The sequence below is a fragment of the Ochotona curzoniae genome, unplaced genomic scaffold, assembly GCF_017591425.1.
Source record: "Ochotona curzoniae isolate NIBS_2020 unplaced genomic scaffold, NIBS_Ocur_1.0 contig_4612, whole genome shotgun sequence".
Taxonomy (NCBI): Eukaryota; Metazoa; Chordata; class Mammalia; order Lagomorpha; family Ochotonidae; genus Ochotona; species Ochotona curzoniae.
Genome location: NW_024466343.1, coordinates 9,371,152 through 9,515,330, shown reverse-complemented (window position 1 = coordinate 9,515,330; position 144,179 = coordinate 9,371,152).

The window sequence follows — 144,179 nt, the reverse complement described above, 5'->3', positions numbered from 1 at the left end:
AACACATCCACACCAAGGCCAGACTACATATATTGTAATTTTTCCTGTGCCCAGAGGTTGAGTCCATCCATCTAGTTGGGAAGTACTCCCACAAATCCCACTGGGGTGATCTCAGGCTCAGTTCTTGTGTACACAAGTCAGTGCAGGGTCAGGTTCAATCCATCACCTATACTAACTAATTCACACCCCTGTGATTTTGGCTACCTAGTCTGTTTTGCTCCAGCACAATTTCACAAACAGGGAGGTGTGGCCTCCTAGCCACACAAGCCTCGTCTTCAAGCACAATAGCCTGTAGTGTGGCTGAGTTGGAGTTACTCCCAAAGCCACCAACAGGCCTGCCACCAGTCCCAGCTCTCATGCCCACAATTGAAACAAGAGCCTAACAGGGCAGTCCCCAAATTTTCCCTTCCAGGTCCACTCCCAATCCTGGGTCTTGTGTGCCAGCAGGTACTGCAGCTCAGCATGAGTTTCCTGCATCTAGTCACTCACCAGCAGGTGCTATAGTTTAACCCAGCCTGGTCTGCCTCTAGTCCTCATGTGAACTGTCAGATGTCAAGCTTCGCCTGGCCTACACCCTGCTCTGGCTCTCAGTCATGCCAGTGAATGCTGCAGACTGACTCAGAACAGTCCACTCACAGATCCCAGCCCACACTTATGCTAATGGATGCTACAGCCCTGCCTGGCCTGGCCTGACCTGTCCCTAATCCCAGCTCTCAAATTCACCAATAAGAACGGCAATTTATCAGGCGAGTTCCCCAAGTCCCGCTTCTGGACTCTTCCCAGTCCTGGATCTAGTGTTTGCTGAATGATGTTGCAGCACAGCCTGACATGGCCTGCCCAGAGTTCACACACAGCCTTGGTTCTCACATTCCCCAGTGAGAGTTGCAGCCTGATAGCGAAGCCCCAAATTTCTAGCAGGCCTGGCCCATGCCCTGGATCTAGAGTATGCTGGTGGATGCTTCAACCAAGCCTGGCATGTCCCTCTTCCCCTTCACAATCTCAGCTCCGGCTGGTGATGTCACAACTTAATCCAGCTGTATGGTCCATATGCTGTCCTGGATCTCATGTATGCCAACAGGTGCTAGCTATGGCCTGGTCAACCCTGGCCTGCCACAGACCCAAACCCCAAAAATACTGACAAAGACTACACCCTTGCCAGGCCTGGCCTGTCCCCAGCCCCAGCTATTGTGCTCCACAGTGGGAACTGAGGACTAGCTGTTTGCTAAGTTCCCCTATCAGGACCAGGATCTGGTGGATGCCAGCAGGTACTGGATCCTGCTTGACATGGTCTGTCCTCAGTCCCAGCCTTTGCATGTGCCAGTGGATACTACAGCCTCCTACCACCACCTCCATCCCTCACCCTCGCCCCCTGCCTGGCCTTCTCATAGCCTCAGCCCTTGAGAGTAGCAAGTCAGGTCTTGTCAGGTGAGTTTGTGGTCCAGCCTGGCTCAGCTGTTTACCACCCCAGTTCTCCATGTAATCCAGCGAATGCTGCAGTCGCACACAGAGAGCCCAGAAGTTCTCCTACAGAATCCCCTTCTGCCCAGATATCCGTGGCAAAGCTTGACTTGGCCTAATTACTACTTTGACACTCACAAGTGAGTACTGCAGCCTAAGCCCAGCCAGGCATACCTGCTGCCCACCCACTACCCATCCCCAGCCAGCCCCAGATTTTTCATGTGTCAGCAGCGGGCACCGGGGAATGCTGTTTATCCTAGCCTAGGTCATGGGCAAGTCCCTTGGCCTGACATAACAAGTTCTCCAGTTTCCCCTTTCTAGATCATTCCATCTCAGCACCCTCGTTCACCTGCAAGTAAGCGAGGTCTGTGGAAGCCCCTGAAGCTATTCCTGCTCTGTCAAAAATGCTCTTATTGGCTCCCACCCCAATATATGCCCAGATCTCTTTCCCCAGCCAATCTGCAGCCCACTCACCTGGGGTCAGGATGGCATGGTAGGCCTAATGTTCCTTGCTTTTCACGTATCTCAAAAAAGAAAAAAAAAAATAGGATAGAACAGGCAACTCAGCTGGCACACTGGTATGGTTAACACAAATTTGACATTAGCCATACCCAGAATATCTGCCAGCCTTGGCAGCTTTTCTGCCTGCAGTGTAACACTTGCCTTGGTACAAGACACACTAGGCAATTGCCAAAAACTGATGACATTCTTCATCTTTCAGATATGAGATAATCCTCAGCTCAGAATTCTTATTGCATTTGCAGAGAATTATTCAATAGCATAAAAGTAGGAGAGTATTTTCTGCTGGTTTCAGGGTGCAATTTTATCCCTCATTTAGTGGCATTGTACACTGTGTATTTCAAAGCCTGGTTTTAGCAACAGACAACTTGGTGAAGAATATTCCTTGAAAGGTGAAATTTGCAAATATCCTTGAAAGACAGTAAGAATTTTAACTTTTATTTTTACTTTTTAGTTTTAATACTGAATGTCGTTATAAGATACAAGGATGTTTCTTCCATGATATTTATTACGTTATTAAGGTAAACAATCTTTCCTGTCGGTGGACAATGTTTTATAGAAAAAAATACGAAATCCCATAAACCTCACAGTTGGAGATCAGTCACTTTTTAGCTGACTACACTGTAGCCATTACCTTTATTCTCATTTTTAAAGACAGTAGAAATAGTACTTCAATTAACCAATTAATCAAAATAATATTCAAGTTTCTGCACATTTAGTCTGTAAAAGTTCTCCCAATAGCACATTATTTCAGATGAATGCCACCTCCTGCTATGGTGGGTGTTCAGATGACCCAGAAAAGCACAGTAGTTAGCTCTTTGCCTTGCAATGAAAAAAGTTAACAACACTGACATTTAACTGACCATAATTAGTCCAATGAGATTAACTTGAGAACTTTGTACCTCTCCTAGTGCCATTGTCATAAACTTCCAGCACTCTCTAAATTGCAGTAGTTAGTTCATTGTCCAAATGGTGCTTTTACTTAGACTGCCTAGAAGCTCAACTTAAAATATAAAAAAAATGAAATAAAGTAAAATAAATCTTAAGTACTGTAGAAAACAGACTCAGAGAAAGCCTAAAGGAACAGCTTATGTCCTCAAATTGTGGTGTATTTTTTTCAAGTTGTGCATGATAGAAACATATCAAGGATCAGCACATCAAAAACAAATCAAATTGGTTTTGATAATGGTACCTATTTAACAAAGCAAATAGTAAAATCTCAGATATTCGTTTTCTGTGAATACAAGTTAAATACATGAGAAGATAATTAGAAAGTTCTGCTTAATTCAAATAATTACATTTTTGGTCTGTCCTGCTTTATGAAAGGGGGTTTTAGAACAACAAAACACCAGTTGAGATAGAATACAATAATTCACATGCCAGATTTTCTTTCAATGATTTTATGTATAAATTGAAAAATTTTATGGTTGACAAGTTTTATTTTTAATTTGTTTATTTTGTTTTTGTTGTTTTGTAAGAAGTGTTAGTTCTAATGGTTCATTTTTTAATGTTAACTATAGAGCTTGGATACTCAAGGCATAATCAAATTTATTTTCTCTCTTGAATATTTATTTGTTTTCATGTAAACAGTATGTAAATATTCAACTTTCTGGGGCTAACCACATTTGTTTTTAAGGATTTATTTATTTATTGGAAAGGCAGATATACAGAGAGGAGAGACAGAGAGGAAGATCTTCCATCCGATGATTCACTCCCTAAGTGAGCACAACGGCCGATGCTATGCCAATCCGAAGCCAGGATCCAGGAACTTCTTTCTGGTATCCCACATTGGTGCAGGGTCCCAAGGCTTTGGGCTGTCCTCGACTGCTTTCCCAGGCCACAAGCAGAGAGCTGGATGGGAAGTGGAGGTGCTGGGATTAGAACCAGCGCCCATATGAGATCCTGGGGCGTTCAAGGTGAGGACTTTAGCTGCTAGGCCATGCTACCGGGCCCTAACTACATATTTTTTTAAGGCAAGCTGAGACAGCATCATACATATTTCGTATCAGGTAGCTGTACTGAACTTTGTGATTTTCGTCCGATGCCTTATTGTGAATACGCAAGGCAGAAGATGAGTGATCAATGGAATAAGATTAATTGAAGAAGGATTAAAGGGAAATTAATATACCTAGAGAAATACTTTGAAGAATTTCCTCTACAAAACAGGGGTTTCAAAATGTCTTATTAGCATATGTGCCTACATTTCATAGGTAAATTCTGTGTATTTATATAAGAGTGGAAACATGAGGGAGACAAGCAAAATGTTAGCATATGAGGAAGGCTGAAACTACCAACCAGTAGACAGTGTTTGACTTTCCCTTTTGCACCAGCACAGCAAATCGAAAGCAGAAGCCATGAAAATTAAGACTTGCCTATGAAGTGAGCAGACAGGCTAACACTCCCGTTTTCACAAACAGGAATGAATTACTTGCAAAGATTATTGCCTTTACTGCACTCATCAGAGCAATTCTAGATTTAAAAAACACAATACTAGTTTAAGTTTAAACTTTTGGAATGTTCTTTCGTTCACACCATTGAGAGTCCTAAGCATTAAGTCATTTAAGAGATTATAATCATAATGTCATCAAAATGCTTCTGCGCCTCTCAGCTCTGCTTTCCTCTAGATCTACTTCTCTGGCTACCAGCAATATCTAAATAAAGAAAAAAGAAAAGAGTCACTCATGACCCCTTTCTCCTTCCTGATTTCTAAAAAGAAATATGTGCATTCAAAAAGCAATAGATCTCTAGAGAAAGAACCCCTGGGGGCTGGTGCCACAGTATAACAAGCTAAGTTTTTGCTTGGAGCTCCAGTTCAAATCCCAGTTGCTTCACGCATGAGCCAGCTCCCTGCTTATGGACTGGGAAAGCAGGGGAGGAGGTCCTTGGGCCTCCATAATCATGTGGGAAACTCAAAAAAGTTCCTGGCTGTCGGCTTTAGACAATTTTGTCTTTCGTGGCCATTTGGGGGGTAGACCAAAGAATGGACATTCTCTCTCTTTCTGTTTCTCCCTTTGTCTGTAATTCGGCATTTAAAATTTTAAAAAAATCTTTGAAAAGAAAATAAAAAGGATGAAAATAAAAGAGAAACGAAAAAGAAATAAGAAGAAAAGGAAGAAAATAAGTTGAAGATCAAATTCCACAGATAACACTACATTGTTTTCTGGAATTGTTACACAAATTTTCAATTTCTACTGTTAGAGGTCTCATGTTTCAGTTTTTCCAATTATTTGAATCATTTGATATTGTTTGAGTTTGCATATTGAACTGGGAGGTTTATACATATACATGGAGTTATTTGATCATATGATCTCAAAGTACACTAATAGCAGACAGCATTGTGGCACAATAGAATAAATCACCCCTTCTGATGCTGGCAGCCTTATCACAGGAAGGCCTGATTCTCAGGTGTGCCACCCTGCTACCTCTCCAGTCCCCTGCCAACGGCTGTGGAAGTAGCCTCTTTCACCAAGGGTAGACCCGAAGGGAGCTCCAGGCACTGGGCTTCTAGGTGGTTCTGCACCAGACGCCGGGACTCTTTGGGGAGTCAACCAACAGACAAAAGCTCATTTTCTCTATTTATTCTTTTGCTTTTGCCTTTTGACTTTTTCAGTAAATAAATAATTCATTTAAAATGCCTTTATAACTATATAATAACTGACATATTAGTGGATTTCACATTCTGATGCTTTTAAATTCTTTTAAAGATTTTGTCTCTTTATCTGTTGAGTTGTAGATGATTATTTTTGGCTTGTATTCCAGGATGTTATTAGTACTTGCCAATTTAATTCCTTTATTGGTTCTGGGTTTCCATTTATTTTCAGTAAGTACGGTCATTTATAGTTGACTAAACAGGTATGCATTTAATCTTTATTAAACGTATTACCAAATATGGCATTTCCTTGTGCTTGCCTCCATCTGCTTAGTCATGTCCCTTTCTCTGTCTCATAATCTTTGCTTCATTTGCTCTTTACTAATGGTACATTTTACTTTTCCTTTGTTTGTTTCAAAGTACTTTAACTTTTGCTCCAAAGAGCAAAGCAGTGTAATTCAAGTTCAACCACAGCAAATATTTCCTGTGTGCTCTAACTCCAAAGAAAAGGCCTCCTCTGTTTGGGGGGGCGGGGGGGGGGCTCTACACATACCTTGCACAAAATTACACTTTCAGATTGGTGAGAGCAGGGCTTATGTTAGTCTCAATATATATCTTTAATTTTCAGATTACTGTCTATTATTACACCTAGACAGTGTTCCATCAGACGTTAAGAAGCTTATTGATGAAAGATGATAGTCTCTAAATGTATACCTCTTTGTATGGAAAGTACTTACGATAAAAAAGTGCGAAATTTCTATACAATATAATGTTGGAAAGGACTTCTTATGTGTGTTTAGCATAGTAATATAAAATAAGGTTTTACCTACCTAATAAGCACTGTGGGAAGCCATGCACTTGGGTCAGATGACATGGACCTGAGATGAGCACCATTCCATGGTTGCAAGGCTATGAGGAGTTTCTGGCTGTGTGGTATGACCCAACAGAATGTCTCTGGTCACCTCATTGCTGCCTCACCCCATTGTATGGCTATTCAATCACCACTCTATTTCATAGAATTCTCCTGAGGGTGTTGTTTTTCTGCAAATGTGAAATGATTCCTGTAACTGATACAGCATCTCAAACTGATCTATCATGTGATGATAAAAAATTTTTAGCGACTAAGGCAATGACACACAGCTAAAAGTATGCAGCAGTACAATTGAGCCCACAATGTCTCCAAACATCCTGTTATGTGCTCACATTTGTCCTGAAGCTTGCCCTCATGTAAGCAATGTTTTCCTTAAGAAACTGCTTGATAATATCTTGGAACAGATGGCAATCATGGAGGTACAAAGAGTTTGTTTACCATGCGCCTCGAACTGTTACAACACATGAAATGACACATTTTGGTCCCTCACCACAGAAAGCAGAAATTATATGGGGTGTCTTCTAAAAGGAGACAGATGTGAACCCCCAAAATGGCTTAAAACTTCTACCTTATATTGGCATTTCTATTTAGGGAAAAAAAAAACAGTTTATAAAAACTTCTACCTTATATTGGCACTCATTTTTAGGGAAAGAAAACAGTTTATAAAGATAAAAGGAAGTTTCTTGTAAAAGCCCTCTGTTTGTAGAATGGCTGAGTTGCCTTGATCACTTTCACTGCCCTTTAAAAAAGAACAAAAAACAATTAAATGAACATTAAGAACAAAAAACAATTGAATCAGCACTAGGTGAAGGTGATGGTAATTAATGCATGTTTGATTATATGATTTAATAAAGAATCTGTTATCTGCTTTTATAAATTCTTTTAATTTATGATCTTCTCTTTTAATTCTGTGCTCTTGATATTTTAATCAATATTAGTTAGTTTATGTTTAGTGAAAACTGATTTTGGATATAAGAAAACCACTTGTCACTATGCAACTGCATGTGCTGTCAACCATGGAGTTCCTGGCTTCAGCCAGGTCACTGCAGGTTTGACTGACTAATACTTGTTGAAAATATTTTCTCTGAAGTAAAAAAATAATAATGCTTTTTACGATTGATTTTGTAATCATTCTTTTATAATGAAGTAAACTTGAAACAATTGGATGTTGTGCAAAAGCTTGTGATGATGTGTGTATAAATAAAGAAGGCAACTTTTCTGAGTTGCGCATTATGAGCATTGTGGCATAGTGGTCCACATCTCATCTCTTCTTATCGTCTCATCAATCCATGCATCGTTTGCAAGTTCTTGAGTGAGCCGCAGCTGGTCTCCAGCAAAGCACAATGTCCATTCATTCAGAAGATCTACTGTCATTAATTCTAAAGGTAATATCACTATCACCAGCTAATATGAATTTCCCAATTTCCTAGCCTGTTCTCTGAAACCATTGTATTACCAACAGTCTGTAAAGCATAGTTGACAGAGAAGCTTTTAAAATCCCACACGCAGAAGAGGCTCCTGTCTCCTAACTTCAGATTGGCTCAGCTCCAGCCATTGCCGCCGCTTGGGGAGTGAACCATCGGACAGAAGATCTTCCTCTCTGTCTCTCCTCCTCTCTGTACATCTGCCTTTCCAATAAAAATAAATAATTCTTAAAAATAAGAATAGCTTATCTGGAAAAGAAGCTGTAGGCTGACAAAGCTGACGTCTGTAATGCCAGTCTCCCGTGTGAGTGTCTGTTCATGTCACAGTTGCTCGACTTCTGATCCAGCTCCCTGATAATGTATCAGGAAAGGCAGCATAATTAGACCCCTCCATTCATGTGGGAGACACAGAGGAGACTCCGTGCTGCTGGTTTCAGCTGAGCCCATACATGGCCCATTTATGGAGGGAACCAGTGAATGAAATATCACACTTTCAAAAAAAGTGTATTTTCTTACTTGAAGCACTTTGCTTACATTAGTGAATGAAAACCAAACTTGTCAGTTATTTATTACAGAAAACAGTTCAGTCAACATATATTTTTAATAAAAGCCTTGCTAACATGTTACAAACAGTAGGATATGTTATCATTTTAAGACAGAAAAATTGAGAGTACATTTTTTTTATATTTTTTTGTCTAAAGAAACTTAGAAAAAAGTACATATTTCACATTTTCTTTTCTTACTAAAAGCAGAAAATTGAACTCCTGCATGGGAGATAGTCTTCCTACACCGAAGGAAACTAACTCAATCTCAGAGATAGTGAATTAATGTTGAAGAAAATCTGCAGAAAACTTAGAGAATCAGCCTTCTTTCTGTATCTATACTTCCAGCATCATTTGCTATAACCCTGAGCCATCTTGTCACATTTTCATAATTTCACTACATTTTTGTTCAATTCAGCGTGTAGCATTAAATCCTAAATATTCATTGTGTCCTGCTTTTTTTCTGTGGATTCCTAAGTTCATGTCAAATTAATTAATATATCTGTTGGTCATATCAGTCTTTCCTGTATTTGTGAGATAGTGAGGACCAACTGCAGCTCATACTAAGGTAATGGGAAAATGTCTCCTAGAGTACACTTGAATCTAGCGCTAGGATTGATGTAACAGAATTGCATCATCGTGTAGCAGATGATGGGGCAGGAGGAATGCAGACTTTATGGGGGAAAAAAAAAAAGTCCATGGCTGGTATTACCATGAAGGAACATACTATTGTTAAAGAAAATTAGAAATTTTAATTTACTTTCCTCTCCTAATTTAGCTTCCATTTACTTAGTCTGTTTTCTTATCTAACAATGATTATACTGGTGGAATTGGGAGATTTCACTCAGTATTATGAGGTATTTCCCATTTAGGTTAAATGGGAAGGGATAGAGCAAGTAGTCATGAGTCAAGATAGATGAAGGAGATTCACCTCTTATAGGCTACACTGAAGAGACAATGAAATTGATCATCTTATCACCACTGAAGAAGATTTAATTGGACCAGGCACGATAGCCTGGCAGCGAAATCCTTGTATTACACACACCCAGATCCCATATGGGTGCTGGTTCATACCCTGGCTGCTCCATTTCCCATCTGTCTTCCTGCTTGTGGCCTGCAGAAGCGATAGTGGAGGATAGCCCAAAGTCTTTGGGAGCCTGCACTTGCATAGGGAATGGAGGAGGCTCCTGACTTCAAGCCGTGGATCAGCTCAGCTCAGGCTGTTGAAGCCACTTGGAGAGTGAAACAATGGATGGAAAATCTTTCTCTCTGTAATCTAACTTTCCAATGAAAACATATAATTCCTATTTAAAAAAAAGGACTTAATTGGCAGAATAATTCAGAGAGAAAACTAGACTCAGAATATAAATGTGAAAGATTCCTATTGTAGTAACATTATTCTTTGATAATAAATAACTCCTATGTGCTTTTTAAGTGGGTGATAGATTTCCTTATTAATACTTGTTGTGTTATTACCACATGCAAAAGTGTGAACTGATAGAACGCTACCAATTATTGAATTTCCTCACTTCTAGGAATAAAATTAAAATATTTAAATGGCGAACATAAATTGTCTAGTAAACCCCTGGGTAAAATCGGTTAGTTTGAGAAATTAGTAAAATATAAACACTAATGTACGGTAACACAAAATTTGAAGAAGAGAAATTTGCAAATGAAAAATTCTGAAATACAGAATTATAGAATAAGAGGTAGGGAGTGACAGGCATCAGTTTCAAGGTCCACTTTTTCTACCACAGCTAGTTATTGGATAAGGGGATATAGGACATAGGTTTATTTAATCCAGAAATATGAGGGTATTGATTTTTTAAACATAAGTTATTTAAATCATCTAGCTACTTACTATGACCTTACATAAACTACTATAAATCGATACTATAATCTTACCTGAAGTTGTAGAAAAAGAAAAACAGCTGAATTTCAGAGATTTTATTCCCCAAGAATTCATCAAAACAAGATACCTTTTAATAAGATTTAGTTGTGTACATTTTAGTGTTGAAAAAATCCTTATGTTAAAACCTATGCTAACAGGAAAAGCTGGAAATGGAATAGGAGGGAGGTCAAATAAGCTCCACAGAGAGTTACAATTTGGTCACAATGTCTTCTGGTATAAACAAATTGACCTTACATGACTAAAATTAGTCCACATTTTAACAGAAAAAAAAATGCACTCTATTAGGTTAAACTCTCATGAAGGCCTGGGTTAATTCACTGTTTGGGAAAGGGACACCTAAACACACCTACTTAGGCTATAATTTAAAAAAAGAGAGAGAGAGAAAAGAAAGATACAAGCAAAAGAGTTTCATTCAGTATTGCCAAGAAAAAAGCATCCAGCCCATGATGCAGATTGAATACCTCTAGACGATTAGCTTCAGTAATTACTCCAATGAGTAGATTGAGTACAAAATGGTAGGAAGCAGTCAACTCCGGCTTTATTGGAAATAGTTGTGTATCCTGATAAACTCTTAATTTAGGAAGCAAAATAATATGGTCGATAAAGAGCTAAAGTTACCCCACGCATCATGTTCCAAACCAGTGTCAATAGGAAATGAATGTAAAAGAATGGCTATTACTAGAACAGTTTCCGAATCTTTTCAACCGTGATGTTATAAGAACGTATCAAACTGAAGGCTCCCTAAACTGCAGAATCAGAAAGTCATTGTTGTTATGTAGTAGACTGCTGTGCAACAGAGAGTTCTCACTGCAGCAACATAACTCCAGCAACATTGTCCTTGATGAACAGGTGGTTACTGAATACTCTTTGTCCATCTGTACTCTCTAAATGATTTTTTGTTGTTTAGGATTTTCTATGTATTCACAACCGCAGTTGTACTATGATGGAGGATGGTAAATACTTGACTATATCACGCTGGGAAGATTTCTTAGACTAAAGCTGAATCTAGTAAATGTATGACATATTAATCATCTTATATTAGGGATAATTTTAAATGTGCCTAAAGCGGTTTTATTTTATACAACAGAGGCTTGGGGACTGGCACTGTGTGCTGGAAGGTAAAATTGCAGCCTGTTACACTGACATCACAAACAGGCATGTGTACAAGTCCTGGCTGTTCCACTTCCATCTAGCTCTCTGATAATGTGTAGGGGAAAACAATGGAAGATGGCCAAAAAAAGTCCTGGAGCCCCTGCCCTCATGGGGGATAGACAGAAGCATTTTTCAGTCTCTAACTTCAAATAGACCATTTTTTTAGTATAATTTAATTAATAAATGTATCTATTTATTTATTACTTCTCCTGCCCTGTCTCTAAATCCCCTCCTCACCACCGAATTCCCCTATATCATTACTCTAGCATAGCTCCTCATAAAGAGTCACATGTTCATCATTGTGGGCAAGGACAATGGCAGAGAGTCCAGCATCCTATTGTCAAAATACAGCTGATAGTTTCACTAGTAGTTCATCTTTGATCTGGAAGTAGAGATGCACACTGCACTGCATCCTCACATCTGGACATGACAATCTCCATTACACAGTAACCATACATCCCTCTTAAATGAAAAGCCACAACACAAAATCAACAACAGGAAGAAAAATAGAAATTTATGAAACTCATGGATTTCTCTAGAGGTTTTGATAGTTCAACAGTCCTGAATTGCTGGAGATCCCGCCACTCAAATCACAATGAAATCTCTCCCAAATCGACTGGCTGCTATAATCCACTTTAGTGTCTGGGTCTGCCCGGTTCTTCACTGCCAAAGATTGGATGGGCTAGTTGGTCAATTTGCTCTATCCTCCATCCTCTGCCATGGTACCAGGTGTCCTCTGGAGGCTCCGATGTACTGCCCTGTATTCTTCCATGTACATTTGGATATGCTGACCTCTGCTCCTTCTGAGCCACTGAGGAGGCCCAGCTCTGACACATCTCCTCCCCTAGTCAGCCCATGCTTAGGGTCCTGATTCCAGCAGTTTAGTTGGTGAGGAATTGCCCAAGAAAGCACATCTGAGGCCTTCCCAGACCTAATTCTTGTATGTGTTGGCCAATACAGAGTCCAGCACAGTCTATCACCCAAATCAGCCTACACACACACTTGTAGCTGCAATTGCTGGGTCAGTTCTGTCTCCAGCTCGTGTTTGATGAAACCCGATGGGTGTTAGAGCCCAGCCTGATCCAGCCTACCACATACTCGGCCTTCACCTAAACCAGTGGGAGCTACGGTCTGGTTGGAGCGACCCACAAAACCCCCCACCAGCCCCAACCCTACCCTGGTTCCCGTGCTTGCCAGTATGTACAGCAGACTGGTCCCATCTGTCCCACATCCCATTCGGCTCTCATACATGTTGATGGGCATTGAAGCCCAGCTCCCTCAACCTGCCTCACTATCCAGTCCACACTGGTGCCAGTGTGTGCTACCATCTCTCTAAACCATGCCTGCGCCTGACAGAATTTGGAAGAATCTACCTCCGGACTTGGTTCTTTCGCATTCTGGTTAGTGTCATGCCCCTGCCTAATGTGATCTGTCCCCTGTTCCAACAATTAATCAGGTATTTGGATCTAGGTCTGCTAGCCACACCCGCAGCCATAGCTTTCGTGCGGTATGGCGTGAGGTGGTCAATGATGCTCTGTACTAACAAGCCCATTTCAGGTCTCCCATATAGGTTGATGACTCAATATGATCCATAGAGATCTTCCAATCTCTCCCCTCCATACCACTAGGTCTCAGTGCTCTCACTTACCAGGCAATACAGTTGCTCTGTTGATGGGTGTCCCTCAGAATTCATTCCTCACTTACACATTGATGTCAGTATCCATCGATGTTCCTAGACAATATTTTGTTACCCCCAAGTCCCTAGAACTCATCGGTGGGTGGCCAGTGGGCAAAGACCGGTGATCGTGGAATAAACTTGGTGCTGACTGTTCAAATAGCAACTGGGGTGGTTAGCTTCTTCCTCCTTTCATTAGCCAAGATTGGCTGATGAAGCGGAGCTCTGTTTCCCATACTGAACCCACAGGATAAAGGTTGTGCCGGCCCAAATGGACCCGGCTTGAACCGTTGCTGTTCTTTGAGGAGTGAACTAGAGGATACAAGCTGCCCCCACCCCCCGTATCTCTCCATCTCTGTATCTTTGCCTTTCAAATAAATAAATAATACTTGAAGAAGAAGGAGGAGAAGAAAGAGGAGGAAAGACTTCACAATAGTGAATGTGAGGCGTAAGAAATCAATTAATGCCTATTTTTTTTCTATCTGAACTGTATTCCACAGGCACACTTCTCTCTCTCTCTCTCTCTCGCTCTCTCTCTCTCTATATATAGATATAGATATATGTATACATATATACATATATACATAATTTAAGATGGCTTTATCTCTGAATTTTGGAGGTATGTCAGCTGATAAACTTCATTGGTGCTTCATTTGATTCTTCTCCTTTGTCACCAAGTTGTAAGGTAAAATAAAAATCAAAAACCCTAAAGCTTTGAGGACCACAATTATCTAATAAATAAAAGCGGAGAGAAACTGGGGCTGTAATATCATTAAGTTTGGAAGGGGATATGTGGAGGAAAAATAAGAGTATGTGATTGCTCACAGTGGACACCAATGCTGTAAGGAAGAAAACTTGTATAAAATCTCATAAAGTTGAATTTCTGTCAATACATATTAACTTATGAGTTGCATACATTTGAATACAATTATTTGAAATGTGCTATCAATAACTTAAATATATATATACTCACAGTTTCAAGAATAGGTTTATTAAAAAAAAGTGTGCACCTCAAATTATCCATCCTCAATTATCTAGCTAATGTTTCTGAATCTCTGACAGGAGAGAGAAATAAGAGAGAGAGAGAGAAAGAAACACAATCTTATGCTCTATAAATATTCCTGTAGCACACACTGCCTATCTTTTAATAAGAGAAGGCAAGCCTAGATTGACTAGGCAAGTAATATGATAGAGCCAGCAGAAGATGCTGGTTACTATGGTGAACCGCGGAGTTCATCCTTGCCCCCAAACATTCTATCTCATTAGAAATAAGGAACAAAGCAAACTTTATGTAAAGTTTTATTACTGAACAAGTAATTTGAGACAATTGTTACATATTACCAAGATATCATTGTAATAATAATTCTCTATTCCACCTGAAAAGCATTTTAGATTTTATAAGCTTATTTTGGTATCCAATGGTTTCAGTTCTCAACAAGATAAGATTTTCTGTGTATGTAATTACAGCTGTCTGGTTATTTGACAGGTTATTCTTGAACTCTACCAAACAAAGAATCAGTAAATCAGTGCTGAAATTTTGACACAAAAAGAATGATTAATTAATTGGATATTTTGGTAATTATTTACAGATTATTATAAAATAAATATGTATTGTATCACATAGAAGAAAGAAAATAATTTTTGATTAATTGAAATGTATCATAACAAGGTCAGAATTACAACTTCAGAAATTTTAAAGTAAAAGCATAGGTAAATATAAAACACACATGACACATTTCAAGGGGTCAAAAGCTCTTGAACTCCAGCAGTAGAGGTATACATATATGCAATCATCTCTATCTATCTATCTATCTATCTATCTATCTATCTATCTATCTATCTATCTATCCGATGCATCCAAGAACCACAAGGGAAATAACCCGGACTGAAATAGCCATATGCCATAATATTAATTATTATTTTTCTTTATGAAAATCTTTCTGCTTTGATTTTATTGTATTTCATCTATATAGAAGTGAATATAACAATAAAGAAAATCCGTTAAAATGTACCATACACATTGGAACAAAAGCAGCACATCTCACTTGGATTTAAATATAAGTATAGACTGAAGCTCAGTTTGTTCCATTTTAATCTTTTAATCTTACGAGAAACAATAAAGGAATAATACATCAATGTAATCAGCAACAGATTGTTTTCTTTCTGATCTAAACATTTTAGTCTAAAAATTAAAAAAAAAAAATAACCTTTTGGAGTAGTATTAGGCTCACAGCAAAACTAAGCAGAGATTTCCCAGACACTCTCTTGCCACCAAACTGTGCAACCCCACTGTCAGTTTCCAGCATTAAAGTGTACACTTAATGACCAATGATAACTCCATCTTGACACACTGCCACCCAGAGCCCCCAGTCTACATTAGGTTCATTCTTGGTATGGATTTGAACAAACATAAAATGACATGCTTCCATCATCACAGCATTTTGGAAAATAGCTTTACTGTCCTTAAAACCGTGTTTCCTACCACCTCAGGCTTAGAAACCACTCATATTTTTTATAAACTCATGAGTGGCACAAAGTTGAGACCAAACAGTACAACCACCTCGGATGGCTTTCTTGCAAATTTAGTAATACACACTTGAGTTGTCTCCCAGGTCTTCTTGTTGAAGAAGGTTGGCTCCATTGTATTCAGTGCACAGTATCATTCCTTTGCTTCATAACACCACAGTTTTTCTATTTACCTCCTAAAGGTTTCCTCGGTTGCTTCCAAATAATCTTAAATTATAATGTGACTATATTTAGGAATAAAGTTTCTCAATAGATGATTAGGGATAAAAGAGATTATTCAGTTGGGACTGGTACATTGACTCTTTGGGGTGTATGCTCCCAGAGGGAAATCTGTAGGAGGCACAGCAGCAAGGCAGTCATCTGTGTGGACAAGGAGACATAACTACCATCAGTTCACTTTTGAGTACATGTCTATTTGCCTGTTTCTGTTGAGTCAAGTTTAAACATTTCGGTCTCAATGGCTTTAGAATGCTCTTTCAACTTTGAGAAAAATGAACACATCCAAAGGTATTTTGGCTTAAACAAAGAGAAAAAGAAAAGGTATGCAATTTTAATGTATTCGTATAACTTATTTTTGTTATCATCTTCTTCCTTTCTCCTTGCAATGCCTTTCTTACATATCAGGCACATTTTTACTTTCTGGGTTTGTAGAACCTATATATTTCTCCAAATATTAGCCAGAGCTAAACTCACATAAAATAGATTTTTAAAAAGTATGTCTCTTGCACAAAGGAGTGGATAGAACAAATAATTAAAGTTGGCCTTCTGCAATCCCCATTCTTTTTGTTAAGACATGACCTGTTTTTTGTTTATACCGGTTTTGTTGATTAGGTTTTTATTGTTTCAAACACACAATCCCAAAATATCTTAAGCCATTTTTTGTTGCTCTTACTGAATTGTATTACTAGGTGATCTGTAAAGGATGGAACTTGCTCTAACTCACAGTTCTGGAGCCAGACAGTTCAAGAACAACGTTGCAACTTGTGGTTAGTGCCTCTACACTACATCTCACATGGTGAAAAGAATCACAGACAGAGACAGAGCAAGCACATCTCCTCTCAAGAGATCATAACACACGGCAAAAACAACAAGTGAGTCTATCATTATATAATGTCTGTACCTTGGAGTGAAAGGATGAACATCTGTAGTAGCAGGGTGGAGACTGGGTAGCACTTTAGTGCTTTACTAAAGAATTTGGAATTTAGTTCCAGGCTTTTAATGGGATATTGAAATAAGTTTTTAGAAAAGGATTGTACTCTGATTTTTTCTGTAAACATTACTTTTTGTCTAGCTCCAAATTGCATATGTTGCTGTAGTATTTCTTACTGTTTGGAGTGCTTTGCTTGTTTTGCAGAATAATAATAATAATAATAAAAACAGCAACCCAGGGACCAAATATATAGTTAAAACAAAGCAATGACCTTGATCCCCAATTATTGTTATCATCATGTGAAAAACAACAGCCGATTCTTCCAATGAACAGCCTTTTTGGAAATGAGACATATCTCCATCTGATTTTGTGGAAATGAAGGAAGAATTTGCAGAGGAGCCCGATTCTGATGTCCTGGCAAGCACAACCATGACACATGGTTCCTTTGTACCCTGCAATGTATTTTAGACTCTTCCCGCTTCTTATAATTTTTGTGTTGTGAATTTTAAGGAAGAAAGTGGAATACAAGTCTGAAAATCTGTTTCTCATCTCTCACATTTCCATCCTGGTGGCAACATTGAGTGTTCTCCTAACATTGCAAATTTGCAAATAGCTAACTGAACATAACCTAAGCACCAAATACAGCATCTGAGATAGGTTGTTACTGCCAGAGTTACACTGCTTCTTCCATACGTGCTCATTGTGCTCCAGTCTTTCCTGCCAGTTTGGAATTTTCCTGTCTTTGCTCCAGCATCTCCCATCTTCCTTCCACATTACTTCCTAACTCAGACCTCCTGCTGCATGCTCCCCCTGCATTGTGGAGTGCACTATTTCATTTGTGTTCATCTATGTAAAATCAGTTAAAGAAACATGAATGCATCTATGAGCTCTAAATGTCTAATTTCTTTTTATGCTGTTTGGTTGTCAGTATCAGTGTGTTATGTATCTCTATAGTAGGATTCAATTTTCTGTCTCGCCCCTCCCCACCTCAAGATAACTGATGACAAATGAAAAAGATGGCTTAAATGGAGGCAATCACACAGCTGAGTGTGCAAGCATGAGCTTGTTACAAAGATTGCAAACCAACACTCAACGTCTGTCTTTTATCTGATTTTTCCTTGATTGAATTTCAAATGCATATTAAGTAATGAAAATTAACTATTTTGGGAGTAAACGCTGATAATAATTATGTTAGATATAGTAGCAATTTATGCATGACAGGAATGCTAAATGCCACCACTCTGTTGATTTTAAAATCCACTTTGCAAGGCAGTCTCCTAACATCTTTACATGCTTCTGATACTTGTACATTTGCATTCACTTTGTGTTTGATGAACTGATAATATACTATTAATCAGAATTTACTGTTGAATTACTGTATTTACATTTCAAAAACATATGCTTAGAAAAATTTATGGCCACTCTCTTTGTAATTTGCATCATTTCAACATTACAAGGGTTGGTGGAATGTGAATAAAAGGACAAAACACTGTATGAGATATAGAATTGACAGCTTTCAGTAAACAAACTTCTTGCTTCTTGTTATATTAAATTAGTCTTATTTGGACATAGATTTCTTTTGTATTTATCTATGAAAAGAAGCAAATTTGTGTCTTCCCTGAAATTTTTTATCTTGAAATTCAATTATTCCCAAATATACATAAAAGCTATTGATGCAAAGCCTCCAATTTCGTTATACACAAATTTTTCAAATGTTTCAGAAATTATAAATTACATTAGAGTAGTTTATACTGCAAAAACTTCTTAAATGCATTTATTCACTTTAAATTTTGTGTTTGCATGTTCACTAATGACACATTAGCTCTTACTTGTTGGATCTGAAATGATGTTTATTTGCTTTCCATGTTGGAGGATATTTTCAGCAGGAGTAGAATTCACTCTAAATGCAATATGTTTCCATCATTTGGTATCCACAGTTCTCTTAATAAGCAAGGGATAAAACTCCCTCTTCCTTTGAACAATTTTTTTGTGAAGATTATCTTTGTGTTGCTGACTTGGCTATGATATACCAAATACAAATTACTTTCCTCATGCTTTATGCACTATAAACTCTGTATTTACAGCAATGTTAATCTTGTTCATCTTGAAATAATTTTAGCTACTATTTTCATATTCTCTATTCCTTCTTCTTTGTTTCTATACTTTTACTTTTGGGATACCAGTTAGATATATACTATCACTTTCCTTCTCTATAGATATGTCTTTCATGGCTCCGCTATATTCTTACTTTCTTCTTCCTAAATTTCACTTGAATGATTTTGTGACTGTACTGCTAAATTAGATTACGTAACTTTTTGTCATGCTGAATTTCTTCTGAAAATTATTTAATGAGTTCTCAATTTCAACTGTGACATTTTTGAGTTATGGATTTTTCTACTTGATTTTTTTTACATAGATTCTGATTTTCTTTGAATTTCTCTATTTTGATCTATATTTTTCCACAAATTTTTCCAGTTTTTACAACACAATGATAACAGTCATTGAAACTGAGTTTTAAATATCTCAAATCTGGTTAATTTACTAGTTACTCATTTATACAGTTCATTTTTATTCCGTTTTTAAAATTTAAGTATTCCTTTGCCTTCATTATAATCAAGACTGAGTCCTAGCCACTCTAATAACCTTTTTTAAGAATCTAATGATTTTTTTTCAGATATGTATTATGCTCATAACAGTGGTGAACCAACTTGGGGTATGTTTACAATTATGATAATATTCAGTTTTATTTGATATAATTTTCCTTTGAGTAAATCACTTTGGAGCTTTCAAATGAAAACTGGACTATTCACTAGTGTGAGGAATTCTAGTCATGCTTATCATGGAAATTACTGAAACAAAGTGTATTCAAACTGGAAAGGAGAAGGTTCTCTTCATTTCTGACTGACATAATATATTTTGCGTAAGATTTCTAGTTAAAAGCTGGCATTGTGGCACAGCAGCTGCTGCTGGAGCTGTCAACATCCTGACTCTCAGGCTTGTCCTAGTTCTCGTTCCTTCACTTACAAGGAGGTGTTAGCACTGTGCCTGGGGAGCAGACAGGTGACAGCTAAAGAACTGTGTACCGGTACCATCTGTGTGCCAGACTTGGATCAAGGTTTCGTCTAGTTTGTCATCTAGTTTCATTTAATATTTTAAAAATGCTATTCAGATATGTTTTACGACTTCCTTTGTCCTAAAAATCAGCTTTTATTTAAAGACTTAAATCTTTTTTTATTGGAAAGTCATATTTACAGAAAGAGGGAAAGACAAACAGAAGGATCTTCCATTCTCTGACTCACTCCTCAAGAAGCTGCAACTGCCATGCCTGCCTGGAGCCTGGAGTCTCTTCCAGGTCTCATACATGGGTTCAAAGTCTCAAGGCTTTGTTTTGGGGCTTCCTCTACTGCTTTCCCAGGTCACAAGCAGCGCCCATTTGGGATCCTGGTGAATGCAAAGCAAAGATTTAGCCACTTGGCTATTGTACACTGGGCCCCAGCTTTTTCTGTTTTTCAAATAACTTCTTTAAGGAGGTGTTTCCTTACTCCTATGAGTATAGTTATGATTTGCTCAAATGTTTGCCAATTTTACTTTAACACATCTAGATGTGACTTATTTTTATTTTATCAATAAAAAATTGCTATGTTTGAGGATCTGCTTGGGGACTTCGTTAATTTTGGAAAATAATGTTTTAATATTTGTACAAAAACACCTTTTATTTCAAGCCTTCTCTCATTTGCTTTCATTACCTGATATCTCTTTCATGTATATTTCTGTATTTATAAATGTTTTGCCTATTTGTGCTATATTTTGAGTCATTTATTTATTAACTCATTCATTCATTACATTACATTAGAAAGGCAGAGAGAGAGAAATACATTTAGGGAGAGGTCCTCTATGTGCTGTCCACTCCTCACATATTTCCACAGGTGCAATTGTCCCAGGCAAAGGTTTAGAACCCAGTACTCAATATGAGTCTTCCACTTCTGTGGCAAGTATCAAACTCCATGAGCCATCAGATGTTTGGTCCATAAGCACCGGGGAATAGTGAGTATTTTAGGTGTATTGATTCCTTTTGCAAAACTACTCTGTGGCTGTATACATTCTTTCATAGAACATTTGCTCAATCTAATATTACTGTAACTAATCCAGAATTAAAAAGTTAACATGTGCAAAACATGCATTTTTCCAGTTATACATACTGAGGAGAAAAATTCCTTATAGATATATGGTGAAAATAATACGGAAAAGTAGTGTGTTATCACTAATGATATTTATATTTTTGTTGTAATACCTAAACTCTCCATTGTCAAATTTATACCTACAGAATATATGAGTATATTCTAATTTGGAAGTTAAAATGATGTTAGCTACTGGCAATTAATAAGGGGGAAATGCTCATAATGGAATCAGAGTTGCAATTCATTAATTTTCCCCTTCATTCTGTAACAACTATTAATAGCCTTTATTAATAGGCAAATTTATAACATGATTCAACTTAGTAACTATTGAAAGGAAGAGAATGTTGTAATAAAATTATAACTTATTTCAATTTACAAAAGTTCAGAAATTATTTCTTTAACTGCCTTATTGTAGTTTCATCATACCAAAGCAAGCAAATAAATACCAGCAGAGAACTTTTAAAATGACACCTTATATTTAGTATTAAATTTCTTTGCAAAATCATAACTCATCCTTAAAATATTATAAAGTTGCTATCAATACAATACTTCAGCCATAGTATTAGTATTTTTACACTTTCTGAAGATTGAATTCTATATTTTCTCATATTTAAAAATTTACAGCATTCTTAAAGGTTTCATTAGAGAGAAAATGTAAGAGTGAAGTATAATAATTTCCATTAAGTCACTACTTTTTATTGTATATATGTCTCATCATTTAGTAACAGTATTTTATATGCAATATCTAGTACCAAAATAATGCTAAATGTGTTTTGAGCAAGAAAATGTTTTAAAAATTGGAATGAATCAGTATTTTTTCAAAGAAAAAAGGAGATAGAAAAGAGACAGCTGTGTTCATTTTAGTATCCACTATTTTTTTTCCACACATATTGACAGGAAGAACAGAATAGTTAATAAAAATTAGAAGTCATGTAATAGAAACTAAGGCAAGTATTGATATGCATTACTCATTACAGTTACATGTTTATTTAATGATTTCTTACTTGTATTTGGTACTTCCTATTTTGTTTGCCTTAAAAACCTGAATCAGCTTCAATACAGGGCAAAGCAATTCAGTTAAACATTCCTTTCAGGGCCTGCCAAGGAAAAAACACTTTAAGGAACCAGAAGAGTTATTCCTAGGCACCTGTGATGAGTCAATCATGACAAATAAACACTGAATTTATGTCTGTTCACCTTGGCAAACAAGGCGAAAAGGAAAAATGCGGTTTTCCCAAGGAGACCTGCAGACACGTGCATTTTCTTGGCTGAAAACCGAATGGGGGCTTTAACATGCGGTTTCAGGACATTGAAGAATACAGTGGGGATGTCTTCACACATTTTACGAAGCAGGGACATTGTTCAGATACAAAAGCTGCAGTTTCAACATGAAGAGTAATTTGGTGAAGACCTTTCTATGGAGTACTGAGATAATGAAGTCCAAATATGTTGCTTCTGGAAAAATTTAACAAAAAACTGATAAAGCTGAGGGATTCTGGAGAAGAGATAATTAACCTGTCCAAAAGCAGAGCTACGCTCAAATATCGGATGTCTCAGATGAGCCTCTGGCAAGAACTGCACTGAAGTTAATTTAGAAGTCTGAATTTCTAATATTTGTTTTCTTAATTAAAGGTGAGCCCCTACTCATTGGTTAGTTGATTTATAGCCCCTTCAATAAAAAAGAAAATTAAAAAAGGCATCTCCGTGTCCATGAGAAGGAAATCTATACAAAACATGTAACTTACAATATAATGCTTTTGACAAGTCTTTTACAAATCCAATTCACAGAATAGCTGAATAAAATCATGACATCTCAGTTTGTTCGATATTGCAATTCTGTGTAATTTCATTTGTGTCTTACTTCCATGCATTCTTGACTTCTCAAATTCCTTTGTTGATGAAAGACTTTTCTCATCTTTGTTTTTTTTTTCCTATACTAGTAAGTGCAAATCTCTTTCCATGATGTGCATTTAATGAATTCTAAATTATTCAACTACTCACCCTATTGCTATATAATACCTATCAAAGTATAGTAAATTTGGCTTTCATAAAACTTAATGTAAGTTGACTTCTAATTAGGGCTTGGCACAATGTCTCAATGGCTGAATCCTCACCCGCCAGCACCAGGATACCATATGGGCACCAGTTTGTGTCCAGCTGCTTCACTTCAATTCAGCTACCTGCTATTGACATGAGAAAGCAGTAGAGGATGGCTTAAAATCTAGGGATCCTGCACCAATGTGGGAAACCTGGAAGAGTTTCCTGGCTTCAAATTGGTTTAACCCTGGCCCCCTAGATACTTGGGGAGTGAACCAGCACACTGAAAAATCTTTCTATCTCTTCTTGTTCTCTCCATAAATTTGACCTGCTTTTCCAATAAAATTTTAAAATATTTTTAAAAATAAAACACAAATGTTACTCTAGAGTTATACTACTTTACTTCTTCCTTTCAAAAACTCAATTTAATAACATTATCAAAGCATTTGAAAATGCTTTTCCAATACTCTAGTATAAAAGAAACGTAGAATGGGTTCAGTTAATGTAGCTGGGAATGTTGCTGATGATTTAGTCATAATAAAGTTTAATATGCTCAATAACTTAATGGGGATAGAAACTTCATTGATGAATAAACATTTAATCATTTACCAATTGTGAAATACATTAAGAATTAAGCAATTTCAAGAACATGGTAAAACTGAGACATAGAACAATATTAATTATGCTGCATTAGATGTACCCTAAAAGATGAGAAAGAAAAGTTTCCTTAATGCCCACCTCAGTTTTCAGCAAACGTTTTGACAAAGAAATCAATGATCGTTTTTGAAAGAAACAAATGCTATTTTTTAAATCAAATCATTCTTTAAAACTCTCTTTAGAAATGTTATGCATTCTTACAGCTTCAACAGAATGTTTTCTCAAGTCCAAATCATTATAGCCATGAGGATCAAAAGGGAAGGTTTCCAGTGAATAGATTTATTATGTACAAGAAACTGCAAAAGTTTTGTTCCAGACAGAAGTAAAATTTTTTAATCAAAATATTTCTCCACACTCAAAATAAGAAATAAAAAAACTGTTTTTATTTATCTGAAAGGTAGCAAAATGAAGACAAAGCGAGGGACAGATACTAAGATCTTCTGTTTGTTCCATCCCCAGTGGCCATAAAACTCATGGCAAAGACATGATGCAGTAATTCAACTGTGTCTATCACATGGGTATCAGGATCCATACTACCCAATTGTTTGCTGCTGCTTTTTAAGTTGCATTAGCAGGTGCCTGTATTGGAAACAAAGTAGCCGAATGTAGAATTAAGACTTGGACATGGAATCTGACATTGCAGGCAACAGTGTCAACTCACTGTGTCACAACGCTGGCTCAAAGTAAGGAATCTTTTTTTTTTAAAAGATTTATTTTTATTACAAAGTCAGGTATACAGAGAGGAGGAGAGACAGAGAGCAAGATCTTCCGTCCAACACTCCTCAAGTGACCACACAGGCCTGTTCTGCTCCAGTCCAAAGCCAGGAGCCAGGAACCTCCTCCAGGTCTCCCAAGCGGGTGCAGGGTCCCAAGGCTTTGGGCCATCCTCAACTGCTTTCCCAGGCCACAGGCAGGGAGCTGGGTGGAAAATGGAGCTGCCAGGATAAGAACCGGCGCCCATATGGGATCCTGGTATGTTCAAGGTGAGGATTTTAGCTGCTATGCCACCTTGCCGAGCCCAAAGCAAGGAATCTTAATAAGGAATAATCACAGGATGTCTTCTGTTACGTATATTTAATGTGAAAGTTGCTGCTAATATTGCATAATGTCTTTGTTACATAAATGTGCATAATGTAGATAATTTGTATTTTGTGGGGGGGGGGGGGGGGGTATGGGAAGCGACCATAATTGAATCTGATATAGATTGTTGATCTGATATGGTGACTGACTGTCTGAAATTACAGTGAGTTACCATGACCAGAAACACGCTATGTTTCTTTGGAAGTGAAAAGCGGGAGAATGTATAAAATGCATGTTTAATGAAGAGGAAAGAGGGCAAATGGACAATACTGGAAATACCTACGTTCTCAAACTATGCTTTTAAAAACAAAAAACAAACAAACAAACAAAAACACAAAAAACAAACAAACAAAAACACATAACTTAAGCTTGATATCAAGCTTTTATCTCCAGAGCTGAAGTTGCTTGATGCTAATCAAAAGAATGTGAAGATACATTTGCACCACTATGGGCATCACCAAGTTAACTTTTCACCGTAGGATCTTTCCTTATTTCTTACTGCTCATCAATACACTTTACCATGCAGTTCTTAACAACAGAAGAATGGAATCACCATGTGCCAAGATCCTTGTTCTCTGCTTCCAATGGACATTGGAGTATTAGATGAGCAATCAAACAACACTCTGGTGGCAAGATGAAAATGGACTATATGTGGAAAGTTACAGATATCCGTTCAAAAGGCTGGTATAATAGACAGCTACGGTAAAGGTGGATTTTATAATATCAAACACTATCAAAAACTTCAAGATTGTGTTAGCTTCCTAGAGTTACTGCAATAAATTACTGCAATAAAATAGATTGTATAAATCCATGATGATCTTGTCTCCGAGCTCTGTAGGCTACAAATAAAAAGATGCTGAGGCCAGTATCAGACTGTTTGCACTCATTAGCACAATAAATATAAATAATTCTCGAGCCTTTTGTATGTCTGCACGTGTAACCATGCCCACAACAATGAGTCTATCTGGGTGTAATATATGAGAGTACTTCGGAAAGTTCATAGAAAAGATGGAAACAAAAGATGAATTCATTCAGCTTGAAAAAAATTAATATGTGTATAGATTTTGTTTTTCATGAGACACATTTTATATGAACTATTCAGATTACTCAAATATGTGGGTTTCAATTTTTTCACAAACATAAACTTTCAGTGCCATTAAATTCTTGCACTATGCTAAAATGTGCAGTTTTATTTTTCTTTCTCTCCAGTTAAGGCAAATAAAATCCCATGTTAAGTTATCATTCTGGGCCTTAACACTTTGGTGTCATTCAAATGAAACCTTTATGTTTAAATTTTGAGAATAGAATCAGAAGTATTGGACTACATAAGCAATTTGAAATAAAATAATAGTTACTAAATAAGAAAAGAAAAAGAAGCTCGCTTTACAAAATGTTAATAAGTTGTCAAGTCAGAAGCCTGTAATGAAGTGTGGGATGTAAAATGACCAATAAGAAGGTTTCAGAAATTGAATATTCAATATTCTGTAATTATGCCATCAGAAAAAAATTACATAAGTAATTGCTATGTATATAACAATACTTCCAATGTCTTTTTCAAAACATAAAATTAAAGGGCTGGCACATTCAAGGCAAGGACTGTAGCTGCTAGGCCACAGAGCCGGGCCCTCCATTTTATTTTATTGTTGAGTAATTGATATTTTTTGGCCACATGTCCCTTCAACTTGCAGTTCAAGATTTCTTCTGTTTTCTGAGAGTTTTTATGTTGTATATGTGAATGACTAGTTTTTGCTTGCTCTGATGTATCACATAAATGCAGATGATAATGCATTATTTTCTTTCTGATCTCTGGTTTTCTTGGATAAGCTGAAAGGAAGAGTCCAATATTCTCTTCTTCTTCCTGATATTCTGAGAGAAAGCTTCAACTTTTTCCTCCTGATTACAGATGTTATTTCTGAGAATGCCAATGGTGACATTTCTGAAAATGGCAGCATTAAATTTTCTTAAATCTAATAATTTTCAAAACTACCCTATTGATTTTTTTGGATCATTTTCTAAAAAAAAAATTATTTTATTTTCTACATGTTCAATCATTCCTGCTTTTAAAAGTCTCAGGTTTTTTTTAGCACCTCATACTTTAAAGTGTATGGAAGCATACACTTTAAGATTCTCTTGCCTTCTTTTATATTTTATCACAATGGTGATGAGTAGATGAAAGACAGAATGGTTGCTACTAGTTTCACACAGACACATCTATGTAGTATTTGTCAAATCATTTTGTAAAATCGGACATGGTGCACACCACCCTAATATGTCTAAATGCGGTAGCTTTTTAATTATAAAGAATGTTACTTTTGACGTCTAAAAGATTGAACTTGGTATATAATCAACATCAAAAAAAATGTTACTGGAAGCCAGTGTCCTGACATGGCAGGTTAGGCTTCTTTCTGATCTGCCGCAATCCTGTATGCATGATTTGAGTCGTGGCTTCTCCATTTCAGATCCAGTCCGTGGAAACTGCCATGAAAGCAGCACATGATGACCTCTCAATACCTTGGTGGATGTTTGGGCCTTTTTACCTATGTGGGAAACAGAGAAGACTCTTGTGTTTCCTGGCTTTGTCCTGGCACAACCTTGATAACCGTGTCCACCTGGGAAGTTTATTACTGAATGGAATAACTCACTCCTTATCTCTCCCTCTCTCTCCCTCTCTCTGTACCTCTGACTTTCAAATACACAATGATACTTCAAAAAGCTAATACTGTTATTCTCAGGCATAATAATAAATGACATATATACAAAAAAAGCATGCTATGGGTTGTACATAAGTATGAATTATTAAAATCTATATTATGATTATTAAACACACATCGAATTGCAAATGCTATGGCAGTGTTTAAACTGCTCATTATGGAACAAGGACTCAATTTTGGAGTATTGGTTTGGGTCCTGGCTGCTCCCTTCTGAACTAATTCCCTGCTAATGAGCTTATGTATTTGGGCCCTACCACTCATACAAAATCACCAGATGAACTGCTGGGTCCCTGGCTTGAAATTGCACTTTAATCAGCGCAGTCCTCTGGGGAGTGAGCGAGAAAAGGAAGGTATTTCTCTGTCTTTTGATATTTCTCTGTGTGTGTGTGTGTGTGTGTGTGTGTGTGTGTGTGTGTGTGTGTGTGTGTAATTGAACCTGTCAAGTAAACTGCATCCTTAAAGACATATCTATTAGGTAGATAAGTCAATGTATGGATTTTAAATAATGTAATGAAGATTTGTATGGTTTTCACCAGTCATGCTGATGAAAAGAGTTAAGATTACTATTAAGAGTCTTAAAACCTGACAAACTTTTTTTCTACCATATACCATCTCTGTGATAAATTCCTTGAAAACATCTGTTAAATATTCAGAAAATGCAATTTAAACAGTTCTAATACAGAAGTACGGTGTAACAGAATCAAATTAGCTCATTTAAAAAGTTTTCAGTGATCCATGAAATGTCTACATTTTAATAGGAAATTACTTATGGATCAGTGCAATTTGCTTTGCCAAAGAATCATTTTGAGATGTAATGGGCCTACTTCTACCAGATTTCAAGTGCTATATATATATATAAATAAACAATTCTTTTTTTCCTACTTATAAAATGTGTTTTGCTTTAGAAACAGAAAACACTCAGTTTTTAATATGAATATTTACTCACTTTGTGTCATGTTGAGTACCCATGGTTGATACGATGAACTTAACATACTGCATGTGCTTAAGATTAATTACTTCTTTCACAAAAATATAACTCTAGGTTAATGAATAAGCTTCTGCTAATATTGGAACATATCATAGGTAGGGGGCTGCTGCTGAATTTGCTTGGAGGCCTCCAGTTCTTTAGGCTTTTATTTTTGGTATATCCACTACATGAGATATGGCTAATTAACGGTAGGTATATGAATCAGCAAAATCCCTCGTTCTGTAGAAAAAGTAAGGATCCCCTTACTTTTCATTTTGCTTTTTGTTAAGCAAGTTACAGCCACATGGTTTCATATAGAACTCTGTCCCAGTTTCCAAATGCTTATCTCTCTATTTGCATACCCATTGTTTTCTTAACCATGTAGTCAATAAATATTTATTGAAAATTTATTCTGTTCCAGACAACATTATGGGCCCTGAGTTATAGCGACAGTAAACAATTGATATATAACCTTTTTTGCTGCAAATTAGAATTTGCTTCCAGAAATCAAGTTTATTCAAATAAACACACACAAAAATGTAACATAAGTGTGATGAATATGTGTGTATAGATGTGTGTATATTACATATGTATATATACATGTATAGATATATGTACACACACATAGATACATATTTTGCTTCAGACCAAATAAGTTTAAAAAGGAGTATTTTATTGATATCTAAGAAACCAAAATAAGTTGACTAGGAGACGGCATTGAGGGTAGGGAGAATTATTCAGACCAAAATCTGGCATATGATTTCAGCATTTATACAGCTGTTTAACATATTCCACCAGGCTCTGGCACTGTGGCCTAGCGGTTAAAGTCCTTGCCTTGAATGTGCCGGGATCAAGTCCCCTCGATCATGAGATGATTAATCTTTTCCTTAACACAATTTTTTAAAAGATTTTTTATTGGAAAGAAAGATTTACAAAGAGAAGGGAAAAGAGAAAGATATTCCATCTGCTGATTCATCACTCAGTTACCCCCTACCGCTATAGCTGAGCTGATCCAGAGCCAGGTGTGAGGAGCTTCTTCCAAGACTTTCACGAGGGTTCAGGGTTACAAGGCACTAGGCCATTCTCCACTGCTCTCCCAGCAAGATGCAGGGAGCTGAATGAAAAGTGGAGTAGCAGGGAAACAAACCTATGCCCATCCGGGATCTTGGAATTTAAAGGTGGAGAATGAGCCAATTGAGCCATCCCACCAGGTTCAATGAACAATGTCTGTGAGAGAACCCTGAGTAGGTCTACAACTATGGTAAGTAAGACCACTTAACTTTTCAAATATTAGCTAAAGTTTTTTTCAAAAACAGAATAAAGTCTCTCAGAGAAGTTCTCACCTCCCATAACACAATACAAATACAATACATAGCTTTCAGTGTCTGCAATTCCTCTCATGTACCAAAGTGCAGCAATCCCATGAAAAAACACAACAGCCATTTGGGCAGCATTCGTTAGGTCCATTGTCTCATCACAAGCCAATGAGGAAGATTTGAAATCGCTGGAAGAATCTGTCTCTATTTTTTTTAACACCTTCCACTAAGTCAGTTAGCCTACCTGAGATGGTTTGCTGAGAGAAAATCTCTCAAACGATTTTACTTCGGTGCTGCCAACTCACAGCGATGGCCGTGTACTGTTTTACAACACTGTACATGAGTTCTCAGCTACTGTACAGAGCGCCTGTGCTCATTGCCTAGCTCATCTGAATAACGTGGTCTCTGTCCCAGGAGACCTATGAGAGGCTTGGAGGGGTTCCACACCCCACTGAAGAGCGTTGACTTAGACGCATTGAACGTCTGAATTCATTTAGTTTTTCATGTTTTCAGCTGTAAACATCCTCCTGTTTATTTCTTTTCTGTTACTGCTAATGTGTCATGCAAACTAGATACACGCATCTGCAACTTCAACAAAAAGACAATTCTTTTTCTACTGCTCTTGGAAAGATTAGCACTGTAAACCAAATTTTATTAATAGTTGCTACCTATAGGACACTATACAATTAAGTTTTGATAACTCTTAAGTGTGTATGTCTGCAATTTTTTTTTTGTATCTATCACTATTCTAGCCCTGCTCTTGGGATTCGAAATCTAATCAATATGTGCACCTTGACTCTTAAGTCTTTCATTTTTATTTTTATTTTTTTCTTAATCTTCATCTGAGACCTAGCGAGGACTACATATTGTAAATATGTGAGTTAAGGCTTGTCAGCAAACAACATCTTCATTCTTGAATGGAGACAAAGTCATCAATGTCAGGAAGAATCCCCTCGTCACATCCCATCTCATTGTAGTCAGCCTACCATAGTAAATTTGCCTCAGTGTGTTAGTACTGACTGCCTGTCACCGCCTGTCCTGTGAGACCACAATTCAGGCTGATGTGCCACTGACAGTCAACAAGAAGCATATGTGTTTGTCCTACACAGTACAATTATGTGTTCCGTCAACCCACAATGGAAGTTCCCTGTTTGATCCTCAAAATTTACTTAGTATTATGTTTCACTCAATACAAACTTATTTTACTATGAGCAAAGCTCCTGAAAGTGTTGGATGTCAAGCCTGATTGTGGTTGCTTTCCTGAGGCCAGACCAAATGATTTTGTAGCCTTATGTGGTCCACAGCCTAGATATTAATCACCCTGATGTAATTTTAAAAGATAAAACTGTAATACTGCAATAAGGGGGAGCAATCCACCATGGGGGGAGGGCACGGGGAGGGGATGGGGGAACATCAGAGCCTATGAAACTATGTTATAAAATGAAATGCAATTTTAGAAAAAAGAAAGCACACAGTAAAAAAAAAAAATCCTTATTTTCAAGTTAACTAACCACTTCATGCTTATGTGTCTTACTTTTCAAGTGTCTTTGCCAATATTGAACCTTAGTTCTCCTCCGGTCTGGTCTAATGAAACCTGCTAATAATTGAAATTCAAGGTCATACAATGTCTCTACATTTGAACTGAAAAAAAATTGAAAAAGAAGCGGTTAAAACACAAAGACCTATTTTTTCACCTACAGTAAGCCATATGATCTGACCTCGGAGTATAATCTCAGAGTTTCAGCTCCAAACCGCAGCAAGATTTCATAATTCAATGGAAAAATTCAAGAATTAATTAATAATATCATGCAATAATAATTAAGTGTAGTAATAAATCTAAAGTGCCTGTAAGATATAATAACTTTTTACTTCTTTATTTTCTTATTTGAATGTCAGATTTACGGGGAGAGATGGAGGGAAAGATCTTCCATTTGTTGGTTCACTCCCCAAATGGCTGGAACTGAGCCCAGCCACAGCTTGGATCCAGGGGTTTCTTCTGGATCTCCTACATCCGTGCAGGGGTCCAGGGCTCTGAGCCATCTTCTGCTGCTTTTCCCAGGCCATTAGCAGAGAGCTAAGCTTAATGAGAAGTAGAGCAGGCATGACACAAATGTGATACATATACGAGATGCTGGTGCTTGCAGGTGAAAGATTAACCTGTTGAGCCACCAAGATCTAATAATTTTTAAAACCTCTGCTTTAGAAAGAGATAAATCAATTTTAACACTTACAGATTTCTTTATGCTTATTAAGATTCTACTATACTTAGGGCCTGGAACGATAGTGAAGTGGTTAAAGTCCTCGCCTTGCACGTGCCGGGATCCCTTATGGGTCCTGGTTCTAATTCCGGCGGCCCTGTTTCCCATCCAGCTCCCTGCTTGTGGCCTGGGAAAGCGGTCTAGGATGGCCCAGGGCCTGGGGACCCTGCACTCACGTGGGGAACCCAGTGGAGCTCCTGTCTCCTGACTTCGGGTTGGCTCAGCTCTAGCCGTTGTGACTGCTTGGGGAATGAATCATTGGACAGAGAATCTTCCTCTCTGTCTCTCTTCCTCTCTGTATATCTGACTTTCCAATAAAAACAAAATCAATCTTTTTTTTTAAAAAAAAAGATTCTACTATAATTAGACCCATTTGACAAATCACGATACTAAAATATAATTTAGAATTTTTGGTAACTTGCCCAGATGTCACAGCTGATTGTCTGACCTATAGCCAAATTCCATCTCCTGAGATGGAAGACTTTCAGTAGACTTCTGGTCTACTCATTGTCCTTATTCATTAACTTTCACTATGTTTTGCTTTTGTTTCACTTTGTATTTCAACAAAATATGCATGTAATTATATGTAGGATCTATTTTACTCCTTCTTTTAAACATAGTGTCTAAATGTTCCTATTTATTTTCTGCATGACACTTAGCATACAGGGATTACTAAATTTTCTTTTTGTTAGGTCTCCAAGTAGAGAAACTTGACTTGCCATGTTTTCATTATTTTTACCCTAATATCTAGAATATGGCCAAAAACATATCAGACAGAAAGTAAATATGTGTGGAAGGAAGAGCTCTATCTGACGGATATGAAATAAGCAATCACTGTTGTTGAATAAGGGTCATTGTCCACGGGGGGACTTCAAAGGATCATGAAAAATGTACATTTCCAATTCCAATTTCCCATGAACATTTATATTAAGTGTAATACTACAGTTATGAGCAATCTAGGTTTTCATTATTTCCATATTGTGTTTCATCACTCAGATCTGTATATTCCTGTATTCTTCTTTCAAATTCTGAGTGCCTTTCATTTCCTTTTGGACTAACAGAAATAATTTGCATCCTTTGGAACTCATAATAATATGAGCTGTGTTTCAAAAGGATGTTTTGTTTCATTTTTCTCAACCATTCTCAATCTCAGATTACCTGCTAACCGCCAATACTGGTATTGATTTATTTGAAAATAAGATTTTTTTTTGCATTTACTTAATTTCAGACATTCTCCTACATAGCAAAGTAAAATGTGGAACAGGTAGCAGATATTTGACACGGTGACTAAGGTGTCATCACTTGGAATGCCGTGACCCATTTCAGAGAACATGGAGTTCAGCCCCAAACAGTATCAGCAGCTCTTTATGCAATCAGGATACCTGCTCTCCGAGAGTGAGGAGCGGTCACAGAGTCCATCCGCTAACCTATGCAGGCATGACTTTTACAGCTTCAGAGGGATGATCATCCAACATGATCTAGAACAATTTCCATAAATAAGAACATATAACAATTGTTACTTTGCGTAACGATACAGCATTGAGCAGCTCTATTATGTGCTTCCACATTTTAAGACATGATCAACAACTGCTCTACATTGTAGGCCTACCTCCGGTATACATCAGAATAGAGTGAAAAGTAAATCCATGGATTTTGTCTCCATTATTCAGATTTCCAGCTGCCTATGTTTATTAACAACAACGTAGTGAAATTGGGTCCACCACTCAATTCACATAAGTCAAATCATTCACACATTACAACTTGGAAAAGTGACACATTTCATGTTTAAATTAATCAATTTCAATATGTTGTTAAAAAAAAGATAAAAAAGATAATTATATACCAAGAAAAAGCATACTATAGAAAACATTAGGATCTTCTTAAGAACACAATCTGCTAAGATTGAGAAATGAAGAATAGCTTTTAAGAAAAGCAAATCTATTTAGAATAAAAATGAGTAAAGCGACTCAATAAGAAATCCAAGAAAAGTCCAAGGATGATGATGAATTACACCAAATATTTAAGAAAGAAATATCACCAAACTGAATGAAGCTGTAGAAGGGAAACACTATCGAAAACACATCTTGTAATGTTAACAATACTGAACACAACAACATAAAGAAAGAAAATTCTAGATCAGCATGCCTAATGAAAATAGTTGCAGAAATCCTCAACAAAATATGAAAAATTGAATTAAATAATTCATTATTAGTATTATTCAACATGGTCAATAAGAACTCATTCTTAGGTTACAAAGATGATTTAATATACACAAATATAGAGATATAATACATCATCTCAACGGATTCAGAAAATGTATCTAGGACAATTCAATATCCTTTCATAACAAAATTGTTAAACAAATTTTATACAGCAAGTGTGCATTGCAATCTAGCAAAGGACATTGGTCACATATTCACAGCTACCATCACAGGTAGTGAGGAAGAGTCAAAACTTTTCCTCTAAGATCAATAAAAAGACAGGATTGATATGCTCATGATTTCTAATCAAGATAGAAATAAACTTTTAACAACAAAACTTAAGCATGTGAAAAATACAAAAGGGATCAATATAAGAGGTGCAGAAAGCAAAAAGTCCTATTTGCAGATAACATATAAAAAAACTAGAGAACCCTAAATACTCTAGCAAAACTAGCTAGAACTGAAGGTTTATACAATAAAGTTTCAAAAAAAAACACATCAAAACACAGAAATATTTAATTACTATACATATAAGAAATTGTCCAGAACCGTAATTTAGGAAATTGCCCCATTATAATAACAATATTCATATATTCATGCACAAATGCAGCTAAGTTCACGAAAGATATGAACACGATAATTATAAAACAAAAGTCAATGAAACTGAAGAAGATATATATTGATGGGAATACGTTCCACATTTAATGATACGTTTATAATATCCAAAATGAGGAACATATTCAATGGAATTCCTTTTAGAATTCCAATGATATTTAACAGGAATAGAAAAGAGAATTCTAAAATCTGCATGGAATCTCAAAATACTTGAAATTTCTGGAGCAGGCATAACAAAGAAAAAATGCAGTAAAAAGGTAAAAATAAAAAAAAGTAATACTATTAAATTACCTTATAGTTTGAATCCACAGTAATCAAAACTGTAGGATATTAACATAAAAAGACATACACAGTCCAATGGAACAAAGTGAAAAGCTCTATATTAACTTACACAATTATAGCAAACTACAATTTAAAAAGAGTTCAGTTATGTGTTCACTTGTGAAAATTTAGTTATGAAAAGATAGTCTGTCCAATAAATAAAACATAACATTTCCTAATCACTTTCAAAAAATAAAATTATTCATCAGTCACAATAAAATAAAAATCAGATTAATAGTTAAATACAAGTTTTAGTATCATGAAGTTGGAATATATTAAGGAAGTTTTTGTTGATGCTGGTCACCATGAGTTTTTTAAGATATGACATACAGCACAATAAATATCAACCTCACCAGCAAGAAAAAATATTACATCAAACAAAATTTATGAACAACAAAGGAAGCATTCAACATGCTGTAATGCAATATTACAAGTGAGATAAAATATTTGTGATCTATTTATCCACTAAAACCTAGTAGTAATAAATTTAAATATAAATTTATTATTATTTATTATAATATATTTTTTAAAATTTAAAAGATATATTTATTATTTATTTTTTTTTGGGGGGGGTTTATTATTGTTTATTATTAAAAACTAAAAAATAATATTAAAAACAATCAAATAACCTGAATAGATCATATATATCAATACCAAGAAGACAGATTAAGTGGCCAAAAGTATGTGAGAAGCTACTCAAAACAACTGATCATCAGAAAAATGCAAGCAAAACTCGATCAGTTATTACCTCACATTTCTTAGAAAGACTACTACAAAACTGCTGAAATAGAAAAAATATTTGTGAACATGTGGAGAAAAGGATGCCCTTCTTTATACTTTACAGATAAAAGTGTAAATTGGTATAAACATTAGAACAAAGAGTACAAAATTTGTTGAGATCTTAAATTGTTTTAAAATATTTTCTATTTTTAAAGAAACACATGCTTACAGAGAAAAAAACAATACACCCACACCACACACACACACACACACACACACACACACACACACACAGGTCTTCTAGCTGCTGATTTACTCTCCCAGTGGCCTTAATGGCCTTAGTTGGGTCAGGTGGAAACCAGGATCCAGGAGCTTCTTCTGGGTCTTCCACCAAGATACATGGACCCAAGAACTGTTCGCCATTGCTATTCTCACATGAACATCAGGAGGTGGAGCTGGATTAGAATTTAGCAGCTGGGACGCAAACTGACACCCACATAGGTTGTCAGCACTGCAAGCACAAGCTTAACCCACACATCATATATAGTGTAGTGTAATACAGCGATTCCACTTTTGAGCATCTTCTGATAGAAACAAAATCAGAATTATACAGATGTGTTTGTTCTCTCATGTTCATTGCAGTGTTGTGCATAGTGAAGATACAGACACAAACGTAGGATCCATCAAACTGAAGGATAAACTGTTAAGGAAATTATCTGTATACAATGGAATGCTGTTCAGCTTTGAAAATGAAAGACTGGCATTGTAGCAACATACACAAACCTGGAGAATATTCTGTCAAATGATATGAGCTACACATAGAAAAAAGATTATGTTAATAGGCTTACATGTAGAATGTAAACTCAAATACACACACATTTGAAATATGGTTAGAGGGATTTAAGGTGTGTACACAATAAAAGCATGTTAATGAGAATAGACACATTTTCTGTTATAAGATTCATAAGTTCTGGATACTAATGTACAGCATAGTGACCACAACTGATAACATTCCATTTATTTTGAAACTTCCATAAAAAACATTTGAGGTGATGAACAGATGATTTCACAGACTGGCAGTTATGTTATAATGTGTGCATATGAAAACACAATTTTGTATACCTTCAACATGCATGCTTTCTTCAGTTTCCAATGAGGTTTTTTGTGGGATTCGCTGTCGTACCAAAGGCTGCAGAAGTTCACAAATGCCTCATGTGAGTAGTATGGCATTTGCATATAATGCATATGCATCCTCTTGAACAGTTCAAATCTCCAGACTACTTGTTTTACCCACTACAGCGTAAATGCTGCATAATTACTCAACTCTATCATAAAGGGAGTAATGACCCAAAATCGCATGCACTCATTCAGCATAGTGTTTTGAAGTAATTTTTTCAGTGATTTGTTGTATCTGCACATGCAAAACCACAAAGAGTACCAAATGAGCATAATTTGTATTTTTCAGTTCTACCTAGGTAAAGCCCAAAACTCAAAAGGAAGGAAATTGTCACACATGCTGTGATGTAGCTGAACTTGAAAACATTCATTTAAATGAAATAAGTCAGTCACAAAAAGCAAAAAGATGGTAAATAAACACAAACTAATTTGCAAATCCTACCCATCATAATCATTTAGCATTTTATATTTTTCAATCGAATTATGACACATTATGTTTATTTTTTGTGTATATGTATATGTTGCTTCTCTTAGGCTTCCTAAAGTCAAAGATTCTCAAATCTACAACCATTCTCTATCATGCCATTATTGTTCAATAGATATTTTTGCAAGTTCAGGTAAATAAATTATTTTTTAGAATGTTAACTACATATCAATTACTTTTTAAAGATCTACTGTCTCATTTTATTATTCCAAAACAATAAAGCTTGCCTAATTCCTATCACAACAATGACCGTTTGAGGCCTACAAACATTAGTAGCTTCCCATGTTCTTTCCATTTGTAAATGATAAGGCTAGAATATGAAATTAACTTTATTTAACATGAAGATCAGTATTTTCAAATTCTGCACATCAGTGTATTTGAAGTTTGTATTTTTTTTACCAGAAGTTATTCTATATCTAGAGACAATGTAGAAAGAAGATAACAATGTGTTGTCAAAAATATATTTCCTGATGGGTGGTCTTTCCATCCATGTGAAAGAAATACATATTCCAGAACAACTTCCTATTTTGGTGAAGGTTTTCTTTAAGTGACTTTAACCTTTGTGTGTTTGAACTTGGCATGATTCACCTAATTGCATGAGAGTGGTATATAAAATCTAGTGCAATCTTTCATGCAGCTAAATCAAGTCTTGACCAGATCTCAAATACCCAATTTTTACTTAACAAATGTCCTTCTCTGCCAATTGCTTTCACGCTTGACCCAGTACAGGACATGAAAACGTATTTACCTTCCTCTCCTTAGCCTGGCAGATGTTTAGCTAGAATGTTTACAAATGATCTGAAAATCTATAAAGCAAAACTTTGTTGTCCTATTTAGCACTAATTTCCCAGTCCCCTCCCCCTGAGAAGGCTGAATTCTCAAGCTAACATTTCAGCATTTTCAGCTGGTTCCTTTCTTTCACATTTGTAAGGATGCCTGTAAATTTCTCGCTGCATATGTGCTAGACCTGAACAGTTTCCACAAACAGAAAGTGCCCATGACACTAATATGGCTAACCGGGCAGGTGGAAATCATTACTTTCCCTCAAGCATATTTAAGGACACATATCCATGCCAATGTCAAGAGTGCTTGCACGGTTGGCATCTTTCATTCTCAGATATTTTTTGCTGTCTTTTGTCTTAAATTCTGCATCCGTGTCTTCTCAAGAGCAGTTATTTTCGGTAGACTTCCTTAGCACCTTTAATTTTCATTGCATGTTGTATTGTGTTCAACTCATTTCTCAGTTTTGAAGTAATTTTCTCCTTCTGAAACAAGACTATACAAACTGTAATGATAAGCCTAATTGAAAATAGAAGACCTACGCAATGCATTTTAAATATTGAAACTTTTTGAAATAAGCACAGTGTGTATTCATTGTTTTCAAGTGAAACATGCGAACCTTTCATTATCTTATACAACATTAGTGTCAGAAACATGGTCGGGAAGACAAGAAGACAGCATTTCGAGTAAAAAGCAATAGAAAAACATGTTTTTCCTGCACAATTGTACCAGAATCCATCCCCATCATTGATCTGTCTGAAAGTTACTCTCTTGACCTCCCATTTCTGTTGTGGTTACCCTTTCATTAGTGTGTAAAATGATACCCTGCTTTCCTATGTAACCCTGTAACTGACACATATACAGTGTCTACACATACCAACACACACACACACACAAACACACACACAGCAACAAGCTCACTTATGGAAAGTCAGAAAGCTTTCATTTGGAAGCTATAAAAATATACCATGATACCCTTCCCATTTTAATTACACTAAAATGTTTTCTTCTAAGGTAAAATTTGCTGTATCCTGGAAGAAATACTTCATGACAAGTACAGAATAGACACCCCGATGATAGAAGACTGAGGTCGTGCCCAGTGCGATAGCACAGCAGTTAAAGTCCTCGCCTTGAATGAGCCAGGATTCCGTATGGTTGCTGGTTCTAATCCCAGCAGCTCCGCTTCTCATCCAGCTCCCTGCTTGTGCCTGGGAAAGCAATCAAGGATGGCCCACAGCCTGGAGACCCTGCGCTCATGTGAGAGACCCAGAAGAAGCTCTTGGCTTCAGATTGACTCAGCTCCAGCTTTTGCGGTCACTTGGGGAGTGAACTGTTAGAAGAAAGATCTTCCTCTCTGTCTCTCCCTCTCTCTGTATATCTGCCTTTCCAATAAAAAGAAATAAATCTTAACAGAAAAAGGAAGAAAAAGAAGAAGAAAATGATGAAGTCATTTCAAAACAATGTGGAACAATGAGGAGCCTGAAAACTCCCAGTCAGCACATCACATGTACTCCAACACTGACTTGCCATAGAGGTGTACATGGGACACATTTAACCAACGCTTGACTGAAATCAAGAAGCTATGTCTTGAATTATTTCTATCATACCTCATCATTTTCTAACATATGAAAATAACCAGCTAAGCCTGTCAGACCAAAATTTGCATTTATATTCTAATAATATACTTTTTATTTATTTACAGTTTGTTAAGAAAAACTAAAGGGATTCTATTTATTTATAGCATTTTACGAGATGTCATTGTTTAAGAATTTTAAAATATATATATTTTTTACATTTTCCCTTAAGAATTAGAACAGTTCTGAAAAAACAGAGCACAAGTATAGGCCAATTTATAATAGGTAATAGAGATGTTTTATATAGTCTTTAAAAAATAATTCAATGCTGTTGTAGTGCACAAAATAAAAAGATATGTAAAAGAAAAGGATGCTTTGTACATAAAATCCGCTAAGAGGAAAAAATGCTAAGGGACCCAGCTATAGCTGCAGCTACAGAGGGAGTATAATCACGTGATGTAGGGTCAACTTATTATATGTCCTTCTGTATTAAAAATTCTGTATAATAATAAGAAACGCATGATTTAAATATTTTGCCCCTGAACATATTTCTTAATTTCATGAACTTCTTTGAACAATTCTCCAAAATCAGCAAAAGTATGGCCCTACACATTTTACTCCAGTTGTCTGTTTAGTGTAGTAATTCTTTTACTCTCAACTGCCACCCATCTCATTTCTTCTTTGATCCAAGTTTATCGTCTGGGTATTTTATGTCTCTAGAAAGTACTATCACAGGATAATCTTTGTACCTATTATTGTGGTGATGATAGACAATGCAAGAGTCATTGAAAATAAAGAGCCTTTGAACTAGAGTGGTAGAGGAAAATTATGGCTGCTAATAAAGAACCTTAACTGAAAAGGCACTCAGAAGAACTCCTATACCTTTATTCCTACTTCCAAGTAACGCTGGAGTAAGGCAAAAATGACAGACTGACAAAAACGTGATTGTGAGGATCAGACACCTAGCAGTCCCATGCAACTCTTGCTGAGGGGATGGGAAGCCACATAATGACCTTGCACCCAGTCTTGTAACATTCACCACATGCTGTAGAATGAGGACTAACAGGGGTCTAGGAGACTAGACAGTAATGGCTGTGACAGCTCTCATAATTCCTAAAGCCTTTCTATTACTTGGAGAGTAGTCAGTTATAGCTTATGTTCTCAAAAAAGCATCAGAGGTAGTTGTTGTAACTGGACTGGAAATTGTCCTGTAATTGGAAAAAGTGCATGCTGCATTTAACCAACCTAAAGATAAGATGCATCGTGTTTCATCTAGAGTTCCAAGTGGCTTGGCAGTTTCCAAAGTGAAAACAACAACAACAATAACAACAACAACAAAGGAAACGCAAAACTGAGAAAATTGTGCTCCAGGAGTCAGGGCACAAATGTCAAGAGATGGAAATATTAAGAGATGTTCTGTGAATTAGCACCATGGCGATTACTAGGATTCTGAGTAACAGTAGCATCATGGTTGCTGGGAAGAGGCTAAATTGCAACTTTCTGAAAAATCAAGAGTAGCTTACATGAAAACAGTAATGTTCTCTTGAAAGATTTATTTATTTATTTAAGATTTTATTTATTTTATTTATTTGTTTGTTATGTTATTGGAAAGGCAGATATACAGAGAGAAGGAGATACAGAGAGAAAGATCTTCTGTCTGCTGGTTCACTCCCCAAGCAGCCACAATGACCAGAGCTGAGCTGATCTGAATCCAGGAGCCAGGAGGTTGTTTCAGCTCTCCCATGCAGGTGCAAGGTCCCAAGTTTTTGGGCCATCTTCGACTATTTTCCCAGGCAACAGGCAGGGAGGTAAATGAGAAGTGGAGCAGCTGGGACATGAACCTGCACCTATATGGGGTCCTGACATAGGCAAGGCGATGACTTCAGCAGGTAGGTAATGTGCCAGGTTCGATTTACTTACTTTTGTTAGAAAGGAAGATTTACAAAGAGAAGTAGAGTCAGCAAAAAAGGTCTTCCATCTGCTGGTTCACTCCCCATGTGGCCTCTCAGCAGAAGGAGCTGAGCTGATATGAAGCCAGGATCCAGGAGCTTCTTTTGTGTCACCAATATGAGTACAGGGTTCCCAGGCCTTGGTCTGTCCTTGTCTGCTTTTCCCGGACACAATCAGGGAGGTGGATGGGAAGTGGAGCAGATAGGACACCAATCTGCATCCATATACAGGATCCTGGCGCATGCAGGGTAAGGATTTAGCCACTGAGCTGTTGCACCAGGCCTGAAAATACTAATATTTTATCCTCAAAATGTCTGTCTCCACAAATATTGACTCTTAGGAAAAACAAAAAGGAGTAGTTGAAAAAGATAGACAATTAAAGGCAGATGTTGACATTGTCTGAAGTAGTCAAAAGTATGTGAATGTAGCCAGATCACTATAGATAGAAGCTCATAGGATGGGGATGTTTTAAAGGCACCACTAAGTGCAGAGGGTGAGGAAAGTTGTGAGTGAATGAATTACAAGTTTGCAGAGAAAAGTGTCAGACAGAAGCTGTGTTCTGAAACACTGAAACAAAAAAAAAAAAGGAAAAGAAAAAAAAGGAAAAGGAAAAGATATCACCTGAGAAGCAACAGATTGAGGAATCAACAGAAATAGTTGAGGAAAATGGCAAGAGGCACAAATGCTCTTTTATGAAACTTCTTTTTGATGATTTTTATTTAGTTCCCTCTTTTTAATCTTCTTTGAATTCCTCATGGACTGTTTCCAGCTTTTGGTAGGCTTGCCCTTCTACCTGTTTTGGATTTCATTTCCCTTTTTCTGCTTCTCCTTTTGATTTGCCTGATCTGAGCTGCTCTGTGCCTTCTGCTCATGCCTGATGGCACTTCATAGAGCTGAAAAATGCCACATTATGTTCACTACGCTCAAGGTGCGTTGCAGCCAAAATAGTTAGAATATGACTTCAGAGTTTGAGAAACAAAAATTACCACAGCAAAGTATCCTGGCTTGCTGCAATTCTGAGCATTTATTGAGAGTGCAGACTGCCAATCACATCACGTTATTTGTAAAGCACACATCACTGAAGTTTATGCTTGTTAATAAAAATGTCTACAGAAATTCTATCACAGAGGTGCTATAGTTGGAAAGACTGTTTTTGTTTTTTTGTTGTTGCTGTTGCTTTTTTTTTTTCCTAGTGGTCATGAACAATTGTTCCACAATGTCTTAGTTGCCCACATATTTGAAAAGGTATAAATAAAGTTGCTTCAGCTTTTTAGCATCCCAGAATTGCTTAGGGATTCAAACTAAGGAAATAGAGTTAGTAATAAATGGCTGGTTACCATTTCAGTGAGTGGCATGGTAAATACCAAATATCATGATGACAAAATGTATTTATAACAATTTAAATGCAGGCAATATTAAATTGCTTTCAACAGTTTGAATTAATCAAAGGGGAATGTGTTTTTACAAACAAATACTGTAAACATTTATCAAAAAGTCTTTGTAAGGATTTATGATGTTAGTGCTCTCTTAAGCCAGAAGCTGACAGTTTAACAGGTGCAGCATTGAGGGCAGCTCACAAACATTTTGTCACACTAAAAACATCTCTCTCCCCAGTGCCTGAATAACCCAAGTAGTTTAACATAAAATGGAGTGTGTATTTCCATAAGCAGCTGTTTTACTAACACAAAGTATCAATGGGGAAAATGCAACTCCTTTATTTTACTGTTGTTTCATTTTTCACATTAATATTTCAGTTAAAAACAAATGGTCAGTAATTATGGAACAAATTGCATTGGCCTATTAAAAGTTCTTCAGATTTATTTTAGAAAATCATATTTTATTAAAATCATTATCTTTGATGATGCTGTTACACTGAATTGACACAAATAAATTGTTTTCCTTGAAAATTCATGGAAAAGGGGTCAGCATAAACTCTCTACTTACTGTGCCAGCAGCCCATAGGGATGAAAGTTTGTGTCTCACATGATCTACTTCTGAACCAACTGACCGTTAATTATTTGGGTAAGCAAAGGATGGTCAAAAGCCTTTGGCCTCTGCACTCACATTGTACTAAGCTCCTGGATCAGGAGCAGCCCAGCTCTGAGCTCTCACTACTGCAGCTGTTTGGGAAGTGAACCAGAGGATGAAAAATTCTCTCTCTCCTCTGAAATTCTGCCTTTCAAGTAAAAACAAAGATCTTTTAAAAAATGAATAGTAAAGGCCAATTGTGGCAAACTAATTAATATCTTAACTACATTCAGAAAGTTAACTTTAACAATAATTCACATGGTACTAAATTTTACATCAAGTGTCATTCCTAACTAATAAAGAGAATGCTGTTAAAAATGTAAGCAGAATGCTACACTACCCTCCAATTTTTACACCTACAAAGCTCATGTTTTTAAATGTAAGCAAGTCAAATAAAGATTCAGTTACAAACAGCACAGGTTATGGCCTTGGAAATCTCCATTTTAGGATGTGCAGCTTCATTTGTTGAAATAAAGGTAAGATATATTAGAGCAAATAATGTAAATGTGATTTTGTATTGCTATAACAATTCAATACAGAAACGCAACACATTCAATTACATTTACTTGCTGTAAAATTGTAAAACATATTTTTACATTAATTTCCATTTACTACTCCACGCTAACTAGAAACTTTCTATCCCACCAGTCTGCATTGTACAAAACTCTACTAATTTATTTTGTCCAATATATATTACATGTATGTAGTCAGATAATGCTGAATTTCATTCCATATAAAAAAAGATGTCATACTTCTGCTTACTGCCTGTGTGCTACACTTACACACATGCTTTCTCAGCTATTGGTTCTTACGTAACTCTGATTATTCTTTGTAGTTATGGTCTTTAAATCCCTGTCAGCTTTAAATAGCCACACATTTATTGAACTATTATTTCTGATGGAGGTACGAGATTAAGTTCTTATAAATCTGGACATAATATTTTCAATGATTTATCAGCATACAATTTGTTTACCTTTCTTTTTAATAATGTGATGCAAGATGCTGATTCATTAGCTAAATTCCCAATCACAGATTTACAACATCAGCCTGAATGAAGCTCACCCAGCACACATGTTCTCTGACACACAGACATGGCCTTTTTGCACTTAGAAATGCGAGTGAGCACTTCAGCTCTATATTTAGTGGCCATTGTAGGGCTGCAAACTCATCTTCAAAATGCACAGAGATAGCAATGGCAGACAGCATGTGCTACAATAGAACAGGACAACCACACTTGTAATAATATGAAGGTAAACCCAAGAAGGCAGATTCTTTCCCTTGTTTGACGCTGTCTGGGATTTTTCACGCTGACTGACTAAATTTTTTCTTTACAAATGATTGCCAAAGTGCCTTGAGTATTGATTTTTAAAGTCGTAGATGTAAGCAAGTTAACCAATTTGCCACTGTGGAATTTTCAAATAATGAAAATAACGTGTGCATAAGGTGCCTTTGCAGCAGAAACACCATATTAAGGGAAAAGATTACATTACTTAAAAGCAGGTAGTGGGAAGACGATACGATTGCTCATTGGCTAAGACTTCAGCTGCAAACGCCTGAGCACCACGTGGGCACGGGCTCTAGTTCTGATTACTCCACGTCAAATTCAGCTGTTCAATGACCTGTAAAAGCGGTGGATGATGGTCCAAAGACTTGTGACCCTGCACCCGCATGGGAGACCCAGAAGAAACTCCTGGCTTCCAGCATAGGAGCAGCTCAGCACAGCCTATTGCATGCATATGGGAAATGAAACAGTGGATGGAAGACCTTTCTTACCCTTTCCCCTCTATGAAACTGCCTTTCAAATAAAAGAGTTTAGTAATATTTATTAGAAGGTAATAAAATTATATCTATAAGAACGATAGTGTAAAGGAAAAAGTGCATATGAAAGATGTGCTACGAAAACATCGAATTAAAAAATAATAAAAATAAATCTTTAACAAAAAAAAAACATTGAATTAATGTTTGCATCTAAAATCTGAGGTGGAATCAAAATGAAAAATGAATATCCGGTATCTGACCAAACTTCAATTTGCTATAATTGCATTTTCTTGATAAATTAAATTTCAAAATTGTGTTAATAACAAAGAACGTGTTGTTAGTCTATGGACTATATGTCTTAATATTTTGCTTTGGAAGAATGAGGCAAGCTTTCTTATCTGTTCTTTGTATATAGCTAATTATTGTGTATAATATGCATGTTTATTTCTTCACATCATTACTTTGTAAATTTTTGTGCTTCTTTAGGGTTACAGTGTGTTAATTCTAAGTTGCATTAGTATTAGGAGAAAATATCATCATTAAAATTTTGCTTGTTTTGAGGTGGATTTAATCTGCTGACTTAAATTTATTTTGCTAAAAATACAATTCTAACTTAAACTTCCTCTTAAAATTTTATGTGTTTATTTACTTTAAAAATTTCTGTGTTGCTATTAAGGTTTCTCCTGATATTTAAAACTTTAGTGTTTTATCTATTATACTTATTACTATTATTGGTAATTATATGGTTCCATTGGCACAGGGATTCTTCCTCCCATCTCACATCCCCAATTTGTTTTCCCATATATTATTACAATAATATAGTCCTTCAGCTAGGGTCCTGAGTCCAATATTCTGCTATTTAAGGTTATCATGGCATTGTAGGTACAGACAATGCAAATCTAGTATAGTTTTGTTATGATATATGTAACAATTTCTTTGGCAGCTCTCCTTTTATTAGGGAGTAGAGTTGTCTACAACAACATATCTGCACTTCACGCTTTGGTTGTCTATTCTGCAGTTAATCTTTGAGAATATTTTTATATACATGTTTACCTAAATATCCATTTGTTTTGTATCTTGCATGAATGTCACCTTTTATCATCAGAGAGAACGTATGATATTTGTACTTTGTAGGTTGGCTTATTTCACTGAGCATAATGGTCTCTAGTTGGGACCATTTTGTTGCAAATGGAAGAATTTCGTTGTTTCTATTATCTGAGTGATGTTCCATTGAGAAGGTGTCTCACTGTATCATTATCCATTCCTGCAATTTAGATTGTTTCCATGTCTTTGCTATTATGGATTGTGCTGCTATAAATATAGGTTTTCTGGTCACTTTCTCATATGCAGATTTCACTTCATTTGGACATATTCCCAGGAGTGGGGTAACTGGGTTAAAAGGTAAATCGATTCTCATTGCCTTAGCATTCTCCATATTGACTTTCACAGTGGCTGCCTTCAGCTATACGCCCATTAACAATGCAGTAGGATGTCTTCTTCCCAACATCTTTACCAGCAAGTATTGTTAGCGGAATCTGAATGTAGGCCATTCTCACTGGGATTAGATGGAACATCAGTGCAATTTTTATTTGCAATTCCCAAATAGCTAGGGAGCCTAATAGACTTTTCATGTCTATTAGCCATTTGAATTTATTCTTTTGAAAATACTTCCTTATTTCCTCTGCCCATTTCTTAACAGAGTTGTATTGCTACTGTTGGGTTTCTGAAGTTCTTTATAATTATGAATATTAGCCCCACTCTGATGTGTAGTGTGCAGATTTTCTCTCATTTGTGTTGCTTGGCTCTGCCTTTTGTTGATTGTTTCCTTTGCTCTACAGAAACAACTCAGTTTGGTATAATCCCAGTTGTTTATTTGGGCTCTGCCAGTTTGTACTTTTAGTGCCTTTCATAAGAAACTTTCCCAATGCCTATATTTTATAGAGGTCTGTTGGAGTTCTCCCCTGGATCTCTGCCTGCCTAGCCCATGTGGGAGGTCCTAAACAGCAATGAACTGTGCTGGGACTTCTTTGGTAAACAACTCTAGGAAGTCAAATGTTACATTTATCCCATTTTTCAGCAGACAATGAGTTTGCCCTGAGACACAACTTCCTGTGCCTCCTGACCTTTGACATCATCGGAGGGTCCAAAGGGATAGACATACTAATCAGTCCAAATGTTGGCTGGAAGTCTTGTCAGGATTGCCCCTTTTCCTGTCTTCTTTTCCTAAATATAAGTTTGTAAATGGACATTCCTTTATCAATTTTGTGCCAGTGGTTTTGCTAAAAACAACAACAACAAAAACAAAATGTCATAGCTTCATCCATTGGTGGTCTTGGGCACTGCTGGACAGAGGAGGCCTGAGAGAGGTCTTTTTCGTTCTCAGTCAAATGCCTTCTCCACATCCACATGAGATGATCTCTGAGTTGAATTCTTCATTCTGTTGATTTGGTGCATCATGTTTATTAATTTCTACATGTTAATCCATCCCTGCATGCCAGGGATAAATTCTACCTGGTCTGTATGAAAGATCTGTGTGATGTATCACTGGATTCTTATAGCTAGCATTTGTTGAATTTCTACATCCAAATTAGTCTCTAGTTCTTTGCTGTGTCTCTATCTGGCTTTGGCATTAAGGTGATGCTGGGTTAATAAGAAGAGTTTCCATTGTTCAGCAGTTTGTTGAGGGTTTGGTCAATTCTTGAAACATTCGGTAAAATTCACAGAGACTCCATCCAGTCAGGGTTTTCCTTTGTTAGGAGAGATTTAATTAGTGATTCAGTCTTCACCCAGTTATGGAGCTATTCGGATTTTTAATTACTTCATCATTCACTTGGTAACTAGTATGTGTCCAGAAATTGACTTATTTCCATTATAACTTGTGATCTGTTGGCATGTAGTTGCTTGTAATAGTTCGTTACTATTTTTGTGTATCTTCTGTATTTATTGTTAAATTTCTTCTTCTATCTCTGATCTTACTGATTCCTGATTTGTATCACTACCTCCTTTTCTTTTCTTCTTTTTTTTTTTTCTTTTTTGATCAGTTGGGCTAGCGAGGAGCCTTTTATGTTGATTGTCTCAAAGGACCATGTGTTTAATTCACTGAATTTTGTGTTGTTCTTTTGGTCTGCATATCATTTATTTTCTCCTTAACTTTATTTCTTGTGTGTGTATGTGTGTGTGTATGTGTGCACACATGTTGGGGTTATTTTACTGTTGCTTTTCTAGCTCCTTCACATGTATGTTTAGCCCACTTCCCTGGTATCATTTTAGTTTTGGCATGTTCTGTGTGTAGTGGACTTTCCTGCTAGCAAAGCATTGACTAATGTTCCACAGGCTCGATAGGTTGTAATGAGGCCTTCATTCATTTCAAGCATTTTTAAAAATTTCCTCTTTGATTTGTTCTGTAATTCGTCATCCATTTAGCAGTTTGTTGTTACTTTCCAGCATTTACATATCTTCTGTGGTATTTTGACTTGCTGTTCTCCAGTTTTACTTCATGATGCTCTGAGCAGAATCATGCAATGATTTTGATGTTTAAAAGCTTTGACGAGGTCTGTTTTATTACCTGTCATGTAATCAGTCTTGAAGAAGGCCCCCTACTTTGCTGAGGTAAAAGTGTATTCTGTGTATGCACGGTGAAATATATTTGTAGATATCAATTAAGTCCATTTGTTCTTATATCTGTGTGTGAGCTCTGTCTATTCCTTATTGAGTTTCTGTCTCGTCGATCTGTCAACTGAGGTGAGTGGGATGTTCATCCCCCACTATTATTGCCCTGAAGTCTATTTCTCCCTTTAAATCCATTAATACATGTTTCATTTAGCTAGATGCACTGGCATTTGATACATATGCGTTTATTATGATGATTTCCTCTTGCTGAATTGTTACTTTGATTATCATGCTGTGTTTTTCTTCATCTATTTTAATGCTTTTTATTTCAAAGTCTTTATCATGTAGTATTAGCATGACTACACAGGCTTGTTGCTTTTTTTTTTTTCTTTTGTACTGTTCTGTTCTTTCGTTAGCCTGGAATACCCATTTATCTGGCAAATCTTTGCTGATGAGAGTTATATCCTGTAGACAACAGGCAGATGGCTCCAGGTTTTTTGATCCAGTACACTATCCATGCCTCATGTTTGATGCTTTTATGACTTTTAGAGGCATTTGGCTTCTCATTTCTTTCTTTCGGATTCTTCTGTGGTTTTATTGAGATGTTCTCCACTTTTACTTTTGGATTTGGTACATCTTAATCATTTTTTCTCTGTACCACATCTCTCAACAACATTTGTAGGGCATATCTATTCTTTCCATTGTGTCTGCTGCAGAAGTATTTTATTTCATTTCCAAATACAGAGGAAAGCTTTGTTGGGTATGTTAGTCTCGGGTGATTTTTTTTTTTTTCTTTAGGTCCTGGAATCTATCACTCCATTACGTTCCAGCCTATAGAGTGTATCCTATGTGGTCACTAGTGGGTTTTATTGGGTTCCTCTATAAGTTAATTAATGATTTCATGTGCATACTTCAGTATCTTTTCTTTACGGTCATTGAAGAGGACTTGATTACGATGTGTTATTCTGAGGATCATTTCTGGTTCAGTCTATTTGGGATTCTCTGCCCTTTCTGTATTTGCTTTCTTAATTCTTTCTCTACTTTGCAGAAATTCTTATTTATTATTTCTTTGAATACCTCTTTCAACATGATGAAATACATGCCTTCACCTCATCTTGAATAAACAACTGAAACAGAATTCAGGGATGCCATATATCTTACCTGACTATTTTCCTTCAAAACTGTCATGTAACTTTATTTTGTTTTGCTTTAGTTTGTGTTGTATTTTATTGTTTATGTTTATTTTCTGTGATGCAGTTTAGGTAAAGGGATTCCATGTCCTCTCTTTCCCTTTCTTCATTCCCATTCTCTCTTCCCACATTTTCTTCTGTATCATAAAAATAATGTAGTCTTTCAGCAACATTCACAAGTCTAACGTTCTGATATTAGGGTGTATCATGGCATTGCAGATATTGGCTATGGTGGAAGATCTAGTTTCATAATGTCGCAGTATATTAGCAGTTTCATTGGGAGTCTATTTATTCAGGAGTAAGGATGCTTACTACAATGTACATAGGAAACTAAAGATTTGTTATGGCTAGATATAATGTAGCATCATATATGACATCTTAAAGCAAATGAGCGATAATCTTAGAAACATTGATAAAAACTCTCAATGTACCTTAATTTATTAATATATCTTTTAATTTCTTTGTTGTGGTAAATATACTATAGTTAGAAAATATGATGATCATGGGGAAAATGCAGAAGAGTGTCATGCCTATTCCACAAAGCAAAAATTATTCTGAAATAAGAAAAACAAGTTCATTCAAAATAAAGTTATTAACACCAATTTGTTGAGATGACAGTGAATAACATATATTTATCTCTGAAAACAAGTTATTTTAATATTCCGAATTTTTAACTCAACTTAGTTTCAGCAGATATAGTCAAAATATCAGATGATGACATGTTTATAGAAACAACTAATTGTATGTGAAATTTACATTTATAAAGCAGTTGCTAGTTTGACTTTAATTTTCTTTGTTTATTTCATTTTATTTGAAAGGTCAGTTCATGCTCTAAGTTCCCACAGCAAGGCTCAATCCAGGCAATACCAAGGACCTCAGGACTCAGTGTGTGTGTCCTAAACGGGGAAGAGGTACTGGAGCACTCGAGCTGTCTCCCTGTGTGTTAGTTAATAGGAAGCTGAGCTGGAATCAAACCGAGCCAGTCTGTGTGAGTTCTAGCCAACCCATACAGTATCTGAGCAAAATGGCTGTGTACATGTTTTAAAAGGTTGCTGGGCCCGGCGCGGTGGCGCAAGTGGCTAAAGGTCCTCGCCTTGCACGCCCGGGATCCCATATGGGCGCCGGTTCTAATCCTGGCAGCCCCGCTTCCCTTCCAGCTCCCTGCCTGTGGCCTGGGAAGGCAGTCAAGGACGGCCCAAGGCTTTGGGAACCTGCACCCGTGTGGGAGACCCGGAAGAGGCTCCTGGCTTCGGATCGGCATAGTATCGGCCCGTTGCGCTCACTTGGGGAGTGAATCATCGGGTGGAAGATCTTCCTCTCTGTCTCTCCTCTCTGTATATCCGCCTTTCCAATGAAAAAATAATAAAAATAAATCTTTAAAAAAAAAAAAAACAAACAAAAAAAAAGGTTGCTAAATACAATTCCAAATTCAATGTATTTAACATAACTTTCATCTCACCATTATTTTTAAATTGCAATTTGCACAAATGATTTTAATCTTAGCAAACAACCCTTCACTTTTCAAACAACCCTTCACTTTTCTTTGCTTTTGGGGGACCTATTTCATAATATATATCTAGAGGATGAATAATTTCCAGCAATAATAGAATCTGTGAATAATGCTTTCACTTTATTTATTGTTTTTACTTTTAATGTATTTCCCTCTTGATCACATAATATTTTTAATTGTTTACATATTAAGTCAAAAGCAAAATACAATATCATAAAATGAGTTATTCTAGATGTGGCACTATATGAAATGATATAAAAATAATTTTTTCATAATATCAAGAGAAGAGACATTCTTTTCAATTAATGCTTAAAACTTTGTTTACTCTTTAATTTCCACGTTTGTGAATGTATTTACAGAGGGAATGTACCATCAAAATCATAACCATACTCACATTTTAACGCAGGTGTAACACCTTTTGATTTCTAAAATGTATCTTTTTGTACCATTTGCATTAACAATCAATAAAGGTTTATTTAGAGCACAACAATGGATGACAGTTGAATAAATACTAACAATATTAGTTTCATATTCACAAACTACAATTTTTGTCTTCCTCATGGCAGCATAAGCACTTTTGTGTGAGTTTGCAGCTCCAGTTCTTAAAAAGCAACAGTGCAAAGTTGTCACTATCTAGTCCTAGATATTTCTACTCAAAATATATTGACTTTTGATACACATTCAGGAGTTGACTTTGGAATTCTTATAAGATATAACTTTCTAACAAAGTCTTCAATATCAATCTTTTATCTATATTAAAAAAGCTACAAATTATGCATGTTTGTTTTATAATGCTTAACATTTTTATATCTAGAACTAATAAGACAAAACTAGCAAAGACGAATAGAAAAAGCAAAAGTGATTTTTAAAAAAAGTGAAGGATGCTCCTTGGAAAAGAGAGGGCAATATTAAATGAGATATTCTTTTCTCAAAGGCAAGGACTTCAGCCAACCAAGACACAAGACATGATATGAATACATGGATTACTAAAATACGTCCCAGGGGCCTGCAGAGACCTTGGGAAGTACAGATAAAGCAAGTCTTTCAGTTCCCATTCTTTCTCAGAAAATCTTTCTCAGCAAGAGGTAGCTAGTTTTTTTGCACAGCAAACAAGACTCAGCATGTGAAGCTTTGAACAATCCTGCACTGCAGGGAATATTTTGCACAAACTGCATGACAGGATTGCCAAAAGGATTACTTCATGTTTTCTTTTGTCCTTGGTTTTGTTTCATCTAATAATGGGGCAAGGATGGTGCCTTCTACAATGAAGATGAGATTTATTCATGAGCCACATGCAATAAAGCTGATTTTAAAATCTTTGTTGTCTGCAATTTTCTAGAAAAAACAGTAGTCTTCATTGAATATAGGATGTTCACTTATTTTCTATAAAAAGTTTATCATAAAATTATAAATACACATATAATAATTTGTTCTTACAGCCAGAATCCAAGGAATTATTTCTTTCTTCTACCTAGTAAAACATCTGATCGACCATCAAGAATACAGTGTAACTCAAACTGAACATAATCAGGCTAATTAATAGCAACAGAAAATTCAACAAATGTCTAATAAAATTGAATTACATGCTAATTGGAGGCAGGCTTATAAAATTCAAATATGCTTAGATATAATACATAATTGTAGCAAAACAACATAGCTCCTGAGTTAAGTATCACAATACTTGGCATCAAGTACCAACTTTGTCGTATTATTTAATAATGTGAAACTCATTTTCTTCATCTCTCGAATCAGCTCTTTGTTCTTTGCTATAGTGAAGCAAGACATGCTATTTACAAAGGAAGGAGTTTTATTTCTTTGTATATGTCTGGAGGTTCACAGTACAAGATTATGTAGGTCTCCCTTATTTGCATAGTTATGATGTTCTTGCTGTCAGAATCCTAAAGTGACACAGACTATCATGCAGCAAGTGGAAGCTTTGAGTAGTTCTAAGATTGCATAGCAATTCAGGAAGCAAAGCACTCAGGCTACTCTCACCCATCCTCTTATGAGAACTGCCACCAAAGACCTCAAGACCTCCCACATGGTCTAAACCCTAGACATCATACTTCCTGTAAGTGGTTCATCTTAGTACGATAAAGTTTGGGTACTATATTTTGCAACTCACCACGTGACACCATTATAATGAGTTGAGACTACCTGGCTTTCCTGAGTCACAGAATGGTATTGATAATACATTAAAAACATTTACACACTTCAGTAAAACCAAAAGGACATAATATATGAGCAATAAATCAAAACTAAAACACAGAAAAACATATCATTATCATCTGCCTATATCAGTCTACCATATCTATGGGGATTCATCCAGACATTAACAGTAAAAGGATGCTATCAGATTGTAAATAATGATATCCCATATTTGTTATAAAGATTACAGTTTAGAGGATGGCGTGGAAATCCCATGTGGGATACAGGGTAGAAATTCCATGTGGGAGCTTGTTCAACTTGTGACTGTCCCACTTGCACTCCAGCTGCCTGGAGAAGTACCTGAGAAAGCAGCTGATGGAGGATGCAATATCTGGACCCATGTATCAGTGTGGGAGCGACAGCTTGATTTTTGAATGACTCAGATCAGAGACTCTTTAACTTTTCCTTTCAAATGATTGCTACGTATGTTTTATTTTAAATACACTTATATATATAAATACATATGTATATTTATATACAGAATACTATACATGTATGTATATAATAGCAATAAAGAACAATCATGATAAATATGACAATAAGGTGCTGAATATGAATGAGTAGTGTGGTAGATACAACAGAGAAATAAAATAGTTATTAAATAAAATAAAATAGAATTTCACAATCTGAAAGCAGTGGAGAGCATGTATATTTAGACTTTTTTTATATTTCTGTAAGAACAGAGTGGTGGGATATAGATTTGTTTTTACTACTTCATTATCTCCTTTATTTGTCCATTCAGCAGATTTTTTTTAAACCTCTATAGTATTTCAGGAACTACTGCAATTGCAGAGAATGGGGTGGCTAGAAAACATGATGCCTGCACTCAGGACAGCTTAATTCACCTCATACAGTTGATAGACACAATATAAGGAAAAAATGGACAGTATAGTTTCATAGAGTCATAGTACCTTGAAGAAACTAAAACAAGGGTGTAAACACATGTATTAGTGGCTTTAAATGAATAGGTTCATGAGGGAAAGCCACATTAGAGAATAGCACTTTCAATATAATTCTAACTGTTCTGAAGGAGCCAAAGAGAGGGAAATTCGTAGTAGAGAGCAATAAAAATTTTAAAATATTTAAGGGTGCAACTCACTTTTGAGGAAAAGACAGATTGTCAAAATATTATGAGGACAAATGTGGTGAGGAGACAAATTCTGTAATAGTATGATGGAGTAGTCTCAAATTATGTATTAGGTTATCTTGATATTCAAGGCAAAATGATGTCAACAGGTCTTTTTGAAAATGCAGAAAAACTCAGTATCATCATTTATCATTGAAAAGCAATACTTTTTAAATTGTTTTATTTACTTATACATACATTTACTTAAAAACTGAGGAGAAGTTGAGAGCATACATCTGTTGGATCATTCTCCACATACCCATAACAGCAAAGGCAGGCACGGCTAAAGCCAAGAGCCCGGATCTCAGGTACATCTCCTGCGTGGATGGCACACACTCAAGTACTTGAACCATTGCCTGCTATTTCCCACAGTGTGCATTAGCAGGAAGCTGAAATATTATCTTAAATTTAAAATGAGACAGGTCACATCTGTGACTTGATTTTTTTCTTTACTTTTTCCATTCCAGGTCGTATAATTAGACTTTTCTAATTTCAGTAAGTTGAGTAAAGGTGTCAGTTTTATCCAGTACAGTTTGATGCAAAAAAAAAAAAGAAAGAAAGAAAAGAAAAGAAAGAAAATCAATTGTAATAATACAGAAACAGATTCAAACCACATTGGGAGAAAAGGAAAGTTGTGAAACCAGTCATGCTAAAGTGCTAGAGTACTTGTGAAGCCTGAGTAAATATTTAGTGGAAGTATTAGATTAATGAAGATGGACATAATGTGCCAAGAGTGAAATCATTTACCTTGTGACTTTGCATCAGGTGTACACAATAGTGATGACAATTTCAAAACTCAGCTCATTGCTGCCTCACCCCATTGTATGGACATTCGATCACCAGTATTTTCTAGAATTCTCCTAAGGATGTTGTTGCTGTTTTTCTGCAAATGTGAAATGATTCCTGTGACTGGAATAACACCTCAAAGTGATCTATCATGTTATGGTAAAAGCGTCTTGAGCAACTTAGGGCAATTGTACACAGCTTAAAGTATACAATAGTACAATTCAGCTCACATTGTTCCGAAACATCCTATTATGTGCCCACCTTTGTCCTGGAGCTTGCCATAATGTAAGTAATGTTTTCCTTAAGAAATGGCTTGATAATATCCTGAAACAGACTGCAATCATGGAGGTACAAAGAGTTTGTTTACTGTGCAGCCTCGAACTGTTACAGCACAGGAAATGATGCATTTTGGTCCCTCACCACGGAAAGCACAAAGTATACTGGTATCTTCTAAAGAGAGACAAATGTGAACACCCAAGGAAAAGTGGTTCAAAACTTCTACCTTATTTTTATTGGCACTCATATTTAGGGAAAGAAAGCAGTTTAAAAATTTCAAAAGAAGTTTCTTGTAAAGGTTCTCTGTTAATAGAAAGGCTGAGTTGCCCTGATCCCTTTCACTGCCCTTTAACAAAAGAACCAAAAACAACTGAATCAACACTAGGTGAAGGTGACGGTAATTAATATATGACTGAATGCAAGATTTAATAAAGAATCTATGATGCATGCCTTTATAAATTCCTTTAATCTGTAATATTTTTAAAAATTTTGTATTTATGATATTTTAAGTCATATTAGTTTAGGTTTAGTAAAAATTTATTTTGGATATAAATAATCCGCTTGTCACAATGTAACCACATGTTCTGCGAACTGTGGAGTTCCTGGCTTCAGCTGGGTGACTGTAGGTTTGAATGAATAATGGTTTACTAAAATGTTTTCTTTGAAGTAAAATAATAGTAATGTTTTTAAAAATTGTTTTTGTAACCATTCCTTTAACCATGAAGTAAAAATGAAGCAATTGGGTATTGTGCAAAATCTTGCAATGATTTCTGTAGAAATAAAGAAAGTAGCGTTTTTGAGTGTCCGTTATGAGCATCACACCATAATGGTCCACATTTCCTTCTTCTTGTCTCCGTGCCCTTCCATGCATCCTTTGCAAGCTCCCAAGTCAGACAGAGCTGGTCTCTGATATACTAGCTACCATTCAAAGCCACAAAAATCAGTTGTGGACTTTTATTAAATTGGACAACACAGTAATGGAACAGCTACATAAATGCAGAGAATTCCGTTGAACAATAACTATCCATTTTGCCATCGTAGAAATGAATGATAGAGAAGTGTGACAGAAATATCAGTATAGATTAAAAGGACAAAAAGTCATGAATGGAACTATGATATTGATTAAGTCTGTGAAAGGATGCAAAAACATATAACAGGTGGTGACAAGAGAGAGACAGATGCTGATATTGAGATGGTAAAACATCATTGTGGTGTATAGCAACTAGATTATGTAAGGAGAGATAATATGATTAATAAAATTACAAGATTTGACAACTTTAGGGATAAAATAGATTCACTGGAGCAATCCAAAAGGGGAGAACTGGATGGACAGGAGGCAAAGACACTACAGGGAGAGGAAGCACCACATGGATATACAGATGGGTAAGGGGTTGAAAGCATAGCCATTTTGAAAAATTGCAAATAGTTTTAGATGGGTGAGAGTGTGGTGAGCAGGCTACCTCAAAACAGTCATGCATACCATTTCAAATCCTTTAATAGTTTCAATTCCAGTCATGGCTTCCCTAACACGATTTTAAAAATAAACATGTTAGTAATATAAAATTTAGTCCACTATTGTTTCAATACGCATCTAAACAGCAGGCATATGGAACATCTCAAAACTGTGTGTTCAGCTTTTCATGCATTTGCTTAAATGGTATCACCAACTTTTACAACAGCTTAGTGATTATACATCTACTGACAATTACAAATAGTTAACAAAAATACCATGTAGGATAACTGTTAGGAATGTGAAATACAATACAGTTATTCTTTTTTCAGCAGATAAAATGAGATAGATAGATAGATAGACAGACAGACAGAAAGTTAGAGATAATGATAAATATATAAATGTATATTGGCATAGTAAATGCATACACACACACACATACACAGGTGTTTTGTAAAACCTCCATCACCAATACATGCTTTAAAGTAAAATAGGTAATAAATATCATTACCTTTTCTAGATATAATACAAAATACTATTTGAGCAGAGATGGTAATGGGAAAAAAACCTAGCAAGCTGTAGGGATTTTTCTATTTAATTTTTCCCTGCATACAACCAAGTGAAGAAGCTGCAATTATCAAGATAATTCAAGGATAGAAAAGGAAAAAATATTGCCTAAATTATCTGAATAGTTAATGAAAAACTTAGGCTTGAGGCCTCAATTATCCAAGTAAATGAATCCATTTTCTAGTATATTTTGCATGTAAATTAAATGAATAAATTAATCCTGAAGACCCGGTAGTTAATTTGCCTAAGGTTCCAGAGAAGCTTTTTATTATTCTCCCTTAAGATACAATTTAGTCTCCAACTATGTTTAGTATTACTTGTTGTATAACATATATTGTTGCATTTCATAGGAGAGTTATGTTAAATTCTGATCTAAACACAATGAAGACGCAGGCTGCCATACCCATAGTCTTAATATCTATGTGAAAAGTTATACGTGGTTTATCTTTCAGGTTGCATTATTTAAATGAATGTCCTAGCAGCATTTCTTACTTGGACATTGATGGATCATGATCGCTAAATTTTTATTTTTTAGCAATATGTTCTAAAATATTGAAGTTGTAACCACAGGCAACATTTAATTAACATGATCAGAGAGGTCATAGCCTGTTCAATTCGAGTTTCAAATATGTTTCAAGAGGATCCAAGTCATAAAATTAAAAAAAAAAGGTTACAGTCCCCAACTTATGGTGGTTTCTCTTAATTTTTTTGACTCCATGATAGTGCAAAGTAATGTATATTAAGCGTAAGCTCAACTTGGAGTTATAGGCTTTAACCTTTTCCCAGCCTATCTTCTCTTATAGACACTGGGAAATATCAGCACTGCACAGTCCCCGGACTGACCGTCAAACACAGGATGATTTACTAAATTTTAAACATATGTAGTATCACATTGTTGCAGGAATTTTGACTCCGAGTATGGCAGCAACCTCAAATTCTTGTCTCGCAGGAAAGAAGAATTTTCATGCGGACACAGTTTAGTTTTAACGCAAGATTTATTAGGAAAGTTGAGAAGAGAAGACTCCCGTCCTAGTGACGGGAGGGGGCTTTGAGATAGAAAGGACCCGTGCATGGGGAAGTGTTGGGATCTTTTAAAGGAATTTCCCCATCCCCAGGTGGTCCCCAGGTGTTCGGTTTTGGGGCAAAAGATCAGGGAGGTGCAGGATATGGGACATTCCAGGCCTTGGGCAGATATGCATCACTTATCAGCCTGAGGCCCTTCCACAATGGCCAGAGGTAATGGTCGATAATACTTCAGGTGGGGCATTGATAAGCTAATAGCGTCCTTGTCGTCCTTGTCCCTTGGAAGAGACGTGTTCTGGTGCGTCCAAGAAATGGTGGAGAAATTCTCCTTTACTCAGGGACCCAGAATACCCTAACTGCCTACTACCCACTAACTCCTCTCTCATTCCGCCCCCCAGAAGAAGTGACCCTAACTGCTGTTAGGGGACTGGGACGACGACCGCTCTTAACTGCTTCCTGCTGACAGGGGGCGTAGTTCAAGGGCAGCAGTTGGGTATTCTTCTGGGGGTCGGTCTAAGGGTCCCCGGTAATAAGTTGTAGAAGTCACCAGAGGTGCCTGGAACGCTTCTGCCCCTTGTTGGATTCTGGGAGTTTCTCACATCCTATTTGATTCTTTAGTAATAAGTAGTCAATGGCAGCCCGATTTTGTAGGACTCCCGTACGAACCTCATTTATCTCCTCATTAAGATAGGATAAGGCCTTAGCAGTGGCATTGGCAGTTTTTTCTAATATACAAGCCAATTCATCTATTTCTGTCTGTTCCTGGGTGGATACCACAGCACCTGGAAAAAATAAAGCCTTAAATACTGTACTAGTTATTGTGTATAAAGTTAAAGAATCATCACAGTCTGGGGATAATGACCGCCTGGAGCGTATGGAACGTGTAGATGCGGTCACTGGAGAGATTAGAAGTGACACGACCCGACCTACAGAGCAAAGGCCCGTATATGACTTAGGAATTATGGAAAAAGACATGTTGCCACAGAGGAGGCTCCAGCCCTGTGGCATGCTCACGTCAGTCGAATAATTTACAGAAGTTATAGAGGAGCAATTATGCCTTTTTGTTTGGTTACAAGAGATGCATACACAGTCATCATATATAGTAAGCAATAGTGGCATAGGATGAGATACAGGCCTCTTGGCTACAGGTAGAGAAGATATGTTCTGGTTAGTTATTCTTGTGAAGCTCTTAAAAGAGGTACCGAGACCTACTAAGTTCTGCTGTAAGATTTCTGACGGAGATGTCCCTTCACGTACACAAAAAGAAGTTCTATTTAATACATTAAATGCTAGGTGAGTCCATAGATTTTCAGTGGCTGCGAGTGAATTAACCACTGTGTGATTTCGTAAATTCCCCCTGTCTGTACCCCTAGTAGTTAGACTTGGGCGTGGACTTGTAACTGTGACCTCAGAGACTATTCTAGTGTTACTTGGGAAAAAAGACAATAGTAATAAAACCGTTAAAAATAGCATCACTGGACTGCCCCGCACTGGTGAGAGCTGGGTCATCATAAATTACTTATCTGTAGGTGAGGCCCTTTTAAACAGCAGCCTGAGTCCCTGGGTAGGTTCACAGGTGTAGTCCTTATCAGTGGCAATTTCAGGAACGTCTTCCGCCGACTGGTCTGCTGGAGGTTCAGAGTTCCAAGCCTTGACTCTGGTGTGATGAATCCAGGCTTCGTGGCCTGAAACCTTTACAGCGGAAGGGGTGGACAAAATTACAGTGAAGGGGCCTTCCCAAGACTCAGAGAGAGAAGGAGAGTTAGTGGGAAAGGTCTTTATTAATACTAGGTCCCCTGGGTTAAATTTAGGAACCCCCATGGTTCTAGATAATTTCTCAGGCAGTTGCTGAAGAGTTTGCTGAAATTTAGCCAATTGAACAACTGATCTAGTAAGGTCCATTGTCTCCTGGTCTGTCACTAGATCATTAGTGAGGAAAGGTCTCCCATATAACTTCTCAAAGGGGCTTAGGCCTAATTTCGTGGGTGTGTTTCTGATGCGAATTAAAGCCATAGGCAGTAGATTTACCCACGGGAGATGAGTCTCCTGAGACAATTTCTTCAGATGGCGCTTAAGGATCTCATTGGTCTTTTCTACCTTGCCTGAAGACTGGGGACGCCACGCACAATGGAGATTGTATTGTATGCCCAAAGCCTTGGATACTCCCTGCGTAACAGCTGCCTTGAACGAGGGTCCATTATCACTCTGTATACTCTTTGGGAGTCCAAATCTTGGAATGATCTCTGAGAGAAGAATTCTAACTACTTCGGTGGCTTTCTCAGTCCTGCAGGGAAATGCCTCTACCCAGTCAGTGAAAGTGTCCACGCAAACTAGTAGATATTGGGCACTCCTGGTCTTGGGCATATGAGTAAAGTCTAATTGCCAGTCTTCCCCTGGATAACTTCCTCTTCTCTGCATCCCAGAGAGTGGGAGCTTAAGGTTTTTAGGGTTATTCCTGAGGCATAACTCACAGGCCCCTAAGACCTGCTTGACTGTCTTGAGGAAGTTCTTTCCAGTAAACAGCTGTTGGGCCATCTGTAAAGTCTTATCTCGCCCTAGATGAAAAACCTGATGAAGAGCTTTAAGAACCTTCCATTGGCTTGAGGCAGGGAGATGAATCTTTCCCTCCTCTGACTGGAGCCATCCATTAGGCTGAAGGCTATATCCTCGACTAAGAGCCCACTGAGTTTCTTCAGGTGTATACTGAGGCTGAATTTCAGGTGGCATCCCTTCCCAGATTAAAGGAGCCTCTGTAGCCTCAAGAGGAGTCTTTCTCGCTGCTTCCCGAGCGGCCAAATCTGCCAATCTGTTTCCCTCTGCTATATCATCTGTTCCTTTCTGGTGTCCCTTGCAGTGTATAACTGCTACCTCACAGGGAAGAAACACTGAGGTCAGTAAACGATCTATTTCCTTATGGTACTTGACTTGAGTCCCGTTGGCTGTGAGAAAATGTCTCTCCCTCCAAATAGCTGCATGGGCATGCAAGACTAAATAGGCATACTTAGAATCAGTGAATATATTGGCTCTCTTGTCCTTACTAAGTTCTAAAGCTCGAGTCAAGGCTATTAGCTCGGCTAGCTGGGCACTGGTACCTGGGGGCAATGGTGAACTCTCAATAGTTTCTGCTAAGGTAACAACTGCATACCCAGCCCTGCGAACTCCATGTTCCACAAAGGAACTGCCATCTGTAAAAAGAACCCAGTCTGGATTTTCCAGGGGTGTTTCCCTAAGGTCCTCTCTGGCTGCATATGTCTGTAATACTACCTGTTCACAGTCATGCTCAGGAGTTCCTATCTCTTCTGGGAGGAAAGTGGCAGGGTTGAGAGATGAGCAGGTTTTAATCTGAACTGCTGGGCCCTCTAACAGTAAAGTCTGATATTTTAAAAGACGATTATCTGTTAGCCATAGATTTCCTTTTGAAGCCAGTAATCCTGTCACATTATGGGGTGAATATACTACCAGATCCTGTCCCAAGGTAAGTTTAGTAGCTTCAGGTATTAAGATGGCAATTGCAGCGACAGTGCGGAGACAGGCTGGCCACCCTTTTGCCACTAAGTCTAGTTCCTTACTGAGATATCCTATAGGTTGTTGAGCAGGTCCTTTTAGCTGGGTTAGGACACCTAATGCCATTCCTTTTCTCTCAGTTACATATAGGTTAAAAATCTTGCCCGTAGGGAGACTCAGAGCAGGGGCCTTAAGAAGGGACTCTTTTAACTGTGCAAAGGCCCTCTGAGACTCTGGAGTCCATATTAGAATATGAGTTCCAGCCGTCTGTGTATCCTTCATTAATTGGTATAAGGGACGAGCTAGTTCTCCATACCCTGGTATCCAGAGCCGACAAAACCCAGTCACTCCTAGAAAACCCCTTAGTTGTTTGAGGGTTGTGGGGAGAGGAAAGTTTACTATAGGCTTGATTCTGTCCTCTCCTAGTTCCCGTTTTCCCTCAGATATAGTCAGACCCAAATACTTTACAGAAGGCTGGCACAGTTGGGCCTTAGACTTTGAGACTTTATAACCTCGCTCAGCTAAGAAGTTAAGGAGAGCTACAGTCCCTTTCTGGGAGTCTTCCTCCGTCTGGGCGCAAAGGAGGAGGTCATCTACATATTGTAGAACAACTATCTGGGGATAAGAAAATTCTAGTAAGTCTCTGGACAAGGCTTGCCCAAAAAGATAAGGGCTGTCCCGGAAACCCTGTGGGAGGACATTCCATGTTAATTGTGAGGACTGGGTGTGGGGGTCCTCAAAAGCAAACAGAAATTGAGACTCAGAGTGGAGAGGAATACAAAAGAAAGCATCCTTAAGGTCTAGCACTGTAAACCAAGCTGTCCCCTCTGGGATCTGCGAGAGTAAAGTATAAGGATTAGGGACCACTGGATGTAAGGGCACTACAGCTTCATTAATGAGACGAAGGTCCTGTACTAGTCTCCATTCTCCACTTGCCTTCTGAACCCCTAGGATAGGAGTGTTGCAAGGACTATTGCAGGGCTTCAGAAGTCCTTGTTCCCGGAGATTGCTTACTATGGCTATCAATCCTTTCCGTGTCTCAGGCTTTAAGGGATACTGCCGCTGATTTGGAAAGGAAGATGCATCTTTAAGGTGAATCTGAACAGGCTGTGCAGTTAGAGCTCGACCAATCTTCCCTTGTACACTCCAAACTTCTGGGTTAATTTCTGTCTCTACTAGAGGAAGGCATAATGTCTCTCCTGGCCCTATCAGTACTGTAGTCTTCATTTGAGCTAGGAGATCCCTACCTAGTAGGGGTGCAGGACTCTCTGGTATAATCAGGAAGGAATGAGTGAACATCAGATCATTCCAGACACAGCTCAAAGGTTTAGTAAAGCGTCTAACTTGGGGAATTCCCGACACACCCTTTACGGTCACAGTTTGAGAAGAGAGGGGGCCCCCCAGGCCAGATCGAAGGACGGAAAATGTGGCTCCGGTATCCAAGAGGAAATCTATGAGATTTCCCTCCACCGTGAGAACCACCCGGGGCTCCTGGTTGCCGATGGAATGCATCACCGGAGCCTGCAAGGAAGGCCCCGGGCCCCTTCAGTCCTGTATGGAAGACTTTTCAGAGGTGACTGGCCCCAGAGTCTCAGACCTCCGAGGACAGTCAAACCTCCAGTGGTCTTCCTTGCAAATAGGACATGGACCTGGAGGCTTCCTCCGGCAATCCCTGGCAAGATGGCCTCGGGTCTTACACCGAAAGCACAAGGGAGCTCTCCGGGGGTCTGACTGAGACTGTGACATTACCAGGAGCTCACCTTTCTTCCTGCTCCTTTTCTCTGGTCCTGGGGTCCCCTCCTGCTCTCTGTTATAAAAGACCATAGTGGCTACTTTCAAGAGGTTATCTAGGGAGTTGTCGGATCCTACTACAACCTTCTGGAGCTTCCTTCTAATGTCTGGAGCAGACTGGATTAGAAATCTGTCTCTCAAGATTGTCTCCCCTTCCACAGAGTCAGGGTCAAGTGGAGTATATTTCTTTAGGGTCTCTCTTAAACGTTCTAAAAAGGCTGAGGGGTTCTCCTGTGGTCCTTGATCAATTAGAGATAACTTAAAGTAATTAAGCGGTTTGGAACCTGTCTTCCTTAAGCCCTCAATAGCACAGGTGACAAAGTGCTTCCTTCGCCATTCGTCCAAAGGATCATTAGGATCCCAGTTAGGCTCGTCTTGGGGAACTGCCTGTTTGCCTGACGGGTAATATATGGAAGTATCATGGACAGAAACTTTAGCATCCCTTCCTTGGGCGATAAACACATCATCCCCATATTCCTCAGCTGCCTGAATAGCTGTGATCCTTTGTTGTCTCGTCAAAGTCTGATCAAAGAGCATCATTACATCCTTCCAGGATAATTCATACATCTGTGCTAAACCCCGAAAAGCATCTACATAATTGTCTGGGTCATCTGTAAAGCTCCCTAGGTCAGCCTTAATCTGTCTAAGGTCCTGTAAGGGAAAAGGCACTTGGACCCGAATTGGCCCTCCTACTCCTGGCATCTGCTGAAGGGGCAGCATCTTAGCAGGGGGCCCTGTGGGAAGCATATCCCGAGAGTAAGGAGGACAGGTTGGAATAGCAGGCAGGTTCGGGAAGGACTGCTGTGGTCCCAACAGAGGTGAAGATGCTACGGTAGCTGACTCAACCTTGCAAACTTCCTGAAACTCTTTTCTTTCCCTCAACGCATAAAAGGCCTGAATATAGGGCATCTCTGCCCATTTCCCTGCCTTTCGACAGAAGTTATCTAGCTGTAAGATGGTATTGAGGTTTATACTTCCCTCTCGAGGCCAGCCCTCTCCATCCTCTAGCTTGTAGCCTGGCCAGGCTGTGGTGCAGAAAAAGATCAGGCGCCTTTTCTTTAGATTCTGGGGATCAAAGGAATCCCAGTGCTTGAGGATAAACCCCAAGGGGGTTGTGGTGGATGGCTTGTTTCCCATCTGAAAAGAGAGGATAAGAAAACAGAAGCGTCCCTCAGTTTCTATCTCTCCTGAGTTTAAGACGTCTCTTAAAACTCCTATTGCTAGCCCGTGGCGTCCAGGTGTACTCTGAAGACCACAGAAGTAGGGAGGGAGGTGGGAGTGAAGTCAGTACACTTGACTCACGTCGCTCGACCTCCCACGCCTTATGGGATGCGTCTCAGTTAGAACAGCATGTGCCAGGAGTGAAAAATCCGCTCCTGTTTCCTGCGCCATGCTAGACCTAGGCCTCTGCCTGGTGCAATACTCTGATGTCCTGGAGAACATATAAGTCAGAAGCAGCATGTGCCAAAAATATCCCCTGCACCCTGCTGCGTCTGGGACTTCTGCCGGACAAATATGCTCTCCTTTTGAAATTTGTTCTAACCTCGAGCTGACAAGCCTGACCTCAAACTTCGGCCTGATTCTATAAGCCTGTGTAACAATGTCCTTAACTGAGAGCTGGAGGAATACCTGTGTTGACTCTGGTTTTCTGCTCACATTAGCGACTACACTGGTTAAGAGCTAACCTGGAGGAACTGTCTCTGCTGACTGCCTTGTGAGGGGATTAAAGCGCTTTCCAGTTAAGTTTATCTTAGATCTCATCTTTAGAGGGGCCTAGAAAGAAACTCTGCCTGCCTTTTCCTTTCCCCATCACAGACCAGCTGGTATTTAGCACATACTGACCAGTAAAAGAAAACCCAAAAACTGAATCCATAGAGAATGAGGAGACTTAGTGAGAAAAAGCTTTTGGAGAAGATATCAGAAAAGGTAACGGAGGACTCGTCAGTGCCTGAGGCTGTTTGGGAATTGAGGCACGCAGCCCAGGGCTCGTGGCCTCGCACTGTGGTGACGACTGAGTCCCCGCAGAAGGAAGGAAAGAGTGCAGATTTCAGCCCGACACCCTGACGGGCTGTCGGAGTCTGGGGTACAGTCCAGAGGCCTTTCGAAAAGCATCAGGGAGTGGCCCTGACCAGAATTTCTGAGGCGCCCTAAGACTTCTCCCAGTCTCACGCGACGGGCTTAGTCCGCGAAAGGAAACTGAGTCTGGACAAAACCGACATTCCTGGAGCCAAGGACCCCAGCTCCAGGGGATCAATTTAGCCAAACTCAGCAAGCCTCGCCCCTGAGTCTTAAGACCGGCAGCCGCGCTAACCGCATTTAACTGGCTGACAGGGACCCGGTGTTTCTTTTTTCGAGAGTTACTAATTGTGGAGAGCTAGTGTCTCCGAAAAACAGGATAGAGTCCGCTTTGCTCACCGTCCGACGAGATGGATGTCTGGAGGCTGGCTGGAGATGAACTCAAGTCTCGCTGGTAGAATCCGAGTCACGGCACCAAAACTGTTGCAGGAATTTTGACTCCGAGTATGGCAGCAACCTCAAATTCTTGTCTCGCAGGAAAGAAGAATTTTCATGCGGACACAGTTTAGTTTTAACGCAAGATTTATTAGGAAAGTTGAGAAGAGAAGACTCCCGTCCTAGTGACGGGAGGGGGCTTTGAGATAGAAAGGACCCGTGCATGGGGAGTGTTGGGATCTTTTAAAGGAATTTCCCCGTCCCCAGGTGGTCCCCAGGTGTTCGGTTTTGGGGCAAAAGATCAGGGAGGTGCAGGATATGGGACATTCCAGGCCTTGGGCAGATATGCATCACTTATCAGCCTGAGGCCCTTCCACAATGGCCAGAGGTAATGGTCGATAATACTTCAGGTGGGGCATTGATAAGCTAATAGCGTCCTTGTCGTCCTTGTCCCTTGGAAGAGACGTGTTCTGGTGCGTCCAAGAAATGGTGGAGAAATTCTCCTTTACTCAGGGACCCAGAATACCCTAACTGCCTACTACCCACTAACTCCTCTCTCAACATTAATCTTGAGCTTATTAACAGTTGCCTACACATTGCCCCTTGTTTGTCCCTGGTAATCTTGAATTAATGGTCTTCATGCTTCCAGAATTTTTAAAGATGAATTGTCAATATGAACATTTTATGTTTCATCGGTACTATTTACTGTGTCACCAGGCAGTGAGTCTGCGCTGTTGAACACTTTCACAATAGCATGGAAGTTAACTATAGGCTTTGAAAAGATTATACAAAATTATTTACTTCTGTTGTAATTTGATTTAAATGTAAATGCCTTAATATTTCTTTTTCTTAAAATTTATTTTTATGGCCAGTAGAAACAGAGTTTGTTTTAAAGAGAAAATGGTTGAATCTGGGCCCGACGGCATGGCTAAAATCCTCGCCTTGAATCCGCCAGGATCCCATATGGGCACCGATTCTAATCCCAGCAACTCCACTTCCCATCTAGCTCCCTGACTGCGGCCTGGGAAAGCAGTTGAGGATGGCCCAAAACCTTGGGTTCCTGCACCCGCGTGGGAGACCTGGAGGAGGTTCCTGGCTCCTGGCTTTGGATTGGCTCAGCTCTAGTCATTGTGGCCACTTGGGGAGTGAATCATCGGATGGAAGATCTTCCTCTCTGTCTCTCCTCCTCTACGTATATCCACCTTTCCAGTAAAAATACATAAATCTTAAAAAGAGAGAGAGAGAGAGAGAGAAAGTGGAGGACTCTTTCAACCACTACTTCATTGCCTGAATGCCTGCAGCAGCTTAAATGGAGTAGGACGGAAAGGGAGCCAAAATCCAGTCCAGGTCTCCCACATGAGTGGCGGCAACCCTCGTATGTTACCCTCCCCTCACCGATAGAGCACATCACTAGGAAACTGTAAGGAGAGTGTAATGAGGACATGAATGCAGAAACTTCAATAAAGAATGGAGAATTCCCAAGTACGGCTTTAATTGTGCATTAAATACCAGTCTTGCTATTCATAACTTTTGAGAGATAGGTTAAAACTATTTAGAGCATGTCAGTCACTTTTCTTTGTATTATTCTGTTTAGCTTTGCACTTTTAGAATTGAACAGTGTTGTATTTCTGTAAGCAGTTAAGTCAGATAGATAAAATAACAAAAATATATACTTTGATTAACAGTTAGATATATGCATAATAAGAAAGATGTTTCAATTGAACGGTAACTGTGATGGCACATAGCAATTAGTTCAAACCAAAACTTTATTCTTTACCTCACAGCCAAAACATTGATTGCCTTGTGTGTTAACTGAATATCAGCACAGCTCTATGAAGGTCAAACTAGTAGAATGTGCATTTAGCAGTCTAAGAAACTAAACTTTAGTGAGATTAAATAAAATGCCTCAGACCTTTCTGTTGTCAACTGAACTTTAGCGTTCAGTCCAAAGCCCACATTTATATTTTAAACCTACATAAATCTAGTTCTATCAAGCTTGTGAATTTGCTCACAGCATTATGTGACTTTTTATTTTAAAAAGTGCATAATCCAAATGCCCAATAGCTTTTCTCTTAAATTATTTCCCATGATAAAGTTTTGTAGATATAGGAATTCACCCGCCTCTGTCTTTTTCCTACCCTCCTTTTTCCCTCATGTGGTTAAAATAGCATAGTTCCTCAAAAATAGTCACAATTCTGCAAGCCTGCTATTTAAATGTTTCGTGGCATTGCTGGTCTAGACAATGATAGAAAATCTAACATCATACTACTTTTATTATAGAATGGAGGTGCATATCTTCACTTCATGCTATGGTAGTCTCCTTAATGCAGTTCATCTTTGAGAATATATGCATAAACACGTTTACCTATAAATCTATTTGTGTTGTATTTTACTTGAATGTTGCCTTCTATCAGAAAATGTATGATATTTGTGCTTTGGAGATTGGCTTAATCCACTAGGCATATTAGTCTCTATTCAGGATTACTTTGTTACAAATGATAGAATTTCAGTATTGTTAACATCTCTTGTATGGAGTAGATTTGACATAGAATCTTTATCCACTCCTCTGTCCATGGGTATTTAGGTTGTTTTCATGTCTTCGTTTTGTGGATTGTGCTGTTATAAATACAACGTTGCACGTCACTTTCTCAAGTGCAATTTGCACTTTATTTGTATATATTCCCAGGAGTGAAATAGCTATGTCATAAGGTAAATCAATGTTCAGTCCCTCAGTATTCTCCCTTCTGACTGCCACAGCGACTGCACTAGCCTACCTTCTTACCTACATTGCAGTAGGAAATGTTTTGGTGTGGTTTGCATTTGTATTTTTCTAATAGCTAAGGGGCCTGAGCATTTTTCTCATGTTTATTAGCCATTTTAATTTGTTCTTTTGAAAACTGCCTGCTCATTTCTACTGCCAGTTTCAAAACAAATTCTTTGATTTTGCTGCTGTGGAGTTTCTAAAGTTCTTTGTAGATCCTGTATGATAGCCACTATCTGTGGTACCAGTGTGCAACAATTTTCTCTCATTCACTCGGTTGGCACCTGTTTTGACAATTGTTTGCTTTGCTGTCCAGAATCTCCCTAATTTGATACAGTCCATGTGTTTATTTTGGCTTTGACTGCTCCTTTTTTGGTGATTTTTCTAAGAAGTTGTTACCAATACCTGTATCTTGGAAAGTATTGCTTCCTATGTTTTCCTCTAATTGTTTGATGGTTTCTTATATGTGAAGAATATCATATCTCATTTGAGGTGCGTCATATAGACATCTTCAGCTACTTTTATCAAATTCTTCTGTTTATGAAAGTAAAGTAAGCCTATACAATTTGTAAAAATCCAGTATATTTCTATGGGAAACTGTAAAATATAATATTTCCCTTTAGTTCCTTTGCTATAAGTGTCATAACTCTAATCTCTCTCTTGCTTTCTTACTGTCTTTATTGTATGATGTGAACTTTATACTCTGTCAGGTAGTAATCAATATTAGTCTTCTATAAATAGCTGATGACAAAAGAACTTGAAGACTCCTTAACAAAATATAGTGATCATCAATTTTTTAAAAGATTTATTTAATTTTTTAAATTGGAAATGCAGATATACAGAAAGGAGGAGAGACAGAGAGGAAGATCTTCCGTCCGATGGTTCACTCCCCAAGCAGCCACAACAGCTGGATCTGAGCCAATCCAATGCCAAGACCATACACTTTATTTTCAGGAATATTTTAAGAAAAATGCTTTTATTTTAATTTCTTCAAAACATTTTATTCTCATATTTAATTCTTCACTGACTCATAGGTCATATAGTAGCATTACTGTCTTAAGGATGGCTTTTGATTTTATTTTTCATTTCTTCAGGGAAACAATAATCATTCAGTAGCATGTTATTTAAATTCATGGCATTGTAAATTTCTGGTTTTCTTCCTGTTGTTGGTTTTGTTGCGTGTTTTTTTAATTTAAGGGGTGTGTATCAATTGTGTAATGGAGATTATCATGTCCATATGTGAGAATACAATGCAGTATGCAATTCTACTTCCAGATCAAAGATGGACTCCCAATGAAACTGTCTAATACATGTTGACAAAAGAATGCTGGACTCCCTCCCATTGTTCATACCCACAACGATGCACTTATTAATGTTAGTGAACTATTTTTAAAATATAGGGAAAATCAGTGTGTGGGAAGGGGACTTGGAAAGGTGTTGAGGGAAATCTCAAAGACTATGTCATAAAATAATAATAACAATAACAAAATGGAAAAAATTAACGTTTTTTTAAGGAATATCTCAAGAAACATCATTGGAATTTGATGTAAAAATATTAGAAGAAAATAAGAATATCAAATAAGGGATGATAATTATGTCTGGAAAAATTATTTTAGAAATATAAACCTGGGTAGTAAAGTCATTTTGTAAAAGTTAAATTATTGTATAATTTTCTTCAACAATAAAAATTATAAAATGTACTTGCTGTGAATGAACAGAAATATCAGACTATTGGGATTGATTTGCTTAATTAATTTATATATTTAGATTGAGGGAAAAGTCTTATAAAATTTTTAAGAATAACATAATTTATTAAAAGAAAAATATGATAACTTGAAGATTTTTCATTTATTCCTTTACATTTATTTTATTTCCCATAATATTCTTATTCTCTAATATTTGTTTATGTAAAGTGAAGAATTTTCACATCTTTCACAATAGATTTGGGTGCATAGCAACGTTTTCTGCCATACTAACATTATTCTACCCTCTTTTCTGCTTTTTTTCCCTAAGTTTTTATTTACCTTGCAGTCACAAATTTAATACTCCTGTAGGTAAATCTACCAATTCAGAGAAGCAAAAAATTAAAAACAAAACAAACATAATACTCTTCCTCCTCAGGAGTACCTACAGTGGCTCTAAATTATGAACAGATGCCACAGTGGCAGTGTCATTCATATGCTTTACATTTTTATATGCTACAGCAATTACCACTAACCAGGGAAAGCCAATGGTATATTTAGCTTTGGATACTGACTTACTTCACTATGTATGATGTTTTCCAGTTGCATATATTTAGTTGCAAAAGTCAATATATCACCCTTTTTTTGACTGAGTAATATTTCACTCTGTGTGTGTGTGTATGTGTGTGTGTGTGTGTGTGTGTGTGTGTGTGTGTGTGTGCATGTTTATGCCAAATTTGATTTACTTTCTTTATCTAGTCATTGGTTGATGGAACTCGAGGTTGATTCCATATTTTAGGTGTCATGAATTGAACTGATATAAACATAGGGGTGCAAATAACTTTTACATGTTGATTTTATTTCCTTTCAGTAAATTCTCTGGACTAGGATGGCTGAATGGCTCCTATTATAATAGAAGATTCATGAGGGAAACCAAAACATCCAAGACTCAAAAGTTAAGTTTGTGAAATAACCAGAAAGAATTAATATATTCTATCATATTATGGAGAGGTAAAATGACCTTGTGTACATGAACCCATGCACATACATATGCAACTGAAACTCACAAGTTTGAAAAATTGAATTCATTCAAATTCTAGGAAATCTTGTTCGTCTTTTCTTGCCTTCTTTTGCATAATTTAAACAGATTTATTTGTTTGTTTGTTTGTTTATTTATTTAGAAAATCAGATATACAAAGAGAAGAAGAGAGCGAGAGGAAGATCTTCCTTTGGGATATTCACTCCCCAAATGATCGCAATGGCCAGAGCTGTGCCAATTCGAAGCCAGAAGCCAAGAACTTCTGGGTCACCCATGTGGTGGTGGGTTCCCAACGCTTTGGGCCATCCTTGACTGCTTTCCCAGGCTACAAGCGGGGCTTCCGGGTTTAAAACTGGGCCCATATGAGATCCTGGCATGTTTAAGGCGAGGCCTTTAGCCACTAGGCTACCACACCAGGCCCTCCTTTGCACAATTTTTAGCTTTTTATTTTTTCTGGACTTTCCTCTGTGATCTAAGGGTAGACAAGTTTAAACTTTGCTTAAAGATGTTAAGTCTTACTTGATAAGAAATAACATACAATTGGAATAACTGAAGATTTAGGAAATATCATACCTTTGGAATTTGACCCCCTTTAGAAGAAGAAGGAAGTCAAAGAGCTGGATATTTTGCGTTTCTTATTCCAGATGAACATTTCATGTTTGTCAAATTGATCGTATGCATGGAGATAGATGTAACCTCAGCAATTTCATCTGGATCTCCACCAGGAAGAGTTTGTTCTTCCATCTCCAGTATTCCCTAGGCTTGGCTTGTTTCTCTGGGAGCCCACAATTTCAACATTTTCTGTCAACACTCTATAGAGTCATAATTGCAGAGTAACCAATACCTGTATTGCCCATTGAAGCCATTGTTATTAACCTTAGACAATTCCGTGGTGTTTTCATCAGCGTAATCCTCAGTGTTTACCCAATTTTGTTCTGTCTTTACACTGAGTAGAACTACGCTGCACTGCCTGAAACACCAGATGTAGAATAAAAAGACTCTATTTTTTTAAACAAGATATATAAAGGTAGAGATATCAGTAGAATAAAGAAAACTTCAGTAATCTATATTGATTGTGGACATTTGGACACTTTTATAAAGTTCTACTACAGAAAATTATTTAGAATTAAGGAGTTTCTGAATATTGATTTAAAGCCACTTCATTAGTAGGCCTGTGTTATTTATGTTTAATAGATAGAAAAGAATTTCTGTTGAATGTGGTAGCATTCATGTGTTTGTGTATATGCTTGTTGAATGACAATTTGACATAGTGACTTATTCAAGTCACTATTTTATATCTCTTGTTGTGACTATGTAAATGCTAAGCAGTGTGGTCAGAAATGGCAATGCCCAAATATATTTAATAAACATCATATGCTTTTCCACATTTATTTTATATGCTTAAGAGATTTTCATGAATCATAATTAGAAGATTGTAGGAATTCAGCTTGTCATTACTTTAGTCATCTTATTTATAACCACCATCTTGCCTTTTTGGTCACATTAGCAGTCATCTCAAATCATGTAGGACAAACACAATCATTAAAATCCTCCAACTCCCCCAGTAATATCTCTTCTGTTGGCTCTTTGAATCTACTATCTTTTGAGGACGTCTAGTGGAATTCTGGTTAGCCACAGTGGAATTCTGCTTAACCACAGACAGCCTTGTGTATGAGTCCCCTTTTTTCCTGCCCTGTGATATGGCTTTCTTCAGATCGTGTAGCCATCCAAGACTATGTATTTGACCATATATCCCTAGAAAATTACACATAATATAATCTGAGTTGTCTACCATCTTCTGAAGCCACATGAGTTATTCAGTTATCTTCTGTTTGGTTTACTCAAACATTCATCAAGGCTGTCAGAGGATCAAGGGAATATGCAAGGGGAACTAAGGGGAAATCTCGAGTTGGCCATGTACTTCTGTATGTGTGTGTGTGTGTGTGTGTGTGTAAGGTGGTGAGCACACACTGGATGATTTTGCTGTTGACATGAGGATGCATATGAGGATTCCTTGACAATGCTGTGGGAATTGGAGTAATCATTTATTAAATGTCATTTAAGCACTATAAGTAGGATAGCAAAGTACTGCTGTTGTGTTGAAACAGACAGTATTTTGTACTGTTTAGTTATCAACACTCATTTAACTACAAAACGAAAGGTAAAATGCTAGAGGGGAATGATGTTGAAGTGAGTAAGGAAAAGGACTCAATGGCTATGAACTATGCTTTTCTGCTTATTTAAAATAAAGCAAAGGTCCAAAGAATGAAATTTCTGGCTAAGGCTAGAGTGCTTTGATAAAGGAGGGTAGAGGAAGCCCCGAATCCTCATAAAGAATTGAGAATAACTAAGTGTATTTATGCCCAGGGTTGTGAATGGTCAAAATACATTTTTCTTTACCACCAATATGAAAAATAACCTGTGTTGAAACAGCCCCTGAAATTGGTACAGTCTCATTGTTAAAGAGGATATATATGTTTTTGATAAAACTACAGCCCTTTGCGAGAGACTTAAACTGCGGGGCTTCACTGTGTCAACAAATAAGGTAAGGGAGAAAAGCAAATGAAACTTGGATAAAAGAAACAAAGAATTAGTAATTGATAAACAAAGGTGCTATAATATTCTTCCCAATGATATATCTCAGGAGAAAATAGATGAACTATTGAAAGTCAAATTGTTTACTCTATAGAATTTCATAAGTTCTAGACAGCATTTTCATCTCTCCCAAATAATGCCCATGTTTATCTGCACTCTCCTACTGCTAGAATTATTCTGTCAATCTGGAATCTTACCCTCTTCTCGTTTCCTGTGGGCATTGCTTGGTTTCATTATACTGATAACATCGTGCTAACTGGTGAAGGCCATGTTCTCCTACAGGAAAGAAAAGCTCTCTTTTCACTCACCTGCCACAAAGATGCACTGTCAACTCCCGTAAATATTTTTTTAAAAGATTTATTTTATTTTTATTGGAAAGGCAGATATACAGAGAGGAGAGACAGAGAGGAAGATCTTCCGTCCGATGATTCACTCCCCAAGTGAGTGCAACGGCCGATGCTATGCCGATCTGAAGCCAGGAGCCTCTTCCAGGTCTCCCACGCGGATGCAGGGTCCCAAAGCTTTGGGCCGTCCTTGACTGCTTTCCCAGGCCACAAGCGGGGAGCTGGATGGGAAGAGGGGCTGCCGGGATTAGAACCGGTGCCCATATGGAATCTCGGGCGTGCAAGGCGAGGACCTTAACCACTGTGCCACCGCGCCGGGCCCAACTCTCGTAAATATTTAGATCCCTGGATCACTCATATATTTTCTTGGAAAGGTCTGGTAGAGTAAGTCCCTTTTAACACTTATAACATTGCTCGAAAATGTGCGAACCCATGATAAATGCTGCATAGTGTCTGTTGGGGTCTTGAGTTAATGACACTCTTAAATTCCCCATTTAGCTGAGCATCTAAGCCACAGTGTTAGCTAGTTGAACACGAAGTCATGTTGTACTCAGATGTCCCCCAACAAGAAATATTAAATAGGACAAATATTGAAAAGCACAGGAACAGACCTTTGAAACTCCTCTATTGGCATGAGTATGTGGCTATACGCCACCAGTAGAGTAAACTGTATGAGCTTGGCCATTTAAATAAACATTAAAGACAAAAAGAATCACTGAGTTTTTAATCAAAGCTTTGGAAGGGAATCGAAACTAGACACACACCATAGAAGAATAGTTCTTGACAGTGAACAATAACCTATTCTGGTTAGAGTTGCTGAGCAAAACTTTATTGGTCAAAGTGTGTAATGAGATACCTATAACAGGGTGTGTAAACAATCTATGTCACTAACCTCAATCTGTTAGAGCTCAGACTCCTGTCTTCACTCTGGGGCGTTATTCACAAGATGCAGCTACCTATTCGATAACTTATTGACTCCTGAACTGTGGACATCATTTGTCCTAGTTATTTTGAAGCCACCTCACTACCCAGAATTGATATCCTGAACTGTATGAATGTTTAAGTGCAAGAAGCTTGTGTACCTATAATTGACTGATTACTAAGTAGTGCAGCAGGGGAAACTTGTACGTCAACTGCTGAAGTACAATCACTCCATAATACTAACTGCTTTGTGATGATGAAAATCAGAGCAGACAATGGGCAGAAATGCAGGCCACGTGATGAGTCCTAACTCATAAACTTCAGACGCTGACTTTACTAGTACTTCAACAGTGTATCAAGGCTTTCTCTTGTGGATGGTGCAATGGTGATACAACAAAGGTCTGCATTATGAAAGTTCCATTGTAGAGCCATGTTGGAATCATTATTTATGTTATGTTATAGATTTAAAAATGTGGGGCTTAAACCTGATGTATTCAGGCTATCTGATCCTATCAATACAGAACCAGAACGGATATACGAATGTTAAGATGGGGTGGAATGGGCCCGGCACTATAGCTAAGCAGCTAAAATCCTCTCCTTGTATGTGCTGGGATCCTATATGAGCACCAGTTCTAGTCCCAGCAGCCATGCTTCCCATTCAGCTCCCTGCTTGTGGCCTGAGAAAATAGTCAAGGATGCCCCACCGCCTTGTGAATCCTGAACTCTTGTAGGAGACCCAGAAGAGGCTCCTGGCTTCGGCCTGGCTCAGCTCCGAGCATTGTACTCCTCTGGAGGAATGAATCAATGGACAGAAGATCTTCCACTCTGCCGCTCCTTCTCCTTGTATATCTGACTTTCCGGTAAGAATAAACCTTTAAAAAGATGGAGTGGAACAGAGAGAAAGGAAAAGGATTATACTTAAACTACAATGATTTAGTTTCAGTCCAGACTCATTTTTAAATGTGCTTTCACCTTCAGCCCTGCCACTTTGCAGTGGCTATGGCAAACCACTCAACTTGTGCATGACTGAGAGATTAATGACAATGATCATTTCCAAAGAAGTAATGCGGAAAACAGGTTTCAGTTTATGTAGGTACAACTATTGACCTTGTGTAAGTTTTTCCTAGCTACAAATGGGCACCATCAAAGTCTTGAAAAGCAAAGTGTAATTTCAGAGTACCCTCATTACAGTAACAGTGATTGCAACAATCACTTACCAGATATGTTGTTCGAAATCAAGTCCAGACACATGGTATGTCTTGAAAATTGCTCCTGCTGTGCAATGCCAGGAAGGAGTTTGTGAACAATGTCAGCTTGTTGAAACAACATATGCACGTCCTAGGAAGAAATCCCATCTTGCACATCTGGACTAAAGTCCTTGGAGAAAATTTAATAAATTCAAATACCTGCACAACTGCTGTGTCTGGTCATTATGAACATGTGGGGCTCTATAACCAAATCTGAATGCCATCACCTCCAAGCTGTACATCCAGATGCTGTTCTCACAGATTTGGCTCATCAACAGTGAGCAGTAGTTTCAAACACAAAAAAAAACACGAAGCCCAGCAGAGGTGACAAGTAAATGGGACTCAAGCAATTTGTTCCTTCATGGTAGATCGGTAATTGCTGCCACAATTCAAGGAGTCTTTGGCCTGTCAAATTTGTCCTCTTTTACAATTGGAACTCTGGGTCTGTGATCAAGGCCTACCCTCAGAATGAGATAAAGGAATAGATTCAGAGAATGGAAGTAAAACTCTTGATCAAGCATGATATTCCACCAGAAGTGTTAGGAATCAGTGATGCAACTTACATTTCTAGTCAACATATGTGTTGCCGTTGCCGCCTTGGTTTCAAGCTGATGCAATGCTATCACCACTGATTGATATATTCCTTTTGCAGTCTGGTTTGGAATTCTATGTTTTCCTAAAATGTATCTACAACTTTAAAAAAATGTGAAAAATAGCATTTCAGACCCTACACTTACTTTGAGAGTAATGCTAACTGAATTGTTTTCTCTCCTAAGGCTCATGGTGGTGGAAGTTGATTGTTACGGCTCATTGTTTTGAGATTTATTTATTTTTATTGGGCAGGCAAAGTTATACAGAAAGAGGAAGAGACAGAAAGAGAGAGTGTCCATCTGCTGTTTTATCCCTCTAATAGCTGTGACAGATAATGCTGAGCTGATCTGAAGCTGGAAGGATGGAGAGTCTTCCTGTGGCTGCAGATGCTCAAGAACTTGGGCCATCCCATATGCTTTCTCAAGCAACATGCATGCAGCTCTATTGAAAGTGGAGCAAATGTGATTCAAATGGGTGTCAATGTGGGATGCCAGCACCACAGGTGGAGACTTAGCCTGTTTCACCATGCTGTCCCTACTGAGACTCATTCTAAATCCTATAGAATAGACAAGGGCACTTAAATACCTGGCCTGTTGCTTGATGTGTGAATGTCTTATCTGACACCTAGAATTTTAACATTCCTACTGGTCAGCTGTGAATAATTTTTGCCTATGAAATCTCTTCTCTTTTTTCCTGGCTATGGAATCCCTTAAATGTTACAAACACTTGGACTGGTTTCTGTGTATAGGTCCTTGGTAAGTTACAATGTATGTAATCTTAATGTAACCTGCATCTTTATTCAGTTTTGCAGCACATTCTACCATTGCTTTTAGGTAAAAAATTAGGTTTTTCCACAACAAGAGTTGTTTTCTTTGGCTTTTTTTTTTCATGTTTAATTCATCCTTATGCAATAGATTACACGATTACATTCTGAGTATGAATACTTTAACATAACTAAATGGTATGTTTGGAAAACTTTAAGTACTATTGGTAGGATAATCAGAATATCCCATATTTGTTGTTACTATTGTTTTCTTGCATAGTAATTTCACCTGTTGATTCTTCATCTCCTTAAAAATTCCTCTGTGAAATATGTTTGAGAATACTGAGGATATTTTTTATATGTCCTCACCAAACTAGATTTGCTACATGGATTCATACTATATTTATTATATGCTGTTGTAGAATTCTGTTTTAAAGGGTGTCTGATGTCTCTAAGGGCACTCCCCTGCCATGCAAAACACCTGGTATCTCATGAATGCCAGGAAACACAGATGTACAAACCCTCTTCACAAAACACCAGTTTCGTTTAAGCCCTTCATTGCAATGCCAAAATAAATTCAGGAGTTCTATTTTAATGGATTGAATTCCTTAGGAATTCTTTACCAATGACTCAAATATGTACAGTTTTCACTAACTTGCAGAGAGTAGGAAAGAACAGGTATCTCTGATTGTGGCTATACAATATTGTCAAAGATTATAATATTTCTCAAATTGCACTTGAAATTGTATCTCGTTTCTTTTCTTCTCTCTCTAAGATGCAGGTATATCTTCAAGAGATGGTGGACACACCAACCAGTGCTATCGTGTTCTGTCAAGAACAAATACCCTATACTTTTTCTTTTGGTCAACTTCATCCTGTTTAGCTCAATCTCTAAAATGAGTTATCTCCCAGGTTGCTTCTCATATTTCTACAAAATATGATTCTGTTTGATCATCCCCATTAGTTCTTCAAATGTGTTCAGAATTTCCATTCAACTCTGACCAGTTACAATTATGTATGAAAGCAAGTAAGTCCATGTATCTGCTAGTTTTTTTATCTATAGTCTACTTGAGTAGTTATAACTGATAGAGATTAAATTTAAGAAATCATAAATTTAAACTTCTCACAAAATTATCTCAAGGTGAATAGCTGAAAATAAACTATGAAAACCTCATTCAGTTCAACAAACATTTAAATTCTATTCAAAGTCAAACTAACATAATCTGATTTGCCTCTAGGTTTAGGCAGAAAAAAAATTTTATTTTCCTACAAATCCATTCATACCACATTAAGATGTACAGTTGGGACCTTACTAACAATTTCTACTCTATGAAATAAGCTCCTTCTCTTCACTGCCATTTCATTTCCTCCAAAATGTACAATTGACCCTGCTGTTTTTCTTTTTCCAACCAAGAGAAGTATCACATCAACATTATGCTGCAATCTTGCTACAAACCTGTCTCCTTTCTTCCTTTCCAAGCAAAGCTTTAAAATGTTCAAAAAGTGTTCAAAAAATTAGTTTTTGTTTTCTAACACTTGGCCTAAGCTATTACCACAACAAAAGAAAAAATATGATTTTTTAACTCTCATGATTCTTCCATTTTTTGTTGTTACATTAACATATAACCTGAATCCTAAGGCCACAGCAAATAGTATGTAAATGTCCTTAATAATACAAGTTGAGAATTTGTAATCCAGAGAATTCTGAAATGCTCTAAAATTCATATCTTCAGTATTTTTGGAAAATCCTCTACTTGATTTTGTGAAGAAAAAACATGGTGAAACTTGTGGTACCCTAGAAAAAGGTGTATGAAATTAGTATTAGGTTATTTGAAAACATGAACAGAAATGAAATGAGTGTTAAGGCTTGGGTCTCATCTTCAATGCAAAGATTGATATTTCCTAAGCAAAAACTATAAAACCCAAGACAGTTCTTGTCTGTAGACCTCAAAATAAGGGTAATTCAAGTAGTACTTCCTTGCCTTTGTGCCAAAAGCATAGTGCCTTCAGAAATGATGGATTTCCATCACTGGAATTGTAACACCTACTCCTGTCTTCAAATCTGTAGCTAATTAATGAAAGTTGGATGGGTGAAAAAAAGGAAAATATAACCATTGTCTAAAGAAATCAGTTTCTGTTTTCAGCAAATTTATGGTTAAGCCACAGAGATCTTGATAGATACTGTATCAGTAACATCTTTTGGAATACAGGTAAAAGCTAGAGTCATAGTCTGATGAGGTCGTGATAGAGTTGTCTTAAGCAAAGACACCTTCCCAGCATGAAGAGACAGAATTAGAAATGCCCAGGGAAATGAGTTCAGAATTCATTAGCCTCTGGTGTCAGAGCAGCTAGCTGACACCTTCTTACTTATGAATATACCCAGCTTTAATTGCTGTAGATTTTCTCTCTTTTAAAAATAAACACTTGAATAAGCTTGTATGGATTTTTCTTCTTCCCAAATGATGCATGATTAAGGCAACCCCAATAAAGAAAACAAAATATTTACTAAGGATAATAGGCTAAATATAAATGTGCAAACAGAAGATTGTATGGTTATTGAAAAGACTGAAAATTCACGGTGAAAAATATTTTCCAACTGAACACATTTCACACTGAATGGTACAGTAAATTGACTTAATTTGATGTCCTTGATTTGTGCCCCAGCAGTTTTTAAAATAAGAGCTTAACAGTTAATTCCAACTTTCTATAGAATATCAATCAAATAATGAATGTGTGAATCGATGCCTATCAGAGAAAGTAATTGAATATTAGTGGATATCCGTTTAAAAGAAGCTAGCAATATGGTCTAGTTTTAGATACTTAACACAGATTACTCAGATTCTGTTTCTAGTTGTCATGCCTTTAATATCCCACCTCGATCACAAAGTTACTAGAAAAGAATAACAGGTAATGCAAGGCTTTCGAGCATTGATTGATATTTCTGAAAATAAACTCCTCACATATTTATCTGTAGAAGAACTGACTAAAGTTTTCAGAGTCAGTAATTCATATACATTTGACAAGAGAAGATTAAGAAGACTTGGGATGTAAGTTTGTTCTACTATTTACGTGAGGTAGAATTAACCCTGTTGAGTTGTGCGAGCAAGATCACACCAGACATGTCTAAGGTTTATTAAGGAGTCTTTATCAACCAAGCTTGGTGATAATACAGCACAATAGCAAATCACAAGTTCATACAGCAATCCAAGCAATCATAATCCAACCGAACATAATCCCAAAAGGAACAAATGGTTTTTATCCTTAAGTCCATCCATTAAGCTGAAGACCTATGTCCCAGCTTCCCCACCAATATGTTATCCTAACAGACATGCAACGAATAACCTGGACACACTTACAAAGCTGCAGACACTCACCTTTCTTTGGCTTCTCTGCCCACATTCCACTACTGGTGGGTCTCACCTCTCCTGGAATTCCTAACAGCACACAAACCAGAAACAACATTATTATATCCATTGTCCCATCTAAGCAGTACACAGGGACCATGCTCAGGGGATTACCTGTCCTGGGTCAGCCAGGAGTCAAGGTGCCAGAGTAGTGGAAGCACCCGGTCAAAAAGAGAGTGAGAGCACTCACTTCACAGACCTTTTAAAGGGGCTTGTGAGGGGCGTGGTTACACAACAAGCAATAGCGTCCCCTCTCAGATGACAGGTGAGTCACAGGTGGGCAGGAGCGAATACCTAAGTATTGTGGGTTAAGGAGTTGATTAGTGCTCCTTGAGATGGCCAGGAACTGGGCTTGTAGTTAAAATCACCTAGACTAATTGGACTTATCTGCATCTAATATCCTGGCTACATTAGGACATGGGGAGAGTGATTGAGATGGAATTATCATTCCATTGCTGTTAGGACCCACCTTCAGGACAGAGGGTAGGGGACACAGCCACATTTCCTTTGTCCACTGTCAATGAGTGCTGGATATCACTGGCTGCACCCCATAAAAACCCAAATGTTATTTCATTTTGTCTTTCACTTGTATATAGCCATATAAGAATTTGCAATCACAGCTTAAAGATACCGCTTATGTTGACAACAAAACAAATGTTCAGTCTTTCTCTGGAGTTGTTCAATCTATAATCTAAACAATCCTTCTTGGTAATTTTTCTATATCTATTCTAACAATTAGTGGTTTGTCAGTGTATTTATAATGCAAGTTCCAAAAACGCAAGTCTGTTTTGTTTTTATTTTGGTTTCTTTCCCTTTGAGTCACTGTTTAACTATAGTGCCAAAACTGTCGCCTAAGATGTCATAGTTGCCTGTAGATGGTAAAAATAATGGCATTAGAATGAGCATGATGAAGAATGTTTAAAATGTATTTATTCTTATTCAAAGGTAGATTTACAGAGAGAAGGAAAGACAGAGAAAAAACAAAGATCTTACATTTGCTCGCTCATTCTTCAACTGGCCACAATAGCAGGGGCTGAGTCCATTGGAAGCCAGGAGCCAGTAGTTTGTTTGTTTGTTTAAGGCACAATCCTGAATTCACTTTGCAAAGGTGGGAAGGATGTGTTTTATTGGTAAAAATACACAAAACTTTTTAGGACTTGGATTGTTGATTTCATAAAGCAGAAGTATAAACTGGTATATCGTACTCAGAAGGAATATAGGGAGCCCTTTTCAACACAAGTCTCAAGGATGTTTCTGATAAGTGTATACCTGATGATCTCTAGCAAATGAAACCAATAACAAAGGGAAGCAAGCATTTGGGTTAGTTTGCCTGGACTACACAATAATGAATAAGTTAATAAATTTATTACCAACTCATAGTACACATTGATTTAAGATAAGTTATTTTTTGTTATAAATGGGCAAAATGGCTGTACTAGCAGAGAAAAGAGAAATTGTTAACATACAAGGATGATTTCACAATTAAAACTATGTGAATTCTGTAAGTTCTTAGAAGACTTTTTTCTGGTATTCCATCATTTATCAAACCAATTTTCTTTACCTAGTCCCAAAGTATGTGATATCTTTCAATGAATACCAAATGCATGCTATTTATGTAAGAGATTAGATAATTAGCTGTCAGTATAAGTTCATATTAAATTGAGAAACAAGGAAAAGAAAATTGGTCAAATCATGGATAGTGTGTTATTCATTCTAAACATGGGTTTGTCTTAGCTAAAATTTCCTTTCTTTTACTTTTGTAATTAGTATTTGACACTGAATAATTTATGTTCTAAATTCCTAACTGGTTAGGATTAACTAATTATTGCAATATAAAATCTGTCAATGTGGGTATATACTGATCCTTGTAATCAAGTCAAGGAATCTCAGTTAAGCTGAGAAATTATTTTCAGCATTAGTTGAACCATGAATAGAATTGATAATTTTGCTGATGATTCTTTGCTCTGCAGATATCAGCCATCTAAAGGCTGAAACATGTTGTAAATCAAGTAATGCTTCCATTAATCATAATGGGAGTTAAATGCATGTCAAGAGAATGAAACCCCTTAGGTATTTAAAACAAGTTTCAGTTACTAAACATCTGTTGATGTAGCTTGGTAAGGTATTTTCACATTTTCAAAGAATCACTCCTTTCGGCAAGATTAAATAAGAAAGCATCAGATGAGCATGTCTTTGCCAAGCTTCTGAATTTCAAATACTCCCGAGGACTCCAGGAAGCATGTGAAGCAACATCCGTAAAGTATGCATGCCAGGCTGGCAGAGCATTCCAGACTGTGGCTCTGCAGGTACCTTAAAGACACCCAGCAGACTTCCTGCTCTGCCAGCTGCTTGCTGTATCTCCACCAGATATCTGCAAGCAAGGAGTGCTCCTTACCCTGAGCAAAAAAGGGAAATTTGTCACCTTGCCAGGTTTGTGTAAATGCAATGAATTGAGTCATCGGATTGAATGTGTGTGTGTGTGTGCTTGTGTGTTTGTGTGTGTGTGTGTGCATGTTTATAGCCAGATGATTTTTGGTTCCAGCAAATCCAAGCACTTTCCTAATTTTGGAGGATTTTCATATTTATGAAAAAATAAAATTGTTGGAAAATTTTATCTAAACTTTTTTCCATGAAGTACAAGGAGGTATCCTAGTGGCTAAAATCATCACCTTATATACGCCATCATCCCGTATGGACACTGGTTCCTGTCCAAGGTTCCCTGCTTCCCATCCAGCTCCCTGCTGGAAACAAGTTGAGGATAGTCCAAGACCTTGGGAACCTGCACTGATGTGGGAGACCCAGAAGAAGCCCCTGGTTCTTGACTTCAGATCACCTCAACTCCAGGAGTGAATTGATTGACAGAATATCTTCCTCTCTGTCTCTCCTTCTGCTGTAACTCTGACATTCCAATTAAAAAAATAATAATAATAAGTGAAAGAAAATGACACAGGGAGAAGAAATCAACAATAATCTGTAAAGCTTCTTTACCTTTTCATGTTGCTTAGTTTTCTCTATACATATTCCAATGGTTAAATAAAGCTTTTCTGTGCTGAAGCATTAAGAATATCATGTGAATTTCAGTATAATTAGATTTTCTCATAACTATTAGAGTAAATAACATCAAAAGGCAGGTTAGGATAGAAAAAAGAGGCTTTCAGCAAGTCAATAATTGAGTGAAGGAGACCACACCAACATCAACCGCTGAGTAAATCATAGATTAGTGAAGGAGAGTGAAAGTGGAAAAAAAATATCGTGAATTATCACAGCTTTTGCTATAGCTGTTGAGAATAAAGCAAAGATAAAAAATAAAGCAGGGTTTGAGAGGTGTTTTTCTGTAGCTAAAATATAGAAACCAAAGGGGAAAAAAAGGGCATATAGAACAGAACCACACAAAATTTGTGATAGTCTACATTGGTGAAAAACATTTTTAAATCTATACATAATGTTTGCATTAACAGATTTTTCAGGAATTTTTTCTCACAATGGAGACATTTAAATCTTTGTTTCTTTCTCCCCCCCCCCCTTTTTTTACATATTATTTGAATGGTATAAAGTTAGGAAGAAAGTCAGAGAAGGAAGTTTTTCTCTCCATTAGTTTACTCCTTAAATGCCCACAACAGCCAGGGGGAGGGCCTGGCTGAAGCAATTCCTTCAAATAGGGTTCATGGACCATAGGGCTTGCGACATCATTTGTTACCTTTCTGGGTCCACAACAGGGAGCCAACACTGAAACCAGAAACAGGATACCAGGTCATCATTTTTGAAAGTAGGTGTCGCAAATGATATCTCCACTGCTGAGCTAAATGCCTTCCCTGGGAGAGATACATTAGCTATATACTGTATTTAAATATATATGCATACGCATATATGTATAAGGCATATTTTTATGAATGATGCTGAAAATTAAAACATAACAAGATTCATAATTTTGAAAATAACACTAAAGCACACCATAAAAATACAGAAATTTGGTAACTCTTTTGTGTTGATTGAAACAATGGCAGATAAACAGAAATGCATTCAAGTATAAGTATCACCATTGATATATTTGGAGAATGTGTGTAAAATTTCAGTGGGGGCAGCAATGTAATTTATTCAGGATTTCCTGATTACAACAATCCAATATGCTATTGTGTTGATTTGTTTTGCATTTGTGAGAAAGTAACTAGAAGTAAACAGAATGAATTTCCTGGATTTAAAATATGTATGTATCTCAATATGACCACATTTATATCTTTAATTATGTCTATATCTGTGTATACGGCATGCATTATTCTAGTGTCTAAGGATAAAGCATCAGATGAAGCCTTAATTTTATGGAATCAAACACCAGAGTAGGGCAAAGACTACTACAACAATGTCCAACATGCTCCTGAAAGTTTCTATCATCAACATAGCTTATATCTTCTACTCCTTACCTGAAATCCAATCTTCGTAGGCAGGTTATTCTGGAATATCAGTTTGCAGTTGAGATAATGTTTTTATTGCCTAATGCCTTCTTTCATCATCTTACTTTACTTTTTTACTCTATATGACACTTTACACTTGTAACGTATCACTGATATTGCTTATTTACACATCTACTAATAAATATTTACATATTTATTTACCTACTTTCTCACCCAGATATATATTCATTAATATGAAATACATATTTTATGCACTTCAAAAGTACAATTCCAAGAAAACAATCACACTTCTCTTGTCTCCCTATGCGATTTCTCCCATCTCTGCCTTCAATAGTATTTGCACAGATTTTTAACCTACCATGTATTCATAGGCTTAATTTGCCACTAATTATCATATTCAACAAATACAATGTAAGATCACAAAACCACATGTCCACTGGAGTATAAACATGCCAAAAATGACAATCATATCCCAAAGTGATAGCTAAGATATGGAATCAACACAAATGCTATTAACTATTGATAGGACAAAAAAGTCAGATACACATTATGGAATGGTACTAAGCAACAGAAGTAGTGAAATCATGTCATTTAAAGCAAAATTCATGCAACTGAAAGCGATTATGCTTAGGAAAATCAGCCAGTCTCAAATAAGCAAATAAATAATCATATCTTTTTTTTCTGATGCATGGCAGTTAATGTAGAATACAACAATAGTGTCGTATGAAATAATTGTTCTGAACTATGGACATAGTGAGAGTTTTTGGTTTGTCTGTGTTTTCAGTGTTATACCCCTGATGTCTATAAGACGCCTGTGAAATGTCATTACTCAATAAGTGTTGTTGAATAATGCATAAGGTCACACGTAGAAAGAAAGAAATAACAAATTAAAATGATAAGAGCTGAGATTTGTGTTAAAGAGTGTAGTAAGGAGAACCATGTATGCTTTTGGCAAGTAATAAGAAAAGAACCATTGCCAGGTGAATGTATGAAGAGAGGCAATTCCAAAAGGCAATAGTTAGTTTAGTAACCAGTGAGACTGTGTAGTAGATGGGAAGACAGTGATGAGCAGTCTAATTAGGAATTTCTGAAAGACATAGTAGAATGATTCAAGTATATTTTAATAGCAATTAATAATGTTATGATTTTCCTTGGCAATTATAGCGAGTTTTATCAGATGGTAACCAAGCAGGAAAAACCCTGCAGAGTTTCTTCAGTACCACACATGTTGTTAAGATAGGGAGATGTGGTAACTTGGCCAAATCCTCATTCAACTCCCAGATTGCTGATATTGGATAGGTTGCTTAATTATTGCAAATTTTGGTTTTCTCATCGTATAAAACAGAACGGGGAGTTATAAATTGCTATATCAGTGCTTGAATAATTGGATCATGATCAAATAGTCTTGCTTTTGTTTAAGGAAATGCAAAACTTGATGGTATTACTTGGTTCAATTATCCAGAATTCAAGGTATTATGCATGTTACTAGAAATAGGTTGTGGGATATCTATTGGTCATAAATAATAGAGATTGTTATTCTTTCTTAAAATGCATGGTGCAGAGCACTTAAGAATTGAACACATGTCTGAAAACAATCTTCTAATCCTACTGCTAGCTCTGGATGCAAAATAGGGTGAGATGTTTTTTGCTCAAACTGTTTCAGAATCACAGCATCCGTTTTATTCACAGAAAGCATTTGATACAATTTGTAAGTATTGCAATTTGCATCATTTTTAAAAGTTATATATCCATAATTAACACACATGTTAATCATATAATGTATCAAAAGCTTTTAAGGGACCAGTTGTGGCACCTAAACTATCATGACTTTTCATATAAATAATGGTTGAGTCCTTCCTCTTCCACTTCCAATGTAGCACCCTGCTAATGCACTCTTAGCAGAGTACCTAAGTATTTGGGCACCTGTACCCAAGAGGGAGTTCCAGGCTTGTAGTTTCTGCCATGCCCACTGCTGCCATTTTGGACATTTGGGCATTGAAACAGCTGATGAAAAATCTTTTTCTTTCTCTCTCTTTCTTTTCTCTTTGTATGTCTCCCTCTTTCCCATTAACTCTGTTTTTGAAATAGATAAATAAACTTAAAAAAACTAATGTTTTAGAGAATCAATAGCATGTCATCCTCAGGATTAAGTTAGAGATACAGAGTGCATTCAGTTTTTCTTATTACTACCATTTTCAATGATATTTTATTACATGACTTATTGCTTAGATCCACAATCAGTTTTGAGCCATATGCAAAGCAATAAAGTAAAAGAAAATCTGATAAAAGTACAAATACTACAATCCTACACAATTGTTATATAAAATATGATCTTTTTACGTGTACCCAAATCTCTATGACTTTGGTTATTCTGTTATTTTTACAGATGAAGCCCAACTTTGATTTAGTCATCAAATCCCAATATAAAAGAAAAACCTGCCAAATACATTTCTGTTGTAACCTCCCTCAGCCCCCAGAACAAAACAAGGAAATAAAGCAGAGAACCACTGCGCATCTATTTACTGTCTTTTTGGAGCACTGTGCAACACTCTATCCCGGTATTTCCATCTCCAAGAGAATCATGTTTGTTTCACATGTTTACTAATGTTCTAAGTCCAGAATTCATCAAGGTTGATATCAATCACATATGTTGCCCAGCAGAACAGGAAATGAATTCACTCTGAATAAACAGACTTTATAATGTTATTAGTCTTTAGGATATTAACCTTTTTTTTCTGACTTAGCAAATTTATTTTAGTGTGTTTTCTCCAAGCAATCATTAACATTGTTAGGTCTCGGGCCCGGCGCGGTGGCGCAAGTGGTTAAGTCCTCCCTTTGCACGCCCGGGATCCCATATGGGCGCCAGTTCTAATCCCGGCAGCCCCGCTTCCCTTCCAGCTCCCTGCCTGTGGCCTGGGAAGGCAGTCGAGGACGGCCCAAAGCTTTGGGACACTGCACCCGCGTGGGAGACCCGGAAGAGGCTCCTGGCTTCGGATCGGCATAGTATCGGCCCGTTGCGCTCACTTGGGGAGTGAATCATCGGACGGAAGATCTTCCTCTCTGTCTCTCCTCTCTGTATATCCGCCTTTCCAATAAAAAATAATAAAAATAAATCTTTAAAAAAAAAAAAAAAAACATTGTTAGGTCTCAAATGTTCTGACACAATCTTACCATTCAATTCAGTCTTTTATTAATGAGCCAAATACATGTTTTAGACATGTTAAACATATATCTATGTAATAGTCATGATTTTAGCAATACAAATTGCACCTTAGCAGTTTTGAAGATTTCATTGCAGTGTTCCAATAGAAGCTTTTGCTTGAGGCAATTTTATTTTATGTAAAAACAAGAGTGTGCTACCCCTCATGACCCTGTTCAAATCCTGGGCGTATTCTAAATTGCCTTTTTTGGTTTCATTACAGAAGCAAGTGTCAATTAAGAATGAACTGAAGAAACATTAGTGATTCACTCCAAAGAAAAGAATTGTCTATGTCTTTAAAGAATACTCATAGCCCAAACTCAAACAAACAAATTCTCTGCTGTTATTAGCTGCATGTCTATGGCCAATAGACAAATCCAGTGATTTTAAAAACTACAGAGTACATGAGTCACCTGGAGAACTTAGTTAAAACAGATTATTCTTATCGTGGGTTGAAGATTTGGCTTGAAAATGTGAATTTCCCAGACAATGCTAATGCCAGCAACTAACCCTTGCATACTTCCTTAAATTCATCCACAAAACATTAAAAATATGAATATTTAGAAGTATCAGCATTAAACAAATTTATATACAACTCTGCTACAGTGCTTGCTTCACAACAAGCACTATATTTAATTTTATAAAGATATTTCTTATTGTTTTGAAAGGTAGAGATTCAGAGAGGGAGAAGGAAAAGCAGAAGATATTTTCCTTGTACTGGTTAATTCCCCAAATGATTGAAAAGGCCAGGGCTGGGTCCAACTGGAACCAGGAGGCAGCTGTTTCTTGCAGGTCTTCTGAGTTAGCGCAGGGGCCCAAGAAAGTGGTCCATCCTCTACTGATTCCCTATGTGCAGTAAATAGTAGGTTTCTGGATTGAAATTAGAGCAGCAGGGACACAGACCCATGCCCAAATGCAATGTCAGAGTTGCAGGCAGAATATTAACCCATTGGACCACTATAATGAACTAATATTACAGGAAAGAAAATAAATGCTCATTTATGACCAACTGTCAAACAGAAATGAATAGAAAGATGAAAACTGAAAAAGATGATAATAGAATGAGAAAATATTTTTGAATTATATTTTTTCTTAAGCATGAAACAAATGCAGAGCAATTTTTGCAATAAGCCTGAATAAATATAGCAAAACAATCTTAACCTAAACACTCATATAACCTAAATTACATTTAATAACAAAAGATAAATTAAAACTTTGCCTTATTTTCTATTAAACCAGTATACATTATCTTTAGTAGAATTTCATAATTGTTAGAAATTTATAAGAAAATCTACCTTATTTATTTAACTATTTTATTTTCAAAGCAGATAAAAGATATGAATCAAAATCAGTTCAGAAAAGAAAAACACAAATAATATACATATAAAAATATTTCAACTTCAGTGGTAACTGAATATGAATAAAAATAGAATTTTTAAATAAAAACATATATGGCTACATTACCAATTACACATACGGTACCTGATTTATGAGTGTTAAGCAGATAGACAAGAAAAAAAAGATAGATAAGAAATACTAAGGATTTTCTTATGAAAATATGTTTTGTAGCCATCTAGAATATATATTAACTGATGGCTACACAAACAAAATGTGCCAATCAGTAGCACACATCATTTTTAAGGGATAAGTTGGTTGAATTTCTTTAAAAAGTGTTGATTTGTTTGGAATTCAGAGTTAGAAAGAGAAAAAAGAGGCACGGAGTCACACACACACAGCACACAACACAGGGATTGAGGGAAAGAGAGAGATTATCTAACCAGTGATTAACTCTCAGAGCATTGCAATGGCTAGAGCTGGGTCAGGTTGAATTTAGGAACTTCCTTCAGGTCCCTTACACGGATGGGAGGCTCCAGGTGCTTTGACCATTTTGTATTACTTTCGCTGGTGTGTTTGCATGCTCTGAATTAGAAATGGAGCAGCAGAGAATGGAGCCCATACAGGATAACAGCACCACAAGTGAACAGTTCAATTAGCTTAATTGGCTATGAGCCAGCATCAGCAAATTTTTAAAGCACTGTAATATTCACAGGTGCATACAAGAATAAAAACTTAGAACCTGGATGCATGTCAATAAATAATGTTCAACTAGTGTATTTACTGCATATATATTTATAAAATCACACATTTTATATAAATATATAATAAACTATGTAATATAACAAATTATATAAGCCAGATACAGTAATACATTTTACACAAGAAATAAGTAACTGTAAATAAATATGTATAATTTTTGCCTTTATTAGAATAGCGTTGAAAAATATTGCTGACCCCTTCGAAAATCTGTTTTTATTTAATAAATGCAAATTATAACACCAGTTCACTTGTTTATTAAGTTCAGTTGCATACACTCAACTTCATATGTGTATGGTGGTCAACGCACATGATGATATTCTTCTCGTCACAGAGCTTATACAAAACTCTGTGACAAATGTAAAGTAATAATGAAGAAGTAGTGTGTCATTTGTTTGCTGAGGAGGCCAACACACCATGTGGAAGTGCTGGCTGTTCAGAAAGGCCTTTTGGAAAGTGGGATTTGAATAAATACTTGGAAGAAGTAAGGGGAAAGTCATTTAAACCTTGGGAGAACATTATGGGTTGAAAAAATAATTTCATATTTACAATGGATGTTTTTATTTCAAAATGAAGGGACGGTAGGGAGGAGCATGTAGCTCTGTGTGTGAGAAAATCCCTGAAAGGTCAAAGCAAATCAGCTGCGATTGCATTCTTGAAGTTTCATGATTCTTCACTTTGATTTTATTAGTATTATCTGACTGAAAGCTATTTGATTAGACTAACCATACACTTTGTGGCATGAAATGCTAAATAAAAGTGTAAATTTCTGTTTCAAAGTCGGGAAATGACATCCTATTAATGGTTCACAAATGCAAATCATTTTTATGTATCTGCACTCTTTCTCAACTTGTCATATTGTTTCTTGTTTGCTATTTAATGTCACTCTAAGTGAAACTGAAATTTTAAATAAAAAGCATGCATTGCACCATTCATCTAACCACTGTAAGATACAAAGCTATTTTTAAATGCAAATGCAATAGAATTTGACTTGCATGAGAGTCAACAAAGTTGTCTAATTCTTATTTCCTAGTTGGTGCATACACATGCATGCTTTCGTATAGGTGAGTGAAAGTTTGGCATAAAATGATCACAGCTTTTTATTTATTCTATTTCCAAATACACGCATGCATGCATACACCACCTTCTCTATCAGATCCACACAGGGGAAGAACTGAAATAAAAAGGAAGCTATGAGTTACACTATTGCTCTCTGTTTCTGGGATATTATTTCAGCTAATGAACAAATCAGCATTAGTACCAAAGTATAGCCTGTAATTTCTCAGTCACGTGTATACCTTAGAACAACATGGCCTTGTTCATGCATTCAAAGCAAGTTATGCTTTGAATGGAAACACAGTCATTCAGGGCTTTCAATAGCCTTGCTTAGACACGTGATATTTATAAATAGTACTTGCTTTGGGTGCTTCTAAAAACAATTGGATAGCGGCTCCTCAGTCATTCTAGTTTTGTGGGGTACTAGGATTCTGTGAACACATGGAGATGTAGGAATTATAACATGTATAGAACGAGTCTTCTGTTTCACTAGTACTCACTGAAAAAGAGAAATTCAAACTAACTGAAACTTTTGAAAAAGATCAAAATATTAAATTAATCCCCAAACTTACCTATGTGTAGGTCCCCGTTTGATAGCAAAGGTCCCGTGGCAACAGCTCATTCCTCAATGTAACTTTAGTGATTTTCTACACATGAAGCCAAACGTGAGAACCATTAAAGATTTTCAGAAAGGCCATAATCTATAACAAACAACATTTCCAAAAATTATTCTTAGGCTATTATAGCTACATGGGACTAGTCAATGAGATATATCCATCTCTTCTCTCACCCCTTTCAACAGATGGCTTAATGGATGAAAACATGTAAGCCACAACCAGCAATTTAATTCAGGTGACTACTCTGTACCTTTAAACTCCCTCAAAAGCCATTTTAGGGTGGTTTTGAGTTTCTTTGTTTTCTTTAAGATTTATTTATTTTTATTGCAAAGTCAGATATACAGAGAGGAGGAGAAACAGAGAGGAAGATCTTCAGTCCAATGATTCACTCCCCAAGTGAGCACAATGTCTGGAGCTGAGCCAATCCGAAGCCAGGAGCCAGGACATCCCTCCAGGTCTCTCAGGCGGGTGCAGGGTTACAAGGTTTGGGCCATCCTCCACTGCTTTCCCAGGCCACAAGCAGGGAGCTGGATGGGAAGTGGGGCCGCCAGGATTAGAACCGGTGACCATATGAGATCCCAGCATGTGCAAGGTGAGAACTTTAGCTGTTAGGCTACTGCTCCGGGCACAAGTTTGTTCATTTTTATAAATCAATCTCCTCTTGAGCATCAAACTGTTCTCATTTTCAGAGACAAGACCTTAGTAGTCACTCAGTGGCAAATAGGAAGTTGTGACCATATTGTTTCTATTGCAGAAAATCCTAAGAAGGACTACAGATTATTTTTAAAGATGCTTTCGAATATATGGTATGCCACAATTACACTTACCATAGCACAGTGGCAGTCATTTGTTAAAATATGAAAGAATTATTTTCCTTTCCTTACAAAGTCAGCTTTATTGTTTATTTTAAAAATAGGAGAAAAGAGAGGGAGACAGAAAGACTGATATCCTTGAGTGGGAACTAACTGCTCAGTCTGAGACAAACTGACAACACGGCCAGGAACTGAATCTCACACAGGTCAAGGGTTCAGCACTTAGAACTCATCTGACGTTTTCCAGGATGAATTAGCAGGTATATGGCTTGGCAGCGTAGTATCTAGGACCTAAAATCTGTTATGAGATGCTGGCATCACAATCTGAGCCTTAACCCACTGTGCCACAACATAAGCTCCTGAAAGTACCATTTTTTTCATCATTTTCTATGAAGCTCTAACTCTGATGTTTGTAAAATCTTAAATTACTACTCCTGCTCAATCTATGGAATTCCATATGGACAACCATAATAAATAAACAGCCATCTTAATACAAGCTCTAGCTATGTTTTGTTATCTTCTGCCTTAATCAAGTCTCATTAACTGCTTGTTTCCAATGCAATAACATCAAACTCAGCATAACTAAATCAACAAGTTTTATCAAATCCGAATTTCCAAACACTTTCTTCTCAAAAGAAACTGTTTAGACTGTTATCTCCTCCAGGGCAAAAGCTGAAAGTCAGATTCACTTAAGTATTTCATGGCTTCTAGAATACTTTACATATTGTATAAACTTAGTATATGTTGATGGGCCACCTGCCTACGCTATTTTTTTTTAAGATTTATTTTTATTATTTTTCATTGGAAAGGCGGATATACAGAGAGGAGAGACAGAGAGGAAGATCTTCCGTCCAATGATTCACTCCCCAAGTGAGCGCAACGGGCCGATACTATGCCGATCCAAAGCCAGGAGCCTCTTCCGGGTCTCCCACGCGGGTGCAGGTTCCCAAAGCTTTGGGCCGTCCTCGTCTGCTTTCCCAGGCCACAGGCAGGGAGCTGGAAGGGAAGCGGGGCTGCCGGGATTAGAACCGGCACCCATATGGGATTCCGGGCGTGCAAGGCGAGGACCTTTAACCACTTGCGCCACCGCGCTGGGCCCACTGCCTACGCTATTTTTACAAAATAATTTGCTTCTCTGAAAATTCAGGAAACTGGGTCCCCAAAGATTATCACTACGCTAAAGGGTAGAAGAAGTACATAAAACTTTAATGGCCACTGTCATTGTAAGATATGTTTAAGTTAGATTGTGCAAAGATATTCTATGCCACATCACATCTAATGTTTTGTAATGCTTCCAAATTTTGCTTGCCCTAAGGTGTGTACTTTTCTATTTTTTTTTTTTTTGGTGTGACAAGATTTAAAGCCAGAAATCCATTTTATTAAGCTATTTAGAGCCACAGCCACTCAGGTGAATATTTATCATTCATTTAGTGAAAAATATACATGACTATGAAAATGAAGAGGAAAAATGTGTTTAGTGTATGAATGAAAAAGCAAGATGAATACACTTGAAGAGAATACTTTCAAACATCCAAATATACAAGAAAATCAAATTGGAATAACTAAACACACACACGCACAATGTAAGATTACAATGGATAGCCCCTCTTGAACGTACTTGTCATTCAAAATTTTGACTGCTTAATTTGTCTTTTGGTTTCCTAGAAATGCTGCTTCTCCAAGTTCAGCAAGCTTAGGTCAGCCACAAGGGATGTGTGTTTCCAAGTCGTTTGTCAACAACTGGTTGGTTGATTTAAACTCTGTACTTAAAATTTTATTTATTTATTTATTTATTTTTTATTGTTGCTTACATTGTATTATGTAGTACAGTTGTATAGGCGCTGGGGATTCTCCCCACCCCTCCCATACCCCTCCCCCCATGGAGGATTCCTCCACCTTGTTGCATAACCATAGTTCAAGTTCAGTTGAGATTCATTGCTTGCAAACACATGCCTAGCATAAAGTTCAGTGTCTTATTGTCCAGATAAGTTCAGTGGCCTCTTGGGGAGACCTTCTATGGTCTGAAGATAGGTCTAACAGAGTAAAGATCCGGTCAGTTAAAAGCCCCAACAAGGCCTCAGTATCAATATACAACATTATGGAATTAATTGACACTTAAATTTTAAAAGGATGATTTTCTACAATAGTACCTAGCAATTTTTGGATAAATAACCATATATATATACATTTTTTTTCCTTTGAGAAGTTGTTTACAATTACTAGCCATTCTCATTATAGTACAAAAACTATGAAATAATTGGGAAGCTCTATTTTCTGGTAAAAGTTTGTTTTCTTTTTTTTTTTAAGATTTATTTTTATTATTATTTTTTATTGGAAAGGCGGATATACAGAGAGGAGAGACAGAGAGGAAGATCTTCCGTCCGATGATTCACTCCCCAAGTGAGTGCAATGGCCGATGCTATGCCGGTCTGAAGCCAGGAGCCTCTTCTGGGTCTCCCATGCGGGCGCCCATATGGGATTCCAGGCGTGCAAGGCGAGGACCTTAACCACTGTGCCACCGTGCCGGGCCCAAAAGTTTCTTTTCAAAATCAGGTGGTAGAGCAGATTTTCTTTTGAACCTGTAGCTTTCCAATCACAGATCTGAATATACAACATCTAGAAAAAAGCATTTATATGAGTTCTATTGTCCTTCACTCAGTAGTCACATAGGACGTAAGAGTTTTGTAAGCTGTGAAACCAATCAAATCAAGGAAAATATTATTTTGAGCAGGTAAATTAACCCTGAATTTTAAAAAACAATTTGATGTGGCAGGTATTCTGCAAAATACTAACTTCCAGCACAGCGTGTCTACTTCTAGTGCTTGAATTCAAGTCCCAGCTGTGTTTTCCTTTTCTTCTCAATTCTAATTCCCCACTAAATGCCCCTTCTATAAGGTAGCAAGTGATGGTCTGAGAAACAGGGTCACTGCCACACTCCAGGAAGACTGATTTTTCGTTGCTAGCCCACAGCTGGCTTTTATAGGCACCTGAAGAGCAAAGCGATGACATGGTTATCTCTGTCTCTCTCTCTCTGTCTATGCCACTCAAATAAGTAAAATAATAACAAAATAGCTTTTGAAGGATGATAAAGTTAGGTTTTCATGATGAATTTTATCAGCACTGTTACTATAAAGCATTGCTTGGGATGTTCCAAAATCATATAAAAGCTCTGTAACAAAAACTGTAAACTCAAGTTCATATGGCTTCAAGCGTTAGTACTTGCATTTTGCATGTGTCAAGAATGCCACTTTCCTTTCAGATAACTCCAGGTTTTATTCAAAATACCCTGTAGTTATGAGAAAAATATTAGCTAAAAGACATACTATAATTCTAATTATTCTGATATTTGTTTCTGTATCAGCATGTTTTTTAACATCCCAATTTGACACCTGATAGCCTAGATCACTGGTGCAATGTCAAAACCACCCAATAAACAATTGTTGGAACATCTAGCATTATTTTGCCAATGTTAAAGTGATTCAGACTATCACAAACTTATGAAGTATATTCCCGTTTTCATGACTTCTTTTGTTGGATACCTTTCTATTATTTCTGTAGTATTTATCCAATTTTAATATATGACACAGGGTCACTAATACAAACTACTAATATTGTAAATTGTCATTTATGCCCTCAGTCTAAGGGGATGGACCTAAAAGAAATTGTAAATTAATGAGGAAAAGAGAAAATGATTAAAAAAAAAGAAGAAGCTTTTTACCAAATCATACAAACAGGTTTATGTGAAGAAGTATTATAACAGAAAAAAAGGGGGTGCAATTGTGTGTAATGTAGGATAAGCTGTGGTGTTGCTGCGTATCATTCTGGGCATACTATGGGGCTCTCTCTAGTGCGCTGTCTCCATCGTCAATAATCTGAAACAACAAAATTGCAAGAAAAGTTTTAGCTGTTCTTAGATTAAAATGTTGTATATATGTCCAAATCAATAACATGCTTCTCACCCTGCCATGCTTACCATGTGTTAAGTTAAAAGTTCTGATTCACAAAATGGCAGAATAGGACAAGGACACATTGAAACAAAAAGAAAAATATTAGCCATTGTGAAGCAGAGAGGAGACATTCCAGGAAATCTGAGAGGACAGAACAACAGCAGATGGGGAACCTGGAGACTGACAGACACAGGAAAGCAGCAGAAACAACGGTGTGGTATTGCAGTGACTGATGCCCCAGTGGCACTCAGTGTACAGTGATCTGAACTCCACTGGCAACTAGAAAGCCACCAGCAACCAGGTGGGAAGGCACTTTAACTGGGAGCTCAGGAGATGAACCCAGACAAAGAATTGCTCATCCTGCTGGTCTGTTTGATTTGACCAGGAGCAGAGACAGAACAGCAGATCCAAGGTGAGCAGTGTAGGAATAGGGTAGATTTCACAACCCAGTCTGTCCTATATAACGTATAAGATGATATTTTGTTTAAGGAGGCAAGGGCTATGGATAGTACTGCACATACACTGATCTGGAAGTAAACTCATTTCTGGCTCAGCAAACCACAACAAGATGGCATCCTACAGGTTCCACCCAAGACAGGTCCAGGCTGCCCACAGATCTGATAGCCAGCAGATCAAGAACTCTAGTAGTGGCATAAAAGTGCCATTTCTTACAGTGTGGCAAAGAATTTAAGATTGTAGGGACACTTGTGAGCTGGGCATGTGCTGAGCTCACAAGAACTCACCAAGTTCAGTGAATTGCACTGGTCCCATAGAAAAGTAATACCTACTACAGCATAGAATGGGTCAAAATAGGTTCATGTGGCCGTCAGAGCTAACGTGCAACAGGTTCCTGCAAGATCAGCACTGCCAACAACCTAGCTATATAGAATACCTGGTGTCTCCCTAAACCGGGAACTTGCTGAACCCGAAGTGGGAGACAGGTTATACAGACAACGGTGCAGCCTCAACACGGTATCATAGGAGGTAGAGAATGGTCAGCCAGGAGCTGGGGCTACAGAGATCATGGTGGAAAGAACCCAGACCTGGAATTTGCTCGAGGGAGTGGCACAGTGTTTGCAAACAAAGAGCTGTGTACCGACTGCATAAGTAAAACCTAACTGTAGACCTATGAGTGACACAGCTTAGAAATCTGTCCCAAGGAGAAGAATCTGACAACCAGAAGTACAATGATGAAGAACAAGAGAGAGAAGCACAATAAATATTACTGAAGACTACCCTACAAAGAAGCAAAATCCTTTGCCAACCTCAGAGATAACTGAGGATGATATTGAGAAAATGGGGAATTTAATGCTTGTTCTAAAACTTATCAACAACAAGAAGCACATCAACCAGGTTTTCAAGGAATTTAAGGAATATATCACACTGGAAATGAATCAACGGAAAGCTGATACATCAAAAATGAAGAATACAGTGAAGCAAATTAAAAGTACAGTGGAGAGTCTTCAAAATAAAATGAAGAAGGCAGAAGAAAGAATCTTAGATTTGGAAGATAATTCCTGTCACCAGGAGAAAACAAACAAAAACCTGGAAGTAGAGCTGCATTAGGCTTAAAAAAATTATTCAAGAATTGAAAGACACTATTAAAACGCCAAACATAAGAGTTATGACAGCAACACAAAGTACAGAAAGAGAAGCTGTATTTACACATGTATGAAAGGAAATAATAAGGAAAATTTCCCTAATTTAGAGAAAGAATTGGGAAACAACATCCAGGAGTGGCACAAAACTCCCAACATGGTTGACCAAAAATTATCTTCACCAAGACACATGATAATCAGGCCCGGCGCAGTGGTGCAGTGGTTAAGGTCCTCACCTTGCACGCCTAGGGTCCCATATGGGCCCCGGTTCTATCCTGGCAGCCCCGCTTCCCTTCCAGCTCCCTGCTTGTGGCCCAAGAAAGCAGTCGAGGACAGCCCAAAACTTTGGGACCCTGCACCCGTGTGGGAGACCCGGAAGAGGCTCCTGGTTTTGGATCGGCATAGCATCGGCCATTGCGCTCACTTGGGGAGTGAATCATCAGACGGAAGATCTTCCTCTCTGTCTCTCCTCTCTGTATATCTGCCTTTCCAATAAAAAAATAATAAAAATAAATCTTTTTTAAAAAAGACACATGATAATCAAGCTCTCTTCAGTCCAAACATAAAGAAAAGATCCTTAAACTCAACTGACATACAAAGGAATGCCAATCAAACTCACAGGAGACCTCTGACAGGAAACTCTACTGGACAGAAGAGAATGGAGTGATATATTCCATACTGTATAAGAAAAAAAGATTGTTGGCCCAAGATAATGTACCCAGCACGATTTTACTTTTGTCTTTGAAAAGGAAACAAAATTCTTCCACAGTAAAGAAAAGTAAAAAGAATATGCCTCTTCCAAAACTGCCCTGCAAATGATACTCAAAGATGTTCTCTTGACAGAGAAAAGGAATGGCATCCACCAAAATCAAAGGCATATGTGAAGAACAACCCAATAATATAACTACGGAAGACTAAATCAATAAACACCTATTGCTAAAATGACAGGACCAAATTACCACCCATTCATATTAACCCTGAATATAAATGGCATAAACAGATCGATCAAATGGCATGGATTAGTAGACTGGATTAAAAAACAAAATCCATCTATTTTCTGCCTACAGGAGACACATTTTGCCAGCAAAGATCAGTAGAAACTATATCTCATGAATTTTGATTTTTTTGTTGTTAGTTTCTTCTGACTAAATTCTTCATTGATTCACAGCTCATACAGTAGTACAATTCTCTTCAAGAAGGTTCTTGAATTTCATTTCTTCAGAAACACATTAGTCATTCATTCAGTAGGAAGTTATTTAACTTTATTGCATTGTTAGTTTCTTTCTTTTCTTCCTGTTGTTGATTTTGTTTTTTGGCATTTCACTTTAGGGCATGTATAGTAACTGTTTAAGAAGACTGTCATATCTTGCAGCATGTTATTTAATTCATGGCATTGTAAATTTCTGCTTTCTTTCCATTATTGATGTATTGTGGCTTTTCATTTAAGGGGATGTATAGCAACTGTGTAATGAAGACTATCATATCCAGATATGAGAATACAATGCAGTATGCCTCTCTACTTCCAGACAAAGATGGACTCCCAATGAGACTGTTTCCTGTATCTTGAAAATAGGATGCTGGACTCTCTGCCATTGTCCATGCCTGCAAAGATGAACATATGATTGTGTATGAAGAACTATATTATAATAATGATTTAGGGGAAGTTCAGGGGGGATGAAATTGGGGAGGGCATAAAGAAATTCCCAGGGCCTGTGTAACTGTATTATAAAATGAAAATAATAAAAAGAAATAAAAAATAAGTTTTGATTCATATGCCTACATGCAACACAGAAGCCAGAATCTGAGTCAGCACACGTTAGATGATGACCTAAATATATTTCTGTATTTGTCAAGCCCTAGTTGGCTAGCCAATATTCAAATCAAATCCAGAATGCTCATGAAAACCAAATGCAATCTAAAGAGCGACATCTTAATTCTATGAAATTGTCTCTGATTTTTTAATTGTAAAATTATGTTATTTTATTAGACTAATAAATAATTCATGTCATATATATTATGAAAATAAGTCTGTAGCTCTGTGCTTACAAAAGCTTCCTACAATATTAGAGGTAAATTTTCTTCCACTAAGTCTTCTTTACTTTTTGTTGACCTGCTCAGTTATGGTCTTCAATCTGTGTATACACATATATATGACATCTCTTGCTAGTGTTTTATAACATTTGTGATTCTATCTGTTATGTACAGCTCTGTCGCTGTTGCCGTTTGTAATAGGCCTAAAACCCATTCTCAAATTATTATCCTTGTATTATCTTCCCAGTGTCTAAGCATAATTTTCTTTTCCACCATTATGTTTGATGAGAGCTATTTGGCATGCTTATGAAAAATATCTCTTAAGGAAATTTAGGAGTTATCCAAAGAAAAAATACTGGCCTGGGATTTCTTTTTCCTATTTGCAAACAGGGAAACTAATTTAGCAAAGGATTAATCCTTGAGTTATAATATAAAGAGTATTAAGTTAATAAACAAAATACTTCCGATTATGTTAGCATATATAGCACCATACATAAGTTTCAGTCTTTGAAAAGTTTAAATATACTTGATTATGGATGAATTACAGCAATGGACTCATTTGACCTTTTTCCTTAATTAGTAAATTGCTAGACACTGGTTTGTGTACCTGCTGTTCCACTTCCCTTACAGATCCCTGCTTGTGCCCTGGGAAAGCAGTCGAGAACGGTGCAAAGCCTTTGATCCCTGCACCCATGAAGGAGACCCAGAAGAGGATCCTGGCTCCCAGCTTCAGGCCAGCTTAGCTCCCGGTGTTACAGCCATTTGGGGAGTGAATCAGCAAACGCAAAATCTTCCTGTCTCTCCATCTCTTCCATAATCTGATCTACCTTCTGATAGACATAAACAAAACTTTTGAAAAAACTTGTTCAGTCTAAGTAAATACATTTTTGAGAATCTAGGATAATATTATTGAAAGGCAATTATGTTAAATCTGTGTGAAGTAAAATGAAAGTCTGACAATATGAAAATGATAGCAAAAATACGGACAAGGAAGGTACATGGTTGCCAGGGCATGGAGGCAGGAGAGAAAAAAGGGTGGGGGGGGTCCTGCTATGCTCCAAAATTATAAAATATCTGAAATTTGTTCACTTTAAATCGTTACATTTTTAAAATTCTAAAACAAAATTTTAAAAATATAATTGTTTTAGAAAATGACTTTATCATCTTTCCTTAACATCTTCCTTCCAACAATTTCCATTAACCAATTTCATAAAATTACCCAAATTAATACCCTGTGAATTGACTTAATGCAATAATATTTGTCCTTTTATGCAATACGTTGCATCTACTTTTATTCTGAGATGACATCTTTTACTTACATCTTGACATCAGACATAGCTAAAAGCTAAATTTCCTCATTTGCTCAATTGACAGCCTTTGATGGAGTACACTACTTAGTGGCACAGAGCATGATGTTTCTTCTATTGGAAGGTGACCAGTAAAGAAGGGGAACGTAAGAATGAGAGTGCTGCCTGGGAACAACTGAATGAAGTCATAAAGAATAGCCAGGGTCTTGCAATGATAGATACCCATAGGCCAAGATTTTTGATTGGGTTAGGATCATACTGAGTTAGAGTGTGACATCAAAGGTGAAGCATGTTCATTATTCAGAACAAGAAAAATTTAAAGGGAAAACATAAAATCCCTCTGTCCAGAGAAGACAGGCAAAGGGGGTTCTACAATTTGAATTTGTCAGATCTAGGAAGGCTATGAAAAATCATTGATAGTTTTATCTTTATTATTCCCAGAAAGAAACTTAGGTGAAAGGTTACATAGCTACTTACGAAGAATTAAACAATAAATGCAGTGACTTAGCTAAGCTGAAGCCACAGGCATGCATATAAATATCACTATGGGCGGTAGGTACTATTCCATATCTACTATTAATCCATAATTTCATCTACAGAATATTTTGCGTGTACCTCTTATTTCACTGGATAATGTGATGGCAAAATTAAACAAAAGAAGTGAAACAGTTGTACAAGTATGAAAAAATCATTCCAAATATTGAGGCTCTGAGGTCTGTTAGTCATGCACCCTCCTGTTCTCTTATGTTACGCATCATGGGACATGATGGGAAGTGTCTCTGGTTTTGCTCCATTAACTGGGACTAAAAGGATCACATCAGCTCTTCTTGCAAAACTTGAGAAGAGGCCCCAATAGTGGTTTGAATTCTGCTTAACAGACCATAAAGGTGATCATTCCTGGCTCTTCAGGGTTGTATGCTTTCAAAATTATACATATACTTACCATGACTGAATATTATTTTCAGTAAGGCAAATCACTTGTCTGAGAGAATTTTTGGTTGGCGTGACATTTCTAAACGGGAGAAATTAGAATATAACGGCTACTTAAAATAACAATCAATTTAAAATGTTTGTATCGAGACATATGACTTATATGTTCACACGATATCTGAGAATAAAAGTGTGAGAAGGAGGAGTAATGGGGGAGACGTGTGGAAAGGAAGGGGTACAAAGAAGCTAAGGAGGGGGAGGAGAGAGAAAGGAAAGACAAAGGGAAGAAACATTGCTGCCTTGCTAGGTTAGCGCCACATTGTTTGATTCTATTTTTACTTATGTTTTCAGACTGTTTCATATGCTGTTAGGTATCAGAAATGAGCCGATCACTCCCTAGAAATAGCCATATATGGAGTTCCATGGTTGTAACCTAGGTGCAATTTACTCCCGTGGCTTACATGCCATTTCCGTTCTCAATTTTCTCATCATCACCCCCACCTGTCCTTCAACTACCAAGTCTGATTCCCTGGTACCTTGAGGACATTTTCTTTCTTGCTCAGGTCAGTTAAAAACATGTGCAGATGTTCAAAACATGATATATTTTATGAGTTTGACATTTTTACGGCATTTTTCCTCAGAAGTCAATTCAGTTTTACTGTCGAAGAAAACTGTCATTTCACTGTACAAAAAAAACCATTTTACTGGGAAATAGCAACATTTATCCCTGGGGCCAAATGGTGGCTTGTGAATCCTCTCCAAAGTAAAAGCTAAGAAGGCTCGCGAAGCCATCATCTTCACATGAGCAGCTGAGAAGTCCTTACATATTCTCTTTTGGGGGGGTGGGGGAGAGTTTTGTAAGTTCAAGAATAAAGAAGTTTCTAAGATAAAATTTGGCTTGGCTGGGAAATACAAGATTTTTTTTTTTTCGTTCTGAATACAGTATCAGAAACAGAACAATGAGAGCAGAGAGCGACAGAATGTGAACTTTAACTCTTATTTTTTCTAAGTACACAAAGAGGCATTAAAACAGAACAACATATTTATTCTGTTTACTCTTTTGATGTTATCATTATCCCAGCTCTCATGTAAAACATATTATCTTTGTGCTGAATTATAATAAAGAAAGGATTTGGCACTTTTATTGTGGTGGTCAAAAGAATACATTTTATAGGTATTACTTAATATGTAAGATAACTGATTAACTTCAAATTTTGAGGGGAGAAGCTTCTGGGTGACTCAAATAGGCATTAATGCAGCTACATGCATCCATATAAAACAGATACTAAACAAAAGGCATCAGAGGCAGACCTGGGAATAATATGGTCCCATGCCAAAGAAATGTCTGAATGTTAGAAACTGGAAGAAGGAAGAATATTACCTTCCAAAGCTTTCCAAAATCTATACTAAACTTGTAAGTTTATTGTTAAAGTAAGCTATGTCAAACATGCTGGAATGTTCTTCACAATGACTCCTTGGTTCAAATTTTCAAGAAGCACAAAAACATTTAAAGAATGAGCAAAGGAAAAATTGAAGCAAAAGTCAGGAAAGGGAGATGCTAGCTTATACGGATTCAATTTTTTTTTCATCTTGTGGAAAATGTATTCATATTTACCATTGACATAGTCATATGATAATCATAAATATAATCATTGCATACAAGAACACAAAATATTTTGCTGATTTTCCAAAAAGTTTAGCATGTATTTATGCTGAAATATTTCATAAAATTCTTTCATAGATTTTATTTATTTCTGTTTTTTTTTTTTATTGCTTTACTGCTTATAAAAGTCAAAAGTTTCAAACAATTTTAGGCATAGTCTTATTATTTAAGTGTAATATTAAAGGAAATACTGGTTTTAAGAAGCCAAGCACCCAGATAACACTTAAAGGAGGGAGGCTCATATCATAGATTTTCCCTTGAGATATTTGATAAAAAATTAACTTCACACTTCTGAAAGAGAGTTGGTATGGCACTTGCTATCCAAGGCTTTCAAAATTGAAGTCATTGTCAAAAATCGCAAACCTGGGTTAGACATAATATTAGAGAAAGCAAGACAGTAATACCACTGGTAAAAGTGTTGATCAATTGATTTAGTTACTGAGATGTCACAAGCTCCAGCGGCAGAGAAAGAAGCCGATTTGGGAGAGTATTTTCACTTTAAAAAGCAGGGTTCAGTTCATGTGCTCAACTTGCACTTAGAACTGTGACAACTCTAGGTTCTACTCTGTACACCAACGGGCATGGTCAAGACATATTTCATTCCAAATGTAGGTTCTGTAGTAAACAAGTAAGATGACACTAACACCCTGTAAGTGCAGGAAAATAAAAATCTTACAAGACTCATCCATTTTATCAAAGGGCTTATTGTCCATTAGAGGGAGGAGAAACATGAACAGAAATGCATCAATGACTGCACTGTAGGAATAATGAATGCAACCACTTAGATTACAATGGACGTGCAAACCAGAGAAGGTGAAACATACAAGGAATAGGGAAATACATGGATAAGAGCGTACACTACACATCTTCCCCGTCATTTGCTTTCCTTGGATACTTTTCCTCTTACATTGTTCATTCCTTAAACTGAATACACTGCACAACTTCATATTTCCACCTTACTTTGTCTTTTCCATCCTACCTTGCTTCACTCAGTGATTGGAAATTTCCCTTTTCCTTTTAATTTCTTTTCAAAAAATCTCTCTCCTCACTCTACTGGCTATTCTCTTGGTTCATATTGCATCTGATTACCCTTTGAGTGGAGTGTGTACTTATACTCCCCAACAATGACAGATTCAGAATAGGAGGTCAGAATCCTTTTTTTATTATTTTTATCATTGCTTACAAAAATTCATATGCATTTTTGTCTTATTAAAATATTGTTTTAAAAGGCCCTGCTCCTTCAAGTCTCATGTCTTGTCACCTAGTGAACTCCATTTATGCAAAGTGAAAAAAAGAACCCTCCAACATCTGGCTCACTTCTGTTGTCTGTACTGAAAAGTTCTACACAGCCTGCTAATTAATCTCAGAATCCTTTATTGCCCATTAATAAATTAGTTATTTCATCTTTACAATATTTTAAGTTAATGTAAAGCGGTAGATAACAAAAGCTAAATTATATTGTTGAACTGAAACTCTAGGATATATTGGATCATCATTAAAACTAAATTTAGCTGTTTCTTTTAACATTTATTTTTTTAATTTTGTATTTATGTAAGAACAAGAACAAATTTAATAACATCCCATAATACAGATTTAAGAGGATAATATTCCAAACTTTCTTTCCTGCATCTCTAGCTTTTACTCTCTTACTTGTTTTTTAATTTTTAAAATGACAAAATTTCAATTTGCTTTATGAGTGTAAGCTTAATCCTACTAAGTAAAAAATTCACTAGCAGGAAGTAAAAAACCCTAGTAAAAATAGGCAAATCCTTTTACTTTTCTAGGGATGCTAGGTATATTAAATACAACATGTGCACACATGTGTCTGTTTTGTATGACTCTGATCTACACTTATAGCAGCTGCACCTAGCCAAGATTAGCCAACTGTGTTCTGTTACAAAGAACTCAGCACAGATCAATAGCTGATCAATCACTGTGCCTTATATCACATGTAGACACTTGAATTAAGTAAAATTTATAGACATCTATTCCTGACTTTGGCTGTGTGTTGTGTTATTGTTTGAATTAAAGGTAAATGATATCTACTCTCTTTTGGCTTATATGTTCAGAAGTTTATCACCAATTACAAAAATAAAATCCATTAAGACTGTGTTTAATTATTCTTATAAATAACTTATAAATGTCAGGTATCTGACCTGAAATATTCTTAACATTACTTTACATTGATTATGTTTACAAGTATTAGAATTGAACTTCGAAAGTTTTCTTTTGGCTGTGCAATTTGTCTCATCTATGATATTTTCAAATTCTCTCCTTTGTTTTATTTGGGTTTTCTTTGAGTTTGCTTTAGAAAACAATTTTATATTGATTATACATATTTTAGTTGTTTAAAAGACATTAAAAAACTGCTCAATTTTCTGTGGATTCCTACTATTGCTGAGTGAACAAACATTACTTCAGTAATTTTTCTTCATGGTAAATTAATCCCTATCAAGTTGCTTTACACATATATGTATGTTTATATATAACATATGTATGTATGTATATATGTATGTATACTTTAATATATAATATACTAAATATTTGGTTTTGACATTTTTGAAGGCAGAGAAAGAGATCATCTGTTGTTTCCTTCCTAAATTTTTTTCTTGTCCTCTCATGAACGTGAAAGGTTTGTACCAAATGAGCCATCACCTGTTACCCTCCAGGGCACACATTACCAAGAACCTGGAATCTCAAGTTGAATCAGGACTTGAACTCAAGCACTCAAATATGGGAGTGGGGAATTCCAAGCAGCATTGTACCTGCTATGAGATTTATTTTTGTCCGTGGTTTACCAAAATTTTAATTTAATATTTTAGACATAGATTTATTTTTAATTTGTTCAGCCAGTGATTCCTGAATATTATTTTGTTGAATTTTTTTCTTCTAACATTCTCTTTATTTCATTTCTTAAGGTATCCCCATTTATATGGATAAAGTGCTTTTCTTCCACCTTACGTGGACTTTACAAATCCCATTTCCATGACGCTTGCTTAAGTTATGGTTTTGGGATTATACTTTCTACTTCAAATATTTTGTTACATATCTATATTCCAAATGTTTTCTGTTTACGTCAGCTATTAAAGTGGTCATAAGGATCATCCAAGTTTTGTTTAAAGATTTATTTTATTTTTATTGGAAAGTGAGATATACAGAAAGAAGGAGAGACAGAGAGGAAGATCTTCCCTCTGGTGGTTCACTTCCCAGCTGCAATGGCTGGAACTGAGTCAATTCAAAGCCAGAAACCAGGAATTTCTTCCCAGTCTCCCACGCAGGTACAGAGTCCCAAAGCTTTGGGCTGTGCTTGTCTGCTTTCCCAGGCCACAAGCAGGAAGCTGGATGGGAAGTAGGGCTGCCGGGATTAGAATCGGTTTCCGTATGGGATCCTGCCACATGCAAGGTGAGAACTTCTAACTACTAGGCCACCATGCCGGGTCTGCTATAGTTATTTTCAATGCCTTTGTATTTTTACCTGTATTCTAGAATTAAAACCAAATTCTGCAAAACCATTACACCATTAAGATTATTTTGAACTTTATACTAATCTCACCTGAATAATTGAGTTTTACACATTCTTATGTTACTTTATTAACATTCTTTTGTTTCAGGTTGAAGAATTCCTGATTGATAATGCTTCTGGTTTAATTTGCACCTGGGGTTCTCATGTGGACCATCCTAGAAACTTGGTCAGTATGGATACCTTGCTCCTGTACACCTGCAGGAATTTGACAGAGAACAGGGTGCACCAGGGTGAGTCTAGCACCTGAATCCACATGGATTGTTCAGAAGATGAACTCCAACGATAGGCCTGGACGTTTTTTCCTTCTTAGGTTAGAGCATGAGCAGAGGAATGGTGGTGGTGCTGAGTTTTCTGTTAGTACCAAAGTAACAAAAAATATGGCTTACCATAGCTCACCTTTCCAAACATTTTTGACTGGTAAAAGATTTTCAAACCTTTTCTGAATTATTATAACCTACCTTTCATTGTGTTGTAAGTCACGCCTTGTCTATTGGCTACCAAACAACCAAGCAATGTGACTTTCAGATTTAAACACATTACTGACAGTGCTGAGAACCAGGCTCCCTTCAGCATCTCGGACTGGCCCATGTGACAACAGTGATTCCAAATGAGTTGTTTTCAAAGATGGTATTTTCAATCAACATAACACAAACTGAATCAAACACTTGATAAAGTCACACATAACCTATACAGGAAATTATATAACAAATATGATTGGATCTTGCTTCCAGCCACTTTCAAAAAGTAATCATATATGTATCCGAGTGTTCATGGGTGTATACCATGAGGTAAACAAAGAAAATTTCAGATACAATTGCACATAACTTATACTACTGGATCTAGATATCAGTGGCTTTCAAAAGTCAATCATATATGCATCAGCGTGATCAGGGAACAGACCTTGAAGTAAAAGCACAAACAAAATTCCCAAGAATTATATTTTTGCTATTGCCATTGGGCAGTCAATACTGTTGATGGTGAACATGTACACTAAAACACAAAGAAAGAATTTTATGAACAGTAAGACATTTTACCCAAACCTGAAAACCACTTTAATAATAACGCTATCAGCTTGGTTATGCAAAGAAAGAGTTGAAATTGAAAAATAGGTATAATCTCTGACTTCTTATAAGCTTTCAATGAATGAAGCTAACATCTCAGGCCATAGAAAAGAACAATAACGATAATGATTAACACAGTTTTCAGACTGTTGTGTCACTATGTTCAGAGTCAGGGTCTTGAGCCCCGTTAAGTTGCTGTAATTAACTAATGGTCTGACTTTTCCTGCTGGAAGGTTTCTCTAACTTCCAAGGCATCATTATTTCACCAGATAGTTGGGCTATGTCCAGTTTATTTGGCAAAGTTTTGTAAGACCATGTTTTGTCCATTATCTTTCCTAGACAATCGTTTGATCCCATTGTAAAAGTGTCAAAGGAGGTTATTATGCTAGACACATTGATTTTGGATTTGGAATGGTTAATGCAATTTCACAAGAGCTTATGTTTGTCTATATGAACAAAAAGAAACTTTATAATAACACAATCATTTAGTTAATGCATTTGTCTTAAGCGTGTGTCCATTAATGTTCTTAGAAGTCCAGCAGAACAGAGATTTTATGAATAGAAATAGAACAAATTATTCTCTAGTTTTTAGGATCTATTGAAAAATGTGTTAGCACATTTTGTCAGTAACTTATTAGAAGTGTAAAGCAATGGGGTACACTCTGAATCTAGAAAAAAAAACTTAAAAAGGACCAACTTGACTATTAGGGAAATCTATTCAGGGGATGGAGAGAATATATGCAGTTTCTTTAAGAACATGAATGTTCACTATTTTGGGAGCAGCTTGTAGACTTTCTGTTAAAGCTATGCATTTTACACTTTCATTCAGAAAATATGTCATTACCTGAGCAAGACCAGCTGTTATTTTCTAGTTTTCTTTTTACTCTTAGTCTTCAATTTTCTCTTTTTCACTTAGACCCAGAGTAGACAAAAAATAAGGCCACTGAGATGAAGAGTGGGTAGAAGAAAAATTAATAAAATGCAAGGCCAGGGAAGCAGCAGAACCAGCCTATACAGCAATAATCCTAGAGACATGTAACAGTCTTTATATTTATTAATGTACATTTTAATTTTTCTATCAGTGCACATTTAGATTTCTTTCATATCCTACCTATTGTGTATAGTGCCACAAGAAATATGAGAAAGCCAACATCTCTTTATGACTTAAATTTGAAGTCTTTTGAACATACAGCAGAAGTGGAATTGCTATATCACATACTAGCACTGTTTGAAGTTTTAAGCACAAAAAAGATCATTCATAAATACTGTACCACTTTGCTTTCCTTTTTTTGTGAAAGAGAAGGATGCAGAGGGTTTCTGAAGAAGAATAGCATGATCTCATCATTTTAATTTTTTTTTAATTTCATGGGTTAAAAAATATTGCAGAGCTACCTATTATGGGAAAAATCACCCATTTGGCAGAGCATTATTTAAAAGGGATGAGCTGGGCCCGGCGCTGTGGCCTAGCGGCTGAAGTCCTCGCCTTGAATGCACCAGGATCCCATATGGATGCCGGTTCTAATCCCGGCAGCTCCACTTCCGATCCAGCTCCCTGCTTGTGGCCTAGGAAAGCAGTCAAGGACGGACCAAGCCTTGGGTTCCTGCATCCATGTGGGAGACCTGGAAGAAGTTCCTGGTTCCTGGCTCTAGATAGGAACAGCACCAGCTGTTGCACTCACTTGGGGAGTGAATCATCAGACAGAAGATCTTCCTCTCTGTCTCTCCTCCTCTCTGTATATCTGACTTTGTAATAAAAATAAATAAATCTTTTAAAAAATAAAATAAAAGGATGAATTATTTGTAGTTGTGTTATTATCATTTATCGACTATATTCTATATGCTCAGCACTTAGTGATTTAGTTTCCTATTCAAATTATAGCATTACAATCCATAAGATACAAATTTAAACTCTAGTTTACAGAATAAGAGAATCAGAGATCAAATCTATCTAAACTCAAAAATAATGTTTTCAAATATGCCATATAGTCTCAGAAATTGCTTAGTATCACTCAAATTATTTTCACATCCCAAGCATATTTTTTAAAATTATTACAGTCCACCCAAGTAAATCATGCAAGTACTATCTCACAAGAAGTGTAATAAAAAGTGGCTTGGAATGGTAAACATACGTAACAATTGCTCTTGCACTTGTTAATGCAAGATGAAGGAATTGTATCTCAGATTTGTTTCATTTCCATTTTTCAAAATGTAGAAATAAAACTTCTAGCAGAATATTCAGTACAGAGTATATACATTAGAGCAAAATAACTGGAATGTCTTCAAAACTTAATAGGAAGCTACACATATCCCTTAAAATACCACCAGGTTTAAAAGCTATTCTTGAATTGTTTAACCAGTGTCACTAGAACCTTTCCAAGTAGAGTTAATTGCAATTATCCTGACTCCTAGTGTAATAAGGATGTCCCCATTTCATTATCATCTAAAGACAGATAAAGGGAACAAGGTCAGTGTCAGATATGGTATAAAGGATACAAACTACTCCTTATCTAAGTGCTTTTCCATGTTTAGAGTACATTCATTCTTGCTGGACCTGGCAGAGGCAATTTTGTGCAATGGTGGAGAGGCCACACTTTGGCGTTGTAGACTAAGCTTCTATCCAAGGCAGAGGTAATTCATTTGGGGCACCAGATGGAGTACCAGCTGCTCCGCTTCCAGTCCAGCTCCCTGCTTATGGTGAGAAAAGCAATAGGGGATAGCTCAAGTCGTTCAGCCCTTGCTCACAAGTGAGCGATTCAGAAGAAGCTCCTAGCTTCTAACTTTGATCAACTCAGCTCAGCCCATTGTGGCTATTTGGTGAGGGAGCCATTAATTGGAAAATCTCTCTCTCTTTCTCTTTCTCTCTCACTTGTTCTCTCTCCTCCTCTCTCTTGCTCTCTGTATCTATATCTCTGTGCTTCAAATAAAAATCCATTTAAATGAAGTATCAACTTTCAATAAGCAGTACATACTTATATCCTTTATTAGCATAATTGCAAATATGTTCAACAAAGAAACTTCAAATCAAAGCAAAGATCTCATTAAGAAGATTGTATAGCATGATAAGAATGAAATTTGCACCATGGCTTTCAGGACAAAATGGAAGGTAGGAACTCCTATATCTACAAAACTGTGAGGATACAATGCAGTATCCATCTCTACTTCCGAGATGGGCTGGCAGTGGAATTGTTAACTATATCTTGATAATAGGATGCAGGACCCTCTGCCACTGTCCATGCCTGCAATGATGGACATATGGACATATGTCCATGGACACATGGACATGTGTATGAAGAACTGTACTATAGTAACAATATAGAGGAACTCAATCTGCAGGAGGGGTACTTTGGTAGGAGGTAAGGGAAATCCAAGGGCCTATAGAACAGTATCATAAAGTGATAATAATAATAAAATAAGTAAAAAATAAATAAAAAGATAAATGTATAGTGGAAAACAATAAAGATAGAACTGACAGTATAAAATGTAAAAATTGCAGTGTTGAAGTTCTCATGCGTTGTGATGGCATTCATGATTCTCCTTATGTATTCATCACCTGAATGTTTTCTAAAGGTGATGTCTACAAGTTTTAGATGTCTACAGTTCTTGTCTTTGTTGAAAGATTAGCAAGACCCATTGATTTGCTGCTACACATCTTTGCTTTTGCTTTTGCTTTCTCTACAACACTTGACAAAGAACACATGGCAAAGCACTGAAAGGATGTTAACGCACACAGAAGAGTACTAACTTTGGAATTTCAGATTTTGCATTTTCCTTAACCTTACAAAAAAGTGAATTTCTTTAAAGTTTAATTTTGTGGCAATTTTATTATTTTTCTAATGTAGTTTTATTTTGTGTGATTTGGTAACAGAGCCAAATTTTCATTTAATTACTTAAATTTTTACGAGTAAACACATAATTACATTTAAGCACACTATACAGGCTTCGCTCCAGTATGTTTTCACAACTTAGACAGGCATTATGAGTTATGACAGAGTCACAGCATCATCATTAACAATTTTGCCTAATTGAAAATTACCATGCGGATAATAGCAACTCATTGGATTATATATCTAAATTAGAATTTTGCAGAAAATTTGGCATAATAGTATAATCTTGTGTAGGTAATCATTATTAAATTTTGGTAACGATTTTCAGTGTAACTTTTTGGCAGTGTAATGCAAAAAGAACTTTTATAAAGAATAAACTTGGGCCCAGGGTGATAACCTAGTAGCTAAATCCTTGCCATGTATATGCCAGGATCCCATATGGGCACCAGTTCTTTTCCCAACTGCTCCATTTCCTTTCCAACCCCTGCTTGTGACCTGGGCAAGCAACAGAGGATAGCCCAAGGCCTTGGGACCCTGCCCCTGGTTGGGAGACCCAGAAGAAACTCCTGGCTCCTTGTTTGGGATCAACTCAGTTCTGGCCATTAAAACTTCCTGGGGAGTGAACCAGCAGATGAAAGATCTCTCTGCTTTTCCTTCTCTCTGTAAACCTAACTTTAAAAAAAAATAATAATATATATAAGCTTTTTGAAAATTTAGAGAAAGTGTTTTTACAAATTTGCTAGTATAGGCTTTCAGAATAATATTCAATATTCATCAACAGAATCTATTATATGTATAAAATATTTATTTCATTTGAAAGGCAGAATTATAGAGAGAAGAAAGGAGAAGAGAGAGAATGAGAAGAGAAAGATCTTTCATCAGCTGGTTCACTTCAAAAAATGTCTGCAACATCTAGAGCTGCGCCAGTTCAAGAACGGGAACCTGCATCATCTTTTGGTTCTTCCACATGCTTGCAGGAGCCCAAGTGCCTCGCCATCCTCCACTGCTTTTCCAGGCACACAAGCAGGGAACCATATTGAAAATGGAGTGACTGGAACCTGAAATTCTGCACACAGGGGACACCAGCATCATAGGTGGAGACTTAACGCACTCTACAAAGGTACTACATCACTGGACGCTAGATTTCAAATGATTTCTTTTAAATTGAGATTGTTTTCAGATCTCATCTTTCTGTTTTGTAAATTCATTAATTTAGTTATTTTAAAGGTCAAGTAACAGAGAGACAAATTGTTACCTACTAGCTCAATATCTCAATGACAGCAACAGTTAGGTTGATAAGGCAATCAGCGGCTTCACCTGAGGCTCCTGTCTGAGTGCCAGAGACTCTCATACATGAGCCATTTGCTGCCGCCTCCTAGAACCCGCATCAACAGGGAAACTGATCAGAGCTAGAGGCTGCGTGCACATTGCTGCGTGGGATATAGACCTGCTCAGTGTCTGAATCTGCTCTAGGGCAGTGTTGTCCCTAGACTTGCTATGTTCATCTTTCAGATCTACCTTTACACATGTAACAAATACAATTTTATTACATGTTTTAAGTTACTCAAATTTCATTTTTCTGCCAGTTAGACATCTTCTTGCTTCTGGTTTACTCTTCTCCCACATTGCTGCTGTCTTACAGTCATCACTCTCCATGGATGTTTATCCTCTTTTTACACTTGCCTCACTCCCACTTAAATGAATCATTCCCTTTCCAAACACGGAACATAATAGGTTCAGAGTACAACAATGGAGGCTCATGATGAAGATCTAATTCTCATGTTACAATTTGCTGTAACTGATTTGAAAAACTGAGCAAGAGAAATTTGCTCTACAAATCTGCAGGTCTTTCTATGATTCTGAATTTGTGACAAACCTGTTCCCCATGGCCATTTTGTTGTCTCACACCAGTGTACAAGGGTCACTTATATCTAGCAGATGGGGGCACATGATGATGTTAAACATTCTCTTTTTTGTAAGATTTATTTATTTTTCTTGTAAAGTCAGATATGCAGAGAGGAGGAGAGAAAGAAAAGATCTTCTACCCGATGATGAACTCCCCAAGCAGCCAAGACGGCCGGAGCTGAGCCAATCCAAAGCCAGGAACCAGGAACTTTTTCCAGGTCCGCCAGGCAGGTGCAGGATCCCACGGCTTTGGGCTGTCCTCAATTGCTTTCCCAGGCCACAAGCAGGGAGCTGGATGGGAAGTGGAGCTGCCAGAATTAGAACCAGTACCCAAATGAGATCCAAGTGTGTCCAAGTCAAGGACTTTAGCCTCTGAGCTACCATGTCAGACCCTATTATTTTATTATTATTAATTTTTAAAAGATTTATTAATATTTTTGGAAAGTCAGATTTACAAAAAGAGAGGCAGAGGACAGTCTTCCATTCACTGGTTCACTTCCCAAATGGTCACAACAGCTAAAGCCTATCCAAAGCCAAGAACTTCTTTTGAGTCGCCCATGTGGGTGCAGTGTTACCAGGTATTCGGTCCCCCTCTACCACTTTTCCAGGCCACAAGCAGGGAGCTGGAAGCCAAGGATACGGACCAGTGCCCAGATGGAATCAGAGTGGATGCAAGGCAAAGGTTTTGTCACTAGGCTACTGTTCAGGACCTCATGGTTAAGCATTCTAGGATGCCTAGCACAGCCCATACAATGTCAATATTTCTTGAGGATCCAAATCTTCCTTAACATTTCAAATTTGAAGCTTGTTCTTCTCTATGATACAATTAATATTTTTGTTATTGGAAAGTAGATTCCAAAGGAAAGTCTATGAAAACACAACATAACAATTCTGAACTTTGCGAAGTTTCAGTAAAGCAAGCTTTAAAAAGCTCATGCTCTTCAAGAAGCAGGTTTAGGAGATACATGGCCAAGAGGCACTCACAATGCACTGCCCAAGTGCTCCTAAGCCATCCTTAATACTTCCACTCTTGTACATTTGCATCATAGGACAGGAAACTGACAATTATAGAGAATCAGAAGTGTGATACAGTACTAAACAAGTCTGCAATAAGTAAATGCTTTTTTTAAGGAGGCTATGTCTCCAGTTTGAGTAGCACGAATGAGGGAGCAGGAGTTGCTTTTGTTCCACTCCAAAGTTCAAAAGAGACTTGAGGAGGAAGCCAATTGAAAATCTGACCTTGAAGCTGACTGTACAGGATGCTTTGTTTTCTCCATTCTGGTGATGTCTCAGGAGCCCATCTTCTAGCCAGTCATCAAGATTTGAGTTAATGATGGGTTGGGATGCCCTCCAGCCAGTTTGACTGTGTCATTTAAAAGTTATCTCCCTAGAACAGCTAGTGACATGGGTCTTGTGAGGCCATCATTGAATCCAATTAAAAATCTTATTTCTTCCATGCTGTGAGAGAAATCAAGAGTCCAGCCCTTTGTTCTGGTGTTGCTACACCACAGGGTTCTACAAAACGTACATTTGACACTGTTGAGTACTTAGGCAAGTCGGGACACAAATATCCCTCAGCCCTCGAGACCAAACACTGATTATTCTTTTACCTTGAGACTCATAGAAAGGTGTTTCTCTTTCTAACAATTAGTAACATAAAAAATAAATGACAGCAAAGACAAGTTGCAAGGGTATTCATCTCCAAGTATAGACATTCATAGATATTTTCTGGGAAAAAAAAGTGTATTTTATTTCTTTCTTATATATGAGAAAGAAAAATGACAAGTAAATTAGGTCAGGCAGGGACAAAGCTTTTCAAATCGCAGGTATGTCATAATTTCCACTACATTTGTATTTTAAAAGTTACTTTTGAAGAAGGGTCAAGGCAGAATTCAATGTGATAATATAATTAAAGACATTTTCAGTAAGTCAGCACTTATTTTAGTTTAGCTTTCCCCTTGGAATGAAAACTGTGTAGGCAATTAGCTTAAATTAGGCTACGTGGGGATATTATTTGTATAACAAAAAATAAGTTTCTCTTTGTAATTAAATTTAATGGTGTTGCACTGGAGAGAAACTGAACAAGTCTCTGAGACTTTATGCTGTTCTCTCTCGTCAACCCAGCATTTTGAGCTCCGCTGATAAAACACACCGTTTTACTAGTGGCCTGACGTAGTCTGCATTTTTGAAATGGTAGGCAGATACTTCTAAGTGCTAAGGAGTGTAAGTAAATCCATTTTTCTCTAAGGCTCAGCTAAGTTTGGACATTGCCTCAATTGTTTAGATGCTGCAAAAACCTTTTATTTTTATCCTCTTTAAGAGTATGGAGACTGTAGTTATCATGTATCTGCATTTGCACATTAATTTAGGATGGAGATTTGTGACTGTTCACATACGTTAGTCCCTTGCTCACGCACTTACTACTCACTAGCAGACATCTCAATACACAGCGTGCTTATTCACAGGCCACAGGTGTACACCCGGATAGGAATACACGTAACCACGGCATTTACTTGTGAAGTGCATTATATGAAACTTATAGCCAGCATATTTGATTTTAATAACTAGAAAATATAAAGGGAATAGGCTTGTTACATTTTTCATTAATTGATTAATTTACTTTGCCAGACACACAAAAGTCATGTTCTTCTGGCCCACTCCACAAATGCCTGAAACAGTCTTAAGAGCGGTCGTACCTAGAAGCCTGGAGATAATTCCGCGTCTGCTACTGGATAGGCAGGAACCCAAGTACATATCATCACATGCTCTCTCCTGGTGTGTTCATTAGAAGCAAGCTAGGTTGGAAACAGGTCTGAAATTCAGACCCAACTATTCTGTTATGGGACACGGTGAGGTAGAGTGTCTTGCCCACTCCACCCCACTTGGTATGTTTGTGCATTATGAGACAGATTTCACCTGTATTTTTAAGATATTTTGGGAGAAAGGAGAAAAATACCCAGAAGACCTAAATCAAAATCTGCTTTTATTTGATGGTTTCCTAACATCAAATCATTTTGATTAACATTAGTAAAACAAACGTATATTGATTGAGGCAAGATGTCATGACAACTGGAAGGTTTAGTTGTCTTATCACTCTTGTATGCATTAATTTAATATTTCAAGTATGTCACTTAAAGTCTCTTACACTGTAGCTCTTTCATCTGAAAATTAATGCAAATAATACCCATGCAACAGGGTTATATAAAAGATATAAAGCAATTTGTATAGCATCAGTACTAAATATAGATTTATCAAGCAGTTACAAAGTGTTACTAATTGGTTTAATCAGCAACTATTTTGCTTCTACTATAGGAAAAAAACAAACCCAACAAAGGCAATTTAATCAAAGGCAAGTGAAATTAAATGCTAAATAATGCTAGATAAATTTATAGGTATATAAAGCTCTGCTGACTACTCTGGCTTTCAAAATGAGTACATTAAGGTCCATGAGACAGTTCCCAAATGGATTAAGTGGCTTTTCTTTTGCTTTCTCTTTTTCTCATATGGTTCCTTTGGCCAAGAAAATACATTCCTACATGCTACCTGGTTCATCTATTCTTCCATACGCTACAGCTTAAAGTATATTATTTTTTAACTTGTTTTACATTATAATATTTTCATTTTGAATTTTTGAATTATGTGGTACAATTTTGTATACACTGGGATTTACCCTCAAACTCCCACCCACCCAAAAGATTTTCCGCATTTTACTACGATGGAATAGTCCTTCATAAGGAATCATAATTCTATCAGTCTCTCATTTAAGTGTACCCCAACAATGTTGGTACAGACCGTGCCAGACATTTCAGCATCCCATTTTCTACACATGTCCAACAGTTTCATTGAGAATCCATCCTTCGTCTGGAAGCAGGGATGCATGTGGCACTATACCCCCACATCTGGAGCCCAATATTCCATTGCTATACATTTGCATAATTGAGAAGCCATGATACAAAGTCAACAACTGATATGAGTTAGAACAACAGCCTCAACAACAACAACAAATTAAAGCACCATGAAAAACCTCGCCACTGAGTAACCAACACATGGGTGACAAAAAGGAAACACAAAAGTCTTTTGGGAAAAATGATGACACCATGTAATCCATGAGCCAGTAATGAATTTGACAAGAGAAAAGAAAGCATTTGGCTTAAATAAAACTGAAATAAAAACCATCAAATCACAAGGGATACAGCAAAAATATAATGATAATATACCTTGGCTGCATTCCAAGGTATATTATTTTACAAAGTTATGTTTGATTTTTCTAAGCCCTTTCTGGACACAGTGACTTATATCACCAATGCACTTTGTTTTAAATGTGCTAATGTATTTAAGCACATTGAACACTTCATACTAGGATACTAATCTCTCATTGTAAGTATGTCAACTCAATGGCTAAAATTGTATGATTTTTTTTCCATTTCCAATGTATATTATTTCAGTATCACAATACAAAAATGCATCCTGTGCCATGTATGAACAAATGACTGCATGAATGAGCATGTTTTGCTAGCTGAATTTGCTTTATAATCAATACTATAATTTTTGCTATTATCAACTGCATCCATATTCTCCCATTAATTCTACGTTTAACAATGTTATTAACATAATACCTGCCAAAGAACTACCATTACGTTTTAAGATTTTTTTTTGTCAATTAAAAACTAAAGAAACAAAAGAGAACGGGATACATATCCTTAATTTTTTTCTTCCAGTTCCTTGCCATAAACATTTTCCTATCAATTCCAACTGGATTTGCCTTCCTGCCATTTCACAGGACCTACTGCACAGATGGTTAGCAGGTACTCCCAGTCTTTCAGTCCATAAATGTTTTCTTTGTCACTGGTTTCATCTAAATAAATAAGTATGTAATTTTAAAACTAAACCTTACAAAAGTAAGTGCTAATTTGGACCAAAATAGAAATGCTGAAATTCCATTTCAACCATCTTTGAAATAACATTGTAAAACGTATGTGTTACATAGCATAGAACATATACATTCTAAAATTCCATTTGCAATTCTTAAATATTGTAAGGTTCTAGTCTGACATATGTTAAGTTGTTCATTTTTACCTAATAACTGGATATTTATGGAATAATATGTATTTCTTGAGTAATTTACCCAGTGTCTGTTCATATATTTAATGAGATTAAAACATAAGGAAGGTAACTACATTTGCCTCCCTGAATGTTATTTAAATGTTGTCCACATTTTTTGCACTTTGTCATTCTTCACATCTTTTTAGAAATCAAGACAATATCATTGCTTTTTCAAGTATTTTGGTTAACTCATACTTACAAAGAGAGTAATCTGTGTCCCCCAAAAAAGGAGAAATAAGTACACGTGGAAATGCTCATTAAAAATATAGATGTGAAATTGTTCTGTGAGTTAAATCAATAAGGTGAGAGAAAGCATGATGTTTCTTAAACACGTTAAAATATACACATGCAGAACATAAACAGAAAGCAAAGTCGAACAACACCCCTAAGACTGTTTTAGGAATAACAAGCTCAAATGCACAGCATGAGGAAGTGAACGAGAGAACACATGTCATTTGAGGCACTTCTGAACAAAATACATTTAGGAAAGAATTTATTAGGCTATCAGCATTTGAAAGAACCCAGAGAGAAATGTAAATCTGGGGGTGATGAAAAAGCTCCCTGCCAATATACCAGAAATCTAGTAGAAAAGGCCAAAATATTTGGATCCCTGGGTCCCCTGGACCTGTTGAGACTTTGGCCTCGGTCAGCTCTGGCTGTTACAGGCCTTTGTGGAGTCAACCAGTGAAACGACAACATGTCTTAGTTTCTACCAATGTGTCCTGTGCTTTGGTGTTCTGCCTTCCAGATAAATACATTTTAGTAGAAAGAAACTGAGCGAGAGAAGGTGTTATCTTAAAAAGTTAAAGTTCTGGTTCTCCGTTATTGTTACGCGCAGCGAATTCCCGCAACCTGTTTTTTTTTTTTTTTTTTTTTTTTTTTTTTTACCTTGAGCAGAAAACACCAGACTGAACGAGGCATCTTAGGAGGTTTATCCAGCAGGGCAGGAACAGGACAGCGTGGTGGGAAGGCAAGGGGGAAGAGGAAGGCGGAGGAGCAGGCCTGAAGGAGAAGAGAGAGACAGAGCCGCACCTGGGCCCTTTATGCCCTTCCGGTGAGCCTGCAAGGTGTGGGGGCGGGGATTGGGAGGGATCCGGGCAGGCCCCAGCGGATTGGTGCCTGAGACTGTCACAGGTGATTGCCTAAGAATGATTGGTAAGTGGGCGGGGTTGGGGGAGGGGCTGGGAGATTGGGGGTGGGATTCTCAGGTGAAATGCCGGGTTACATCTGATTGGTGGATGGGTGGACTGGCGGGAATTTCGTGAGCCTTGAGGAAGAGGAAACGGCGCTGGGTCGGGGGTGGGGTATTCGAATAACTCCTTATGGAAGGAAAGAAGGAAGGAAGGAGAGAAGGAAAGAAGATAGGAAAGGGAAGGGAGGAGAAGGGGAGGGGAGAGAAGGGGAGGGGAGCGGAGGGGAGGGAGATCCAAATCCACAGGAAGTAGATATAAAACTGCAATGAGAAATGATTCACCTGGAACAATAACAGCAAAACAAAACAAAACATTTTCAAGCAACACTAAAATGGGCTATAGGGATATGCTAATGTCAATTTTCAAAGCACACATTTTTTTAAATTAATAAATGTATTTATTTAAAAAAACAGTGATGGGGGACAGAGGACATCCATACAAAAGTGCCTGTCTTCAATCAGTTTGTTTACTCCACAAATGTGAGCAACTGCCAGGGCTGAGCCAAGCTGAAGTCAGGCAGGAGCAGGTTTTCCCAGGTCTCCCAAATGAATACCTTGGCTCAAGTATGCGGTCACCTTTTATTGCTTTCCCCAGCATATTAGCAAGGATCTGGACACACGTGGAGTAGCAGGGACCCAAACTGGTAACCAAGTCAGTATCCATGTGTGATGTGAGCATCAGGGGCAAATGCTTTACCTGCTAGTTTCACAGGCTCTTGTAAAAAGTCTCTCTCTCTCTCTCTCTCTCTCTCTCTATATATATATATATATATATATATTGCGTTAGTTATCTTTCTTTCATTTGCTGAGAATTGTCTCTGTAGAATTCTCCAAGCAGAAATGACTTTGAGATGTGTTTTCCTTGAGCACTTTTAGCTATTTGGGTAAGATCCTTTTCAAGGAAGCCAAGATTGGCTTTGATTATGAATTCTTAGAAAGGGCAGAAATCCAAAACATTTGTAAATAATTTACTAAATGTTAAAAAAGAAAAGAGCAAAAATAAACTAAATCCTGAGAGTTTTCCATAACCTCTAGCTGTTAATTGAATTTCACATAAAATAAAAATATGGAAAATACTATTTTAGCCTTTCTCGTTTGAACAAAGCAGCAGTAAATTTTCTTAGTCCCTTGTATATGTCTAATTACAATACAGCATTTTAAAATATTGTGCTATTTCAATGTTTTAGTTATTAAATAACTTAAAATAATCAGCATAGAAACTTGTTTTTCTGTCATAGTGGTAACAATCAGAAATCATGTCTTCTGTAATTTTCCATAAAATAATAAATTTTGATATTGTTGGCATGTCTATTGGAAAGGGAAAAAATCCAATTTTCAAAATTTGTAAAGAATTCAATATTGGGGAAAAGTGCTTTTTTTTTTTAAAGATTTATTTTTATTGTTTTTTTTTTTTTTTCATTGGAAAGGCCAATATACAGAGAGGAGAGACAGAGAGGAAGATCTTCTGTCCAATGATTCACTCCCCAAGTGAGTGCAACGGGCCGATACTATGCCAGGAACCTCTTCCGGGTCTCCCACGCGGGTGCAGGTTCCCAAAGCTTTGGGCCGTCCTCCACTGCTTTCCCGGGCCACAGGCAGGGAGCTGGATGGGAAGCGGAGCTGCTGGGATAGAACCGACGCCCATATGGGATCCCGGGCATGCAAGGTGAGGACCTTAACCACTTGCGCCACTGCGCCGGGCCCAGTGCTTTTTTTTTTTAAGTAAGCATATTTATTTCCAAGACATAGTACTGACAGTAAGTTAGAGAGAACTTTCACTCTCTGGTTCACTCCACAAATGACCGTAACAGTCAGGGCTGGCCCAGGGCTAAGCAAAGAGCCAGAAAATTCTTGTATACCAATGTGTAACATGCATATGAATTGCCCCAAACACTTGGAACACCTTCCCCCCACCACTGATTTTCCAGCAATGTAAGCAGGTAGCTATGTTGCGAGTGGAATTGCCAGTTCGTGAATAAGCTGTCATATACGATGCTGGCATCACAGACGGCAGGTCCATTATTTATTTCACAATGTGCATTCCCAACTTAAGACACTTCAAAACTATTTTTCGATAATAACCCAACCCAACTAGCCTATCTCCTGCAACGAATATGGGAGCCCGGACTGGTGCTTCTGACTCCTCAACTGCCTTCACCTTATGAGGAATGAGACAGCAGATAGCAAATCCCTTGCTCTATATTTTGCCCTGAGTTTATATAATCTTAAAATGATTTTTAAAAATCTTAAAGACATATTTTAAAACGAATAAGTAAGTAAAACCCTACTAGGCTATTTGCAGCTTGTCTTATTTTCTCAATGAAACTAAATTTGGAAATTACCAAAATGGGACTGAGAGCAGTAGTCTGGTGGCTAAAGTCCTTGCCTTGCATGTACAGGGATCCCATATGGGCTCTAATTCTAATCCAGGTGACCTCACTTCCCATCCAGCTCCTTCCTTGTGTCCTGAGAAAGCAGTCAAGGAGGGTCCAAAGCCTTGGGACTCTGCACCCATACGGGAGACCTAAAAGAAGCTTTTGATTCTTGGCTTCAAATAGGAGCAACTCCAGCCACTGCAGCCACGTGGGGAGTGAATCAATGGACGGAAGACTTTTCTCACTGTATCTCCTCCTCTCTGTATAGCTGAATTTCCAATAAAAATAAAAATAAATCTTTTTTTTAAAAGAAAATAACTAAAATGGCAATACGTTACACTCAGAACTTTCATTTACTGAAATACCCATTTGGTATATATTCTTTTTATTCAATGTTGATATATTTAATGGATGATTTTTTTATCTGATTTTAAGGTATAAGTACAATGTCTTAATTAACAAGTGATAGACAACTACTAAGTGAATAATGTGTGTGATTTATTAAAGGATGAATTATATCTGTTTGTTAAAGTGATTGCTCTTTTTATTGAGAGAGTGATCCATTTCAAAAGGTGATGCATCTCTTTAAATACTTCTAAATCAAATCTATAATAATCATTTTAATGTAGAGAGATAAGATGAGGAACAAGTTTGCCCTCAAGTGGATCTCAAATGCAGATCAGAGCTTGCAGAAATATATGGAGAAAAGTTGAGATAACAAATAAAAAAAAATGTTGACATTATGTTGTATCTTCCTAGTGATAAGATCTTCCTTCATATGTTTTTGTTACATAATCAAAATACCACCCATTTTATTAGCACTTAAAATATTTAGAAGCTGGCAATGTAGTGAAGAGGGATTCAATCATTCAGGGAGTCATTAAGCAAATTGAACCTCGCTCTCTCTCTTTCTCTCCCTCTCTTATTATTTGATATCCATTAATTATTTTATCGATATATTCAGAATATGTCCAGAAAGCACGGTTCCTTCTCCTTGCTCTGCTTGCAGGACCTTTGCAAAATCCATTATCAGGGAAAATGGCTTAAAAGTAAGACTTACATTCACTACTACTGATAGAAAGTTCAACCAGCAGCTATCCAGGAACAGGAACACCTTCCTGAAACCTGCAAAATTTGAAAGAATTCTGAGCTACAGAATTAACAAGGGAGACATGGTTTGGGATCAGGTAGGAAGGTAACAAAACCAGCTCCCACACAAATCAGTACACAAATTTTGACAATACGTTCCTTAGCAGTGGATGCATTTAAACAGACCTGCCATTTAACAATGCAAATTGCATACAAGAATGTGTTGGTCCTTTCCAGTAAATAAATCTTACCTGCCTGTCTCTGATGGCCCGCTGAAATGACTATCACAGCAAATCACAGCAAAAAAGCAGGAGCTATTTGATTACCATTGGGATTTAGGTAGTGTTTGGTGTGACCTCAAAACTAGCTACCAGACCCTGCCCAGCGAAGCAGGTTACAGCCATAATAAAATAGATTAGGGAACAGCAAAATCTGTTTGTACCCCAGGAGTTCAAACAGGGTTAAATCCAGTCTGAAAACCTACTCCAACGTCTATCGTAGATATGGAGGCAAACCTCAACTGAGCATTTCTATTTAAGAATGCAGCTGGTCCTAATCATCTTGCTCAGCAACTCCAGAGAATTTTAGGGCCCACAGTACAATGCTGTCCAACTGCTGAACTTCAATGGTGTGCTCAGCTGGTGAAGGAAAATGCCATGCTCTGAAATGGAGTGACTGAAGCATCTAGAGCACAGCTCAGTCTAACAGAACCCAGTTATCTCAGAGTAAGGGCCAAGATATAACAATTCAGAGAAACCAGAAGAGAACACTCCTGCCCAGTTCCATCTAGAATCACAGAAAGTAGTAAACAAATACCCATGCAAAGAACACTCAAAAAGCCAAAAAGTGAATTATGGGTAAAATGTACAAATTTCTAGGCAAATGTGACCTACAAAAACTTTTAAAAATTAGAAATTAGAATTGCTCAATCATGGAGTTTGTGTATACTTTTGATTTTGTACCTTGATACCTTGCCAAGCTATTTTGAGTTGTGGTAGTCTCTTTTTCTGAAACTAAAAGATATTTATTTTGTTGCACAAATATTTGAAGCCCATGCTATTTTTATACAATATTATGATTTGTATTTGTACACACAAAAAAAGCAAGGCTCAAGGAAAGAAAAAGCCTCAGGCAACTCTTGGGAGACCACTGCTTCGGTGCTGCTCCACGTCTAGCAGGAGGTACCTTTCAGCAGCAGATGCCAGCACCTGTGTCTGAGACTGGAGCAAGAATCTCTTCCTGGACCTGGTCCTCACCACTGCTGATGCAGGCGGAGGTCAGGGAGTCAACAGGGACAGGCTCGAATGTTGGGCTGGGACTGGAAGGTAAGGGATGGGCAAGCACAGGGGCAGCAACAGAGAGCTCAGTCTGGGGTGTCTAGTGGCCAAGAGATGACTGGGGCTCATTAGTGGGCACAGCAGGCTCACTCCTCACTTCTCTACAGTCCCAGAGGGCAGATGTGACCAGGCTGTGCCTACAGGCTGGGGTCCAGACTGAGCTCTTTGCTCAGGGAAGGATCACTTTTACCTCTGTGCATTTGGCCCCTTAATCTCAGACCTGAGGTCACTAGGGCCAGAAGTCATCATGTCCTCAGAGACTTCAGCCATCCCAGGCATGCCAGGTATTCCTGTTATTCAGGGTCCTTGAGAACATGCAAGGGCTTTGCAAGGGTGATCTTAGCATTATTTTGGTTTACTTCATCTTTCTTGTCTTTCACTGGGCAGGACATAAACCAATGGTGCCACCTGGTCATTACTGCTGTGGGCCTCTGACTGGCATCCCAGGTGAGCAGCCAGACCAGGAAGTCCTCCAGGTCTAGGCTAACCTCAAAGGACAGTGTATAGCTCCGACACAGAATCCCACAACAGTTGCTTTATTGAATCTTTTGGTTATTCTGTTTAGAATCATGTCACTGTGAACAAATTTTATTTCATTTCCAATTTGGATTTCTTTAATTTATTTTCCTTACCTAATAACTCCAGCTAGAACTTCCAATACTTCATTGAAAGCAGTGGTAAAAGTGACCATCCTTGACAGTTTCTAGATGTTTGTGGAAAAACTTTCAGTTTCACCATTCAGTATGATGGTGACTCTGGGTGCTGTGTATATTGTATTGATTATGTTATAAATTTTTGCTTCTATGCCTGTTTTGTTTAGGGTATTTTTTTTTTTTGAATGAAGTTATGCTGCATTTTATCAAATGCCTTCTCTGTATCTAACAAGATAATCATATGGTTTTAATTATTCATTTTGTTGATGTGGTATATCACATGTACTGATTTACATATGTAAAACTACCCTTACCTGCCAGGGATAAATTCCATGTGGTCTGGGTGAAAGATCTATCTGATGTACTGCTGCCTCCTGTTGCTAATATTTTGTTTGAGGATTTTTGTTTCTACATTTATCGGGAATATCACTTTGTAGTTCCCTTTCTCTGTTGTGGCTCTATCTGGCTTTGGTATTAAGACAATGTTACCTTAATAAAAAGAGTTGGAAGGATTGCCTCTCTTCCTATTTTTTTTTTTTTGGAACAGCTTGTGAAGAATTAGAGTAAGTTCTTTGTAAAACATGTGATACAATTCAGCAGTGAAGCCATCTGATCTAGGGCTTTTATGTTGAAAGGAACTTAATTACTGATTCAATTTCCATTCTGGTTATAGTTCATTTTAGATTTTTAGTTACTAATCCTATCCTCATGATTAAATTTTGGTAACTATTGAAGTGAGTATGGAAAGTGTTAGGGCAATTGAAAATCGATCTACTGTATGACCAGCTATCCCACTCCTGAGAATACATGCAAAGTGAAATCTGCATATGAGAAAGTGACCTGCAACCCTATATTTATAGCAGCACAATCCGCAAAAGTGAAGACATAGAAACAACCAAGGTAACCAAAAAGATGAAAGGAAAAAGAAACTATAGTGCATCTTGCATCCACCACGTAGAATACTACAGTCTTCAAAAACAACGAAATCCTACCATTTAAAATAAAATGGCACTTACTGTGGAGCATTATACTCAGTGAAATAAGCCAATCCGGAAAGGACAAATAGCATATATATTTTTATATAAGGCAACAATCATACAATTGCAAAATGTATAAACAAGTATATACAAATATTCTCATAGATGAACTGTATAATGGAGACTAGCGTAACGACAACATTGCAGTATGGATCTCTAATTGCAAGTAAGAGGGGGTCTCCCAATGAAACTGTTAAATATACCTTTGACAGTATGATACTGGAGTTTTACCATTGCTTACAACTACAGTGCCATGATATACTTAAATAACAGAATATTAGACTTGTACCTGATACCAAAATGCTATAAAATTGTAATAATATGGGGAGAGATAGGGAGGAATTGGAGGTGGAGGAGGAAATCCCTATACCTACAAAACTCTATCATGGAAAATAATAATAAAAATAAAAAAAGAACTCCAGAGAAGAAAGGTAGAAGCGTTGTGGATTCAGTTCTGACAATCCAGAATTAGAATTTCAAATATTAAAGATACTTAGAAAATAATATTTCATAAATTTCCATCGAACTATCAAATATATTTCAGAGATAGAGCATATGCATATGCAGATTTCAAAATCAAGTGAGTTAACATTTAAAATCAATTTGTACTTGGAAAAATTGAAGTTAATTAGGAATTAGCATTTAGTTATTATAATTTCTCCAGATTTATTCCTCCGTCTGAAAACATCACTATACGATACAGTTAAGCAGCCTGGGGCCGGCTTCAGGCAAATCCTTCACCTTCAGGGTTGGCATCACATACAGGCGTTGGTTCGAGACCCTGCTGTTCCACTTTCAATCCAGCTCTCTACTTAGGGACTAGAAAAGCAGCAGAGGATGGCTCAAGTGATTGTCCCTTCCACCTGTGTGAGAGAGTCAGCAGAACCTCTTGCCTCCTGGCTTCAGATAAGCCTAGCTCTAGCCAGTGGGAACCTTTGGGGAGTGAATCAGAGGTTGGAAAATATCTCTCTCTCTGTATTTCTGCTTCTCTGTAAGTTTTCTTTTCAAATAAAAATCAAAGATCTTTTAAAAATAACACAATCATATTAACAATATGCTGATTGATACCGTTCGTTATTTTTCTTTGCAATAAATATAAGCCCAGAACCCATGGGAAGAACTCAATGTGCTGTGTCAAAAATTTTAACGACTGATTCATGGAGAAATGAATAGTACAATGATAACACTCCAAGAAGGAGAATTTATCTGGTTGATTGCATTTCTTAATAATTTTATTTTACAAATGAATTACACACTTTTAATTTGTTGCAAAACCCCTTTCTTTTCCAACTATGTTAATTTATTCAGTATTTTAATATATAAAACAGATAAAATAATTTAATCTCTGGAATAATTGAGTATCTGAATGTGGAGAGGGTTGTATTCTAAAACTTATTTCTCAAAGTTGTGCTATTCTGAATCTGTAGATATAAAAATGAAGATATATTTGAATGATGGCAAGAGTGATTCAGGATGCTTGAAATTTTCATTAAAAACATCAACAAACATATCTTTCTATGTATGTTGAAAATAATTCTAAGGTTTAAGGCAAGACAGTAAACATGGTCTAGTTGAGGATTCAATTTAATTTAGATCAATTTTTTGTTATACTTTCTATTCTGCTCAAATCCGTGTTCCATATATACATATATGCTGAAGCTGGCCCTCTTGGAACATTCCTTGTTTTATGGATTGAAATCTACAACCGTAGTACAGATTCACAAGACAAATAAAAAGTAACTATTTTGAAGGAAGGTATTTTCACAGTTGGTTAACCTGCCTCTTGGGAGTTTGGCCTCCGATATCAGAGTCCTCATTCAAGTCCAGCCTATTCTGCTTCTAAACCAGCTTTCTTCAAATAGAGCTGGGAAGCAGAAGACGATGATGGAATGATGGTCCCTGCTAAACAGATGAGAGATTCAGATTAACTCCTGAGCTTCTGGGTTCATGTTGGCCCTATCCTGACAGTTCTGGCAATTTCCAGAGAGAACCAACAGGTGAAAAACTACCCCCAATCTCTATCTCATCTCCTTACTCTCTGTGAATCACATTTCAAAAACATAAAAAAAAAAAAAAAACCTTAGAGTACTTACTTTGAAATCAGTAAGATAAATTTAAGCTAATAATGTTAATGTAAGGTAGACTAACAACATGGAGGGACTGCATAGTGTTATCACAGGCTAATCCTCTCCCTGCAGTGCCAATATCCCATATAGGAACGCGTTTGTGTACTGGCTGCTCTACTTCCACTCTAGCATTCTGTTTATGATCTGAGAAAGCAACGGAGCATGACTCAAGTGCTTGGGCCCCTGAACTCACGTAGGAGACCTAAAAGAAGCTCCTGGCTCCTGATTTTGAATTGCCTTAGCTCCAGATGTTGTGACCATTTGGGGAGTGAACCAGAGGAAGGAAGGAAGTTCACTTTCTCCTGTGCAAACTTGCTTTTCAAGTAGACAGATAGATAGATAGATACAGATAGACATCTTAAAATTGAAAACACAAAAAGAATAATTTTTAATTATCCATAAACATAAAATATGCCTATTTTTATCCCTAAAGGTCTATGCTAAGATTAAATTAAAAGCTAAAAAAGCACCTGGCTTTAGTGATAATATTCGTAGCATGCACTTACATATTTTTTAATTATTTGCTTATTTTTATTTGAACTATTATGAGAGTAAAAGATAAATCTCCCATGGTTGATTCAATTCCCAAATGCCTCAGCAGCAAATGCTGTACCAAGGCCAAAACCAGGAACCAAAAATTTTTAATACAGCCTTGACATGGATGTTCAGGGACCCAAGTGCTTGAGTTATCACCAGTTAGAAGCCACGTTTTTGAAACTCAAGTGTTCTTGCAACATTTGCAAGAACCTGCCACTGAACGTGTTACTGCGATCAGAAACTCCTGAAACTGCCTTATGTGGGATGACAGTCCCAAACAGTGTAAATTTTACACCAAGCGCCTACTTCAATACTTAAAATTTCATATTCTCTTATGGAATGCTGGAATTTCTGCTCCCTGTTTGTTTAATTTTTCATTTAGTGGAAGATTAAGTCCGTGATTATAAATAAACTAAATGTAATTTATCACAAAACATTGAAAGAAAAGGAATGGAAGACGGGAGGGAGAGAGGATAGGAAGAATCATGTGTTTAAGACTACGTATGAAATCCACGGAATCTGTTCCTTTTAAATAAATAAATAAAATGTTTGAAAAACACTAAAACTTTATGTGACTAAATAAAAAGAATACATCCAAATACATTATATGATCATTTATGCTGATATTATTTGTTTACAAGTAAAGGGAAATGAAAATTCTTCATTGTTAATGAGGATTTTAGCATTCATTTTGGCTTTAGGTGTTTAAAATACTTAATTCTTATACAGTAATAGAAGTTTTCACTTATATATTTTGTACAGATACGTCTTACCCTTACCAGCTTTCCATCTCTCCATTAACGTCAACATAGGTTTTTAAGTTGCATGAGTAGAAAGGGAAATGATAGGCTCCATCGGCCAGGCATGGTGCTTAGAATGTCATTGCCTTTCTGCTTTTGAAGCAAAATTTTCATTTGAATGCAAAGTACAACCTCTTCAGCCTGACATTTTCTGTACTTACTCAGTCATGGATGTAAGACACTTAATTTGTACTCTTTTTGAGTTTTGCTGAATTCCGATGAATTGTGGGTCTGTTACAGAACAGAGCAGAAACCCGTACTAGAAGCTCCCATTACACGTTGTGATATAGATTTCCTTTTATATTTTAAACTCTGTACTTAAATAGCAATAGATTAAAGTGATATATGTTTATTAAACATAAATTAAATATATATGACTTCAATCTATTAATTATATTAATTAGCATTATATTATATAACATAATATGATGTACAATGTATTTTAACTATGATACAATCTATTTTATATAATAGAATTAATGCATAATAAATGTATGATTATTTTAATCTATTGAGTAGATTAATGAATTAATATATGTATATATAAACAAATAGGTGTAAACAAGTCTTATAAGCCATTTTTAGAAGTTAAAATGATTTTAGATCAGCATGAAATATATTCCAGAAATTAAATTGAGTGTTTATATATCTCTATTATTGGTGTTAATATCTGTGTTGCTTATACAAGGCTAGTTAAAGACCTGCCATGATGGAGTAGCATGCTAATCCACAGTCGCAGCACTAGCATCCCAAAGGTGTGCCAGTTTGTGTCCCCAGTGCTCCACTTCGGACCCCGCTCCCTGCTTCTGGCCTGGGAAACAACAGAAGATGGCTCACGTCCTTGAGTATCTGCACCCATGTGGGAGACTTGGAGGAAACCCCTGGCTCTAGCCTTTGCTTTAGCTCAGATCAAATTGTTGCAGCCTTTTGGGGAGTGAATCTCGAAATTTGCCTTTCAACTAAAAATAAAATCATTTAAAAAAAAACAATTAAATACAAAGTATATCATCCAAAAACAAGCATATAAAAATATCTGCACACCATACAAATCAAATCATAGGAGATGGTCACCTGGTGCAGCCATTTAACCTTTGGTACATTTTGCAGTCCCTGCCTTATCTTATATAGTTCAGTGCTGAAGTATCTTGTATAATTCGTGAGGCAGCATAAGTTTACAAAAAAGACTGAGAGTACTATGTGTAAGTTAACAGTTTCTGTATTTATAGAATACTATGTGTTGTTTCATTAAATATATACATTGTGTCCTAATCCAGTGAATATATACCAATTAATATTTTCTTATTAGTAAAATCATCCCAAAATCTGACATTCCACTTGATTTTTTTATGTAGAAATATATAATAAATTAATACTATCTACCTTTACCTCATTGTGCAGTGTAGGTTATAGGGAGATACTGATCTTTTGAGAAGGAAAAAAAATATAATACTGGCTAATAACGTTCAGGGATCTATTCAAATCTGCACCCCAAACTAGGGGATTGGAGAAAGCTTATTTTCATTTTTTAGTTTTATTTTGTTTTGTTTGATTATGAAGAGGAGGAGAATAGGAATATAGAACCATCCTGTAAGGCAGATTCTGATTGGAGGGGTTTGGAATCTGTCCATCATGGTTTGGTAGCATTTTAATTCTAGATTTACATGTTTAAGAAACCTTTCTAAGTTTAAGAAACCTTTCTAAAGTTGCTCTTTCTAAGAGCAACTGTTTAAATGCTGTATTCCTCAACTTTTTGTTTTGTTTTGTTTTTGCTCTTTCAGCTTGATTATCCTTCTGCTTCTGTTCAGGTTTCATGCGTCACTGTTCTTTGCTCTGGTTTTCCTCTAATTGCCTCTGTCTCGTTCAAATCAGGCACTTGAGAGATTATGAGACAGAATGTCACAGCGTAAGGGGATGGGGAACTCAGGAAATAGATGAAATAAATTCAGAAGTTTTCAAATTTTGTGGGACATCAGGAGGAAACCCACAGAGAGGAAGCTTAATATCAAATCAACCAGAAATTTTAATTCTGGTAGGACATTGTCACTGCTGCACACAGATTGACAACGAATGAAAGTGGATACCCTAGAACCCTAAAACAGGTGTATCTCCTCTATTCAAATGTATTGTGCCATCCAATTTAATGACAAACAGAAGTTAAAATAATAATAAAAAAAAAGGACGACTTAGTCAGTGACAAGAGAACATGAACCTACATACCAGACCCCTCTAAGCACACACCACTGTGCAAATGCCCATGTGGGGAGCTCATTAAAACAGTCTTGCCAGGCATGTTTTCACTCTGCCTGAACCCTGGAGAAGCCATTGCAAAATCTGACCAGACTGAATTTACTCCAAAGAGTGAAATAAAGCTCATAAAATTCTCACAAGGATATGCATCTACATCTCATGACTGTAAGATCTTATATGTTGCCAAGGAGGAGGAACTGCAGTGCAAAATGGGAGTTCATGTGATAAGTACAGATCTTAAGTAAATTTCAGTGAAAACAAGAGATGTCAAAGAAAAAGAGGGTATGAGTGATGGGGGAAGTTCGCCTCATCGAAGGGGGCTTTTCCAAGCAAAGTGGCAGAAATCAGTTTGAAATAAGAGAGCCTAAATTATCCTTTGAGACAAGTCAGCAGGAACTGGTGTCCACTAGCTATTGATGAATATTCTATGTTTCACCGTTTCATGCCTTCTCTTATCAACCAAGAGGAGAATTCTTACAAATTAGAAGACCCAGGATTTTAAAAGCTCTTAAGTTTTAAAACTATAAAGATATTTTAAAAAAATGGGTCAGATTCTGTAAGGTTAAATTTGTACTTAATTTTAAGATCTATTTCTTGCATTAGTTTTGCTCTTTGTTTCTTACTAAATTGTCTTTTCTCATGTAAAAGTCTCCTAATTTTGTATGCTGGTTAGAGAAATTATTTTCTATACATCACAGAGGATATTTAATTGTGATGTTTTAATAGGAAGGGGACCATTGCAAAATTTGGCATAATTTGATTACCAGATTGAGGGAACTTAATATAACACACTGTAGGAGGACTTGCATGCCCCTCAGCTAGTGGTGACAGGAGAAAGCTAATTTACGTGAAAAAAAGAAAAAGAAATCTAGCTCATTTGACATTTTAATTGTGAAATTTTGAAATCTTGTTACATTTTTTCTCTTTTATGCCATAATGAAATAATTAAGAAACACTTGTCATTTTCCCCCTTTTGATGTCATTTAGATAATAGCTCATGTTTCCTGCACATTTTGCTCTGTATGAGGGCATTTTGAAAAGTTTTAGGGAAAGGGAAATTGAAAAATAAGTTTAGTTTGCGGAAAAAAAACCCATGAAAATCCATAAATAGTTTATCACAATAAACAATTCGCAAATACTTCTTGAACAATCTGATAAAACAAAAAAAAATGAAAATATATTGCTTGAAAGCAGAGATATACAGCTCTGATTTAAAAGGTTTAGAAGCACAGATTAAAGTCAAATAAGGAAAGAAGGCCTGAGGCAACAGAGGAAAATAACATATTTACCATTAATTGCACACACGGTATAGAAGGCATTTGGAATTTTCAATTATTACTCATGCAAACGTTGCACTACTAATAGAAAAAAGAAAAGTCACATGATTTCAGAAGTTAAGATAGTAAGATAACAAGGTGTCATCTTGCAGAAAGACTCGGTGTCTTCGAACAGCCCGATTGCTCTTTGGCTACAAAACTTTTATATTATGAATAAATGTTAGGTACATTTATCCTAACCAAAATCAACCCAATTTTGTGTCAAGAGTAGTAAAGGTGTAAAGAATATAAACATTCACCAGGACCTCCCAAAACTGTTTTTCCAGTTATTAGGCACCTATGGCCTCTCTGCTTCTATTAGCATTTTGAAGAATCTCCTTCTCCACGTTGTACTAGGCAGAAGCGGATGATTCCACACCATTCCAGTATCCATCAGTTTTCCAGAACCACACAAAACTGAATTACAGTGAGAGAGGAGCAATGAAATACAGTGTTGTTAGACACACTGCTAGGTGTCATCTATTTCATGTGCATTCATTTAAGCATGGCAACTTAAAAAAATGAAGTATATTAATATACTTTAATATGGAAATTTCAGACAAATGATTTGGTAATAAGGCTACTATAGGCTAGTTCTGATTTTTATTTCAGAATGTGATAAAGTATGCAGGCAACTCTTTAATTCAATTTATAATTTGAAAATTGTATTTGTTATGACTTAAGATTTATTTGTTTTTATTTGAAAGGCAGATTTACAGGGAGAAGGAAAGACAAAAAGAAAAAGATCTTCTGTCTGCTAGTTGACTACCCAAACGTCTATGACAGCGGTATCTGAGCTAATTCAAATCCAGGAACCAGGAGACTCTTCCAGGTCTCCCATATGGGTGCTGTGGTCCAATGCCTTGAGTCATCCTCTGCTGCTTTCCCAGACCACAAGCTGTGTGCAGGATCAAAAGTGGAATGACTAGGATCAATGCCAGCACCCATATGGGATTCTAGTAGGAGGATTAGCTTGAATGCTCACCCCTGGTTATGACTTTTTAAAAAAAAGATTTATTTATTTTTATTGGAAAGGTGGATACACAGAGAAGAGAAGATGCAGAGAGGAAGATCTTCCACCCAATGGTACACTCCACCAGTGCTCGCAATGGCTGCAGCTGAGCCAATCTGAAGCCAGGAGCCAGGAGCTCTTCCAGGTCTCCCACACGGGTGCAGGTTCCCAAGGCTTTGGGCTGTCCTTCCCTGGCCACAAGCAGGAAGCTGGATGGGAAGTGGATCTGCCAGCATTAGAACCGGTGCCCATATGATCTCAGGCGTGAAAGGCTATGACTTTAACCACTATGCTATCACGCTGGGCTCAGGCTACCATACTGGGCCTAAAAAATTATTTTAAAAAACATTTTTAAAATTGGGAGATGTGTCATGGTGTAGCAAGTAGAACCAACTGGCTGCGACAAGGTGCTCCAGTTTGGGTCCCAAATTTCTATTTCTCATCCAGTTCCTTGCTAGTGACTTGGGGAAAGCAAAGGCGAACGGCCTGAATAATTGGGCCACCACCACCTTGGTGGCAAATTGGAGGAAACCTCTGGCTCCGGGCTTCAGCCTGGCCCCGGGCTGACTTTTGTGACCATTTAGGGAGTAAACCAGAAGATAGAACATCTCTCTTTCTGCTTTAAGTTAAAAATATATTACAAAATAATCTTTTCTTTCCCTATCAGTGGCTAATATTCACTGTGCTCTGTATACTGTAATTGAAATACTAAACCTACAATCATTTTGAAGTGACTCATATAATAATATTACCCATTCTTTTGTATGAGATCAAATGTTGAAATTCACAACAAATGTTATTCTTCTAAGACGTTTTTTAAAGGAATGTTATATCTAAGATTCAGAGCTTGGAATTCTCAAATGTCTTTGCCTTCAACTGGCATAAATGGTTAGCAGCTTGTGAAAAATCAGATCAACAAGCCTTTGTTTAAATTCCTAGAATCCATGAATTCAAAGCAGAAAAGAATTGCTATTTTAGAGCATTCTTGCAAAGCCTATTGTTTTGAGATTTGATTAGTGTGAACAATACATGTTTTGAGCACCTCAATTTTCTCCAACATGCTCTTCTTCTGCTCATGTGCTTATACAATTATGGTACCTGTCTAAGATGATTTTTCATGGATACTGTGCTGTTGTATAGTATGACTTTACAATTTTTCCATTGGTGAGGTAAAGTGCTTTAGTAATAAATTATGTATTTTAATTTTAATCCAGCTTCACAAGGTAAAAAAGAAATCTCAAAAAGAATACATTCATTTTAAAAATAAAGGACTTCATATTTGTCATGATACAGATTTAGAAGTACAAGTGTTTCTCAGTCTCCCCGTCATCACTCCTGCTCCATTCCTATGTCACTCTCCTGCTATTGTTCCAAAGTCATCACCATAGCATATTAAGTTGCTTTACACTAATAAGATTAACCTTCTAATATGTTAATGCATCATGACATGGCAATTAAAGATTATAGAAAAAATACAATAACATTACACAAGTTTAATAAAAAATGAAAATAGGAATTTTACTATTATTCAGGAAAAAAGACACAGGCTATATAGAGCAGCTAATTCCAAGTATCTCACTTTTAAAAATTTGTTTATTGTTATTGCAAAGTCAGATATACATAGCGGAGAAGAGACAGAGAGAAAGATCTTCCGTCCAATGGTTCACTCCCCAAGAGACCGCAACGGCCGGTACTGTGGGGATCCGATGCCAGGATCCAGGAGCTCTTCCAGGTCTCCCATGCAGGTGCAGGGTCCCAAAGCTTTGGGCCATCCTCAACTGCTTTCCCAGAGCTGGAGCTGGATGGGAAGTGGGGCCACCGGGATTAGAACCAGCGCCCATATGGGATTCCAGCACGTTCAACGCGAGGATTTTAACTGCTAGGCCAATGCGCTATTCCCAAAATCTCACTTTTGAGATTGGGTATTTTGTATTCTGTACATTGGTTGCCACAGATCAGAGAGCACATAAATATTGTCTTTTGGGGACTGGTTCATTTTACTAAATCAATGGGTTCCAACTGTGTCCATTTCGTTGTAAACAGAAGATTCTACTCATTTTCTATGGCTGAACAGTATCCCATAGCATATATACCACCTTTTCTTTATCCATTCATCCTTTTATGTATGTCAGGATTGGTTCTATATGTTAGCTACAGTGAACAAGGCTGCTAAACATTGGGTTGCAGGTAGCTCTTTTTTATGCAGATTCATTTCATTTTGATCATGTGGTAGATCTACTGTCAAGTATCTGAGGACTCTCCATGCTATCTTCCATAGTGATTGTACAAGTTCACACAGCTCCTTACTTGTGACCAGGTAGGGACAAGTTCAGGAGAGCTCAAAGCCTTGGGAACCTACACCCATGTGGAAGGCCTGGAAGAAGCTCCTGGCTCCTGGCGTTGGATTGGCTCAGCTCCAGCCGTTGTGCTGCTTGTGAAATGAACCATCAGACAGAAGATCTTCCTCTCTGTCTCTCCTCTTCTCTGTGTATCTACCTTTCTAATAAATAAATAAATAAATCTTAAAAAAGGAACCTCATTATACTTTTTTATTTTTATTTACATTTCCCTGATGGCTAGAGAATCTGAGCATTTTTAATGCATTTTCATTAGGCAATTCAATTTTATCTTTTTAAAAATATCTGTTCATGTCCTTTGTCCATTTTAACATGGATTGCTGATTTTCATGTTATTGAGTTTCTGAAGTTCTTTGTAAATCCTAGTTGTTAGTCTTCTATCTGTTTCGTAGTTTGTTAATATTTTCTCCCATTCTTTTGGCTTTATCTTTGCTTTACTGATGTAATCCTGTTTGCTTATTTTTGTCTTAATTATCTCTGCTTTGGGGGCATTTTCCTAGAAGTATATCCTGATATTACGGGTACGGATGATGGCAGAGAGTCCAGCATCCTCTTGCCAATATGTATTTAATGGTTTCATTTTGAGTCCTTTTTTGATTTGGAATTAGAGATGCATGCTGCATTGCATTTTCACATATGCATATGATAGTCTCTTACACAGTTGCTACACATTCCCTTAAATGAAAAGCTATAAAATTAAAAACAGGAAAAAGTTCTAAACAATTACAGTGCTATGAAGTTAAAGAACATGCTACTGAACGATCAATGTGCCAAGGAAAAAATGAAAAAGCTAATGAAAAAAAATTTGGAGAAAATGGTATCTGTCCTTTTCAAATTGATGTTTTAAAATAAGTATAGTGGTTTCTAGTTGGGAAGATTTGGTTGCAAATGGTAGAATTTAATTCTTTTTAATGCCTGAGTACTATTCCATGGACTAGATATACCATGGGTTCCATATCAACTCAAATTTTGATGGGCATCTGGGTTGTTCCCATGTCTTTGTCATTTTAGATTGTGATACTGCAAATAAAATGTTACTGATATGTTTTGCACTTTCAGATCTCATTTCCTTTTTGATGTATTCCTGGGATACCTGGTTAGTTATCATAGTTCACAGATGACATGATTGTCTATGTAAGAGAATCAAAACACTCTATTAAGTGACTACTGAAACTCATAATTTGGTATGGTAGCAGGATACAAAATTAGTGAACACAAATCAATGGTGCTAGTATACGCAAATAACTCCATCATTGAGAAAGAAATTTTAAGTACTTTACAATAGTGGAGAAGAATCTTAAATAGCTTGGAATTAATCTAACCAAATATGTGAGAGGCTTCTATGATGAAAATGATAAGCAAAAATACACTATAGGTTGGAGAAAATTATCTCTTCCCTGGATCAGCAGGATTAACATCATCAAAATGTCCAAGTTATCTGAAGTAATATACAGATTTAACATAGTCTTCTGTGTACAACGAAATGGACACAGCTGGAACCCATTGTATTTAGTGAAATGAACCAGTCCCAAAAAGACAAATATCTTATGTGCTCTCTGATCCGTGGCATCTAACATACAGAATACAAAACACCCAATCTCAAAAGTGAAATTTATATACTTAGAATTAACTGCCGTATGTAGATGTGTCTTTATTCCTGAATAATAGTAAAATTTCTATTTTCATTTTTTATTATTCTTGTGTGATGTTATTGTAATGTCAACAACATTCTTCTCAGAAGTAGAAAAGATGATACAAAGTTTTCTTACTTCTGAATGCATATGTGCCATTTCCTCAGTACCATTTCCTGAAGATACTTGCCTTTATTCCTTGTTTGATTTTGGTTCACTTATCAAAAATAAGTCAGTTGCAATAATTTGATTTTAGCACAGTAAGTACATAACAAATATTGGTAGAATAAATGATTAGAAGTCTGCAAAAATGAATGAATTAATAATCATCTATTTGTGTGAATTTTCACCATATTTTATGAGTATTCACAAATTAATTATTTTATCTGATCAATTGAGTTTTAAACTTCTCTTATTGGAACAAAGAAAATGGGCTAAGATCCAAAGTATTGTGTTACATAGAAAAGGAGCAAGACACTGAAAGAATAATTTATATGTATATGCAGATAGGAAGTTTATCTTTCGTAGTTTATCTTTACCTGCATATTATGAAACTTTTGCAATTTAAATTAGAACTGCCCTTTAAAGTGGTAAACTATTTGGTGCCTTCAAATATGTAAGAAACATGAAATGAGTGAGGCTTATATTTGCAGATTGGCATTTTAGGGTATAATAATGCTCAATAAAGAGAAAAGCTGGAGCTGCAGGGTTGAAATTGCCATGAGTGATGTTTGCAAGCCAGATGTGGGAATTAAAAGTCTCGGTGCCTTGTCTTGTGAAATCTTTGTGCAGGTCCACATTTGATAAGGCTAGCTCTAAGATGCTGTTAATTTTGGTGCATGATGACTGGTCTTAAGATAAGACCATAAGTTCCCATAAGAAGTCAACTCACTACCAAGACTTAGAAGCTACTAATTATTGATGATGCCTGCTACCTCAGAACCATCAGGACCACTCTGGCATAGGTATAACAGGCCTCTCTTCATTCCCACCTGTCTGCAGAGCCAGCTGTCTGACATGCTAGGTTCTTGTTCAAGGAATTTGTTAGCCTTCTTTTTCTCTGCAGAGATACATAATAGGTTATTATTATGAAGCAGGTTTAATTACTTTGTAACTCATGTGACCTGCCATCGCCTGTCAAATACAAAATGATCTGGTGAGCTACCATGTAAGAACTTTGTTCTTTAATACAACTCAATTGTGGAACCTCGAATGAGGACATTGAATTTTGTCTTTATTAATTTACTCAAAAGAGTGGCCCATATCCCTGCAGAGTTACACTTCTGTGGTTTCATGTTAATTAACTTATAGATTAGGTGCAATTACTGCCACATAACACATTACCAAATGCATACATATATATATATATCACATGTCATATAGCATTGATATTGATGCATTTTATCACACTTGAAAGCCTATTTGCTTGTAACATGTATTTGAAAATAGTCAGATGAAAACATACACATTTTAAATTCTCATCTTATGATTTCTCTTATAAAAGAGGGAAATATCACCATTTTCACTCTGCACATATCCAGGTATCCGCAAGTATGTTAAGGACTTCAGTTCCAGACCTGAGGTGTGGCACAGTGTTTTCCACTCGGACCTCAGGGTCTGGCCTTACATTCAGGGCTCCTGTTTCCCCCTCCTCAGAGAGGAGCTGCAAGTTTTTAGAATGACACTCAGCTTCTCTTTTGTGTGCCAGCTAATTTTTCCAACTACCAGTAAAAGGAGAGCAATTTTCTAAAAAGTGAAATGTGTGAATTCTTAGTTCATGATCAGCACTTCTGATTTGGCCTTGAACAATTAACACATGTTGAAGAAATTTCCTCAGTTGTGCTATAAGAAGATTAAAAAATCTGCTATTGATACTTGCTGTGCTAATGTGAAACTTCAGGAAAATGGTGTGTTAGAATATTTTTAAACAGTTTGAGTGCTATTAAGCTGCTGAGAGCAGTTAGGAAGATAGATCAAATAAATCTTCTTTCTAGATTTTAAAAGTAGGGATGGAAATGCTTAGTAGGATTCCAGATCTTCTAGAGCTATAGACTTATTCTACCTTAATTAATTATGTATAAAAAGATATTCCTTTTTATGTAGCAGCAAAAAAAAATGAATCTTCAAATGATGCTAAAGGGCTTTATTAATCCACATTAAATAATATAGCATTAATTGAGGCTAGATAATTCATTAATAAAAATAGTGCACTTAGAAATATATATATATGATAGATACATAGAAATCTACACATTTATGAATGTAATGTTGGCTGAGATGTTAAGTAGTGTATCTATTATTGATACCAACACTTTAAAGTATGAATACATTATTGATTTCCATAAATCAATTTCTGAACTAAATTTTAAAAACATACTTAATCATTTGCTTGAAAAGAGAGTCAGAGAGATCTCCCATCTCCTAAATTGCTACCCAAAAAAACAGAAGGGTGAGCTGGGACTAGGCAAAATCCAGTACTTGGAACTCTACATGGGTATCCAAATGAATGGCAGGGCAACCTTTTGAGTTGTTGGGCCACCTGTTACCGTTTTCACAGGCACATTAGCAAAAGGTTGCATCAGCATTGAAGCAATTAGGACTCAAACCAGCACCCATATGGGAACTTGACATTACAACCAGTGGCTAAACCTTTGTCATAATGATGATTCCCTAATTTTTTTTTTAATTCCTAAAAATAAACTGTTGAGTATCTGCCACACTTTAGAATGAAAAGAAATTTATTAAATAGCTCAGAAAAAATGCTGTCAATAGTGTTAAAGATAAATTTCTAGATGCAATTATATCAAAATTTAGGTATTCTGGTCAGTAAATTCCATCTCAAAAAAAAGAATAGGAAAGAAAAGACACTTTATACAAAAACTGTACTAAATGTGAGTGTGAAGAATAATTGCATGAGAAACATA